The 144,179-nt window shown below is 45.4% G+C and overlaps 1 long non-coding RNA gene across 1 annotated transcript; it reads right to left on the minus strand.

Annotated features, from left to right (window-relative positions):
• Positions 1 to 29,816: 29,816 nt before the first annotated feature.
• On the minus strand, positions 29,817 to 120,122 carry LOC148523882 (uncharacterized). Its single transcript, XR_015878411.1, has 5 exons — positions 120,035 to 120,122; positions 49,473 to 49,616; positions 48,862 to 49,005; positions 32,969 to 33,057; positions 29,817 to 29,972 (listed from the first exon to the last, which is right to left on the minus strand). It is a non-coding gene; the product is annotated as an uncharacterized LOC148523882 (long non-coding RNA).
• Between the last annotated feature and the right edge of the window lie 24,057 nt (positions 120,123 to 144,179).

Raw genomic sequence — 144,179 nt, forward strand, 5'->3', positions numbered from 1 at the left:
CATACACCAGTATCACAGATATCTCCTGCTTACCTTTCTCTAACGGAATGGCCCGCTGGCCCCATACACTAGTATCACAGATATCTCCTGCTGTCCTTCCTCTTGCGGAATGTCCCGCTGTCCTCATACACTAGTATCACAGATATCTCCTGCTTACCTTCCTCTCCCGGGATGGCCCGGTGGCCCCATACACTAGTATCACAGATATCTCCTGCTTTCCTTCCACTCGCGGAATGGCCCGCTGTCCCCATACACTAGTATCACAGATATCACCTGCTTTCCTTCCTCTCGCGGAATCGCCCACTGTCCCCATACACTAGTATCACAGATATCTCATACTTTCCTTCCTCTCGCAGAATCTCCCGCTGTCCCCATACACTAGTATCACAGATATCTCCTACTTTCCTTCCTCTCGAAGAATCTCCTGCTGTCCCCATACACTAGTATCACAGATATCTCCTACTTACCTTCCTCTCGAAGAATCTCCCGCTGTCCCCATACACTAGTATCACAGATATCTCATACTTTCCTTCCTCTTGAAGAATCTCCCGCTGTCCCCATACACTAGTATCACAGATATCGCCTGCTTTCCTTCCTCTCGCAGAATCTCCCGCTGTCCCCATACACTAGTATAGGGACAGAATTCATCAAGCTCCGAAAATACAATATTTCAGAGCTTGACTGCCAAAGCATTCGCCATCATCAGATCTTCCTCTTGGATCCCTCCGCCCCTGTCCAGCTCCTTCCACCATACATCAGGGCTTTTATGTGCATGTGTGACCCGTAAGGTTATGCATGCGCACTTGTCTCACTGCTCCGAAAAGATTCACTGCTTTGAAAGGAGCAGTGAAAGCTTTCAGGGAGATGGCTGGCTTTCAGATCAGCTGTCTCTGTACCGGAGCAATGATGAATTGCACCGGAGCTCGCATCGAGATGGAATGTTAATTATCAGGGTTTGGACCCGATAATTAACATAATGAATAGAGCCCTAAGTCTCTTATGATTACTGCCAGCTAGAATTACCAAGGAGCTGAGCCTCCCCGCGCATGCTCCAAATCCGGGCGGATACAAGTAGAGCCATAAGCATTTCAAGCGCACCTCCATTTATGACAGAGGAGGCATAACAGGTCTACAACAGAGCCTTCTCATATACATATGTGATCTTCTATACTGAGGATTCAGTTGCAGAAAATAGCCCCTATCAGCGAGCCAGGTCCCCAGCAACTCAGGGTTTTTCGTGCACAAATTTGTATCTTATTACTAGAGATGTGCGCTGACCCCCGTGTTTTGGTTTTGGATCTGTAATTCCTCTGATTTTGGATCTGGATTGGTTTTCCCAAAACCGTCCTTCCGTGTTTTGTGTTTTGTTTTTGGATCTGGATTTTTTCTAAAAAAATCATAAAAACAGCTAAAATTACATAATTTGGGTCTGTTTTTGTTCCAACAGTATTATTAACCTCAATAACATTTATTTCCACTAATTTCTAGTCAATTTTGATCACCTCACAGCTCACTATATTGTTTCATCTAGTTTAGGTCCAAAATTTGCACCAAGCTAGCTGGCTGACTAAGCTAAGCGGCAACAGTGGGCTGCACAAACATGTGGCAGTTCAATTTCCAACATAGCACATCAGGAAACAAATGTTTTTATTATTCAAGAGGCCTGAGGGAGTTGGTGTATGTATGTAGTTGAAGGCAGGGACAGGAAGGGTTGATTGGTAGTAAATTTAATTTCATTTTTTGATTCCGAAGTAAATTTATGAGGGAGAAAGGAAGGGGAGGAGGGAAGGCATTTACAAAAAACAATTACTCATTCACATTCACATCAGTCTTGCCCCAGAAGAATCCTTGAGCGCCATGCCTGCTGCTGCTGCCGGGAGTGGATTTTGTTTCATCCCAGAAGGGGAACGGGAAGACTTCAAGTAGTGCTTTCCAAAACAATTGACTATTAAATAAACCTTTGTAAAGCTCCCACATGAAAAGCATTTCCCAACCTGTAGAGGGACATAAAGAAAAACATAGTTAGTTAGTGGCCTCCAAACTGCCACTTAACCAGCACAGATATGTGGACAAGTGGAATAGAGCAAATGCAAGACTTAAGATTTAAGGTCTTACGTTGTGTCTTTCTTGAGATTCCTGCACCTGCTTCTGCTGCTAGGAGTGCAAAAGGGGACCAGGAAGAGTGCTTTCCAAAACAATTGACTGTGCAAAGATTCCACTTGAAACTTTTCCCAACCTGTACAGGGACATTAAAAAAAACATAGTGGCCTTCAAACTGCCGTTGTACCCACTGTCCACTTAACCAGCACAGAATCTGTGACAGATATGTGGACAAGCGAAACAGATCAAATGCAATATTTCAGATTTAAGGTTTAAGTCTTCCATTGTGTCTTTCTTGAGAATTCTTGAGTGCTATGCCTGCTGCTGGGAGTGGATTTTCATCCCAGGAGGGATGAAGATTTTGTTTCATCTTCCCAATGGACACAGATCTGAAGAGATGTAAAAAACTACTGGCAGGAATAAGAAGCAATTTGGAGGCCCTTACACAAACTGGCTTTGCTTTGCTTGAGCTGCCCACCCTCCAGTGTGTAGTCAGAAAGAGTTTTCAGCACAGCTGGGAACCTTGTCAGTGATCGGCCTGAGACTACTTCCCCAAAATGTGGAAAAGATGATGTCCATCAAAATTAACTACAAATTCTACACGAAAGACCACTACCATGAATTACGTGCAAAAATTACAGAGGCACCTGTAATGATGGATTCCAGTGGGCACAAATTAATATTATGTGAAAAAGATGATGTATACATCACCCCAGATTATAACATCACCCAAGCCTATAAATTACAGCTGCTCTCCCTGTTAAATTGGGGATTCGTTGCCCACTTTAGTGGATGTGAGCTCCATTTTAGTCCATATCACCACACCCCCTACACATCTTCTGACCTGGGCTACAGGAGGAGCAGCTGCACTCTGGAATACGGTTGCATGGAGTTACCTCTCTGACTCACTGAAATTCAGGTAGAGGGACCATGGGTAGGGAGTAGGGACATTATAATCAGAGAACTCAGTTTTAGCTGCTTTGTTACATTTTTTAAACCATATCCTCTATTTTCACCTTTTGAAAATATGTTTATGTGTATCTCAGCTGAGGCGTTTGTGATGTCAGTATGTTTTATAAATTATGCACGTTATTTAGCACTTTGTTGTGGTCTTGTAGTCGGCGTGTAGACTAATAATTTATTCATGATTGAGAAAAGTTGCATTTTTTATTGCTAACTTTTTGTTATTAAATTGGAAAATTGTGAAGTTTTCACTTACAGTGCCACAAGATTTTATTATGAATAAGAAAAGAGTAACACACTGCACTACCACTTACAGTGTGACAATTCTTTTTACAAATACACTGTGTTTTCAGCTAACAGTGTGACAATATTTTTTATAAATACACTGCGCTTTCCACTTACAATGTGACAATATGTTTTATGAATACACGCCTGCAGCCCCTGCCCGTAGATAGACACAGCAGCTAACACCCTGGATGGACACAGCAGCCCCTGCCCTAGATGAACACAACTACCCCGGGATGGACACAGTAACCCCTGGTTGGACACAGCAGACCCTGGACAGGCACAGAAGCCCCTGTCCTTGATAGGCACAGCAAGCCCCTGTCTGGATGGACACAGCAGCCCCTTGATTAACGACACAGGCAGCACGCTTGGTGCACACACACAGGAAAAAAAACACTTTAAAATAAATTGTTTTCCACTCTGGGGGAGAGCACCCCTGAATGAGGCAGCAGCCCCTTGATAAATGACACAGGCAGCACCCCTACACAGCTACATTGCTGATAAGTGTGGCTAATGAACACACAGTAAAAAAAAAACAATCATTTGTTGGGGTTTTTTACACTGGGGGGGAGAATACCCCTGAATGAGGCAGCAGCCCCTTGATAAACGACACAAGCAGGACGCTTGGCGCAGCTAGATTGCTGATAAGTGTGGCTAACACACACACACAGAAAAAGAACTACTTATTTATACTGTATATATATTTTATTGCACTTGAGGGGAAGAAGAGCACCCATGAACAAGGCAGCAGCCCCCTGATTAACGACACAGGCAGCACGCTTGGTGCAGCTACGTTGTTGATAAGTGCGGCTAACGCGCGCACACACACACAGAAAAAAGAACACTTTATTTTTATTTTTTTCACACTGGGGTGGAAGAGCATCCCCTGGACACCACAACAGCAACCCTTAATGTACTGCAGTGACACAGAAGCCACTGAAGCCCCCCTCTTCAGTCTGCAGCACGGCTCCTATAGACAACAACACAGCCCTTATGAATAACAGCACAGCCAGTCCCTATGGACAACAGCAGCCAGCCCCTATGGACAACAGCCAGCCCCTATAGACAACAGCAACCAGCCCCTATGACAACAGCAGCCAGCTCCTATGCACAACAACAACACAGCTGCTACAGGCAACAACAGCACAGCCCCTCCCTAGCTTCCTCTTCACTCTTCATAGCTGGAATAAAAATGGTGGCGAGCACAGGGACCTTTATAGGATCCATAACACCGCGAGAATCCGACAGCGGGAGGGTGACGTATTGCCTTGCTTTGAGATCCGAGTGAAAACCCAAGCCGGACTTGGATCTCGCTTCGGATCTGCAAATTTGGGTGGGTTTGGTTCTCTGAGAACCTAACCCGCTCATCTCTAATCAGCAGTGTTGCACAGAACTACACTGTAGCATAATATAATGACACTGAGGGAATGACCGCAGGCTTCCTGTCACTATTGCAGTGTCAACCCATGCTGACATAATCTAGTATCTGCACTTTTGTGGGGAACCCATGCTTTTCTAAGCACTAGTGGATGGAGGGGGTCTACTTTAAATTAGGGGTGTGCACCGGCCACTTTTCGTGTTTTGTGTTTTGGTTTTGGATCTGGATCTTTCTTCGTGTTTTGGATCTGGATTGGTTTTGCCAAAACCACCCTTCCGTGTTTTGGGTTCTGGGTTTTGTGTTTTGGATCTGTATTTTTTTGAAAAAAAGCATAAAAACAGCTAAAATCACAGAATTTGTAGGTTTTTCTGCTCCTATGCTATTATTAACCTCAATAACACCTCACACCTCACAATAGTGTTTTTATGTCCAAAAGGTTGCACCGAGGTAGCTGGATGACTATGCTAAGCGACACGAGTGGGCGGCACAAACACGTGACCCATCTAGGCGTGATACTGCAGTGGCAGACAGGATGGCAGTTTGAAAAACTAGGCCCCAAACTGTACATAATGCAAAGAAAAAAAAAGAGGTGCAAGATGGAATTGTCCTTGGGCCCTCCCACCCACCCTTATGTTGTATAAACAGGACATGCACACTTTAACAAACCAATCATTTCAGCGCCAGGGTCTGCCACACAACTGTGGCTGAAATGATTGGTTCGTTTGGGCCCCCACAAAACAAGCTGGCAATTAATGTGTCCCTGCACAAACTGGCTCTAAGGAGGCAAGATGTCATCCTCATCCTCCTCATCCACCGATTCCTCACCCTCTTCAGTGTGTACATCCTCACAAAGTATTAACTCGTCCCCACTTGAATCCACCACCACAGGTCCCTCTGTACGTTCTGGAGGCTGGTCTCCCTGGAAGAGCTGATAATTCATTTTGATGAACATCATCTTCTCCACATTCTGTGGAAGCAACCTCCTACGCCTTTCGCTGACAAGGTTCCCGGCTGCACTAAACACTCTTTCGGAGTACACTCTGGAGGGGGGGCAACTCAGGTAAAATAGAGCCAGCTTGTACAGGGGCCTCCAAATTGCCTCTTTTTCCTGCCAGTACAGGTATGGACTGTCTGACATGCCTACTTGGATGCTGTCACCGATGTAATCCTCCACCATTCTGTCAATGGTGACAGTATCATATGCAGTGACAGTAGACATGTCAGAAATTGTTGCCAGGTCCTTCAGTCCGGACCAGATGTCCAAACTTGGTCCTGCCTGCCCTGCATCACCGCCAGCGGGTTGCTTAGGATATCTAAGTTTTTTCCTGGCAGCCCCAGTTGCGGGAGAAAATGAAGAAGGAGCCGTTGACGTGTCACGTTCCGCTTCAGCTGACAGTGTGTTCACCAGCAGGTCTTTGCACCTCTGCAGGCTTGTGTCGGCCGGAAAGAGAAACACCACATAGGCTTTAAACCTAGGATCAAGCACGGTGGCCAAAATGTAGTGGTCTGATTTCAACAGATTGACCACCCTGGAATCCTGGCAAAGCGAATGAAGGGCTTCATCCACAAGTCCCACATGCCGAGCGGAATCGCTCCGTCTTAGCTCCTCCTTCACTTTCTCCAGCTGCTTCTGCAAAAGCCTGATGAGGGGAATGACCTGACTCAAGCTGGCTGTGTCTGAACTGACTTCACGTGTGGCAAGTTCGAAGGGCTGGAGAACCTTGCACAACACGGAAATCATTCTCCACTGCGCTTGAGTCAGGTGCATACCCCCTCCTTTGCCTATGTCATAGGTGGATGTATAGGCTTGTATGGCCTTTTGCTGCTCCTCCATCCTCTGAAGCATATAGAGGGTTGAGTTCCACCGCGTCACAACCTCTTGCTTCAGGTGATGGCGGGGCAGGTTCAAGAGTGTTTGCTGGCGCTGCAGTCTTCGACACGCAGTCGCTGAATGGCGAAAGTCGCCAGAAATTTTTCGGGCCACCCAAAGCGTCTCCTGCACGCCCCTGTCGCTTTTCAGAAAATTCTGCACCACCAAGTTTATTGTGTGAGCAAAACATGGGACGTGCTGGAATTTGCCCAGATGTAATGCCCGCACAATATTGGTGGCGTTGTCAGATATCACAAATCCCCAGGAGAGTCTAAGTGGGGTAAGCCACTGGGCGATGATTTCCCTCAGTTTCTCTAAGAGGTTGTCGGCGGTGTGCCTCTTACTGAAACCGGTGATACACAGCGTAGCCTGCCTTGTAACGAGCTGGCGTTTCTGAGATGCTGCTACTGGTGACGCTGCTGCTGTTGCTGCGTAAGGTGATACATCTACCCAGTGGGCTGTCACAGTCATATAGTCCTTAGTCTGCCCTGTTCCACTTGTCCACATGTCCGTGGTTAAGTGGACATTGTGTACAACGGCATTTTTCAGGACACTGAGGACACTTTTTCTGACGTTTCTGTACAGTCTCGGTATCGCCTGCCTAGTGAAGTGGAATCTAGACGGGATTTGGAACCGGGGACACACTACCTCCATCAATTGTCTAAATCCCACTGCACTAATGGCGGATACCGGACGCACGTCTAACACCAACATAGCAGTCAAGGCCTCAGTTATACGTTTTGCTTCAGGATGACTGCTGTCGTACTTCATCCTCCTCGCTAAGGACTGTTGGAGGGTCAATTGTTTAGTAAAAGTAGTGGTGTTCCTACTTCCTCTCTGGGATGATGAACGACTCCCAGCAGCAGCAACAGCAGCAGCGGCAGCAGGAGGCGTAGCAATGCAGGATCCTCCAGAGGAATCCCGGATAGGAGAGTCAGTCATGCCAGTGACATGGCCTGCAGGACTACTTCCGATCCTGACTAAGGAGGAAATTGACGAGGAGGGAGTTGACGGTGTGGTTTGCAGGCGCTTGGATACAACAGGACAACGGGATTTAGGTGTCCCTGGACTGCTTACGGTCTTAGCCAAAGTTTCTGAACTTGACAGTAACTTTTTATGAACGCGCTGCAGGTGCCGTATAAGGGAGGATGTTCCTAGGTGGTTGACGTCCCTACCCCTACTTATTTCACCTTTACATATGGTACATATGGCAAGACAGTTGTTGTCCGGATTTGGATAGAAATATTGCCAGACCAAAGAGGTGGAATGTTTGGTCTTCTGCCCAGGCATGACCGTGATGGGCTTTTTCATCCCACGGACAACAACTGTCTCCCCCGGAGCCTGATTTAAACAAACCACATCACCATCAGAATCCTCCTCGCCAACTTCCTCCTCAGCGCCAGCTACACCAGTATCCTCATCCTGTTGTACTTCAACAGTGACATCTTCAATTTGCATATCAGCAAGTGGACTGTGGGTGCTCCTTTCAGCACTTGCAGGGGGCGTGCAAATGGTGGAAAGAGCCACCTCTTCCCGTCCAGTGCTGGGAAGGTCAGGCATCGCAACCACCACCACACTTGGACTCTCCTTGGGGATTTGTGATATCTTCTTAGAAAGCACAGTTCTTCGCTGTGCTTTTGCCAGCTTAACTCTTTTGATTTTTTTAGTGGGAGGAGGGCTTCCATCGTCATGTGAAGCTGAACCACTAGTCATGAACATACTAGGGATCGACCTTAGCCGTTCCTTGCCACTCCGTGTCGTAAATGGCATATTGGCAAGTTTACGTTTCTCTTCAGCTGATTTAAATGTCTTTTTCAAGGTCATTTTCCTGAACTTTGCCATTTGGGATTGTATGTGCCCTCTACTATGACATTGGGCATCGGCCTTGGCAGACGACGTTGATGGCATGTTATCGTCTATGTCATGACTAGTGGCAGCAGCTTCAGCACTAGGAGGAAGTGGTTCTTGATCTTTCTCTATTTTATTTTTATCGGAGAAAGTTTGGTCCTCCATTTAAGTTATATCGATTTGATATATACGTGCGGCTAAACACAGAAAATAATTTTTTTTTTGGTTTGGACTGGAGTGTACTTTGTGGGTTACAGCACCCTTTAACGGTCAAGCCAGCCGGCCCTTTACTTATGACACAGGCGCACGCTTGGCACTACTTTGTTGATGCACGTGCGGCTACTGCGCACACAATTCACAAACACAGAAAATAATTTTTTTTTTGGTTTGGACTGGAGTGTACTTTCGGGGGTTACAGCACCCTTTAACGGTCAAGCCAGCCGGACCTTTACTTATGACACAGGCGCACGCTTGGCACTACTTTGTTGATGCACGTGCGGCTACTGCGCACACAATTCACAAACACAGAAAATAATTTTTTTTTTGGTTTGGACTGGAGTGTACTTTCGGGGGTTACAGCACCCTTAACGGTCAAGCCAGCCGGCCCTTTACTTATGACACAGGCGCACGCTTGGCACTACTTTGTTGATGCACGTGCGGCTACTGCGCACACAATTCACAAACACAGAAAATAATTTTTTTTTGGTTTGGACTGGAGTGTACTTTCGGGGGTTACAGCACCCTTTAACGGTCAAGCCAGCCGGCCCTTTACTTATGACACAGGCGCACGCTTGGCACTACTTTGTTGATGCACGTGCGGCTACTGCGCACACAATTCACAAACACAGAAAATAATTTTTTTTTGGTTTGGACTGGAGTGTACTTTCGGGGGTTACAGCACCCTTAACGGTCAAGCCAGCCGGCTCTTTACTTATGACACAGGCGCACGCTTGGCACTACTTTGTTGATGCACGTGCGGCTACTGCGCACACAATTCACAAACACAGAAAATAATTTTTTTTTTGGTTTGGACTGGAGTGTACTTTCGGGGGTTACAGCACCCTTAACGGTCAAGCCAGCCGGCCCTTTACTTATGACACAGGTGCACGCTTGGCACTACTTTGTTGATGCACGTGCGGCTACTGCGCACACAATTCACAAACACAGAAAATAATTTTTTTTTGGTTTGGACTGGAGTGTACTTTCGGGGGTTACAGCACCCTTAACGGTCAAGCCAGCCGGCCCTTTACTTATGACACAGGCGCACGCTTGGCACTACTTTGTTGATGCACGTGGGGCTACTGCGCACACAATTCACAAACACAGAAAATAATTTTTTTTTTGGTTTGGACTGGAGTGTACTTTGGGGGTTACAGCACCCTTTAACGGTCAAGCCAGCCGGCCCTTTACTTATGACACAGGCGCACGCTTGGCACTACTTTGTTGATGCACGTGCGGCTACTGCGCACACAATTCACAAACACAGAAAATAATTTTTTTTTTGGTTTGGACTGGAGTGCACTTTCGGGGGTTACAGCACCCTTAACGGTCAAGCCAGCCGGCCCTTTACTTATGACACAGGTGCACGCTTGGCACTACTTTGTTGATGCACGTGCGGCTACTGCGCACACAATTCACAAACACAGAAAATAATTTTTTTTTTGGTTTGGACTGGAGTGTACTTTCGGGGGTTACAGCACCCTTAACGGTCAAGCCAGCCGGCCCTTTACTTATGACACAGGCGCACGCTTGGCACTACTTTGTTGATGCACGTGCGGCTACTGCGCACACAATTCACAAACACAGAAAATAATTTTTTTTTTGGTTTGGACTGGAGTGTACTTTCGGGGGTTACAGCACCCTTAACGGTCAAGCCAGCCGGCCCTTTACTTATGACACAGGCGCACGCTTGGCACTACTTTGTTGATGCACGTGCGGCTACTGCGCACACAATTCACAAACACAGAAAATAATTTTTTTTTGGTTTGGACTGGAGTGTACTTTCGGGGGTTACAGCACCCTTTAACGGTCAAGCCAGCCAGCCCTTTACTTATGACACAGGCGCACGCTTGGCACTACTTTGTTGATGCACGTGCGGCTACTGCGCACACAATTCACAAACACAGAAAATAATTTTTTTTTTGGTTTGGACGGGAGTGTACTTTCGGGGGTTACAGCACCCTTAACGGTCAAGCCAGCCGGCCCTTTACTTATGACACAGGTGCACGCTTGGCACTACTTTGTTGATGCACGTGCGGCTACTTCGCACACAATTCACAAACACAGAAAATAATTTTTTTTTTGGTTTGGACTGGAGTGTACTTTCGGGGGTTACAGCACCCTTAACGGTCAAGCCAGCCGGCCCTTTACTTATGACACAGGCGCACGCTTGGCACTACTTTGTTGATGCACGTGCGGCTACTGCGCACACAATTCACAAACACAGAAAATACATTTTTTTTTGGTTTGGACTGGAGTGTACTTTCGGGGGTTACAGCACCCTTAACGGTCAAGCCAGCCGGCCCTTTACTTATGACACAGGCGCACGCTTGGCACTACTTTGTTGATGCACGTGCGGCTACTGCGCACACAATTCACAAACACAGAAAATAATTTTTTTTTGGTTTGGACTGGAGTGTACTTTCGGGGGTTACAGCACCCTTTAACGGTCAAGCCAGCCGGCCCTTTACTTATGACACAGGCGCACGCTTGGCACTACTTTGTTGATGCACGTGCGGCTACTGCGCACACAATTCACAAACACAGAAAATATATTATTTTTTTAGCACTTGGGGGGAGCACCCCTGATGGACAGAGCACCCCCTGGACAACACTACAGCACTCCTTTAGGACTGGGACACTGCACAGGACTTTGGAGTGGACACAGCCCCTATGGAGAACTGACTGCACAACACAGTCCAGCCAGCCCCTATGGACTTTGAAGTAGTGGACACAGCCCCTATTAACAACAGCAGCACAGCACAACACAGCCAGCCCCTATGGACTTTGAAGTAGTGGACAACAGCAGCACTACACTACACTACACTACACTACACTACACAGCCCTAACTCCCACCCTCCCTCTTCACTGTCCACAGCCGAGTGAGAAAATGGCGCCGACGCGGGTACCTTATATAGGATCCAAAACCCGCGAGACTCGGAAGGCGGGATGATGACGTTTTGCCTCGATTTCAGATCCGAGTCAGGCGGGAAAAGTCGAGCCTGACTCGGATCGGACTCGGATCGGGGGGGCTCGGGGGGTTCGGATTTCAGAAATCCGAACCCGCTCACCCCTAATACACACACAACGATTTTTTGAACGATTATCGATAACGATATCGTTTATCGTTCAATCGTTGAAAAGTTCACTTTCTGAGTTAAAACGATGAACGATTATCATTCATGTGCATTCACGTTTGTAGTTTATAGTTTTGTCAGACTGACCAACTCAACGATTTTCAGTAAGGGAATATGCTAAAATCATTTGTAGTTAAAAAAAAAATAGTTCATTACATTTACTAAATGAACGATTTTAGTAAATGATTTTCGTTCATTTTTTCAAGGGAAAAATGAACGAAAATCGTTTACTAAAATTGTTCATTTACTAAATCGTTGTGTGTGTATGCAGCTTTAGCCTGGTTGGCCATGCCACAGTGTTATTTTTTATCCCTTTACAAAACAAATTTTAATTAGACAAGAGTGGGTTTGGTTTCCTGGTAACCGAACCACCCAAACTTACCTTAACCGAGGAGATCCGAGCAATTTTCGTATTCCAAAACGAGGCGTGACGTCATCTTCCCGGCGTTTTGGATGTGATATAAGTCCCTCCTGCTGTAATTTGGCGTCATTTGTCAAAGGACCGCCGGAGGGGAAAGAGGGTAGACTAGTTAGCTAGTGTAGTGACAGGCAATGACAGTTACAGTTATGCTGGGTACACACTGGCAGATACTGTATGTTGGCCAGGCAGTCAGCCAATGTATGTGTGGTACCCCCATAGTTATGGGGTTACCCCTTTAACTAGTTAGGGAATATAGTTACCCTGCAAGCCCCTGCCAGTTTTTTTTTTTATAAGATCATATCGCACCATTGGTCCCATAGGATAATACAGTGAACTTTTGCTGACCTTTCTCCCTCGGACCTTACTGAGCATGTGCAGACAGGGAGGTAGAAAGTGCCCCTTGGTCAGCGATCCATTTAGGAGGGAAAATCCTTCCCCATTGATTGGTAGCCTGGATGTCCAGGCAGAGATCCCTGTAGAGATCCCTGGGTCCCCCCTGTCCACTCATAGCTGCCGGACCAACAGGGAGGTGAGTGAGGGAGAGCTTATAAAATACCATCCCCACGGCTGTCAGAGTCTGGGGAGAATTTCTGTAAAAAGGAGACTGGGGAGAGTTTTTGTAAAAAGAAGTCAGGGAGGATTAGTCTGTGGAGAGCCCCTGGATCTGTAAAACTAAGGGGTGCTGTAACCCTTTTATGTGCCCTGGATTACAAAAACTGCACCTGGTATGCTGTCTGTAATGAGTTGCTGTGGAGTGCCCCATGATTTATAAAATAGAGGTGCAGAAACCCCTCTCATATACCCTGGATTACAAATACTGCACCTGGTGCTGTCTGTAAGGAGTTTCAGTGGAGTGCCCCTGGAGCAGTAAACATAAGGATGTTATAACTTTTATGTTTGCCCTGGATTACAATTACCAGACTTCACATTAGCCCGGAAGGCTACCTTTCCAATCTGCCAGGAGAGGTGCTCTGATGCTGGATGTGAGTCCCTGGAGGAAGCTTGCCTGGGGATTTGCATAGAGCACCCTGCTTTGGAAGAAGCCCCCTCTGAATAAAGGACTGCCTTCCTAAGTGCCTGTTATCAGGAGGCGCCGCATGTGGAAGTCTGCGCATGCTGGGAGAGAAGAGGAGCTGCCTGGGAAGGAGGTCTCATCGCTCCATCGTCGCAGATGAAGCCCCAGCTGAGGAAAAGATCCCGCCAGTGATGAAAACCCTGCTGACACCCACACAGGCAGAAGAAAAGACAGCCCCAGAGGAACAGTGCTTCAGGACCCCTCTTGCTGCTGTGCGTATGTTTGCCGGACAGAGCCCTTGTGGAAAGGGATTTTGCACCTGTTGCCCCTTGTAAAATACCTGCTGGAGGTCTGCAGCTGGGAGCTCTGGTGCGGTGCTGTGCATCCCAGAGTTGCCCTGGACATCGGAGGAGGCTGAACAGCCACAGCCAGGGGTGAGATCATACCAGAACCTCCCTATACTCTGTCCCCCCACAGCTCCTATCTTCCCTCCATTAAGGCCCTGCCCCTCTGTACACCTATCCTAATTGGGTCCCCTGGGTCTATTGCATTATCCTTTACCTTGTGGCTAACCATGATTAGGCTGGGAGACTAGGTTTTGTGTAAAAGCTGGGACCGGGGTTAGTCTCGCACACAACTGGGTGTAGAAAGGGGTCATAGTGTCTTAAATTAGGTAAAGTGTGTGTGTAATGTTGAAATAGGGGGGAAGTAAAAGATAGGTCACCCCCTCTTTTCCCCAAGTATTGTATTGGTGGTCATTTTCTTTCCTGTGAACCTCCGGCTCATGTCCAGGAGGGGATGTGACTTATGGGTGTTGGCTCATGTCCGATGCCACTGTGGGTTGTCCTATGATTATTTTTAAACTAAATGCAATGCTATTGATGTGTATTTGCCTCTGTTTAGTGTTGGCCATTTGTGTCAATTAAGTGGGTGATAGTGGCCCTCCGTGGCCCTTTATCTGTTATAGCACTCTGTAAAGCTGTTCACTGCTCACTGTGTTATTATTGTCAATGCTGATTAATATTTTGCTTGCATGAAATGTTTGAATCTTTACTGATATTGGGGTTAATGCAAATTGGCCCTCATTCAGAGCCACTCGCAAACAGCAGTACGCTCGTTGCGTTCCGATGTTGACTAACCACGCATGCGTCGGTGTTACACTGCGCATGTGCGTACGGCAGATTGCGAGCTTTTTTTCTGTCGTTCCTAAAATAGCGTACAGGAAGTGACATGTCAAATGTGATTGACAGAACAGGGCGTTTTTGGGTGTTGACGGGGGTGGAGATGGAAAAACGCAGGCGTGGCGAGGCGTTTTTGGGGCGTACATACATTAGCAGATGCGAACGTCAAATGTGTTCGGACCGTCACATACGTCACTGGAACATCCTCTTTCCCTTCAAAATGCTCGCACAGTTTAGGGTCTGGATTACTCGACCACATTGGCGATGGCCTTCTCCTCCGTCCCGGGACTCCACGATGTTGCAGCGATTAATCGCGGGTGGTCACAAAAGCAATTAGTGTTGCATTGAAAACCGGCTTGGTATGTGTTTGGAAAGCAGTTTATTGGGATAGCACAAAACCGTACGCAGGTGGAAATCATACCTGCTAATGTCAGGATTACACAATTAATTGGCGTACATTTTTTGGGGTTTTTTTTGGCCTCAATTTGTTGTTTATGGCCTATTGTGACAATAATGTCATCATGTTTTAATTAGCTCCCCTTTTTTTTTTTAATGTGCAATTTGCATCGTTATGTGATTTTTTAAACGTTCCTTCAAGAGGCCTTTTTTTTATACAAATGAAATGGTTTTTTGTGTCCTTTTTTGCCTTTAGGGCCAGGATTAAATGTAACCCATTTGTACAATAATGTCACAATACAATGTCAGATTTTTTTCATAAATTTATTGTTTAAACACAAACCAATTGGCATAATATTTTTTTTTTTTTTTTCTGCCAAAGATACTTATTATCAAAAATAAATAATCAATAACTGATAACATAAACGTACAAAAATAACTTAAAAACATTTCACAAGAAAGGAGAGGGAAGTTTTGACCAGAAAGGAATATGAGCCAAGCACAGAAGGAGTGTGGGAAAAGTCGCCATTGCTGTCACCGTTTTTTCGCCCGTTTGGATGGGGGAGGGTGGGCGCCAGACCGGGTCCGGGATGCCATCGGGCTGGCCTGTCCAGAGGCAGATGTTGTGGCCTCTGGACTAGGCACAGGGCTAGGCACATTTGGAGGATTGGCTGATGTTGTGCCAGAGGTGGAGGATCCTGATGTTCCGGCAGGAAGGGAGGTCGGCTCCACCATGTGCTGGCGAATGAGCTGCTCCAGGGCATCGGCAATGCGGATGTTGGCCCTGGTATTTTCCGCCAGGGCCTGACCAATGGTCACGTTGGCCGCAGCATTTTGCTCCAGGGCCTCAGCCACCCGTATCAGACTGGCGTCCATCCTCTGCAGAATCTCCGTATGGAAATCCGATTTGAAATTGAGTTCTGTGAGGAGGCCCACTGCCTGCGAGGGGGCACGCCCTGGACTGGCTTCTGCAGGGTCCTCAGCCGGATGTACTGGTTCCTCCCCTGCAGAGCCAGCAGAAATTCTGCGGCCAAGGCTTCCCTCTGGAGCAGACTCATCCGCCTGTGTCTCTGTTGGAAAAATGAGAAAAGACTCACATTAGAATCTACATATTGGCACAATAGCATTTCAGAGTTGGTGACATCACAATACTTACCTGGGCCAACATGAGGAGCCGCAAAGTCTGGCATGTCCGTATCCATGTTGGACACGCCAAACACCTCCACAGGCTGCACACACCCCTGTGCCAGCTCTTCTAAATCCGTCAACTCCAATGACACAGGGGTGGGACCCCCACCTGTCCCCCTTGCATGCCTAGCCCTGTCCGCGAGTTTTTGCTTTAGGCGATATTTGAAGTCGCCCCATCTGTGGGGAAAAATGGAAGCCATTATCCTTTGGTTTAAAATGGGGTTTGTTTTTAGGGGGGGCAAGGGTTTACTTACCGCCGTTTGACATCCCGGGCTAGACGGACATAATCACCCACTCTATTGACAGCAACGGCTACCTCTTCCCACATTCTCCACTTCTGGCTTAGACTCATATTCCTGTCTGCCTGTGGCAGGATGTCCACACACTTCTGCATCAAAACCTCCATCTCCTTTCTTGTGAAATGTGGCTGCCTTTTTTTTTTGCCCGCTTTGGCCGGAATACTGGGCCCAGCAGCCTCTTCCATGTCATCCTCCTCACCTATTTGTGTAAATTTACAGAATTCACAAAATCACAACTTGCCTAATCTTATGTTTCAAATTAATCGTTGATAGAAAATGCATGAAAGACTTACCGCCTGACTCTTGTGCATTTTTTCCCTGGTCTGTCGCCATGTCTGAGGTCCAAACTAGAAATACACCAGAATTTGAATGTGTTTTCGTGACGTATTTATACATGCGTCCTTATTTTGCGGCCGCATCATTGATTGTGCGGCCCTATGATCCCTCCTTAATTTGTGCGGGAAACGAAACACTATTTATGGCTTGGTGTGTCTCAAGTCGAGGTGGCGTTTTTGGATTGTTGGAGGTTATCTTGGCTGGAGTTTATTGATTGCGTAGAAAGGAGTTGGAGGTTGGAGATTCGTTTGTTGGTTAGATTTGCGTTTTTTTTTCCGTTATCTTTGTTGGTTTATATTTTTGGGACCTCGTTTGTTGATTTGGTAAGTTTTGTGAAGTCTAACTTTTGTTCAATTGTTGTTTCATTGTGTTTCGTATATTTTGTAATTTTTGGATACCTAATTTATTCTATTTTAGATTTTGTTTATTTTCGACCCCAAAGACCTTTTGATTTTGCATCTTAGATATTTGCTCTTGGTAAGTCCATTTTTTATCTTGTATTAGCGAACTAATTAGCGCATTTTTAGTAGTTACTCTTGTGACTTGTATTAGCGAACTAATTAGCACATTTTTAGTAGTTACTCTTGTGACTTGTATTAGCGAACTAATTAGCGCATTTTTAGTAGTTACTCTTGTGACTTGTATTAGCGAACTAATTAGCGCATTTTTAGTAGTTACTCTTGTGACTTGTATTAGCGAACTAATTAGCACATTTTTAGTAGTTACTCTTGTGACTTGTATTAGCAAACTAATTAGCACATTTTTAGTAGTTACTCTTGTGACTTGTATTAGCGAACTAATTAGCGCATTTTAAACAGCTTAATAATCATTCTAACTTTTTGATGGTTTAGCTTTCGCTTTTTGAGCCAACATTTCGACCCGTTTTGATGTACTGTGTTAAATGTCGCTTTGCGGTTTTGCTAAATGGGTGTTTGGCATATTTGAACTTTGGTCTAGCACAAAATGTATCCACAAAAATGCACAGAGTGAAATGTGTCAAGTAATTTTGTTGTTTATTTTCAGTTTGGACGTATCATGACAATACCCCGGCATGTAAGCAGCAATGGATGGTATCATCAAGCTAAGTTGTTTTAATATAGTTTTGGGGTGGGTCAAAAGCCTTACTTTGAAATTTTTGAATTTCAGGTTGATCTGGGGAGGATTGTTCTGGCCATGCTCCCGGAAGCCGACCAACCTCAATCTCATCCCAGGCGTAGGCATCGTAGGCATGCAAGGCCCCAGATATTTCGAACACGTGTCACCCTTTTTGGAATGCCCGATGATGAGGTTTTAAGACGCTACCGTCTACCTCCCAAAATCATCATAGACACTCTCTCATTAATAGAAAGTGATCTTGAGCGGCAAATTGACAGTCCAACAGCAATACCACCACTGACGCAATTTATGGCGGTGTTACATTTCTGTGCCTCAGGATCGTTTCAAACAACGGTGGGAATAGTGGCGGGCATCTCCCAATCCTCCTTTTCCCGGATCCTGAGGGCAGTGATGGAGGCACTTTTCAAGCACCTCCATCATTTTATTCAAATGCCTTTGGATATGGGTGCCCTTAGTGTGGCCAAGGCCAATTTTTACCAAATAGCTGGCTTCCCACACATCATAGGGGTTGTGGATGGTACTCACATACCACTTCAGCCTCCAGCACGGCTGGAGGCAATATTTAGAAACAGGAAACACTATCACTCCCTGAATGTAATGGTGGTATGTGATGCCTCCCTCCAGATCCTGTCCCTGAATGCTAAGTTACCAGGAAGTGCACATGACTCCTTCGTCATCCGGCAATCAGGGATATGGCAGAAATTAAACAACCTACAAGCTGGTGATGCGTGGCTTCTGGGTAAGTGGAGATCTTTAGTACATAACAATGTTAAGCTTGATACACAGTGTTCCTGATGTTGTCTCTTATTTTTCACAGGAGACAGTGGATACCCTTGCATGTCCTGGCTGCTCACTCCTTATTTGGCTCCCACACCAGGCCCACAAAGTGAGTATAATTCCGCACTTACAGCCACCAGGCAAGTGGTGGAGTGCTGTATCGGCCTTTTAAAAGGCCGATTCAGATGTCTCCACCGCTCTGGTGGCGAGCTCATGTATTTGCCGGATATGGTGTCGAAAATTGTGGTCCTGTGTGGGATATTTCACAACATCGCCATAAGGAGTGGTGTCCCAATGCAGCCAGAGGATGCCTTACCTGAGGATGGCCCCCCCGAGGTTGGTCGGAGGTCAGTATGTGGGGGGGCCATACGCGATGATGTGGTGGCCAGATTTTTTAGGTAAGTTTGACCCAAACTACAGTGTTTATACCTAATGTGTTTGTGTTTGTTTGCGAACATCTAATTTATTTATTTTTTTTCACCATCTTCTGTTTGTTCACATAATCTTTGCCACTCCAACGCTCACTACTTCCTGCTACCCTTACCAAACCTGGATCTGGTGATTTTGTCCATATATTCTGGAACCCATATCGCAACGCCATGTTTGTGGAATCATGTTGGCATGGTCCTTCGTCAACCAGTTCTTGATTGTTTTTTTTAATTAAATATTTTATTTGTATGTGTTGTATTTGAGATTATCACTGTTTTTTTTTTTTGGGACTGACCACTTTGATTTCTCATTTATGTTGTGAATAAATGTTTGGAGAGTGAAATGGTCTTCCTTTTTTTGGACGTTAACAGCAAGTGTAACCAGGTTAACACACCTTACAATTGATTAAGGGGTAATCCAGTACTGACACCAGTTGATGTAAACTGAAATATGTTTGCAGGTTCCCAACCCACACCAAAAGGAAGCCTGTCCAAACCTTTGGATTTTGAAGATTGGCCTAAGCAGCTTGCACACCAACTAGGAACCTGTAAAATGGCGAAATATCTAATTGACACTACACCCAAAAAGGGAAATGACATTGTTACTGTTATGTGTTTCTTGTGGCTGTTTAACATACAAATACAAAATACAATCTAACTTTTAAAAAAGGGAAATCCTTGCAGGAACAGTCTACTTATGTCAGGGAAAACTATTTGTGTTTTTGAAAAAAAGAATGAGCCAGAACGTATATTAGAACTACAAAATTTATTTACAAAACGAAAATAAACAAAAAAAACTACTGGCGAAGGATGCCAGACAGCCGGTCAAGGGCCACAAGAATGCCAATGACATGTTGGCGCATCTGGCCAACACAATCGTCCACCTCTTGTCGACGCCTCTGTTCCTCTGTGGGTGAGAAAAGTGTGTGGATTAATAAAACAATAGGGAATCCACATTAAAAAAACAAAAACACAACGAAATCACTCCTAAACCGAAAAAAGAAAAACCAAAACAAAAAGGGGGTGCTGGCAAAAATACAAGGCCTATGTACAAATTCACACAGGTGTGATATGTGTATGTTGAAATCAGCAGGAAGAGGTAAAGGCAAACTGCTAAATCACCAAAAGTAAACCAAACAAGCACGAATAAAGGCACGACACATGATTACATACAAACAGTTTGTGGTTAAAAAAAATGAGAAAGAAAAACATACCGGGAGCCAAAACGGGAGCTCCGGAAGTCCCTCCATGTTCCTCCTCGGAGGAGCCTTCATTCCCCAAAGAACGGGGAGGGGTAATGATGGACTCCGGGGAGGGGGTAATTGGAAGAGGGGTGGGTGGAGGAGAGGGGGAAGTGGGACGGAGGGGAAGGAGGCCCGACAGTTCCGGGAGAGGGTCTGGGAAGGCTGGGGAGGAGTGGGGTATAGGGGAAATATTTGGGGTGGAGTGTTGGCTGGGGGTTGGGGATAGTGGCCGGGAACGCCGTCTGGCCGGACGGTGACGGCGTAGTCTTGGCTGTCCTCCTAAAATATGTCAAACAAATTGAGGTTAGTTTCTGGGCAAATCCGGGGCCCAAATAAAAAAAAAAAAACCAGCAACAAAAAACATGCAAAAAGGAGTAGAATGAAAAAAACAGAAATAGAGGGAAAACAAGCACACGCTGATATGAGGACAAATAATTAATAGGACAGACAGGAAAACATGCACACGCAGATATGAGGACAAATAATTAATAGGACAGACAGGAAAACATGCACACGCAGATATGAGGACAAATAATTAATAGGACAGACAGGAAAACATGCACACGCAGATATGAGGACAAATAATTAATAGGACAGACAGGAAAACATGCACACGCAGATATGAGGACAAATAATTAATAGGACAGACAGGAAAACATGCACACGTAGATATATGAGGACAAATAATTAATAGGACAGACAGGAAAACATGCACACGCAGTTTGCCCCACAAACACAAACATGAAAACCACAATACATAACACTTACTTTCAAGGATCTGCATGCGAAAGCATGCCAGCAAGCGGGGCGTTCGCCGTTGCAGGTCTGACCACCTGCGCTCAAGCTGCCCGATGTTGCGGCGTGAACCCAGCGACCGCAGGCGGGACCGTGCCTCCGCATACGCGGAGCGCTTCTGCCGGTTGGTGATGGGTGGAGGCTGGCTGGTGATCCGCCTATCCATCACCTCCGTAAGCACCAGCAGCTCGCGCCTGGTGAATGCGGAGGCTCTCATGATGGCAATGGAGTTTTTCATACAAAACATTTTTGATAAAGTGTGGCAAAAATTTCTGATTGGCTAATGTATTTTGGAAATTAACAGGAGCAATTTTATTGGTTAGTGTATGAGTCATGTGTTCAACAGGGCCAGAAATCTCTGGAGAGTTATGATAGGCTGGATGCAGTGACATGCGTTTGCAAATTTAAATAAAGAAATGAACCCCGGAAAATATGCGGGGATCCACAGCAATAGTACAATTGTTTAATTGTGGTTCACATGTTTTTTGAACAATAAAAGCGAATGTTTCATCCGTACGTATTCTGCGGGTAAACACAAACACGGACAAGAGTAAAGTTTCTTGCATTGTGTTGAAAAAAAACAAACAATTAAGCTAATTGATACATTGATTGACATGATACGATTGAGGGAGGTAGGCAGAATAAAGGAGCAGGTAATCGACATCTGACAAGGCCACTTCCGGTTTCACTTGTGCGTGCGTTCCCTTCAAGCCATTTCGGGGATGTACGCTCGCTATTTCGCACGCTCGTTAGTTAGAGGAGGGGTCGCCTGAGTTTAGGGAGGAATTTTAGATGCGAACGAAAATACGAGCGAGCCATTGAATTTAAATAATTTTGTACGTACGCCTAACGTACGTGCGCCCGCTTGCGAGTGGATCTGAATGAGGGCCATTGTCTCTTATACACTGTTTGGCCCGGTATCCATTTCAAAGTCCATTCATGCTGATGTAATGTATATTACTTGTGCTGTCATCTCATTAGCAAAAGGTGTATGTTTACTGTGAATCTGTTATCTTGTCAATTTCTGTGGTGTAATGTACATTACTTGTTTTATTTATCCCTGTGTAAACCCGGCTGGCAATTTTGGTGGTAGTAATTTGTGGCATAGGCGTTTAGGGAAACTGTGTTACATTATTGCTGCCGGTGAAATACTGCTATCAGCATAGCCTCAGTGTTGTCCTTATTTTTCTCAAGGCCCAAAGACTGTGTCACATTATTGCTGCCGGTGAACTACTGCTATCAGCATAGCCTCAGTGTTGTCCTTATTTTTCTCAAGGCTCAGAGACTGTGTTACATTATTGCTGCTGGTGAACTACTGCTACCAGCATAGCCTCAGTGTAGTCCCTATTTTCTCAAGGCTCAAAGAGTGTGTTAAATTATTGCAAAGTTGCCGGTGAATTACTGCTATCTGCATAAACTGTTAGCCGTTTTCAGCTGGAGAACTATAAGTTCAAGCTTGGCCTGCATGAGTTTTCCCACGTTTTTTTAGCAAAAGTTGAAGCATTAGCACTGAAACACACGCATCGCCGCAGGGTGTGCTACCCAGCGCCGGCGGCGATGTGTGTGGAACTGTGTAGTGCAGACCGCATACTCTGAGGTCTGCACTACACTGAGTGACTAGGGCGGGCCTGTACTGTGGCTAGTGGCGCCCCCCCATGCCACCGGTCCCCCGATGCCTAGGGCACGAGCCCCGGTGGCCCTGCCCTAGTTACGCCACTGAGGTGCAGTAATATACATTCTATAAAGTTGTCATGGCTTGTAACACTTTATAGTTAGGCTGGATAAAACAAATTTCTTCTTGGATCTTCAGGAGAAAGGGCTCACACTGTTAATTGCATGTATGATTGTCATGCAGTGTAAAGCTGAACCACACTGGGAAACATTCCTTAGAGTTTCTGGTGACATAATGTAATAGCGTAATTTAGTTGCTGCATTGTTGTCGGCTGCACATTCCTGCTGAGAATATTACAGTATATTTCACCACATCCCAAGGGAGTCAGCTCGGTGGGTGATTGAGCAGCCCCAATATTTGTGTTGCCACTTTTCATGTCTATCCCACCATTTTTCAGCCATATGGAGGGGCACCCCCAATGATTTTGAAATGTTGGCTCCCATGCTGTTGTACTGAGATCTGGGGGCTGTAGAGGCCTTTGGAGTACACACATTGTCATGAAATGAGCATTAGATGACGTGTGTGCAGCTAAGTCTCAAATTCCATAGTGCACCAAATGGGACTGTTTGGCGCTGTTTGAGGATAGGTGTATGTAGACACATCCGTAGCCATAAATGGATGCACATGGGCCCTCATTCAGAGCCACTCGCTAGCGGCAGTACGCTCGTTCCGAGCGATGTTCGCACATCTGCGCATGCGTACGGTTTTTAGTATGCATGCGCGAACCAGTCAGTGCGGCCGAAAATCGTTGGTACGCAATATAGCGAGGGCCTGCTATTTTGAGTGACAGAATGAGGCGTATGTGGGTGGTAACAGGGGAAGGTGCTTGAAAACGGGGAGTGGAGATCCGAACGCAGGCGTGCTTAAAGGTCAAAACGGGCGTTTTAAGGGAGTGCATAATTAATACAGCAGCGTCATTGACCACGTCACTTGTTTTTTTTTAACTCAGAACTGCTCGCAAAATAGCGGTTGAAAACACCAACCACAAGAATAGCGAGCAGTTCATACGCTGTACGATGTACTCGATTAATCTAATAAATAGCGGACATGACGTATGGTGCGTGCGGCCAGGGGGCGTTTTTATCAAATAAACGAGCGTATGTTTTGCTCGCTCGTTCAGACTTAGAGGTGGGAACAGACTGCAATTTGCGAACGGATCATTTGAATAGCCACCCCTTGTTTTTGAACGAACGACCACAAATAGCGAACGGCTCTGAATCAGGCCCATGGTCAGCAACAATACACCTTCACAGTATCCGGTAGCATTAATAATGCCTAATTGGTGGTGAGGGGCCTAAACATTCCCCACCCCCCATTAAACCACCACCACAAGCCTGAACTGGTGACCCGAGGCACAATGGATCTGTGGATTTATGGTTTTTATGGCAAATTCTCTCCCTAACATCTGTACATCACCGCAGCAATAAGCAATGTTTTTCCAATTTTCAGATGTTCTTAGCTGATGGGAACAGAACCAAGGCCCTGATTCAGAGCCGGACGCTCTGAATCAGGGCCGTCCCTCTTAGTTTTCAGAGCGGCCTCCTGGCCGCTCACATAGCTGTGGGTGACCACCCACAGCTATAGCGAGCGGCCAAAAAGATGGGCTTGCGACGAGACCCTTTTGGTAGGGTCTCGTTGCCGCAAGCCCTGGAGTGCTTTTGGCTCTACCGGCCAGGGTGTAATGCCCTGTGGCATTACACCCTGGCCGGATTTTGGTGCTGGTTTTAAAAATAGGGGGACCACTACACAATTTTTCCCCCCTATTTTTAAAATCAGGACTGGTCAGCAGCCCAATGCTGGTTCCTAAAATGCGGGGTAACCCTACTAGTTTTTTTCCCCATATTTTTAGGAACCAGGACTGGCTGAGCAGTCTGGGGCAGGTTATGGTTTTTGGGTGGGGACCCTACAGTACGTAATTTTTTTTTCAATGTTAACTCTTTTTTTTTATAGGTAGAACACACACGCAGCCTTCACAAGTCTCACTGATATGTGAAGACTACTTGTTCAGGAGGGTTGAGCAGAGAAAACACTGCAAACTCAAGTGAGAAATCTCTATCTAAACTTGCTACTCGGGTGAGAAATCTCGATCTGCTTCACCATCTCCCAACACGATCACAGCTAAACTCACTTCTTAGTAATTTTGAAAGTTTCAGAAGCATCAAATCACCCGAGTTTCGGCGATACAAATCGAGTTTAAAAAAAAAAACTTGATCAGAATCGATTCTTGGTAAATTTACCCCTTAGATAACATTCCCTCCCCATTCGGGTGTTGGTCTGATCAACAACTGAACCTCCTGATCATGTCTGCATGCTTTCTTGCTGTCACAATTGGCGATTAGATATTTGCATTAATGAGCATTAACTAATGAAGTGGCTAGCGAGTGTGCATCCAATAACCACATCATGAGTTAATGGTCACCAATGCAGATTTCTAATCAGCCAGTCATGTTGTGCTAGAAGCAAGGTATCATGTTCCAGTAAAGTAAAACACTGGTGTGTACAGCGGGATTTGAATCCAGCATCTCGTGCCTTGTGAACTTTAGGCCAACGCTCATAAGTAAATAAGCCAAACTATCTCATGATGCCCAGTTCTGTGCCAGTTTCTAGCAGAGCTGTCCAAAGATTTAGATACAAATTGCAGTGCTGCGCAGAGTTTGTAAAAAGCTGCTCAATCAGAATAGGTGCTCCATCAATACATTAAAACGATGAGTGCTAGCGTGTAGGGTGTATGCATATATAACCATTTATACATATAATACACAGACATAAAAACATAATAATGCATATATATAAAAAATCACTTTAAAAAGCTCCTTTTGTTACCAACTAGTAAATGTTTTAGCTCTTTTTAGTGAACTGTTGGTTTGGAGCACAAAAGTGAGTGCACCGAGCAATTGCAGGATAAAGAGAAACGGGTACAACGGGTTAAATGCAGCGTCTTCCTGCCGCCGATAAGTGTCCTGGCGGTACTTGTGGCGTACAATTAATGCAGGTGCGGCATACTCCTATCCATAGGATCCCTCTCTGGCAATGACCGCTAGCTCATGCGCAGTCTGATGACCATGTATGAGCAGTAACGCGATCAGACCCTGAACCAGGACGGACAGTGGTGCATTAGCAATCACCCTACTACTAACACATTGCAGTGACGGGGCTCCTATCACTTTTCCTGCATCTGAGTATTAGAACATTCTGACGATACTCAATTTCTTATTGTTGTTACTATAACAAATTTAAATTGTTGGGTATATAAGCCCATAATTTATAAATATACCCCTTGCAGTGTTGTCCAAGTAAGAAGACACTTTTGTGGTACCCCCTTATTTGTGCTTTAAATAGGGGTACCCCACTTTAATTATTTTTTTTACAAAGCACTGGCCCCCTCAGCTAAAGGCCGCCATACATCAGAGATTGCAGCAATCGTGCAATTTGCAATCGATTGTGTATAAAAAATCTTTCCCTTTTTCAATCGATTGCAGATCGCAGAATTGCCACAATCGATTGAAAAAAGGAAAGATTTTTATACACAATCGATTGCAAATTGCACGATTGCTGCAATCAATCTCTGATGTATGGGGGCCTTAAGAGTGTAGTGTGTATACTGCCCTATTCATTAGGCTGGCCAGGAACTTTTAGTGACCTCTAGTCCTGGCTGCTTCTGAGCATGTGCAGCCCAGGGGAGGTTATGTCTTCCGGCCAGCAACGGAGGGAACCTGGGATTAAAGGCCCCCATTCATTGGTTCTCAGGGGTTGCAGGGCAGACGGCCCAGGGGGAGGGCTGTCTTTGGGGCCCATGTTCATTCAGGAAAATCAGACCAGACCAATTTGGGTGGGCAGCGAGAAAGTGAAGGGGATATAGGAGGCAGCCTGGAGAAGGAGGGAGAGAGGAGTGACTGTGGAGCCTGTTTCAGGGCTCATTGGATGGCAGAATGGAAAGGTAACTGCCGCTCACCTGTTCCGAGGGTGGGAAGCTCAGCCCACTGAGGAGCTGGACTCGGAGCTGATAGAGTCGAGACCACCCCTGGGGAGGAGAATGCCCCTGATGTAATCGGCCCCTGCTGGGACTGACAAGCTGCTGCCAGGAATTGCTGGGTGAACCATAGGACCCCTTCCATCCAGATGAGGGCTGCCTGACTAAGTGCACACATATCAGGGGACCCCGACAAAAAAGTGTGGTGCTGAAGACAGAAAGGAGCCTGCCAGCCGCCAGTGAACCAGACCCCTGGAAGTGATCACCGCTGCTGGGACTGAGCGGAGCTACCCCTGTCTCTCCCTGTTAACTACCTGCAAAGCCCCAGGAGGTCAGTCCCAGGAGGATCTGTGGAAATTTTGGAGTGCTGCCTCCGCTGACCGCTCCCAAGCCGAGGATTGCTGCCAGGAGGACGAGGGAGGAGCTCCAGTACTTTAACACAGCCTGGTGTGGTGCTCAGCATCCCAGGCCTGCAACTGCCGCACCCCAGGAATCGTGTTGGGTGGTAGAGCCCCTGCTAGTGGTGAGACTATGGGTACCCCTCACCCCCTTTCCCAAGTCCCTTTTTAGTGGGTCCCTTTCTGCTCCTAAGTAGCTGCCGTCATACAGTTGTACCCAGTCCATACTCTAAGGCCCATACAGTGGGAGTTAAGCGTTGCTGCCCTATCATTGTCTAATCTCCCCTTCATAGTGCCTTAAAGTAAGTGAGGTGTGAAAATAGGGGGGAAGTAGGGTTAGCTCACCCCTGTCCTCTGCCCACAGTTGGGTTTCCCTTGTTTGATGCAATGTGTTGTGCTGGTGGCCACCAGCTCATGTCTGGTGCAACTGTTTTAATTGATGATAAATATTTAAATGTGCTGGTTTCCCATTATGCAATGTTCATGCATCTGCTGGAGTTTATTTAATTGCTCATTTCTCTAAAAGACTTACAGTGTACGGCGCAAGTATATTGCTGGTTTCCACGAATGCTATATATGTTCATCTGCTGTGTGCACCTAAATACTGGTTCATCTTCATGCATTATATGTATAATTGGTGCTCCGTGTTGTAATTGCTAGTGTGCCATTATTTCTGTAGTAGGTCCCCTGCGTGACCTGAATTGGCAAAACTCTCTGGATAGTGAATTGTGTATTACCCTGCTTGGAGCATTTAATTCTGCATAGACTGTTTTCTGCTAATATAGCCGGTGCACTACAAGTACTTTCACAACCTGCATGTGTATTACTTTGCTTGGACCCATTTAATTCTGCATAGGCTGTTTTCTGCTAATGTATCCAATGTACTACAAGTACTTTCACCACCTGCATGTGCATTACTCTGCTTGGACCCATTTAATGCTGCATAGACTGTTTTCTGCTAATAGCTAATATAGCCGGAGCACTACAAGTACTTTCACAACCTGCATGTGTATTACTCTGCTCGTACCCACTTATTTCTGCATAGACTGTTTTCTGCTAATATAGCCGGTGCACTACAAGTACTTTCACAACCTGCATTTGTATTACCCTGCTTGGACCCAATTAATTCTGCATAGGCTGTTTTCTGCTAATATATCCGATGTACTACAAATACTTTCACAACCTGCATGTGTATTACTCTTCTTGGACCCATTTAATTCTGCATAGGCTGTTTTTTGCAAATATAGCCGGTGCACTACAAGTACTTTCACAATCTGCATGTGTATTACCCTGCTTGGAGCATTTAATTCTGCATAGACTGTTTTCTGCAAATATAGCCGGTGTACTACAAGTACTTCACAACCTGCATTTGTATTACCCTGCTTGGACCCATTTAATTCTGCATAGGCTGTTTTCTGCTAATATATCCGATGTACTACAAGTACTTTCAGAACCTGCATGTGCAATACTCTGCTTGGAGCTACTTAATTCTGCATAGACTGTTTTATGCAAATATAGCCGGTGCACTACAAGTACTTTCACAGAATGCATGTGCATTACTCTGCTTGGACCCATTTAATTCTGCATATACTGTTTTCTGCATATATAGTAGTGCACTACAAGTACTTTCACAGAATGCATGTGCATTACTCTGGAGCTATTTATTCTGCATAGACTGTTTTATGCAGATATAGCTGGTGCACTGCAAGTACCTTGCAGTCTGCATGTGTTGTATTTTCCTTTCAAGATTAATCTGTACCTCATAAATACCTGTAATTACAGTATATGCTGCAAGTGATTATTCTCTGTTTTCGCGATATTGCTATGTGTCATACAGTATATTCTTCTTCAAAGAGCTAAACAGTCAGTTTGTGGTTAGTTAAACGTCTATGCTTTTTCTCATATTACTTTCGCTTGCCGGCTGAGGTCACCGGTAGACGACAGGGGAATTGGTTACTGCTACACAGGGATAACCCTCCCACTCAATAAATGCCAAGTTTTGCGATTTGTTACATTGTATCTTGTGAATTGTAATAAGCTAAAGTTGTATAAACTCTGCTATACTCTGATTAGTTACTTTATGACACTGTCAACCGAATTGTATTCTCTGTTCTGTTTCCTTTTGGAGAAGTAGCTTCTCAACATATCTCATTCAGAGACAATTCAAACTGTCTGTTCATTGTTACTTCCTGCAATAATAAAAAGGAATCTGTTTTCAAAGGACAACGTATTCGGTCATGTGTCTGTAAATAGGGGAACCTTAGGCTTGCCTTTCTGTCACGGTGTGTCCTACCTCAACGACGGAGAGTTCAACCACAAGAAAGCAAAACAACCACACCTGAACCTGGTTCTAGTGGTGCATGACTATACAAATTCCCAGAGCATCTCACTTTAACGCGTTTAGTCAGACATCAGACTTCATCAGTGGGTTAAAAACTTGCTGCCACATGACTGATTAGATATTTGCATTAATCAGCATTAAGTAAACAAAGTGGCAATATATATATATATATATATACATTCTGTATATATATATATATTATATACATATATATGCGTATAAAGCATATGTAAAGCAGAATGTGAAATTCATGAAGTTTGGTCAGGCTATTGTAATGTTTACATACTATAGATTTGTCTTTATTGGTAGGTTTTTTAATTAGTTGTATTCTATATTTGGAGGTTCTCCAAGGCTCCTTTCTCCCCCCACCATCTCAATATGTACAGCAATAAGTATATCAAAGTAACATTGTGCCAAATTATTAGTTTATTCTGCTTGTACAATTGAGAAATTTTACTATTTGTTGTGATCTGTAGAAACACCAGATGGTGCCGGGAACACTGGAATCATAACAGCAGCCTCTGGCCAGACAGCTCTTGGCGGTGATATTAGGTGAACCACAGTCCTTCCTCAGCGATGCTGCCACCGATCAATCTGGTAGGGAACGACAACAAACATAACTAATAACTGCAGCAAATTTTAAACCCAGAAGGAAACATAAGCGCAGAGGCAAATACAACCAGAGGCAATGGCTCTAGACAAGCAGCAGTTCTGCGCAAAACTCCAGGATTTTTATTCCAGTTATCAATTTATAAATTATTTTAAACCAGGGTTTTCAATCCATAGTGGTCAAATCTAGATCCCGCATCTTGGGTGTCTCTCTGAGATGAATGTGACAGTATGATCTTACCCCAATGAGTGCAGAAGCTGAGAGCCATGTACAGACTGCCTGAGAAAATGACCTTTCCACAGATTACCCCTCAAGCTTCTGAGTTATGTTTCTTGGACTCTACTATTGGAAACTTTCAAGGGGAATGTTGTCCAGCTAAGGTTCCTAATAACTGAACTACTACTTCTGCTACCAAAATTGTTGTACCGACTTTCAGTCTCAGTTAAAATTCTGTCTGGTCTATCCACACATTTTGCAGTAGGTTTCTTGGCCGGTATCCTGTCATTAGGTCTACCGTAAAAAGGTAGACAATTTTTGGGTAGACAATGGAAGTTAGACAGACAACAGGTCAACAGGGTCTGAAAGTCGTCAGGGTCTGAAGGTTGACACACTAAAGATCGACTAGTAAGAAGATCAATAGGTACAGAAGGTTGACAGGGTCATTAGGTCGACACTCAAGTGGTCTACGCATTTTTTTTTTTTTTAGGGTTAGGGTTAGGCACTTACTCCGACGGTTAGGGTTAGGCACTTACCCCAAGGGTTAGGGTTATGGAGGGTACACACAGTCAGATTTTCTGGAAGATATGAACGATAACGATTGTAAAAATCGTTACATCATTCATATTGTTGACATGTTTGGCATGCATCGATGAACGATGCTCGTGCCCGCATGTCAGATAGCCATACTTGAAATCGACTGTGTTTGCAGTCAGATTTGGACAATATCATTCATTTAAATACTGTCAGAAATCGTTCATCGTTCATGAAATCGTTGGTAAAATCGTTCAAATCATTCATCGTTCATCTAGCAAGTCTGACTGTGTGTATGCACCATTAGACACCAGGAGGGACGGTTAGGGTTAGACACTTACCGGAAGGTTAGGGTTAGGCACTAGAAGGGACGGTTAGGCACCAAGTGGAGGGTTAGGGTAAGGGTGAAGATTAGGGCTAGAAAAAAAAAAATATGTCGACCATTTCTGTGGCGACCATTCGTGTGTCGACCTAATGACCATGTTGACCTTTTGTACATATCTACCTTCTTACTAGTCGACCATTAGTGTGTCGACCGCCAGACCCTGTCAACCCTCAGACCCTGTCGACCTATTGCCTGTCTAACTTCCATTGTCTATCCAAACATTGTCTACCTTTTACTGTAGACCTAATGATTTACACCCATCTTGGCCTTCCACTGGTCACAAGTCTAATCCCCCTGCTCCAAGCAAAAACAGGTTTTAAGAGTTACCGATGACCCATCCTCTCAGAAGTGGAAAGCAATCTCTGAAGGAAAAATTAACTGTGTTTGTATTGTGGTCCGGGACATTATGTACAGTTGAATACCTAAAATGTGTGTTCTACACCCAGCTGAAAGTTTTGTTTCACTATACCAAACATTCTGCAACATGCTGCTCAGCCACATCGTCTTGGAGCCCAAACTCCTGGTGTCGAGTCACAGTCCCCAGTTACAAGTGTTGGGGAGCAGTCTCCAGTTCAGAGAATTGGGGATCCAATCACTATTTTTCTGCTTGAGGACATCAAGATGACAGCTAAGTTTGAGATCTTCAAGATGACTACCCAGTCAGAGGTGGCTACTACATCTGGGTTTCCTAGTGTTCAAGCTACTACCTTTCAACCTGTGATGTCTAAGTTAAAGGTTGTTAAAGTGACTACTCAGTCTAAAGACCCACAGATGAGTACTAAGCACAACATATCAGAGATCTCAGCTGCATTATGAGGTTCCTACCAAGATACCAACTCAGTTGGGGTCATCCGGGATTCCAACCCAGTCGAGGCCATCCGAGATTCTGGCCCTTGCCTCCGGGCATGAGGATAATCCTGCTCTTACCTCTGGGCATGATGTTAAAGCTTGTGAAATGTAATGGGTTGGGGATGTTAGATGGTGCTAGATGTTTCTAAATTAACAACAGTTTTCCACTAAAGCAGTGTTTGAATGAAGGAGGTGATGTGACCCTCAGCACAATAATAAATGTACCCAAAGCTGGGTAAAGTTGAACAATACAATACAATTTATTCAGTATAATATAAACATATAAAAAGGGAGAATGGATACAAACACATGTCCATAAAATTACCCTCAATAAGGGAACAATGATAAGATAAGAATTAAAACAAGTGAAGTTCAAATATAACCCATATAAATAAGGGAACAGAAGATATTTAATAAATTCACTAGTATCTGACAGTGCCAAGCTAAAAAGGCCTCTGGCATGTGCTACTGTGCACGTGTGTCATCGCCACACGACTTTCCTCCCTGGCATTCCATAAGAACGGACGGACCCAGGAGACTAACAGCCACAGAACTGTAAAGAGCCCATACTGGACACTCCAATTTGCAAAGGGTCGGTGCATTGTTCACAACCAAACGGGGCCTGTTATTGCTTCAGCAACCGGGTACCAACAACTACAATATCTAACCTAGACACTGGGGACCGCGCAATGGACACTGAATAATCCAACCAATCATTAGAACTGTGGCACAGGCGGCTAAGCTACGACAATGTACAGAAGCTTGTTTCTAATCACCTGTTTGCTTGCATTTACTAAGTGCATGTTGCTGTTGTTTTCAATCTCCTGTTTAGCTGCATTTACCAAGTGCATTCTGCTATTGTTCCTGTCTCCTGCATTTACCAAGTCCATTTACAAAGTGCATTCTGCTATTGTTCCAGTCTAAGGTTTACCTGCATTTTCCAAGGGAATTTACCAAGTGCATTTTACTGTTGTACCAATCTCCTGTTTACTGTACCTGCATTTGTCAAGTGCTATCTGGAAAACCTGCTCCGGTATTGTGTCAACATCCATCTTCAGTGCTCTCTGGAGCACCTCCACCATTACCTGATTTGGGACAAATATCAGCAGTAAGTTATCCATTCTTGGATTATTTTCCTAGACTGTTTCATTGCTGAACTTTTGTATCCTGTGTAATCAGCCTGTTTAAAGTACCAGCTTTATTTGTGCACTGTACCCTGTGTGATAATAAACTAATTGATATAGCCTATACCTTAGTAGTGCTATATCATTCCTGCAAGCACACACACACGAACACACACACACACACACACACACACACACACACACACACACACACACACACACACACACACACACACACACACAGGAATTACACAGTTACCATAACACAATGTAACTGTCAAATGAACAACAACTTTGAAACAATCAACTTGTGATTTTGATCATGTCATCAGTTACATCTATGCTTTGTGCATGTACAATCTGCAATATACGGTGTGTACAGATATAATGTTAGTGCTTGCAAGAACCTCTGTTTGCCACAGAGTGTTATTGTAGTTCAATAAAAAACATAGACTTACTACACCAGTGGCATATCTATAGTTGTTGCAGGGTGTGTGGTGCACATCGGCCCCTGGATCCAGGGAGGGCCACACAGCTCACTCTGAACCCATTAAGTATACTTACCTATCCAGAGTCTTGTGCACTATGCAAATCACCAAGAAAATTACGCAACTGCTATTTCTTCCTGGATATCCCAACTTTTTCTTAAATGTAACATGTCTAAGACTGAGTTGATCATCTTCCCACCCTCCTGCATAACCTCACTTTCCACAATTTCATTATCTATTGACAGTACAACCATCTGCTCTAGCCCCCAAGTGCTGTGTCTTGAAGTTATTCTTGACTCCTCCCTCTCCTTCAAACTACATAAATATTTCTAGGATCAGACCCTTGCTCAACCTGGTGGAAACTAAGACCCTCACCCACTCACTGGTCATCTCCAGATTGGGCTACTGTAACCTCCTATATGGCCTCCCTGACTCCCACCTCTCTCCTCTCCAATCTGTCTTCAATGCTGCAGCTCAGCTCATCTACTTCTCCAAACATTCTACTGTACATCTGCCTGCCCTCTCTTATAAGCCCTACACTGGCTCCCCTTCCCCTTCAGAACCCAATTCAAGGTTCTTACACTCACGTATAAAATCCTCACCCATTCCTCTCCCATTTACATCTCTGACCTCATCTCCCTTCATACTTCACTCCACAAAAGCATGCCACCTCTCCTGCCAGCTGATTACTTTCTCCCACTCCCACCTCCAAGATTGTGCCCGTGCTACTCCCTATCTTTGGAATTCTCTCCCACTTTCTATAAGACTCTCCACCTCTCTACTAAACTTTAAATGCTCTCAACACCCATCACTTCATCAAAGCCTTCTAGCTTCCATCTTTAATCACTGCCACATGCTCCTTCCTCCCCGTCTACCCCACTGTGTCATGCCTGTCTTTCTGACCCTCGTCTTTAGATTGTAAGCTCTCACGAGCAGGGCCCTCTTCCCTCATATGCCACTCCTTTCCCTTCCCTATATTATCACATACTCCCCTCTACGGCACCTAACCCTTTGTTGTTGGCGCCCTACTGCTTGAGTGTCATGATCACAGATGCAACAATGTTTATGAACCATGTCCTCGTCCTGCGCTGTTTTGTACTGTTAGTTGTTGTTTTCTTGTTTTACTCATTTGTGAGGCTCTGTGGAACCCTTGTGGGACCATGAATATAAAGGATAATAATAATGGGCAGTACATAAACCACTGGGAACATCGTATGGGTGCCATGTTCCTGGAGACCAGGGCATGTGCAGTAGACTCTGCTACAGTATCAAAGTCTACTCGCAACTGTGTGCTGGAGAGAGGAGGGCTCCTGCAGTAGCTTAGTGATTTTCCTGCCTGGCAAGTATATTATTCACAAACAGATAATCATCAAGGGCCTATTGTGAGAAGTGAAGGAACTGTGACCAGTGCTGTGTGGGTGTGGCCAGTGCTGTGTTGTTGTGGTCAGTTCTGTGTTGGTGTGACCAGTACTGTGTGGTTGTGACCAGTGCTGTGTGGGTGTGGCCAGTGACATAGGGTGTGTACTCCCAACAAACTATCAGCCCCAATGTCTCACTAAATAAAAGTACGTAGTAAATTGCAAAGTACATTAAGGGCATGTTGACACAAAATGCACCAAAGATGACGACCTAAAAAGCACAAATGCATCTGTTTAGAGGGACACGAATTGTGCATCTAAGATATACCCAATTATTCAAATTAAGTATATCTGCTGCGGCTTCGATCTAATGTCAGAATTACAGTGTACTGAACATTCCTTTTTAAAAAAATAAAGCATGTTTCCTATTCAGTTTGGGATTTTAAATTTATGCCTTAGTTGATTTGTATTTAACTTGATCCTAGCGACTTTTAACACTTATTATTTACACTTTCCAAGTTTCCTGGCATTTACTTTAATGTTTATGAGTTGTGTACTGTGCTTATTTAGAATCTTCTGGGCTCACAGTGAAGCCACACCCCCTGCTATATTCGCATCTCGTCCTGTTACTTGTAGGGGGAAAGGGAGGAGCATTCGCTACCTACAGTATGAATAGTTGGTCGCATCTTGCATTTGCGGCAAGCTCCACAAAGGTAGCAAGCGATTTTCAGCGTTAAGGATTACTATTAATCGGGGGTGGACCGCAAATCATAATAAACATGCCGGGCTGCCCATCTGGCAACTCTGCCAAATGCCAGTAGGGCCGATGGCCAGATGGGCTGGTGCGGCATTAAACCCTGGTAGAGCAGCTCCGCCTCCCGGTGCTCTGCTCAGCTGGGATACTGACAGATGGGGTGCCGTGTGGCCAAGCCCCGCAACTCCTGGCTCGCCCCTTTGACACATAACCACGCTCCTTTTGAGGTGAAAAAAAAACGCCTTTTGCGGAAGCGCTCACAGGTGGACTGCCAGGGCTGCTCAGCAGCCCCAGTCCGTCCCTGCCCTTAAGTCTATTTTGTAATGTAATTCAATGCATACTGTTACCCCTGCGTTTTGTAGAGAAGCACCAAGGAACATTACGGTGACTGGAGTCAAAGCAGTAAGCCTTAGCCCGGCATTGGCTAGCACTGATTCCAGGATGTCCACAGTCTTGTCTGTCTTATTTCTTCATATAGATTAACTCTATTAGCTGAAACATTGATGGATACAGGGTTGTACTAATGAGAGATGATGGATACAACTGAGTGAGATTTGAGAGTCTACAGATTTTGGCCAGTTTGAGGTCTTGGATCAATTTCTAAAATAATTTGCATAAAATGTCCTGATAGAAAAATACTTGATAAAGTGATTTGATACATTTTGTAATCTGAAATAATGTTTTTTGATCTATAAAAATATTTTTTTTACTATATGTCTTTCCTTTCTATACTGTAAAACATGTATCAATTCATTGAAAATAAATTACTGTCTCAAAAGCTTTAATAATTCCACCAACTGATTTTTCTAAAGATTTCTAAACATTTATCCTCCTCTATTAATATTTTTAATATTATGATTAATATTATTATTATTATAATTATTATCCTTAACGTTACAAAGCATAAACATATTGTGCAGTACTGTGCAATAAATGATTACACCATACTACGGAATCGGTATGATTTACCACCGGACACGGAGGTTGGAATCCCGACAGCGGCATCCCGACAGAGGAGGAAATCCTGATCGTCCCCTGGTAAGTATATACTAACCTATTTCTACCCCCTAACCCTCCCTTAGGGGTGCCTAAACCTAACCTTCCCCCCCAGTGCCTAACCCTAATCCCCACTCTAAGTGCCTAAACCTAACCCCGTCTTCCCCACTGCCTAAACCTAAGTCCCCCGGGGGGTGCCTAACCCTAATCCCCACTCTAAGTGCCTAAACCTAACACTGTCTTCCCCGCTGCCTAAACCTAAGTCCCCTGGGGGGGTGCCTAACACTAAGACCCCCAGGGGTGCCTAACAGTAACCCCCCCTTCCCTTGGCCTAAACCTAACCTCCCAGGGGGGGTGCCTAACCCTAGGTCCCCCTGGGAACCCTAAACCTAACCCTACCCCCCCCGCATCTATCCGCGCTCGGCATCCGGCATCCCTTCGATCAGGATGCTGGGCGTCGGGCTCCCGGCGTATGTCTAATGACAGGCGTCGGCATATCGACGCCTGTCTTTAGACCCTTGCCAGGATATGACAGTCGGGAAGCCGGCTGTCGGGATTAGGTCAGCCGGCTTCCTGACTACATACCCATACTACAGACACATTATATTGTATTGAAAAATAAGCAATACATATTGTATAGACTCGATTTGAAATTCCTTAGACTTTGGTGTTGAACTTTGAAATTTTCCGATTGGATTGTTTCATAATTTTTGGTCGAAACTCATGTTATTGAATTAAGAATAAAAAGTTTGTGAATGAATGAGAAGACATCAGAACTACTTTAAAACCATTTTGTAGGAAATTTGCTAATCTCAAATCAGACAGCGAAAGGAGATGTGGTACTGCAGGATGAACTCACAATTTACCACATGGTCAATACTTGATACATAGCTTAAGGGAAATGCTATTGTGACTGATAAAAGGAGGGGGATGGTCAGTGAGAGGTGGTCACACACTCATCTGCAGAGTTGAACCGGCAATTTGATAACACACATGGGTGGCCAAATTGAGATCCAGCTGTTTGGTGCTTGTAACTAGTGGCCAGATAATATCCACATTGCTGTGGTCAACATTACATTGGCAAAATAATTTTATCAGTCAACATAGACTGATAATGGAAAAAATAAATCGATTTTGATATAGTTATTATTAGGCAATACGGTCATATTTGGACCAGAGAGGCTTTGGAATAATGTATCACAAGCATGAGCAGGATTAAAGATACATAGTACTAATGTTTAAATTAGACTGCTGAGACTCAGTCCAGAATCCAGGAGCAAAGGATGTCTGTGAGTGTGAAGGACACTCAATACCCCATATCAGGTCCAGAATGTAATAACGAGACTCAAATGTGGAAAAGCCAGTCATCCGTTTGCGACATTACAAGGTTTGCTAGCAAATTTCTTGAAACTTGCAGAGGGACTCTAGATCCGAGTTTTTCACCCAAGAACATTCTTCCAAATAAGCTTACCAGTCTCTGAGAACGTAGAGGAAGCACTTGGAGACTTTGCATACAAGAATATCATTTAACTCATATTAACTCATATTCCTCTTGTTGTTGGACCAAAACTTGGGAATGAGAGGAAGAAAACTGTCTAAAATCAATGGTTTTAGTAAGAAAACCTAAAATTAGTTCAAAAGGTGTATGGTTGGTGGTAATTCAACTTGAAGGCTACTTGGTTTACCCTTCGAAGGATTCTGAATGGTCGAAATCCAGAACCTGAAATTCAGATTTAAAATCTGAATTCGGAACTGCAGAAAGATCATAACCACATTTGCAAAAATGCCTACAGTAAATTCACATCTGCACATATTCTGTATGCAAAAGCTCGCCATTTACATTCAAACACAAAGATCTGTCTGACTCTGAATCAGCTTCGTTATATCCAGGTGTCACTTTTCCAAGTTTTTTTTCCAACAGACATCTTATCTTAACATCTTATCTTAACATTTTCTTCAACCTGTATTCAGACAACAGTAACCTACTTGGAGGTGTGGAACCACAGCAGGAACATCAGAAGGAGAAATTAAAAGGAGAAACAGATGACGTGGGTGGCTTCTATAATAAAGAATGGAGTAATAAGAGGATGAGGACTGCACCAGTCATCTTTATTCGCAGATATGTACATCCTCAGGAATTCTTCAAAATCTTGGTTTACCATCTCAGTTTGCCCTTTGGATTAAGGGTGATACACAGTGGAGAACTTCATTTTGATGCCAGTATGTTTACAAAGGGTACGCCAAAACTTCAAGATAACCTGTCAGTGCCTGTCACAAATGTGAGCTAAGTAGACACTTTGTCAATCTAGGGTTTGCTCTGAGAGTGTGAAGGTGCAGAATCTGATAGACTCACTAGTCTTCACCAGGAATTGCCATTAAACAACATGGCCTTAGCTGGTGACGGGACACTAAAGCAGAGGAGAGCCAAGAAGCACAAGATGCAATGGAGAGGAATCCCAAGCAATCAGGGCCAGTAACATGGAGCAAAGATCAGGGTCATGACAGTGCCACTATCAGAGATAATTTCATGAGGTCATCCATGAAGGCAGAAGACCTTTCTGGAAGAAAACTTAGGCTAAGAGTGAGGCTGATGTCAACCCAATGAGTGGAGCAAAGTGTGCCTTTTTAGAGGAGTAATCAACAATCATACATATTGTGTTATGTCTTTTGGATAATTGACTTGAGAAGCTTCCATTATGTGTATCATGTACTGAATACATCAGTAAAGGAGGCATACTGATGCACTAGAGTCTAAGAAGCGAAAAGATAGACAGAATGTGATAGATGTTAAGGACATCACCAGCACTTTTCATTTTTAGGAGCTTGGTCTTCTACAAAGAGTAACTGCTCCGGCTTTGATTGCTGAACCTGGCCTTGACGATCTTGGTCAGGTCTCTATAGCAGCTGACAGCCTTCTGCAGCCACACCAGGAGATCTTATACACACTGTAGGTCAGTACGCAGTGCACTTTCCTTAAGAGATTGCTTGAAGTTTTAGAAGATTTTGCTTAAAAGTTTTAGTAAATGTGCCCCATAATGTGAGTTCCTGTAGATACTGAGCTGTAATTGATTCTTCTCTTGTCCTTCTAACCTGTCAGTGCCTGTCATAAATGTGAGCTAAGTAGACACTTTGTCAATCTAGGGTTTGCTCTGATAGTGTTAAGGTGCAGAATCTGATAGACTCACTAGTCTTCACCAGGAATTGCCATTAAACAACATGGCCTTAGCTGGTAACGGGACACCAAAGCAGATGAGAGCCAAGAAGCACAAGATGCAATGGAGAGGAATCCCAAGCAATCAGGGCCAGTAACATGGAGCAAAGATCAGGGTCATGACAGTGCCACTATCAGAGATAATTTCCTGAGGTCATCCATGAAGGCAGAAGACCTTTCTGGAAGAAAACTTAGGCTAAGAGTGAGGCTGATGTCAACCCAATGAGTGGAGCAAAGTGTGCCTCTTTAGAGGAGTAATCAACAATCATACATATTGTGTTATGTCTTTTGGATAATTGACTTGAGAAGCTTCCATTATGTGTATCATGTACTGAATACATCAGTAAAGGAGGCATACTGATGCACTAGAGTCTAAGAAGCGAAAAGATAGACAGAATCTGATTGGTTGCTAAGGACATCACCAGCACTTTTCATTTTTAGGAGCTTGGTCTTCTACAAAGAGTAACTGCTCCGGCTTTGATTGATGAACCTGGCCTTGACGATCTTGGTCAGGTCTCTATAGCAGCTGACAGCCTTCTGCAGCCACCCCAGGAGATCTTATACACACTGTAGGTCAGTACGCAGTGCACTTTCCTTAAGAGATTGCTTGAAGTTTTAGAAGATTTTGCTTAAAAGTTTTAGTAAATGTGCCCCATAATGTGAGTTCCTGTAGATACTGAGCTGTAATTGATTCTTCTCTTGTTCTTCCACACAATTTATGGATGCTGAAGTACCGTATATCTCCAGGTGAATACATTTTCATGCCATAGTACACTGTCGCATACAGACTGGGGGTTTGGACTTTTTAGCCAGTTAGGGGTAAGTGTGGGAATTGTCATTGCAGTATATGTAATGAATCCCCTGGTCTTCATCAGGAACCCCCGCAAGGTGGTAGGGGCTTCACTGATGAGTGCCCACAGGTCATATACTTCTCGTTGCCTCCCTAACATGCAGAGCCGTAACTAGACTTTTTGATGCCCTGTGCCAGAGAGAGCATTGGTGCCCCCCCCCCCTATTTTTTAAATAGGGACATAAGAAAGTGCACCTGAAAAAGGGCCATAGCCTCATGGGGAGGGGCCAGGGAAGAGATAGGGGAGGACAGGAGATGCTGGGGATAAAAGAAGAGGAAGCTAGAAATGAGAATGATAATAAACAGGAAAAGTGACAGGTCCGAACAGCGTCCCCTGCCCTGCGGTGCCCTGTGCCATGGCACCGGCCGCACTACCCTAGTTACGGCCCTGCTAACATGACTAGCTGGGTAATAAGATGGTGTGGCAACAAAGTGTGGTGCAGAATTGGCAGATGAAGCAAAAGGTCATGGCACAGCACAGGATAAACAGAAAAAGGACATGGAATAGTTAGAAAACTACTGTGAGCAAGGTTTAGTACCTAGGGTCGGACTGGCCTTGCAATGAGCCAGGTAATACCCCGGTGGGCCCAACTGCTTGAAGGTTCTGCACCTGTGCGGGGGCAGAGCTTAATGAGCCGTGAGCAGGGATGGGGTAGAGTGGACTGTGGACACTGCCTAGCATGGTTGCAGCTAACACCAATGTACTCCTTCTTCTTCCTGAGACCTCACCACAAGCCCCTCCCTTCTTTTCTCCTCTAGCATGTCTGTCTGTTCTGCTACTCCCTATTATCCCTGCCTGAGACTCCGCCCCATTACCCAGTGTCCCCGCCCTTTCCTCTCCTAAAGCATGTCTCTGTATTCCTTTCCTGTCACAGAGCATTGTAGTTGCAGTACACTCACTCAGGAGCTCCACAGGGACCAGAAAGATCATCCCCTTCCACAGGTAAGTGCCAGTGGAGGTGTGAAAATGTTTTAACATTATCTAGTGTGATGGTATATTTATGCATTCTATTGGAGTGTTTTTTTTTCTGGGAGGGGGGGTTGGTGTGTGTTTTAATAATGTGTGGGGAGTATTCATATTATCTGTGTTACATGGTGGTCACTACTGGTCTGTGTATTATTTGGGGCCACTGCGACACTCTCTGCATTATAAGGCGGTCACTGCGACGCTTCACTGCAATGCTCCCTGCATTATATGGCAGTCACTGAAATGCTCCCTGCATTATATGGCAGTCACTGAAATGCTCCCTGCATTATATGGCAGTCACTGAAATGCTCCCTGCATTATATGGCAGTCACTGCAACGCTCCCTACATTATATGTCAGTCACTGCAATGCTCCCTGCATTATATGTCAGTCACTGCAACGCTCCTTGCATTATATGGCAGTCACTGCAACGCTCCCTGCATTATATGTTAGACATTGCAACGCTCCCTGCATTATATGTCAGTCACTGCAATGCTCCCTGCATTATATGGCAGTCACTGCAATGCTCCCTGCATTATATGGCAGTCACTGCAATGCTCCCTGCATTATATGGCAGTCACTGCAATGCTCCCTGCATTATATGGCAGTCACTGCAACGCTCCCTGCATTATATGTCAGTCACTGCAACGCTCCCTGCATTATATGTTAGACATTGCAATACTCCCTGCATTATATGGCAGTCACTGCAATGCTCCCTGCATTATATGGCAGTCACTGCAATGCTCCCTGCATTATATGGCAGTCACTGCAACGCTCCCTACATTATATGTCAGTCACTGCAATGCTCCCTGCATTATATGTCAGTCACTGCAACGCTCCTTGCATTATATGGCAGTCACTGCAACGCTCCCTGCATTATATGTTAGACATTGCAACGCTCCCTGCATTATATGTCAGTCACTGCAATGCTCCCTGCATTATATGGCAGTCACTGCAATGCTCCCTGCATTATATGGCAGTCACTGCAATGCTCCCTGCATTATATGGCAGTCACTGCAATGCTCCCTGCATTATATGGCAGTCACTGCAACGCTCCCTGCATTATATGTCAGTCACTGCAACGCTCCCTGCATTATATGTTAGACATTGCAATACTCCCTGCATTATATGGCAGTCACTGCAATGCTCCCTGCATTATATGGCAGTCACTGCAATGCTCCCTGCATTATATGGCAGTCACTGCAACGCTCCCTGCATTATATGGCAGTCACTGCAACGCTCCCTGCATTATATGTCAGTCACTGAAATGCTCCCTGCATTATATGTCAGTCACTGCAACGCTCCCTGCATTATATGGCAGTCACTGCAACGCTCCCTGCATTATATGGCAGTCACTGCAATGCTCCCTGCATTATATGGCAGTCACTGCAATGCTCCCTGCATTATATGTCAGTCACTGCAACGCTCCCTGCATTATATGGCAGTCACTGCAACGCTCCCTGCATTATATGTCAGTCACTGAAATGCTCCCTGCATTATATGTCAGTCACTGCAACGCTCCCTGCATTATATGTCAGTCACTGCAACGCTCCCTGCATTATATGGCAGTCACTGAAATGCTCCCTGCATTATATGTCAGTCACTGCAACGCTCCCTGCATTATATGGCAGTCACTGAAATGCTCCCTGCATTATATGGCAGTCACTACAACGCTAATTGCATTATATAGCAGTCACTACAACGCTCCCTGCATAATATGGCAGTCACTGCAACGCTCCTTGCATTATATAGCAGTCACTGAAATGCTCCTTGCATTATATGTCAGTTAGTGCAATGCTCCCTGCATTATATGGCAGTCACTGCAATGCTCCCTGCATTATATAGTTGTCACTGCAATGCTCCCTGCATTATATAGTTGTCACTGCAATGCTCCCTGCATTATATAGTTGTCACTGCAATGCTCCCTGCATTATATGGAAGTCACTGCAATTCTCCCTGCATTATATAGTTGTCACTGCAATGCTACCTGCATTATATGGCAGTCACTGCAACGCTCCCTGCATTATATAGTTGTCACTGCAATGCTCCCTGCATTATATGGCAGTCACTGCAATGCTCCCTGCATTATATAGTTGTCACTGCAATGCTTCCTGCATTATATAGTTGTCACTGCAATGCTCCCTGCATTATATAGTAGTCACTGCAATGCTCCCTGCATTATATAGTTGTCACTGCAATGCTCCCTGCATTATATAGTTGTCACTGCAATGCTCCCTGCATTATATGGAAGTCACTGCAATTCTCCCTGCATTATATAGTTGTCACTGCAATGCTCCCTGCATTATATGGAAGTTACTGCAATTCTCCCTGCATTATATGACAGGCACAGGGGAATCGGTATGAATTACGGCAACATTTATATATACCTCCATCACCGGTGGGGTAAATAGCCCGCAGTTGTTATCAAAATCTTGGGGAACCAAAGGCTGTGTTTTATCCCTACGTTCTGACAGAGGCCCTGATTCAGAGCCGGACGCTCTGACAGAGCGCTCGCTCTGAATCAGGGCCGGGCTATTTTTTTTTTAGAACGGCCTCCTGGCCGCTCGCATAGCTGTGGGTGACCACCCACAGCTATAGCGAGCGGCCAGGAAGATGGTCGCGATGGTCAAGACCATCGGGCTTGCGACGAGACCGTTGTGGTAGGGTCTCGTTGCCGCAAGCCCCAGAGAGATTTCGGCTCTAACAGAGCCGAAATCTCTGCCACTGACATCACTCGTGATATCAGTGGGGCCGCCCCCAAATGGAGGCGTTCACATGGGAACGCTTCCATTTGGGCAGCCACCCCCCCGGCCCGCCCACCAAAGGGCTCAACATCGACATCACTCAACATCGACAGCACGCCCCCTTTGGTACGAGACCCGGAGCGACGGATTGCCCGTCGCTATCTGGGTCTCGCGCATGCGCACGACGGAGCCGGCTCCGTCGTGCGCATGCGCTCTGGGCCACCATCGACCCGGTTGCGAGCGCTCAGCGCTTGCGACCGGGTCTGAATCAGGCCCTGAGTAAGGACAGCACCGTAAGGTGTGAGACTTTTATTTTCAAACAACTTTATGTCCGTCATATCTCTCAGTCAGATGCCAAATACTATTCGAGCAGATACCTATTTTAGATGTTCAGATATATCTACATCTTATTATGCTCACTAAGGTTAATTAAGACTACCAAATAATGTGCAATATATGATTATTCCACAGTGGATAAGGAACTTATCGGCTTTCCCACGTGTGATTTAACAACAGTGTATTATCCGTTTATTACCTGCTGCTATTTACAACAGATGAGTCTGATTACCCTGTATATGTATTTGATTTGATGTCTTTTTATGTAATATGTTGTGAGATATTTTTATGTGGGATTTCCCTGAATTTTTATCAATCTATTATGTTTAATTAAAACCATATAAAATAATTGTGGATAGCGCTCCTTGTGTTTCTCTTTCTAGTTTTCCATTTGGTGGGGCTTAGCACCTCACATTAATACCTCTTTTCCACCAAAAACCCAGGTCCGACCTGGGTTTTTGGACATGGTTCCAACCCTGGTCAGACCCAGGTCAGACCCATTTACACTGCACCTTTCATCTGGGTTACTCCCAGGTCAGCCCTGTTCACACTGAACTCAGGTCTGCCCTGCTAAACCTGTGAGGTCATTAAAAGTGGGAGGTGACTGCTCCACAGCCACCAATCAGCTCATTTTAGGCATGATCCAGCTTAGAGAACCCGGTTTGCACCGTTTACACTCCACCATTACCCAGGTCCATCCTGGGTCCAACCCTGGTAGCTACCTGGGTTGGATTGCAGGGTCACTTGACCCAGGTTATTTTTCAGGGACCCTTTTACACTGAGCTGCGACCTGGGTAGACCCAGCAAAAACCCAGGTTTTTGCTCTGGTGTAAAAGGGGTATTAGGTAGCTGCGATCCACATTTATTTATCTATTTATATATTGTTCATTAATTTTTGAAGATACTGGTCACGTTTAGCGCCGAAGTGTGTACCTTGGTACTTTGGATTATTTTCTATGGAACTGGGATACCCCCTGCATTATATCGCAGGCACAGGGACACTCTCTTTATAATATGACTGGTATTGCAACGCTCTGCCACACACCCTCAATTGGCTGGCCACTCCTCAGCTTTGTGCCCTTACCATTGCATTCCCCCTTCATGCCCCAGTCCGACACTGTTAGTACCTAATACTGTACATTATACAATTTGTGCATAGAGCTGGCAGCAGCATTTGCAGGCGCCAGTAATAAAAGTTCTGTACATGTAATGATGGTATAGCACAGCTGCAACAGTAATACAGCGGCTGTTAGAATTATTAGATTGTAGTCTGATGATTTCACATAAAAATCACAAAAATGTCTTCCTATTTTCTCTCCGGTAAAGGCACTATTAAAGCCCAGGAAGGAATTATAAATTACTTTTAGCATTGATTATAGAACACCTCCATAGTTTTAAAGCTTAGAACAAATATCAGGTTATTCCCTTTCAATTACATTGGGGATCATTCAGACCCACTCGCGAGCGGCTGTCCTCTCGCAAGTGGGTCGATGGTCCCCACTGCGCATGCGCACGATGGAGGGAGCTCCGTCGTGCGCATGCGCGAGACCCGACGAGCGAAGGACTTGCTGACATCACTAGTGATATCAGTGGGAGTGATTTTGGCTCTGATAGAGCCAAAATCACTCCTGGCCTTGCGGTTGAAAAACCCAACCGCAGGCTTTTATTCGCAGTTCCGATGGTCGCGATGGTCAAGACCATCGTGACCATCATTCTGCACGCTCGTATATGCTGTGGGTGGTGACCCACAGTTATACGAGCGTCCACGAGGACGCTCCATATTAATGGAGGTGGGCCCTGATTCAGAGCGAGCGCTCTGGTCAGAGCGTCCGGCTCTGAATCAGGGTCATAGTTCAATCAGCGATCGGATTGCTTTCCTCTATGCAGCTTGTGGGGAAAAAATGCATTTGAATAATTTTTTGTAAATGGTAGGGGATGTTCAAGGTAATTCACACAATCATTCTATAGGAAGGCAAAGAACAGAGGGAATGATTCAGACCCGGTCGCAAGCTCTGAGTGCTCGCAACCGCGTCAATGTTTGCCCACTGGGCATGCGCATGACGGAGCCGACTCCGTCGTGCGCATGCGCGAGACCTGGCTAGCGACGGGTGCTCCGTCGCTCCAGGTCTCACATTAAAAGGGGGCGAGCTGTCGATGGTGATTGACAGCTCGCCCCGTTTGGTAGGCGGGCAGGGGGGTGGCTGGCCAAACGGAGGTGTTCCCGAAGGAACGCCTGTCGTTTGGGGGCAGCCCCACTGACATCACCAGTGATGTCAGTGAGAGAGGATCCGGCTCTATTAGAGCCAGAAGCTCTCTGGGGCTTGCGGCCACGAGACCCTACCACAAGGGTCTCATCGCAAGCCCGATGGTCGCGATGGTCTTGACCATCGCGACCATCAACCTGGCCGCTCGCAATAGCTGTGGGTGGTCACCCACAGCTATGCGAGCGGCCAGGAGGCCGAACAAAAAAAAAAACGCCCTGATTCAGAGCGAGCGCTCGTTCAGAGCGTCCGTCTCTGAATCAGGCCCAGAGGTCTTACTGAAGCACCACTTAACACCCAGAATATTTGAATTGTAGCAGCATCCTCTGGAATAACATTCCTGGTTACTGGTTCCCGGGATAGCCGCAGTCTGTCCTGTCTGTTGGACTCACAGAGCACTGAGCCTTATCTGTGATAGAGAAACTGGAGCTCATTCAGACCCGCTGGCAAGTTGCGGTCGCTCGCTTGCAAAAAGGGGCCGGATATTTAAATGAAGTGCTCGATCTGCGTCACGTAAGGATGGCCACTATGTTTTAGTGAGCTACGGCTAACTGCGCTCGCAAGTTTCTACAGACGCCCCCTCGCCACTCGCAACACACGTCATCTCCGGGAAATTAAGGATTAATCGGGACCATCGTGAGCCATCGGAGCTGCTCGCAGCCTTTGGGGTTGCCTTAACCTGCCGCAAGCACAGCGGTCAGTGCTGGCTGAAATTCATGCAGGTGACGTGTACAATGACGCTACTTTGCTAATTATGCACGCCCTTTAAACAGTGTTTTGGCGGCCTGACACGCTTGCGTTTGCACATCCACTACCCCATTCACAAGCACCTTCCCCTGTTACCTCCCACAAACGGCGCTATCTGTCACTCAAAGCAGCAACCTGATAGTGGCTTACGAGCAACCAAAATTAGATCGCAACGAATGGCTTGCACACACGCACTGCGAATTATACGCATGCACAGATGGGCGAAAATTGCTCATAGCGAGCGATCGCGCCTTAGCGAGCGGGTCTGAATCAGGTCCACTGTCTGTAAATAATGCAGATGTATAATGATCTTTATAAACAACCTTATGTGGCTGGGATCATAGGCGCTGGTGAGCTTGTCAATCTGAGACCCTTAAGGTGTCCATCCACTAGCAGACATGAAAACGACTGCACGATTACGACATTGTAATCGTGCAGTCGTTTGTCAGTCTGTGATGAGCCTGCACTGAACGAGCAGTCGTTCAGTGCAGGCTCATCAATCATCTGCAAACATGCTCAACCTGACCTTATCGTCAGGTTGACCAGCATGTTTGCACGATGATAGATGTCTAAACGACCAGTGGGCACATGCATTGCTGGTCATTTTAGACATTTTTGCAAACGATTTGCAAATTATTTGCAAACAATTGAATGATTGTTATCGTTCAACCACTCATCTTATTCATCTAGTGGATGGGCACCTTTACAGCCAATGGTGGCTCTGGTTTTATGTGTACAGTATATATTACTATGGATTATGAGACTGAACAACTTGTTTCTAATCGATTGTCACCCCCAGTAACCGTCCAGAAACTGCCATTTCACAGAAAGTGTGGTCCATCAACGGACAGGTCAATCTGTACGCACTAGCGATCTCCGTCCGTAAGCACGTGCCTGATCCAACGCACTTGCAGTTACCGATTACATCCTTTGGTGCCATATGCTGAAATCTGCGAGATCTATACTTACTTAAACTTGCGTCCGATTCGGAATCGGGCCCTAAATTGGCAGATAAGTCCCTTATGATTAAATTATGCAGTAATAGACCTGTTACCTTGGTCATTTCCGTTGAAACACCATTTGACTCCAGGAACACTGGAATTGTAGCAGCAGCCTCTGGAAAAACAGTCGCTGGCATTAATTCCGGGATAACCGCAGTCTGTTCTGTCTTTCGGATTTACTAAGCACTGAACCTTATCTGTGATAGAGAAACTGTCTGTAAGTAATGCAGATGTATAATGATCTTTATAAACAACCTTATGTGGCTGGGATCATAGGCGCTGGTGGGCTTGTCAATCTGAGACCCTTACAGTTGTACCTCCCACCCATAGCCCCCCAATGGTGGCTTTGGATTTATTTCTATATTTTACTATGGATTATGAGACTGAACAACTTGTTTCTAATTGATTGTCACCCCCAGTAACCGTCCAGAAACTGTAATTTCACAGAAAGCGTGGTCCATCAACGGACAGGTCAATCTGTACGCACTAGCGATCTCCGTCCATAAGCACGTGCCTGATCTAACGCACTTGCAGTTACCGATTACTTCCTTTGGTGCATGCTTACTTCCTTTGGTGCACTTAAACTTGTGTCCGATTCGGAATCAGGCCCTAAATTGGCAGATAAGCCCTTTGGGATTAAATTATGCAGTAATAGACCTGTTACCTTGGTCATTTGCGTAGAAACACCATTTGACTCCAGGAACACTGGAATTGTAGCAGCAGCCTCTGGAAGAACAGTCGCTGGCTTTAATTCCGGGATAACCGCAGTCTGTTCTGTCTTTCGGGTTTACTAAGCACCGAGCCTTATCTGTGAAAGAGAGAGGTCGTATTGGTAGACACACAAGGTGGGTGACTGGTGGATCATGAGCTGCTGGGGATTTTCAAGTCCCAACCTGCCTTGGAAAGTACATAACACTAAAAGATGCAAGGCTTAATACTTCCAATTGTGTTTTTTTATTTTTTTATTTTATTTATTACATTGTGATTTACAAAAGAATGAACTTTACATTTTTACATATCACCTTTTTGATTTTGACATTAGACCAGCTAGCTCTCTTAGGGGGCCTAATTATCAACAAATATTTGCAGGATATTCCCGGAAAATCCCCCTTAAACACCCACTGTTTAATTGGTGAGTTTACCAAGCACCGTCCAGAGCTTGGCCCCGGCAGCTAACGCTATATTCAGACAGGCTACAGTCTGCAGTAGTTACCAGGAGAGGATCTGTAGGATCTATCCCCGGCAATGGCTGCTCACACATGTGTGGTCCATAGTCTGTGCATGCACAGTGGCTCGGCGAGGTCCCGCAGAAAGACTGAAGTGATCACAATTGCGATCACTTAATTTCAAACACATCGCAGGGACGATGATTATGGACGACACTTAATTTCTTATTACTGTGATAAGTGGCAGTATAATTATTGTCTTAAACCTCAGTAATACCCCTTTCAGACATACAACCCGGGAAATTTCCTGCTCAGACCCGGGAATTTCTCCTGTGCAAATTCCCGGGTATTTGGTCGAGACCCCCCTTTCACACTACAGTGTCTACCCGGGAAATTCCCAGGAAGACCCCTTTCAGACAAGAGCAGGGTTTTTCTGCTTACCTGCCCCTTCTCTGCCGTCTTCTCCTCCCAGCCAAAAGCTGGCCAATCGTAATGCAGTTTTTTTTTTTATTATAATTTTTTAAAACATTTATTTTAATTCCCTGGTGGTCCAACGGGAGTGCGGGCGGCCCACTGTGGCACAGCCGGCCGGTGCTGGGGGTGGCGAGCAGCAGCACTGAGCGTCCTATAGGACGCTCTGCGCTGTCAGCTCACACAAAGTGGCAGCGATGAGCGTCCTACAGGACGCTCTGCGCTGTCAGCTCAAAGCAGCAGCGCTGCGCGTCCTATAGGACGCTCTGCGCTGTCAGCTACATGTCAAAGCTGCTTGGTGCTGCCCGGGAGTAGTAAATTCCCGGGTAGCACCATTCAGACAGAAGCAGGGTAAAGTCCCGGGAAAAACCCTGGTCGATTGCAGGGGTGGCTACCCGGGAACGTGTTCCCGGGTAGGTACCTTTCACACAGACATGAGACCCGGGAATTTTGGCCGAGGCAGGCCAAAATCCCGGGAATCTCAGTATGTCTGAAAGGGGTATAAGGGGCATATTTATTAATTATGATTAATAAATATACCCCTTACTCAGAAAAAAAAGTCTTTGGAGTTGTCCCATCAGCCCAAATTCAATTTAGCCTCAATTTCCAAAATGTAATGCTTCCCTACTGCTGCTGCTACTTATTTAGTGCTGACCTGAGACAGAAGAACCAACTTTACTATGTAGGAGACATGACATGTTCCCCAAGAGTCCCAGTCCCATTGCAGCTGCCCAAAATATCAGCCCCGTTCATCCCGGTATACTGGAATCACAGTAATCACGTCACAACCTCACTAAAGCTGACCACACATCTAAAGATTATCTGTCCAACCAGCCAACTAGTTGATTGGTTGGTATGAAAATCTGGTAAGGAATACAATCAGCAATTTGCTCCCAAACGCTGGAAAATGGACTAAAACTGTTGTTTGAACAAATAGTTTAGATCAACATTTAACAAACTTGTCTGACCGACCATTTTCATCTGTTCTCTGGCATTTAGGAGCAAATTGCTGATCATCAGTTACTCCCATACGTTACCAGATTTTCATTCCAACCAATCAACAAGTTGGCTGGTTGGATGTAAGTTGGTCTAGTGTGTGGCCAGCTTTAGTTTAACCTGTGTGAATGCTCCATTGCCACAGAGTTATGCTAATTTAGTGGCAAATGAGATGCCACTGAGCTGCGTACAACTCGTGAACACTTTTAGATGCATGTCCCACGACTCCGTGTCATGAACTGTTGTAAGAATCTGCTTACAGACAAACGACTCTTCACAGCGGTCAGTTATGTCAGATGGCTTCTTTACTCATCACAAATGTTGTTACAGCACACTTGTATACATGAGATGGCTTCCTGACGCTAGCTACGACCCACCACCCCTAGTCTTGCTGCTAGTCAGCATCAGAAGTCCCACCCACCAGATCCCACAATCCTCTTATCCATCACACACTCCAGAGCAATCACACCCATGTAGTGCAGCTGTGTGGAAAACCTTTCCTGTAGGAGATAGCAGGATCCTTAACCCTGCCTGCAACTTGTCCCAGGGAGTGAGTCCTGTTCTGGACATCAGAACATAACAAAGTACCCTCTATGTCACATGCCCTTCCCCTTAGCTTTGCCATACTTGGTGAAGTGGACTCTTTTCCCTTTAAAAGATTTCCCTTTTCCCAACTCTCCCTTTCTTAGCTTCGCCAAGTTTGGTGAATCGGCTGCTCTGGAAAGTGCAAATGTTCGTGACAGGGCCTCAGCATTACTATGGAGAGCCTCAGCTCTATGTTCCACTGCAAAGCTGAAATAAGGATGGTTGCACTGCTGCTGAAGTTTTGGACAAGGTTCTGTGTCAGATATAGTTTTAATGTTCCTGTCACCTCCCTTTGTGGTCTGTTGAGGTGGAGTTCAAGGACGCAAGGGTCTGCAAAACCTGGGACGGAACCTTCGTGGCAGAGGACTCTGCTTCCTTTAAGTGTTGCCTTGCTAACGGAACTGGCATTATAGGATGAGGTACCATGAGAGCTCGAAAGACAGGTTTAGGAGCAAATGATTGGTAGACTATGCAAGTTGGGCAGTACCGCTTGACCATCGTGCAGATGCCCGGCCAGTATAACCTCTGGAGCACCCAACTGAGAGTTTTCTCCTCTCTCAAATGCCCTCCCACAAGGTGCATATGGGCTGGTGCCTATACCAAAGGGACATATACTTGCGGCACCAAGTGCTGATTAACCATTTTCACTTGTACCATTGTACCTATATAGCGGATCCCATTTTATTATAAAGTATGGTTCTATCTGAGCAAGTCTCTCAGCATTCCATACTTTAATCACTTTCACTACATCTGAAGGCTTTTTCCAATGCACCATCATTTAACTGATCTTGAGCAAAGTCTTGGAGTGACACAGTCCTGGACACTGGAGACCAGTCTTCCCCACCAGCTGTCAAGGTATTTGTTTCCTCCCTTCCTTCTCTGACCAGGACTTCTTCCTCACATCTTATGAAACGCAATGCTAGTCTGGTCTGATTGCAGTCAAAGCCTTGTATGCAGGCTCCAGATATCACGGCTTCTTGGTTTCTCCCTCCGGTTCCAGGGTATGAGTAACAGGATCATGTAGTGTCGGACGGCCAGCCGGTGATTCAGTTGCCAGCATGTCTGGACCAATCTGGTCAAGTATAACAGAGCTGACTGTTGCTTCCTCTCTACTTCCCTGACATAATTCCTTTTCTTTCCACAGTTCCCACTGGGAGTCCCAGTCTCCCAAAATGTCGTTGACAGGCATGTGACATCGTCGTACATGGCATTCTGGGAGCAGCTTCTAGGGAGAGAGGACAAAAGAGCAGCAGCAGGGATGAGGGACCCGCCTGCCCAAGGTTAGAATAAGGCAAATGCTGCCACCCTGGCAAACGGCCTCCCCCCCATGGCAAGCAGTGCCCCCCCCTCCCCCCCGACTGTGCAGGGGTACTGAGAGCCAGGATCGGGAAAGGGGGCGTGACCTAATCACGGGAGGCAATGCCACGCCCCCTTAAGATTACAAAATATATATATTTTTGCAGCGCTGTGCATTTGTCAGGGGTGGGATGCTGTGAGCCCCTCAGCCCCTTAGCCCGAGGAAAAGTGTGATCGCTCCCCCCCACAGGCATAGGAGACTGCTATGGCTGCTGCTCAGCAACCGTGAGCAGTCTCCCACTGCAGCCAAGCACGCAGCAGTGTGTGCTGGGCTGCTGTGAGCTAAGAGGGAGAGGGAGCAGCGCCGAACCTGGTCCCTCCAGAAAGCCCAGGTAATTAGTACACGCTCAACCTCCCCCCCCCAGCACCCCTGTCCCTGTGCAATTTCGTCCGAAACTGAATAAGGCCCATTGCCCGGTGTAGGGATTGCGTTTCTTTTTAGAATCCTTGATTGAAGCAGACATCATGACTAACGTAGCCTATGTATGAATTTCTGTGGATCTTTATTTATTGGCATTGTTAGAGAACCTTCACCCTCATTTTGGTGTTCAAGGTGCATTAGAGAAAACAGTTAGCACTAGAGATGTGCAGATCTCTGAAAACCGAACACACCCGAGTAAGGGGCATATTTATTATCGTGTTTATCACAGTAATTAGAAATGAAGTAACGCCCAGATGTATTAATAATCATCGACCCTGCGATGTGTTTGAAGTGAAATGGTTGCTAATACGATCACTTTACTTCTCCTTCAGGACCTTGCGGTGCTACTGTGCATGCGCGGGTTGCGGACCACACGTGTGAGCGCCCATTGCTGGGGAGAGATCCTACAGATCCTCCCCTGGTAACTATTGCGGACTGTATCAGAAGATGGCGATAGCTACTAGGGCCATGCCCTGGATGGAGCTTGGTAAATTCACCAATTAAACAGTAGGGGGTAAATTTACTAAAGTGAGAGTTTTTAGAAGTGAGTTTTAAAAGTGATGTTGCCCATAGCAACCAATCAGATTCTAGCTAGTATCTTCTAGAAGGTGCTAATTAAATGTTAAGTAGAATCTGATTGGTTGCTATGGGCAACGTCACTTTTAAAACTCACTTCTAAAAATTCTCACTTTAGTAAATTTACCCCTACGTGTTTCGGGGGATTTTCCGGGGATAACCTTGTAAATATTTGTTGATAAATAGCCCCATAAATTGACACACAGAATTACCGCAGCTGTAGGTAGTGCTGCGCATGCGCTGGTTTTACGGGATGTAACAGCGCATGCGCAGCACTGATTACAGCTGCGGTAAGTTAGTTTTCCCTATCTATTTCCCGAAAAGCTGTCATAAAAAATTACAGCTTTTCGGTAGGGATGAGCGGGTTCGGTTCTCAGAGAACTGAACCCACCCGAATTTTGGGGATCTGGGGCCATCCGAGCTAAGCTCGGATCTCCCCGCCTGCCCCGCATCCCCCTCCCGAGGCAAAACCTTGTGATCTGCTGTCGGATCTCGAGGTTTTGCCTTGAGCGGCCATTTTTGAAAATCCCTTTGCCTTCAATGAGCAAAGTGCTGATTGGCTGAGAGCTCTGGCTCTGTCAGCCAATCAGCGTTAAGCCCATTGAATGCAGGGAAAAAAGATGGCGCTGGTTCCCGCGGCTTTCACCCCCGTCTGCCGACACACCAGCTGCTGGCACACCCCACTGCCGGCACCCCCGTTGCCAACACACCAACTGTCAGCACCCCCACTGCTGACACCGCCGGCTGCCCCGCTGCTGACACCTCTGGCTCCCCTATGCTGCCGACACCACCAGCACCCTGCATTGAGAACACCCTTGCACTGCCGACACAGTCAGTAAACCTGCACTGCCAGCACTCCCACACTGCCATTCCATGTTCTGAGGACACAGTCAGCAACCCCTGCACTGCCGACACAGTCAGCAAACCTGCACTGAGGGCACCACTGGCACCCCCTCTCTGTGGACACCACCAGTATCCTGCACTGAGGACATTGCCAGCACTCCGACACTGCCATCCCATGTACTGAGGACACTTTCAGCAATCCCTGCACTGCCAACACAGCCAGCAAACCTGCACTGAAGACAACGTTGGTACTGCCGACATTGCCGGTACCCTTCACTGAGGACACTGCCAGCACCGCAGCACTGCCATTCCATGTACTGAGGACATCGTCAGCAACCCCGCTCTGCCGGCACTGCTGTCACAGTAAGTGCACTATTGGTGTATCCAACCCACACTGTATAACACATTGTATCCGTGTTGGAAATTGGAAGCTGAACTGCCACATGTTAGTGCGGCCCACTGTGTCACTTAGCTTAGTCAGCCAGCTAGCTGGATGCAACCTTTTGGCCTTAATATTGTGAGGTGGTCAAAATTAATTGGAAATGACTGGAAATAAATGTTATTGAGGTTAATAATACTGTAGGAACAAAAACAGGCCCATTTGATGTGATTTTAGCTGTTTTTATGATATTTTAAGAAAAAATCCAGATACAAAACCAAAATCGAAAACAAAACACCAATGAAAAAAAATCCAAAACCAGATTCAGATCCAAAACCAGGGGAGATCCAGATCCAAAACCAAAACACGAGAGTCGGTGAACATCTCTACTTTTCGGAATAGATAGTTATGGAGAGGAGGAATGATGAATTCCTCTGGTAATTAGGTAGAACCGCATGCAAGTTTTAAACCTAATTACCTCCAGAGAAATTTTTGTTATGATGAATAAACCCCTAAGAGAGCTGCAGTAGCTGGTCTAATGTCAAATTCAAAAATTTGATATAGAAAAAATGTAAAGTTCATCTCTTGTAAATCACAATGTAATCAGTGGCGTAACTAGGGTATATGGAGCCCAGGGCAAGTTGAAAAATGGAGCCCCCCCCCCACCCCCTATGTGAGCGTGCACCAAAAACTGGGTGTGGTCACATGCTACAAAGGGCGTGGTCACTGAAAAATTGGACGTGTCAACATGACACACCCTTTTTTCGTCACTCTGGGAACATTCCTTTCCATATGCACCTTAATGCAGTGCCCCTTATACAGTGCCCCCTATGCAGTGCCCCCAGTAGTGGTCCCCCTTATGCAGGCCCCCAGTAGTGCCCCTTATACAGGGTCCCATTAGTGCCCCTTAAACAGTGCCCTCAGTAGTGGTCCCCCTTATTTAGGGTCCCATTAGTGCCCCTTAGACAGTGCCCCCAGTAGTGGTCCCCCTTATGCAGGCCCCCAGTAGTGCCCCCAGTAATGGTCCCCCTTATGCAGGCCCAAGCAGTGCCCCTTATACAGTGCCCCCAGTTGTGGTCCCCCTTATGCAGGCCCCCAGTAGTGCCCTTTATACAGTGCCCCCAGTAGTGTCCCTTATACAGTGCCCCCAGTAGTGCCCCTTTTACAGTGCCCCCAGTAGTTCCCCTTATACAGTGCCCCCAGTAGTGGTCCCCCTTATGCAGGCCCACATTAGTGCCTCTTATACAGTGCCCCCAGTAGTGGTCCCCCTTATTCAAGCCCCCAGTAGTGATACCCCCTATACAGTGCCCCATATACAGTGCCCCCTGTAGTGATACCTTACATAACACACACAGACATACACCAACAAAACAGAAAACACTGACACTAACTTACCTGAATCCCCACTTCTGCCGCGCCCACCGCTGTCACCTCCTCCGTCCTCCTGCTCGGTCCCACTTAGTAATATGGGAGAGACGTCATGACTGCAGGAGCCGGAAGGCGGAGCTCATGAGTGTGCTCCAGCCCGGCTTTGGCAGTGGGCGTAGCAGCCATTGAGAGTCTGTCTGACTCTCATTGGCTGCTGAAACACACACATCGCCGCAGCCCTGGTTGCGAAGTCTAAGTGTTTATAAATACTGTGGGCCTGATTCAGCATGGATCGCAAGTGCTAAGAGGCACGCAATCAGCAGATTGTTGCATACTGCGAGGATACGCAGACCCATGGCACAGTGATTGACAGAAAGTGCCATTTGGGGGGTGGTGACAGTGGGGTGGTCAGGTGAATGCAGGCATGCGTTTTAATGTCGTTGCAGGGCCATGCATAAATTAGCCACTGCGATACCACACGCAGCCTGAGGCCTCATAGCATGTACTGAAGTTGGCAATTCCTGAGTGAGGTCTGACCTGCAGTAACTGTGCATATGGATCCGATGTTAATCGATGTTACCGATTGTTTCGCTATGTTGACAAAGTACACGGATGTGAGTAAGGGGAAGTGGGCGTCCTTATGTTAGGCTGCGATCACAATGCGAATGCAAACATTTACATATCACCGCTGATATTAGCAACTGCGCTGCATGCGAATAAGCAGAATTGTGATCCATTGTGAATCAGGCCCTGTAGCTTCATTGCTGCAGTGAAATAACATGAAACAATCCATTTAAAAACACGGCACCATTATATATGTTATATGTTACCGTGTGGCATAATGTGTAAATGGCATTACCGTGTGGCATAATGTGTAAATGGTATTACTGTGTGGCATAATGTGTAAATTGCATTACTATGTGGCATAATCTGTAAATGGCATTACTGTGTGACATAATGTGTAAATGGCATTATCATGTGGCATAATATGTAAATGGCATTACTTTGTGGCATAATATGTAAATGGCATTACTGTGTGGCATAATGTGTAAATGGCATTACTGTGTGGCATAATGTGTAAATTGCATTACTATGTGGCATAATGTGTAAATGGCATTACTGTGTGGCATAATGTGTAAATGGCATTACCATGTGGCATAATATGTAAATGGCATTAATATGTGGCATAATGTGTAAATGGCATTACCGTGTGGCATAATGTGTAATTGGCATTACTGTGTGGCATAATGTGTAAATGGCATTACTGTGTGGCATAATGTGTAAGGGACATTATAATATAAGTAGGAAAAATGAGGAATAATCAGGAATGAAAATATAGTGTTATGGATTGTTTGAAGAAGGGGGACCCCAAATCGGTGTCTTGCTTAGGGCCCCATGAGGTCTAAATCCGCCTCTGAGCCTAATAGAAATATTAATTTTCTCCATAATAATTCCAAACATGCTATAGCATTATCTATACAGTTGGGCTCAATTGTCATTTACTTGAAACCCAAGTGTCAGTATGGTATAGTATAAGGACCCCCAAGCATTAGTGTACCATTTCTCTAGGACCCTAGAGCAGTCAGCTCCCTACCTATCACATATCTGGTAATCACGGGGTCCCAAGAACAACCTACAATACGTTTAGTAAACGGGAGATTCTCCAACTATTGGAGCTAGAAGCTGGCAGAAAACTAGGGGGTAAATTTACTAAGATGGGAGTTCTATTAAGAAGTGATGTTGCCCATAGCAACCAATCAGATTCTACTTCTCATTTACCTAGCACCTTCTAGAAGATAATATCTGCAATCTGATTGGTTGCTATGGGCAATATCACTTCTTAATAGAACTCCCATCTTAGTAAATTTACCCCTAGGACTACTACAAGCATCCAAAAGCTACAGACAGATCAACAGTCCAACACATTGCCGATGTTCGTGTAATTGAGTGATTATTTGCAATTGCACATGCATGAAAGGTCCTGAAAAACCCTACAACGTTGCAATCGGGACAGACAATATCAGCTATGGGGTGATGAGCATTCCTGGCTGGTCACCTGAAGTGAGCGCAAATAAATCTGTCTCATGCCCGTTTTATGGGAGTGTGGCGGGCATGTGAGTGACAGCGGCTGCATTCTGGGTTACACAGTCATAGCCACAGAGACCATATTCAGACTAAGATACTGCACCTGCCGTAAGATAGGACAGGTGCGAGTGTTGATGGTGCGTGCAATGGCGTGCTGATAGTGACGTGTCAGGAATCACTAGCGGTGTTACAGAAAGTGGACGTCACAAGGTTTTCTCAGTCAGACACAGGTTACTACACCAGGGGAGGGCTGATGCTAGCATTGGCATATTAGCGCAGGCGCGAGTCCGGCAACATACCCAAGAGCCGATGCAGCAGCGTTCACCTCTGAATCAGGACCGGTATGTATTACCTTCATTTCCTTTGGTGACGACTGGCCCCAGAACACAAAGCAAGACCTGAATGCACAGCAGGAGGTTATTCATTCTGTTACAGTTGCTAATCCGGTAGAGAGGACAGGTTGAAATGCAAAATTTAGCATTTTATAGTTTCAGAATGTTTACAAAGTTATTTTGCTCTCGTCGGCTATATTTATACACAGACATGTGATAGTTATGACATAAAACTTCGCTACATTTTATTTATTAATTCTTTTTAATGAAGACTTTTTTGCGTTTAAAGTTGTCTCCACGGAAAATAACACAAGGGCGAGCAGATGTTTTTCGTGTGCCCTATTTCACCCTACGGGACATTAGGTGAGTTTCACACAGTTCTATTCATTATCACTTAGGACCTGATTCAGACCCGCTCGCTAGAATGCGTTCTCTCATAGGTGGTCGATATTTGCAATCTGCACATGCGCTCACCAAGCATAGACAGCCCAGCTGAATGAGTGACAGGAGAGGCCGTTTGTGGGTGGTAACAGGGGCAGGCCACTAGAAACGGGGGAGTGTCTCAATGCTGTATCAGAGGTGTGCATAATTAACAGGCAGAGTCATTGTACACATCACCTGGTTGTATTTCACACTGAAGTGATCGCAGTGCTTGTGGCAGGCTATAGTCAACCTCAAGCGCTGCGATCGCATCCGATGGTGGCTGATGTACCAATGGTTTCATGCACTTCCAGAAAATTACGTGCACTAGTGGGAATCTTATGAATGGCTGTTGGGCGTCTACATACAAAAAGTGATCGCACGTCAAGCATAGCGGGCGTGCTAATGCCTTGCATTGCGATCGCCTGCCTTGCTGGGCGTGTGCAGGATTTGCACACGCTGGGTGCGAGCGAATGCATCTAGCGGGTGAATCTGAATGAGCTCCTTAGTTTCTACAAAAGCAATTGAAAATGAACATTTTCACCTACTGTTGGAGAAATGAAGTGTTGAAGCCATTCATCATAAAGGTAATGCAGGAGACATCATAGATATCTCCTGCTTACCATTCTCTCCCGGTGTGGCCCGCTGTCCCCATACACTAGTATCACAGATATCTCCTGCTTACCTTCCTCTCCCGATGTGGCCCGCTGTCCCCATACACTAGTATCACAGATATCTCCAGCTTACCTTTCTCTCCCGATGTGTCCCCATACACTAGTATCACAGATATCTCCTGCTTACCTTTCTCTTCTGGAATGGCCAGCTGGCCCCATACATTAGTATCACAGATATCTCCTGCTTACCTTCCTCTCCTGGAATGGCCCATTGTCCCCATACACTAGTATCACAGATATCTCCTGCTTACCTTTCTGTCCCGGAATGGCCCGCTATCCCCATACACTAGTATCACAGATATCTCCTGCTTACCTTTCTCTCCTGGAATGGCCCGCTGTCCCCATACACTAGTATCACAGATATCTCCTGCTTACCTTTCTCTCCCGGATTGGCCCGCAGTCCCCATACACTAGTATCACAGATATCTCCTGCTTACCTTTCTCTCCCGGATTGGCCCACTGTCCCCATACACTAGTATCACAGATATCTCCTGCTTACCTTTCTCTCCCGGAATGGCCCGCTGTCCCCATACACTAGTATCACAGATATCTCCTGCTTACCTTTCTCTCCCGGAATGGCCCACTGTCCCCATACACTAGTATCACAGATATCTCCTGCTTACCTTTCTCTCCCGGTGTGGCCCGCTGTCCCCATACACTAGTATCACAGATATCTCCTGCTTACCTTCCTCTCCCGATGTGGCCCGCTGTCCCCATACACTAGTATCACAGATATCTCCAGCTTACCTTTCTCTCCCGATGTGGCCCACTGTCCCCATACACTAGTATCACATATATCTCCTACTTACCTTTCTCTCCCAGAATGGCCCACTGTCCCCATACACTAGTATCACAGATATCTACTGCTTACCTTTTCTCTCCCGGAATGGCCCGCTGTCCCCATACGCTAGTATCACAGATATCTCCTGCTTACCATCCTCTCCCAATGTGGCCCGCTGTCCCCATACACTAGTATCACCGATATCTCCTGCTTACCTTCCTCTCCCTATGTGGCCCACTGTCCCCATACACTAGTATCACAGATATCTCCTGCTTACCTTTCTCTTCTGGAATGGCCCGCTGGCCCCATACATTAGTATCACAGATATCTCCTGCTTACCTTCCTCTCCTGGAATGGCCCATTGTCCCCATACACTAGTATCACAGATATCTCCTGCTTACCTTTCTGTCCCGGAATGGCCCGCTATCTCTATACACTAGTATTACAGATATCTCCTGCTTACCTTTCTCTCCTGGAATGGCCCGCTGTCCCCATACACTAGTATCACAGATATCTCCTGCTTACCTTTCTCTCCCGGATTGGCCCGCAGTCCCCATACACTAGTATCACAGATATCTCCTGCTTACCTTTCTCTCCCGGAATGGCCCGCTGTCCCCATACACTAGTATCACAGATATCTCCTGCTTACCTTCCTCTCCCGGAATGGCCCGTTGTCCCCATACACTAGTATCACAGATATCTCCTGCTTACCTTTCTCTCCCGGATTGGCCCTCAGTCCCCATACACTAGTATCACAGATATCTCCTGCTTACCCTCCTCTCCTGGAATGGCCCGCTGTCCCCATACACTAGTATCACAGATATCTCCTGCTTACCTGTCTCTCCCTGGAATGGCCAGCTGTCCCCATATAATAGTATCACAGATATCTCCTGCTTACCTTCCTCTCCTGGAATGGCCCACTGTCCCCATACACTAGTATCACAGATATCTCCTGCTTACCTTTCTCTCCCGGATTGGCCCGCAGTCCCCATACACTAGTATCACAGATATCTCCTGCTTACCCTCCTCTCCTGGAATGGCCCGCTGTCCCCATACACTAGTATCACAGATATCTCCTGCTTACCTGTCTCTCCCTGGAATGGCCAGCTGTCCCCATATAATAGTATCACAGATATCTCCTGCTTACCTTCCTCTCCTGGAATGGCCCGCTGTCCCCATACACTAGTATCACAGATATCTCCTGCTTACCTGTCTCTCCCTGGAATGGCCAGCTGTCCCCATATAATAGTATCACAGATATCTCCTGCTTACCTTCCTCTCCTGGAATGGCCCGCTGTCCCCATACACTAGTATCACAGATATCTCCTGCTTACCTTTCTCTCCCGGATTAGCCCGCAGTCCCCATACACTAGTATCACAGATATCTCCTGCTTACCCTCCTCTCCTGGAATGGCCCGCTGTCCCCATACACTAGTATCACAGATATCTCCTGCTTACCTGTCTCTCCCTGGAATGGCCAGCTGTCCCCATATAATAGTATCACAGATATCTCCTGCTTACCTTCCTCTCCTGGAATGGCCCGCTGTCCCCATACACTAGTATCACAGATATCTCCTTCTTACCTTTATCTCCCGATGTGGCTCCTTCTGCCAGATGCCGTAACTTTATGCAGAGTGCACCGAAAAGAGCAGTGAAAACATTTGGGGAGATAGTTGACTTTGTAGATTTAGACGCATGTCATTTAACCCTCGCCGGGATTAAGCAGTCGGGAAGCCGGCTGTCGGGATTAGGTCCGCCGGCTTCCCGACTGCATACCCCTAAACCTATCCCTCCTTCTATCCCTAATATTTACCATTGGGATGCTGGTGGTTGGGATTATGGAGCTTGGATTCCGACTGCTGTTGGGATTTCAACACTGGCATCCCTACCGCCAGGATGCCGGCATCCCAACTGCTAGGATGCCCACTACATCCCCTTGGAAAAAGTGTTTAGCACAGGAACCTTATGATTGTTGTTTTAATAATTTGTTCCATGTCTGACATTTGTTTTTTTATAATTATGGGACTGCAGCCCCCCCCCCAGTCAAATCTGTCACCAGGAGGGACTGCTTAGCAGTGACAGTAACTTCCCATTGGAAACACTACCTGCTGATCACAGCCAGAAAGACAGTCCAAGGGGGAGGTGTTTTCTCCCCTGGGACTGTCAGTCTGGACTGCAATAGCAGAGAGAGTGCTTCCCATGGGCACTCCCCTGCTATTACGGCAGCCCTATAGAGTTTCTAGGGGCTGCAGCTGATGCAGTCCCTAGAAGCCAGCCGGTTTACTAGCAGTGCTGGACTTAAGTCATGGCCCATTATTTAGGCCCCACCACTTTTTAATAGTTCTATAAACACTGTTATCAATCAATCAATCAATGCTTTACCTGGATTCCACTAAATATTCTACCTCTATATTCATGTGCTGGCCTAGGGCCTCTGATCTACTTATTGATTATTGGATTTTAGCATTGTATAGTTTATATTAAGATGCCATCCTGTCTGCCACTGCAGTGCCACTATGTTTCCTAGATGTGCTATATTCTTTTTAAAAGCGCAATGTGTTTGTGCTACTAATCTGTCACTTAGGGGCATATTCAGTTTGGAGCGAAAAGTCAGTTGCTGGACTTTTTAACATCATCGGAGGTTTTGGCAGTGATAAAGTATCACGCTCATTCCCACTATTCCCCGTATTCAATTTCAAATCGGCGAAAACGGGGCCCGGCGAAAAGGAAATTGGCGAAAAGTCCTGTCATTTTTGGGGAAATCAGCCTGACATCCCCCAAAAGATGCTTCAACATGGGGGTTGTCTATGGGTACCCCCGAATACCCCTGCTAAAAGTATGTGATGTCTTTAAACAGTCTCAATGAGTCTATTTAGCTAGTTTAGAAGTTTGTCCCCCATTTTTTATTTTGTTTGCCCTCAAAATGAGGGTACTTTTTTTAGGGGTATCTTGTGGTAGTTTTTCTAAATTTTTTGACACAGAATACCTTTGAGGACTGTCCAAGGGGTGCAGGGTGGTTTTTGGAAGTCTGCACCCCAAAACCCCTATTCTGCACTTGTTCTCGCCACTGTTTTATTTATGGTCCCAATGCACTGTTATATTTCTGGTCCCAATGCATTCACTCTTCGCAGCGGCGAAAAGTCGGACAAATTGAATATGGAAATAAGTGAAATTGACGAAAAGTACGTCATCGGCGAAATAGTATTGCCGATAACACCTTTTCGCAGCCTAATTGAATAAGGGCCGTAGTTTAGCCAGTCAGCTCGCTTCAGTCTTTGGCCAATATAGGAGAAAACAATAATATGAGCTGTGAGCTGGTTAGAAATTGACTGGAAATTATTCTTATTGATGTTATTGTTAAAGTAGGGAACAAAAACAGGCCCGAATTACAAGATTTTAGCTGTTTTATCAATTTTTTGTTTTAGAATATTTTTTAGTCAGTAGATGAAAACATTTACCATGCTGCCTACACAGAGAGGGGTATTCAATATGAAACGTAAACCTCGCTGTCGAAGTTTACGTTTCATATCGGAGCTTTTACCTGGGATAAAGTATCGGGCGCGTGCCCGCTTATCGCCGTATTCAATATGAAACCTACGAAAACGGGAGCCTGCGAAGTGGGATTTGCGTTAAATTATGAAATTTTCCTTAAAAAAATTGTAGGACCCCCCTAAAGCTGTAAAGACATGGGGGATCACTATGGGTACCCCCGTTTTTAGCCTGCAAATGAAAGTCGGGGATTTAAATAGCTGCGGCAGGTGTTTTTTTCCCGACATTGAAGAAGTGATGCAGAAGAGCACTTAGGTTTTTTTTTTTCGTTTTTTAAGTGGTCCCATCAAATTTGGGGTACATGAAAATTTGTACTAGCATATTTTTATGTCCCTAAAGTAATTTTTTAAAAATTCGGCAACTGTGCACCTGCCGCTATTAATCTATTCTAGAATACACCTGCCGCATATTTGCAGAATAGCCCTGAACCTATTTCCATATTGTTAAAGAATTTTTTCCCATTTTTTTTTTTACCCCAATTTTTAAATTAATTTTTTGGGGTGTCCCTATTTTTTTTATTTTTTTTTGACACAGTTCTTTTTAAAATGTCATTCCCAGGGGTGCAGGCTATTTTTTTTAAGCCTGCACCCCTAAACCCCAATTCTGCACTTTTTCTCGCCATCTGTTCAGTGGTGAAAAGTTATCCCCGTTTTTTTTCAAAGACTTTTCGCAGGTTCTTTGTAAAATTGAATACACTGTAAAACTAAAACCTGTGATAATGACGTCATAGGTGCGATATTAAAGCAAAAAACGGACTTATCGCTCCATATTGAATTCCCATAAGGGGCTCTTAATAGCAGAAAAATAAACCAGAATATATGCCAAATTATACAAAGAATGAAACAAATTGACATTTCGCATAATAAATATTTGTTATGTTTTATCAATTTTTAAGTAATCCAAAGCCAAAATTGAAAAGAGCCAAATCACTTGAGGGTGGTTTTGCCAAAACCAAAACACGGGGGTCCACTTACACATCTCCATATTTTAGTTCAGTAAATTGGCTAGATCTGAGTGTTTTGTAGTAGCTTCTTTACCTCCCTTAGGAATTAATGTCTGGTTATTTAATTAATAAAAGATGAGTCCTTAATCCAATACAGCTTTGTCAGTGTCTTTATTTTAAGCATTTGATAAGTTAGAGGTGAGTTATTATTGTTAATTATGATAAAGGAATGGGCGCCTTATCAAGGAAGAAATCTTGTGTCCCCTCTAAAAATGTGAAGTACTGTAGCCCTAATTATTCTAATTCAAAGTTATAAAATTAAAAACACATCCCATTCCGTGAGATTTGTAAACGTATGATCCTTGTGACTGTCTATATAAATATATGATCCTTGTGACTGTCTATATAAAAATGTGATCCATGTATGACTGAGTAATATCTACAACCAAATTATGGTTGAGGTGTGAGAAAGTGTTATAATTTTGTTGTGAATTATTCACCATTAAAATGAATACACGTAAGTCCCTATTGGTCTGTCCCATAAATATATCCCACAGCCTTTAAAGGTCATCTTTCAGTTGTGGTATAAAATAGAGATGCGCACAGATGCTTGTGTTTTGGTTCTAAATCTGCATCAGGTTTTGGTTTGGGTTTTGGCAAAAACCATCCTCAAATGTTTTGGTTTTGGATTTCTTTAAAAAGTTTTACAAACTGCTATAATCATGTAATTTGGCCCTGTTGTTGTTCCTATAGTATTAGTAACATCAATAACATTAATTTCCAGTCAATTTTCACAACCTCACAACTCACAATATTGTTTTAAACTATATTGACCAAAGGCTGCAGCTAGTTGACTGGCTAAACTAAGGGAAAGAGCAGCGGCACAAACAGATGGCATTTAAAAAAACTGTAGCACATCTATGAAACATAGAGGCACTGCAGTGGCGGACAGGATGGCAGTTTAATAAACTATACATTCCTATAGAACATTTTCATTATCTAGATTAGAGACCAACACAGATAAATGAAAGTGGGGTATTGAAAGTCAAGTAAAGCATTGTTTGATTGATTACTAACAGTACTAATAATACCTATAAAGATAAATTGGTGACATGGAACAAACTATTAAAAAAACAAGCTTCCAAAATCCCAATGAGATTTTTAAAATGGAAACTGAATCCATCAGTAAATCACAGGCCTCAGGACAATACAAGAGATTCAAGGCAGAGTAACAACCTAGTCAAAATCGAATATTATTAATTATATGATTTGAAGATACTACTCTGTATCTTTGGAGAAATTGCAAGAAACAGGGCTTCTACACCTGGATGAGAAGCAGGTGATGGATGGCCTTACAAAAAGATACAAAAAAACATGAACGCTGCAGTAAAGTACAGTGATATAGGCTGCCTATCAAACACATGCAATCTTGGCAAAGTCCTTAGTGAAAAGTGGTGCATGATGGAATTGTCCTTGGGCCCTACCACCCATTCTTATGTTGAATATTAAAAAGATATGTGCAGTCTAATAAACCAAGCATCTCAGCAACAGGTGCCGCCACTTTTGTTGCTGAAGTGCTTGGGTTATTTGGGCCCCACAACCCAAGCTACCAATGGGCATAAGTGTTGTTAATAATTATCACAGTAGGAAGATGTCATTATCATCCTCATCATCACCTCCAGCACTGTTAACATCATCATCACACAATATTAGCTCATCCCAACTGGAATCCACCATTACAGAAGCCCCTGTATTTTGTTCTAATTGGCAGCAAAGGTTTTCCTCATATAATTTGTAGTTCAATTCTCTGAACATATATTTTCTCCTATGCTGATCACTCACAAGCAGGGGAGAATTGGGACGGAAAACCAGCCTGGAAATTTTCTGGAAGCAACCCTAATGGGGGTGGGGTCTGTTCAGGGTATAGAATACCTCCTCATATAAGTCCTGATTCTGAATCGGAGACAGTTGCTGCCTCCCTTGCATCGGTCAAACCATTTAAACTTGCACGAGCCCTATGCTAAGTTAAGATTATGTGTCTGAGTATGGCCTCCAATGTGAGTGATTCAGCATCTCTGAACACAACCACTTTCAGCAACACACCTGTATCACTCCAATAACACACCCATCGCTACATCTACATCTGATTAGCCAACCCCTTGTAACCACACAGGAACACCCAACACATTTCTAATGCACTTCTTTGCATGTGCGCCTGAATCAGTACTGCAACTCTATACGAACATCACCAGGACGCATGTGCAGTGCAACTCAGAAAAAAACATTACACAAGAAAAATAAAACACCCTTGGCCCTCACTGGAGAACAATCAAACACATTGGACCTCACAGGAAAACAATAAAACACATTGGACCTCACAGGAGAACAATAAAACACATTGGACCTCACAGGAGAACAATAAAACACATTGGACCTCACAAGAAAAAAAACACATTGGACCTCACAGGAGAACAATAAAACACATTGGACCTCACAGGAGAACAATAAAACACATTGGACCTCACAAGAAAAAAAACACACACATTGGCCCCTACAGAAAAAAAATAAAACACATTGGCCCCAATAGGAAAACACAAACAGATTGCCCCCCAACAGAATAGAAAAATATATTCCATGAACAAATAAGCTTGATAAAATAAAACATCAATTTCCCATTATTTCTGTCAGACATTATCGGACACCATGTACCCCAAACTACAATATGTGCCATCTGGTTAGATAGATTATGTATATATGCTATATAAACAATATAGATTCAACATATAATAATATATAGATGGGCATGGGTTCATGCATGCTGTACTTTATAGAGGAATATGTATAAATGCTGTTGAGTGAATTGACATACACTATATACCCACAGTATATAAATTTATATATATATATATATATATATAGCAGGAAGTAGTGGCAGCGGCACTCCTCAACAATAAGTATATAGACAAATAAGTCCTTTACTTCAACGTTTCAATCTGTGCGATTTTCGTCAGGAAGATAACAATAAAACATAAACACACTTACCTAAATAACATACAGAGTCCACCCCGAGTGCGTCCCTCTCCGTCCATATGCGAGGGCGTCAGACGTCATCGCGCAGCACCACGCAGCCCACGTGACGTCCAGAGCTCCGCTCACTATGGCAACCCGGAGAAACAAAATATATTAAGTGAGAGACCTTCACCAATACATGTACAGAAGGATCTACCAGAAAAAATCTATCATAATGTGGGTGATACATTCAAAAAACATGAACTTAATATAAACAGATGTATCAAAAAAGAGATCAATATGTATCTCCAAAGCCGCTAATACAGTAAAAGAGGTGTCTCTGAGAAAAGGCAGAGAAACCCTAAAGATGAAGAAGCAAAAATACTAAAGAGCATTATATATATAACACCAGATTAGTCAAAACAGGATAAAGATAAAGGCGGTGAATCCAGAAAGCCTCCCTTTGTAGCAATTTTCTTGCTCTATCAACCCCCCTGTGATGATCTGGGACCTGTTCTATCATTTTATATCGCAAAGTAGAGAGTGTATGTCTACATCTGCGAAAATGGAGAGCCACAGGTTGTTCATTCTCTTTACCAGATAAGGCCAGACGAATGGCAGACCTGTGTAAGGCCATTCTTTCACGAAACTGTCTAGTGGTTTTCCCTATATAGAGTAATCCACATGGACAGCATATAAAATAAATTACAAATTGACTGGTACATGTCAACACTCCCTTAATACTAAATCTTTGTCCTGAATGTGGATGGACAAAGCTATCACCTATCTCAAGAAATCCACATGTAGTGCATCTCAGACACTTATAATTCCCTGGATTTTTGGTCAAAAAATGGGTGGAAGAAATGTGTCCGAAGCCAGTGATGTCATTATGGAGAAGCCAATCACAAATATTTTTTCCCCTTTTGTAGCAGGGTGATAAACTGGAATCCTTAAGACTTTTTAGCCCAGGGTCAGTGTTTAGCATAGGCCAAAATCTTTTAGCAGTGCCCACTATGGTCCTGCGAGCTGTACTGTAACTGGTGCCCCACAGTAGTTTCTGATCTATATTTTTTCTCTGAGTTATGTTACCACTGTCTTTAGGGGCAGCTAAAGCTCGTGTTTTGGCTTCTAACAAAAGGTTACTTGAATAACCCCTGTTGATGAATTTCTCAAACATATTCTCCAGCTGTTTAAGTTCATCCTCAGGATCACTGCATATTCTATGTATCCTAAGGAACTGAGAATATGGCAGCCCCCTCTTAAGATTATTGGGGTGAAAGCTGGATGCTAGTAACAGTGTGTTACGGTCTGTGGGCTTCCTATATATTGAGGTTTGGATTTTACCTTGTGCTACTTTCACTGAGACATCTAGAAAATGGATCTTTTCCGAATCAATCTTGTAAGTGAATTTGATATCACTATCCAACAGGTTAATGCTTGCCATCATGTTAGTAAATTCATCTTTACTGCCTAGCCAGACAATAAATATATCATCTATGTATCGTGTGAAGAACTTGATCCTCCCAGCGTACTCAGGTCTGCTGAAGAAAAGATCTTGTTCCACACGATACATGAACTCATTGGCATATGCCGGAGCTGCACATGAGCCCATGGCACATCCATGGGTTTGTAGGTAGAAACTACCATCAAAGACAAAGTAATTTCTTGTCAATGTGAGCCGCAGCAATTCAATAAAAAAGATAAGTCAGGTCCACAATATTGAGGATTGTTAGTCAATAGGTGTTCCATAGCCATAATACCCCTGATGTTGGGGATACTTGTGTACAGGCTGATGACGTCAACTGTACATAACCAACATTCATCCGGCAAGGTTCCTAAAGTCACAAGTTTTTGTAAAAAAAAGGTGGTATCTTTTAGGTAAGTCTTTTCAGCCTGTATCACTGGTTGTAAATGGAAGTCGATGTATCGTGATACTTCATAGTACAAAGATTCCCTTGCTGATATAATCGGTCTGCCCGGTGGATTAACAGGGTCCTTGTGAAGTTTGGGTAGTGTATAGAAGACAGGTACTATTGGTGAGGTTGGTAGCAATTGATCTCGAGTAGATTTGTTGATGATTTGTTCATCTACAGCTGATGATAATACTGTAGTTAATTCTGCATGATATTTCTTGGTGGGATCCCCATCTAACTTACAATATACTTTCGTATCCGCCAATTGCTTCAATGCTTCATCACGGTATGAGGAAATGTCCTGTATCACTATTCCGCCCCCTTTATCAGCGGGGCGCATAGTTATGCTGGTATCACTGCTAAGTTGATAAAGGGCAGCCAATTCGTTTTTAGATAAGTTAGGATGTATTTTATTACAACGTCCTTTGCATTTATTAATGCAAGCATCAATCGCATTAGTGAATCCTTTTATAGCCAGATTGTTAGAAACTGGCTCAAAAGTAGATCTTGAATGACTTGGCTGAAAAGTAGGGGTATCAGTCCTTAGACTAGGTTTATCATCAAAAAACTCCTTAAGTCAAAGTTGTCGGTTAAGTCTTTGTAGATCAATTTGACTAGTCAGCGTATCATGCTGTACTGTCGGGACAAAACTCAATCCCCTATGTAGTACACTTAATTCATCAGCCGTAAGGATTCTTTTGGACAGGTTGTAAACTATTTCTTCTTTTTTGGTGGCTGTTTTCTTCTGCCTCTGCCACTGACCTCCTTGTCTTGTGTAGAGTCTGGGGGGTGATCTTTTTTGGCTCTTGTAGTTACCCCTAAAGGGGGCCTGCGAGAAGATTGAGCCCCACTTATGCCACCACATTCCTGGTCTGTAGACTGTCCTCCACTGGAGGTATCAGTTTCCAAGGCAAACTTTTTATATCTCCTGTTGGGGCCTATATATTGTGTTCTTCTTGCCCCTGTCGGGTTATTTGCCCATGAGTGAACACGTTTTTCTTCGTATTCCTTGTTGACTATGTTAAGTTTATTTTGTTTAAACTTAATTAGATCACTGCGATATTTTTCTACTTGTGTTTGTAATTTGGTTATCCAGTCACAGGTATTGTCATTTTCGTCAGACGCCCTCTCAGATGGATGGAGACGGCCGCACTCGGGGTGGACTCTGTATGTTATTTAGGTAAGTGTGTTTATGTTTTATTGTCATCTTCTTGACGAAAATCGCACAGATTGAAACGTTGAAGTAAAGTACCTTATTTGTCTATATACTTATTGTTGAGGAGTGCCGCTGCCACTACTTCCTGCTTTACATTTTTTGTTACTTGCGGAGGGCACCCGGGATCATTGTTGGAGGAGGAGTGCCAAGCTTTTTGCTATTTGTGATTCGGTTGGAGTGCACACCACCCTTGCTGGGGCACCATCCCATATAGGTTCTTTGGACTACAGGGATTATCTCTGTTATTGTGACACTGCGGTACATATTGTGCTAAAGTATGTCACAGCCAACAGACCAAACAACGGGTCTGGGCTTCATAAATGTGGATCTACCTTTGGGTGACCAATTTGCATTTTCTCACACAGATGCCGAACAGATCCTATTTAAGGATAATTTGAGTACTGCAGCAGGTATACAGTCAGCGGACTATTATTATACCCAGCTATACAGATTGAAAAAGAAAGAAGTAGATTTCTTCCTACATGGGGTCACTTTAAGTGACTATTTCAGAAATAAAAAAATCCCGAGGGGATTCCGTATCCGCAATATACCAACCATCGGACGTTTTAATCTCGATTTTTGTAGGAAATGGGCGGCCATACTGAATAAGGCTTCTTTTGACCTAATCTTGTTAGTTATTGAGGAGTCTGGTAGGGAGTTAAATATAATAAAGAACAAAATTGATGTATTTGAGACCGCACAGCACCAGACACTAATTGATGACAATACCTGTGACTGGATAACCAAATTACAAACACAAGTAGAAAAATATCGCAGTGATCTAATTAAGTTTAAACAAAATAAACTTAACATAGTCAACAAGGATTACGAAGAAAAACGTGTTTACTCATGGGCAAATAACCCGACAGGGGCAAGAAGAACACAATATATAGGCCCCAACAGGAGATATAAAAAGTTTGCCTTGGAAACTGATACCTCCAGTGGAGGACAGTCTACAGACCAGGAATGTGCTGGCATAAGTGGGGCTCAATCTTCTCGCAGGCCCCCTTTAGGGGTAACTACAAGAGCCAAAAAAGATCACCCCCCAGACTCTACACAAGACAAGGAGATCAGTGGCAGAGGCAGAAGAAAACAGCCACCAAAAAAGAAGAAGAAGTTTACAACCTGTCCAAAAGAATCCTTACGGCTGATGAATTAGGTGTACTACATAGGGGATTGAGTTTTGTCCCGACAGTACAGAATGATACGCTGACTAGTCAAATTGATCTACATAGACTTAACCGACAACTTCGACTTAAGGAGTTTTTTGATGATAAACCTAGTCTAAGGACAGACACCCCTACTTTTCAGCCAAGTCATTCAAGATCTACTTTTGAGCCAGTTTCTAACAATCTGGCTATAAAAGGATTCACTAATGCGATTGATGCTTGCATTAATAAATGCAAAGGATGTTGTAATAAAATACATCCTAACTTATCTAAGCAACTTAGCAGTGATACCAGCATAACTATCCGCCCCGCTGATAAACGGGGCGGAATAGTGATACAGGACATTTCCTCATACCGTGATGAAGCAGTGAAGCAATTGGCGGATTCTAAAGTATATTGTAAGTTAGATGGGGATCCCACCAAGAAATATCATGCAGAATTAACTACAGTATTATCATCAGCTGTAGATGAACAAATCATCAACAAATCTACTCGAGATCAATTCCTACCAACCTCACCAATAGTACCTGTCTTCTATACACTACCCAAACTTCACAAGGACCCTGTTAATCCACCGGGCAGACTGATTATATCGGCAAGGGAATCTTTGTACTATGAAGTATCACGATACATCGACTTCCATTTACAACCAGTGATACAGGCTGAAAAGACGTCCTAAAAGACACCACCTCTCTTTTACAAAAAACTTGTGACTTTAGGAACCTTGCCGGATGAATGTTGGTTATGTACAGTTGACGTCATCAGCCTGTACACAAGTATCCCCAACATCAGGGGTATTATGGCTATGGAACACCTATTGACTAACAATCCTCAATATTGTGGACCTGACTTATCTTTTTTTATTGAATTGCTTCGACTCACATTGACAAGAAATTACTTTGTCTTTGATGGTAGTTTCTACCTACAAACCCATGGATGTGCCATGGGCTCATGTGCAGCTCCAGCATATGCCAATGGGTTCATGTATCGTGTGGAACAAGATCTTTTCTTCAGCAGACCTGAGTACGCTGGGAGGATCAAGTTCTTCACACGATACATAGATGATATATTTATTGTCTGGCTAGGCAGTAAAGATGAATTTACTAACATGATGGCAAGCATTAACCTGTTGGATAGTGATATCAAATTCACTTACGAAATTGATTCGGAAAAGGTCCATTTTCTACATGTCTCAGTGAAAGTAGCACAAGGTAAAATCCAAACCTCAATATATAGGAAGCCCACAGACCGTAACACACTGTTACTAGCATCCAGCTTTCACCCCAATAATCTTAAGAGGGGACTGCCATATTCTCAGTTCCTTACGATACATAGAATATGCAGTGATCCTGAGGATGAACTTAAACAGCTGGAGAATATGTTTGAGAAATTCATCAACAGGGGTTATTCACGTAACCTTTTGTTAGAAGCCAAAACACGAGCTTTAGCTGCCCCTAAAGACAGTGGTAACATAACTCAGAGAAAAAATATAGATCAGAAACTAGTGTGGGTTAACAGTTACAGTACAGCTCGCAGGACCATAGTGGGCACTGCTAAAAGATTTTGGCCTATGATAAACACTGACCCTGGGCTAAAAAGTCTTAAGGATTCCAGTTTATTACCCTGCTACAAAAGGGGCAAAAGTTTTCGTAACTGGCTTGTCCATAATGACATCACTGGCTTCGGACACATTTCTTCCATCCATTTTTGACCAAAAAGCCAGGGAATTATAAGTGTCTGGGATGCACTACATGTGGATTTCTTGAGATAGGTGATAGCTTTGTCCATCGACATTCATGACAAAGATTTAAGCTGCATACACACACAATGATTGAGTTAATGAACGATTTTAGTAAACGATTTTCTACCTTGAAAAAATGAACTAAAATCGTTTACTAAAGTTGTTCATTTACTATGTTCATTTAAATGTAATGAACGATTTTTATGAACTACAAACGATTTTTGCATATTAACTTAATGAAAATCGTTGAGTTGACAAGTCTGACTGAACTACAAACTACAAATGTGAACGCGCATGAACAATAATCGTTCATCGTTTGACTCAGAAAGTGAACGATTTTTTTCAAACGATTATCGTTAAACGATATCGTTTAACGATAATCGTTCAAAAAATCGTTGTGTGTGTATGCACCTTTAGTATTAAGGGAGTGTTGACATGTACCAGTCAATTTGTAATTTATTTTATATGCTGTCCATGTGGATTACTCTATATAGGGAAAACCACTAGACAGTTTCGTGAAAGAATGGCCTTACACAGGTCTGCCATTCGTCTGGCCTTATCTGGTAAAGAGAATGAACAACCTGTGGCTCTCCATTTTCGCAGATGTAGACATACACTCTCTACTTTGCGATATAAGATGATAGAACAGGTCCCAGATCATCACAGGGGGGTTGATAGAGCAAGAAAATTGCTACAAAGGGAGGTTTTCTGGATTCACCGCCTTAATACTCTTCAGCCCCATGGTCTCAACGAGACATTATCTTTATCCTGTTTTGACTAATCTGGTGTTATATATATAATGCTCTTTAGTATTTTTTCTACTTCATCTTTAGGGTTTCTCTGCCTTTTCTCAGAGACACCTCTTTTACTGTATTAGCGGCTTTGGAGATACATATTGATCTCTTTTTTGATACATCTGTTTATATTAAGTTCATGTTTTTTGAATGTATCACCCACATTATGATAGATTTTTCTGGTAGATCCTTCTGTACATGTATTGGTGAAGGTCTCTCACTTAATATATTTTGTTTCTCTGGGTTGCCATAGTGAGCGGAGCTCTAGACGTCACGTGGGCTGCGTGGTGCTGCGCGATGACGTCAGACGCCCTCTCAGGTGGACGGAAATGGCCACACTCGGGGTGGACTCTGTATGTTATTTAGGTAAGTGTGTTTATGTTTTATTGTTATCTTCCTGACGAAAATCGAACAGATTGAAACGTTGAAGTAAAGCACTTATTTGTCTATATACTTATTGTTGAGGAGTGCCGCTGCCACTATATCCTGCTATATATATATATATATATATATATATATATATATATTAGGGGTGTGCACCGGCCACTTTTCGTGTTTTGGTTTTGGATCTGGATCTTTCTTCGTGTTTTGGATCTGGATTGGTTTTGCCAAAACCACCCTTCCGTGTTTTGGGTTCTGGGTTTTGTGTTTTGGATCTGTATTTTTTTGAAAAAAAGCATAAAAACAGCTAAAATCACAGAATTTGTAGGTTTTTCTGCTCCTATGCTATTATTAACCTCAATAACCTTAATTTCCACTCATTTCCAGTCTATTCTGAACACCTCACACCTCACAATAGTGTTTTTATGTCCAAAAGGTTGCACCGAGGTAGCTGGATGACTATGCTAAGCGACACGAGTGGGCGGCACAAACACGTGACCCATCTAGGCGTGATACTGCAGTGGCAGACAGGATGGTAGTTTGAAAAACTAGGCCCCAAACTGTACATAATGCAAAGAAAAAAAAGAGGTGCAAGATGGAATTGTCCTTGGGCCCTCCCACCCACCCTTATGTTGTATAAATAGGACATGCACACTTTAACAAACCAATCATTTCAGCGCCAGGGTCTGCCACACAACTGTGGCTGAAATGATTGGTTCATTTGGGCCCCCACAAAACAAGCTGGCAATTAATCTGTCCCTGCACAAACTGGCTCTACGGAGGCAAGATGTCATCCTCATCCTCCTCATCCACCGATTCCTCACCCTCTTCAGTGTGTACATCCTCATCCTCACAAAGTATTAACTCGTCCCCACTTGAATCCACCACCACAGGTCCCACTGTACGTTCTGGAGGCTGGTCTCCCTGGAAGAGCTGATAATTCATTTTGATGAACATCATCTTCTCCACATTCTGTGGAAGCAACCTCCTACGCCTTTCGCTGACAAGGTTCCCGGCTGCACTAAACACTCTTTCGGAGTACACACTGGAGGGGGGGCAACTCAGGTAAAATAGAGCCAGTTTGTACAGGGGCCTCCAAATTGCCTCTTTTTCCTGCCAGTACAGGTACGGACTGTCTGACATGCCTACTTGGATGCTGTCACCGATGTAATCCTCCACCATTCTGTCAATGGTGACAGTATCATATGCAGTGACAGTAGACATGTCAGAAATTGTTGCCAGGTCCTTCAGTCCGGACCAGATGTCCGAACTTGGTCCTGCCTGCCCTGCATCATCGCCAGCGGGTTGCTTAGGATACCTAAGTTTTTTCCTGGCAGCCCCAGTTGCGGGAGAAAATGAAGAAGGAGCTGTTGACGTGTCACGTTCCGCTTCAGCTGACAGTGTGTTCACCAGCAGGTCTTTGCACCTCTGCAGGCTTGTGTCGGCCGGAAAGAGAGACACCACATAGGCTTTAAACCTAGGATCGAGCACGGTGGCCAAAATATAGTGGTCTGATTTCAACAGATTGACCACCCTGGAATCCCGGCAAAGCGAATGAAGGGCTTCATCCACAAGTCCCACCTGCCGAGCGGAATCGCTCCGTCTTAGCTCCTCCTTCACTTTCTCCAGCTGCTTCTGCAAAAGCCTGATGAGGGGAATGACCTGACTCAAGCTGGCAGTGTCTGAACTGACTTCACGTGTGGCAAGTTCGAAGGGCTGGAGAACCTTGCACAACACGGAAATCATTCTCCACTGCGCTTGAGTCAGGTGCATACCCCCTCCTTTGCCTATGTCATAGGTGGATGTATAGGCTTGAATGGCCTTTTGCTGCTCCTCCATCCTCTGAAGCATATAGAGGGTTGAGTTCCACCGCGTCACAACCTCTTGCTTCAGGTGATGGCGGGGCAGGTTCAAGAGTGTTTGCTGGCGCTCCAGTCTTCGGCACGCAGTCGCTGAATGGCGAAAGTGGCCTGAAATTTTTCGGGCCACCCAAAGCGTCTCCTGCACGCCCCTGTCTCTTTTCAGAAAATTCTGCACCACCAAGTTTATTGTGTGAGCAAAACATGGGACGTGCTGGAATTTGCCCAGATGTAATGCCCGCACAATATTGGTGGCGTTGTCAGATATCACAAATCCCCAGGAGAGTCTAAGTGGGGTAAGCCACTGGGTGATGGTTTCCCTCAGTTTCTCTAAGAGGTTGTCGGCGGTGTGCCTCTTACTGAAACCGGTGATACACAGCGTAGCCTGCCTTGGAACGAGCTGGCGTTTCTGAGATGCTGCGACTGGTGACGCTGCTGCTGTTGCTGCGTAAGGTGATACATCTACCCAGTGGGCTGTCACAGTCATATAGTCCTTAGTCTGCCCTGTTCCACTTGTCCACATGTCCGTGGTTAAGTGGACATTGTGTACAACGTCATTTTTCAGGACACTGAGGACACTTTTTCTGACGTTTCTGTACAGTCTCGGTATCGCCTGCCTAGTGAAGTGGAATCTAGACGGGATTTGGAACCGGGGACACACTACCTCCAGCAATTGTCTAAATCCCACTGCACTAATGGCGGATACCGGACGCACGTCTAACACCAACATAGCAGTCAAGGCCTCAGTTATACGTTTTGCTTCAGGATGACTGCTGTCGTACTTCATCCTCCTCGCTAAGGACTGTTGGAGGGTCAATTGTTTAGTAAAAGTAGTGGTGTTCCTACTTCCTCTCTGGGATGATGAACGACTCCCAGCAGCAGCAACAGCAGCAGCGGCAGCAGGAGGCGTAGCAATGCAGGATCCTCCGGAGGAATCCCGGATAGGAGAGTCAGTCATGCCAGTGACATGGCCTGCAGGACTACTTCCGATCCTGACTAAGGAGGAAATTGACGAGGAGGGAGTTGACGGTGTGGTTTGCAGGCGCTTGGATACAACAGGACAACGGGATTTAGGTGTCCCTGGACTGCTTACGGTCTTAGCCAAAGTTTCTGAACTTGACAGTAACTCATTATGAACGCGCTGCAGGTGCCGTATAAGGGAGGATGTTCCTAGGTGGTTAACGTCCCTACCCCTACTTATTCCACCTTTACATAAGGTACATATGGCAAGATAGTTGTTGTCCGGATTTGGATAGAAATATTGCCAGACCAAAGAGGTGGAATGTTTGGTCTTCTGCCCAGGCATGACCGTGATGGGCTTTTTCATCCCACGGACAACAACTGTCTCCCCCGGAGCCTGATTTAAACAAACCACATCACCATCAGAATCCTCCTCGCCAACTTCCTCCTCAGCGCCAGCTACACCAGTATCCTCATCCTGTTGTACTTCAACAGTGACATCTTCAATTTGCATATCAGCAAGTGAACTGTGGGTGCTCCTTTCAGCACTTGCAGGGGGCGTGCAAATGGTGGAAAGAGCCACCTCTTCCCGTCCAGTGCTGGGAAGGTCAGGCATCGCAACCACCACCACACTTGGACTCTCCTTGGGGATTTGTGATATCTTCTTAGAAAGCACAGTTCTTCGCTGTGCTTTTGCCAGCTTAACTCTTTTGATTTTTTTAGTGGGAGGAGGGCTTCCATCGTCATGTGAAGCTGAACCACTAGTCATGAACATAACTAGGGATCGACCTTAGCCGTTCCTTGCCACTCCATGTCGTAAATGGCATATTGGCAAGTTTACGTTTCTCTTCAGCTGATTTAAATGTTTTTTTCAAGGTCATTTTCCTGAACTTTGTCATTTGGGATTGTATGTGCCCTCTATTATGACATTGGGCATCGGCCTAGGCAGACGACGTTGATGGCATGTTATCGTCTATGTCATGACTAGTGGCAGCAGCTTCAGCACTAGGAGGAAGTGGTTCTTGATCTTTCTCTATTTTATTTTTATCGGAGAAAGTTTGGTCCTCCATTTATGTTATATCGATTTGATATATACGTGCGGCTAAACACAGAAAATATTTTTTTATTTTTGCTGGAGAGTAGTGCACTTTGTGGGTTACACCAGCCTTTAAGAAATGAGCCAGCCGGCTCTTTACTTATGGGACACAGGCGCACGCTTGGCGCTGCTCCTCTGTTGATGCACGTGCGGCTACTGCGCACACAATTCACAAACACAGAAAAAATATATTTTTTTGGTTTGGACTGGAGTGTACTTTGGGGGTTACAGCACCCTTTAACGGTCAAGCCAGCCGGCCCTTTACTTATGACACAGGCGCACGCTTGGCACTACTTTGTTGATGCACGTACGGCTACTGCGCACACAATTCACAAACACAGAAAATAAATTTTTTTTTGGTTTGGACTGGAGTGTACTTTGTGGGTTACAGCACCCTTTATCGGTCAAGCCAGCCGGCCCTTTACTTATGACACAGGCGCACGCTTGGCACTACTTTGTTGATGCACGTGCGGCTACTGCGCACACAATTCACAAACACAGAAAATAATTTTTTTTTTGGTTTGGACTGGAGTGTACTTTGGGGGTTACAGCACCCTTTAACGGTCAAGCCAGCCGGCCCTTTACTTATGACACAGGCGCACGCTTGGCACTACTTTGTTGATGCACGTGCGGCTACTGCGCACACAATTCACAAACACAGAAAATATATATTTTTTTGGTTTGGACTGGAGTGTACTTTGGGGGTTACAGCACCCTTTAACGGTCAAGCCAGCCGGCCCTTTACTTATGACACAGGTGCACGCTTGGCACTACTTTGTTGATGCACGTGCGGCTACTGCGCACACAATTCACAAACACAGAAAATATATTATTTTTTTAGCACTTGGGGGGAGCACCCCTTATGGACAGAGCACCCCCTGGACAACACTACAGCACCCCTTTAGGACTGGGACACTGCACAGGACTTTGGAGTGGACACAGCCCCTATGGAGAACTGACTGCAAAACACAGTCCAGCCAGCCCCTATGGACTTTGAAGTAGTGGACACAGCCCCTATTAACAACAGCAGGACAGCACAACACAGCCAGCCCCTATGGACTTTGAAGTAGTGGACAACAGCAGCACTACACTACACTACACTACACAGCCCAGCCAGCCCTAACTCCCACCCTCCCTCTTCACTGTCCACAGCCGAGTGAGAAAATGGCGCCGACGCGGGTACCTTATATAGGATCCAAAACCCGCGAGACTCGGAAGGCGGGATGATGACGTTTTGCCTCGATTTCAGATCCGAGTCAGGCGGGAAAAGTCGAGCCTGACTCGGATCGGACTCGGATCGGGGGGGCTCTGGGGGGTTCGGATTTCAGAAATCCGAACCCGCTCACCGAACCCGCTCACCCCTAATATATATATATATAAATAAATTTATATACTGTGGGTATATAGTGTATGTAAATTCACTGAACAGCATTTATACATATTCATCTATATAGTACAGCATGCATGAACCCATGCCCATCTATATAGTATTATATGTTGAATCTATATTGTTTATATAGCATATATACATAATCTATCTAACCAGATGGCACATAATGTAGTTTGGAAGTAAAGGACTTTATTTGTCTATATACTTATTGTTGAAGAGTGCCGTTGCCACTACTTCCTGCTTTACATTTTTTTGTTACTTGCGGAGGGCACCCGGGATCATTGTTGGAGGAGGAGTGCCAAGCTTTTTGCTATTTATATATATATATATATATTATAAGGGCACAGTCCTTATTAAGGCTGATCTAAAAACGGAAATCTCCATAGCGAATTTCGGAGGGCATAGTGTTTAAGGTGCTACACCTCAAAAGCAGTTGGAGGTACCAAGCTGAATTTGGCATGGCCGGGTAGACCCTGCAGCTCGGTGCTGCCTGCCAAATTTCAGGGCATAAACATAAAAAATGAGGATTTGGGAGTAATCTAAAGTTCCAACTGTCACTTTTTTCTGACACTCTCAATTAGGACCACTTTTCTGCTGTGCTCTATGGGGGATTTTTGGGAAGGCATAACTCAGGGTGGGTGGCGAATTTAGACTTGGGGTCTGTTTTATTGTTTTATTAAGTAGCTATTGTTCCAGGGTAGGGCCTTTTGGGGTTCAGGTAAATTAGAAAGTTACAGTTTTTAAACTATTACCTCATGAATGCGCCATTGTAGAGAAAGAGATAGGACTTTTCAACTTGTTGTGCAGCCTCAGTAGGAGCCTCCAGCAGTTGTACTGACTGTGGCTTCACCTGGGTGTACAAAGATGGCTGCCTTTTGTGGGCTTTAGCGGTGGACCAACCCGGCAATGTAATCGGTCGTAAGCGGCAGTCAAGCGGGTGTCAACCTTGTTTAGGCGGCACTCTGGTGACTTGAAAGAAATGCTCTGAGCCCCGTGAATAATATCAACGTTTCAGAGCTCTTTAATCTAGTTCTTTCATCAGGATACAATAACATGAAAAACACATACTGTACCTTTATGCACTTCATCTTGTGAACAAACGGCGGAATTTCCGGTCAGTTATCTAACCTCATTTCCAGCCTAACCCTTCACCGAACTGTAAAAAAAGTTTACAGAGAATATACATTAAAAAAGCACTTCAATAATCTCTACAGCATATTGTAAAGGACAAACAATATACTAGCAATGCAGCAAGTTTTAAGCATTGATATAAAGTATCTCATATTCAAACAAGTATATACAATGTTACAAAACTCTTTCTGCTGGGACCTGTTTGAGAATTCCTCCTAAGGCTTTTTAACTGTTTCTGCTAATAAACTGTCTACCCTGCATGTACCAATTATGGATGAATACCCAAATACACTGCCTGAAAATAGCAATGATTAAAAAATGTATACTGGTGCAGAATCCCATGTATTGTTTCATTCAATTACTGCTTGGTTAGCTAAATATATTAAAACTTTTCCAGGATGCAATAAATATATTATGTACTAAATCGGGAACATATTACACAGGAAAATGTAATGATGCCATTATGATTCCTGCCTATCCGGGTAATTCTACCAAACTGTTTTTAACTTTACTATAAAGTGTTTACTCATCTGTCTATGCGTTTCAAGCGATCAAGGGATAATATTGATGGTATAATTCTTATTGATAATGTGTGACACTTATAGACCCATCACAAAACAATACAAAAAAACAAATAAAAACAAGTATACTATCCATGTCTCAAAGGAAGCTCTGTAATCCCATTTGTTCATTCAAACCGGAGGGAGACAGTGTGTTCAACCTGTGAATCCATTTGGAGTCTAATTGCATTAGACATCACGATCTGTCTCCCCCTCTTCTCAGTGGAGGGACATGATCGATGATTTTCTACCTAAGTGTGGCCAAACTGTGACAGGCTTGGGCAAAGTGTTTAGCCACTGGTTGTTCGCTGTGTCCTTTCTGAAAAGCCACCCTCATGGCACTTCTATGTAAGGCCATCCGCTCTTTGAACATACGATCGGTTTTGCCAATATAATTGAGACTACAAGGACAGGTGATCATATAACCACGAACTTCGATGTACACGTACCAAAATGTCTAATCAAATATTTTTGGCTTGTTGATGGATGGTAAAAACTCTCCACTAGACATATATCTGCCTGTTATGAAAACTGTGCATTTGAAACAACTTAACTTGCTGGAGCGGAACAAATTAGATTTTAATCTAAGGGGATCAGTGATATTCGTTCTCACTAAGATATCATTTAAATTCCTTCCTATCGTGAACATCTACATTATAGATTTTGTTTTAAATGACTTCAGTTCAGGGTCTGTTGTTATAATCGCCCAATGTTTTTTTATTGTTTTATTGATCTGTGTGCTCAATGGATTATAATGGTTAATCCATGGAATACGTATCTGCATTTTACAGTTGGATCTAGTTGTATGCATGGAATCGCTAGTGCTTTATATTTCTGTATTAGCAAATCTTTCAGGCGATACCCTCGCTGTTGGAATTTTATTGATCATGTTGTCTAACTGTTGTACTACTAGGTCGTTGTTATTGGTGACCTTACAGACCCTTAAGAACTGAGAATAAGGCAGTTCTGATTTAAGACTGCCTGGATGAAAACTATTGTGGTGAAGTACATTATTCCTATACATGGGATTCTGCACCAGTATACATTTTTTAATCATTGCTATTTTCAGGCAGTGTATTTGGGTATTCATCCATAATTGGTACATGCAGGGTAGGCAGTTTATTAGCAGAAACAGTTAAAAAGCCTTAGGAGGAATTCTCAAACAGGTCCCAGCAGAAAGAGTTTTGTAACATTGTACAGTATATACTTGTTTGAATATGAGATACTTTATATCAATGCTTAAGACTTGCTGCATTGCTAGTATATTGTTTGTCCTTTACAATATGCTGTAGAGATTATTGAAGTGAATTTGTAATATATATTCTCTAAACTTTATTGAAAGTTCGGTGAAGGGTTACACTGAAATGACGTCAGATTACTTCCTGACCGGAGGTTCTGCCGTTTGTTCTTGAGGTGCAGTGCATAAAGGTATATATATATATATATATATATATATATATATATATATATATATATATATATATATATATAAACAAAACAGAAGAATGCAGGAGCCTGATGAAGTCCTAGTGACGAACTGCATATGGGCGTGGCCTGGTGGCCTGTCTTTTTGTGGTTAGTGCTCTGGTAAAGAGGTCCTGGAGATGTTCAGGACGCTTGCCAGGAGCACCTTTCCATTACTCTGCTGTCAAACTCTGCGGTGGTTAACCGCTCGTTGTGGTACGTACGCTCTGCTTGTTTTTACTTTTTTATCTTGTTATCTTGTTAATACACGATGTGGCACCCCCGCATTCTTCTGTTTTGTTTTTAGATACATCCCGACTGGATTCGGGTAATTGCGGGGAAGACGCCGGGCTACAATATTACGGTGGCCAGTGCTGTGATACGTGTACAGGACATTCTGTTGCTATATACACTGTATTGGCTAAACAGACTTTCACCTGTTGTGCAAGTGGAATTCAGACTGGTGTCTTTGGATTAATTGTCAAAATCTGCGCACTGACTTTATATATATATATCTATATATATATATATATATATTCAAGGTTGCATATACTAGATTTTCTGACCCTGCTTAAGGTCGGTAATTGAGGATGGCAACGGTGCATTTGTAATTATGGAGCTAGTGAGTACCGGCTACCATGTTTGTCTATATATACATATATATATATATATATAATATATATATATATATATATATATATATATTATACAGGTTGAGTCTCCCATATCCAAATATTCCAAAATATGGAATATCCCGAAATACAGAATTTTTTTGGCATGACTGAGATAATGAAACTCTTGATTTTTGATGGTTCAAAGTACACAAACTTTGTCTAAGGCACAAATTATTAAAAAATAATGTATAAAATTACCTACAGGCTGTGTGTATAAGGTGTATATGAAACACAAATGAATTTCATTTATGTGCACAAACTTTGAGCCACAAAATTATTGAAAATATTGTATAAAATTACCTACAGGCTGTGTGTATAAGATGTATATAACACATAAATGCTTTCTGTGTTTAGATTTTGGTCCTATTCCCAAGATATGTCATTATTGTATGCAAATATTCCAAAATATGGAATATTCCGTTATCCAAATTACCCTTGGTCCCAAGCATTTTGGACATGAGAGACTCAACCTGTATATAACACAGAGACTAACAGTGAGGTTATGGGCTCTGGGCAGGGGACACCCAGGTATGTATAAATAGCAGAGAATAATGGTAACGTGGTGGGCTTCTCTCCCTGCTGGGGGACAAATGTTAGGCTCCATGGACAGGCTTCGAGGGGATAGTGAAGCTCAGGAGCGGTGAATATAATCCTGGAAGCGCGGCCACTGTCAGGCAGTATGTGCCAGCTCAGCAGAGGGGAGGATGGGACCAGCCTAGAGGGAACTTTCCCGCTGTCCCAAGGGCCCCATTCGCCCCTGCTCACAAGGTTCCCTCCAACCTGTGCTAAACACTCTTTCTGAGTACACAGTAGAGGCTGGGTAGCTTAAGTAAACTAATGTTAATTAGTACAAGGTGCTCCAAATTACCTTTGATTCCTCCCAGTTTTCAAAGAGACTGTGTGACATGCTAATTTGTACATTATCATTAAAAATAATCATCCATCTTTCTATTGATGCTTACTGTATCAGATAAAGTCAAGGTAGATGTGTTATAATTGTGGGAAATTCTTTTAAACCTGACTTGATCATTCATCATCATGGGTGGGCCTCTTGGTCAGTTTTTGTCCTGGCAGCAGCATTTGTAGAAGAACTGAAGCAGGAGACGTTGTTGAGTCATGTGTCTCCAGAGCTGACAACTTGCTTGCAAGGAGCTCTCTGCATCTCTTAATATCTGTGTCAGTTGGAACAAAAGACATTATGTACTACTTAAATCTAGGATCAAGCATGATGTCAAAATGTACTGATCCAATTGCAAGATGTTGTAAACCCTGGTCTGGGCAAAAAAAGAAGTCCAACATACAGTACTGTACTTAGAGTAAACGCTTAGTTTCATCTCCTCCTTCAGCTTCTCTAGCTTCTCTAGGCATTATAGTGCATGAAACAGTGATAGCAGGACCCCCACCTGCAAAGGGAGGCTATGGCCTTAGCCTGTCCTTGCCACTGTACGTGTTGTATGGCATGTTGTCAGTTTTACGTTTTTTGGCAGTAATTTTTCCCCTCATAGGTAGAGGTGATGTTTTCTTTATGAATGTGAAATACTGTTTCATTTGAGGTGCATCTTACACCTTCTTTCCACTTGACCTCCTTTAGTAGAAGTGCTATGACTATCAGCACTAGTACAGAGCTGCTCCTGCTCTTTTATTAACTGATCCATGATTTATTTATTTTTTATACACAAGGACATGAGTAAATCTACTGTAGCTGAACTTTACTGCCACTACACCAAGTGAACGTACAATGAGATAGGGAAAGGAGGGACTGTTGCCTTTACCATGCAGTTTTATTAAAAGACAAGATTTTTGTTGACACCAAAAAAATAAAATACCTTGTTTCCACATATTTATTTTTGGGGTGCAGGTGGACAAATCTACTCTACACACACCCATTATGCACAGTAATATATGCTGCCTGTAGAAAAACACACTTTTGAAAAAAAATACCATTTTAATTAAATTATTATAAAAATCTTGAGATGCTTTTTTAAACAACAGCAAGAATGTATTTTTCTTATTTATTTTTGGGGTGCAGCTGTCAGGTACACGTCTACTCTAGTCTACACACACATACCCACTAAGGACAGTAATATACGTTATGCTGCCTTTATGAAATACACACTCTTGTTAAAAAAAATAAAAATACAATTTTAATTGAATTATTATAAAAGCCTATCTTTTTTTGTAATTATTAAGTTTGAATAACAGGAGACAAGGTCTTCGTTCTTTGGAGTACAGCTCACTCAGAGTGACACAGCATAGTAATTTTTGGAGAAATTAGCTTATTTTTGAAATCACACTGTCAAAAAGACTGGGCGCTAATCAATGAATAGAATACTATAAATAACAGCAGCAAATTCACCCAATGGGCTTGTGTTTGCCCACTACTAATATAGAGATACCACAACAGGACAATGGCGATGCGATAATAAACAAATAATATACTATGTAGTTCCCGAAATGGCAGAAAAAATTCTCAAGACGCCACCTATATAATAGTAATAATCTTTATAAAAATGGAATATGTCAGTACATACTGTATAATCACATTTACACTTAGAAATAATCACATTTATCCAATATAGAAAGACTCAAATGCATTCCTGAGAATTGAAATATATAAAATATACTACCTCTAATAGAAATGAATCACTGGATCTTTGATGCCTGAAGCAGTCTCTTGTCAAATTAATGACGTGGAAAATCCAATAATAAATCTATATAGCTCTTTCTGTGTGATATACGTGTGCACACTGTTATACCAGTCTCTCACCACATCGATACCTAATTGAAGAGTCCCATGAACAATCCGTTGAGTCTGGGAGGACACACCTCCTATGAAGCACGCTCACGGTGGGCACTCCTGGTAAGTAGTGGGGGTCCGGTCGGTGTTTCACATGTGCAGCTGATAACCAAGGGAGTTTCCAATGCACAATCCCAAGCAAAGTGAGCTGTTCTGAATGACAGACGCTTGTATATATGAGACTCAGGACCTGATTCTGACCTGCTCGCTGGGATGCGATCGCTTGTTGCTGGCCGATATTTGCGTTCTGCGCATGCGTAAGCATCAAATTGCGCGTGCGTGAACTACTGCGACAGATCAGAAGGAAGCACTCGCTCGCCCAGCATAGACAGCCCAGTTGAATGAGTGACAGGAGAGGCCGTTTGTGGGTGGTAACAGGGTCAGGCCACTAGTAACGGGGGAGTGGAGGTGCGAACGCCGTTTCATAGGCGTTCATAATTAACAGGCAGCGTCATTGTACACGTCAACTGGTTGTATATCACACTGAAGGGATCGCAGTGCTTGCGGGCAGGGTATAGTCAACCTCAAGCGCTGCGAGCATGTCCGTTAGTACTCGATGTACCAATGTTTTCATGCACTTCCTGGAGATGACGTGCGCAAGTAGGCATCTAATGAATGGCTGGTGGGTATCTGCTTACACAAAGTGATCGCTCGCCAAGACACAGTGGGCGTGCTAATGCCTTGCCGAGCGATAGCCTGCCTTGCTGGGCGTGCGCTGGATTTGCATATGCTGGGAGCGAGCGATCGCATCTAGCAACCGGCTCTGAATCAGGCCCTAAGTTTATTAGGCTTCCACAGCACAAGATCCCAGTGTCAGTAGCGTGGCAGCAAAGCTACTGTAATATATAATCGCTGGCAGATAAAACTCTGACCAGTTTCGCTCCAATATGGGGGCTCTATCAAAGAGGCTAGCCTCCAGTAACTGGAGGGCTGTTTATTGCCGACCCCTGCCTATAGTCCTCTGAGTTAAAAAGCATCAGGTCCCAACAGAGGGATTGTTATATGCAACCCAAAACACGCAAGATCAGATCTTTCTGGTAAAGTTACATTTAGCCTTGGTCACACTTGTGTGGTTTGTTTGTGGACCCCATCTGGAGAATCTTTTACGCCTATTCCAATGCATTGACTTTCCGCACCGGCCAAAAGTCTTTGTAATTGAATACGGGGATACGTTTTCGCCTGGCAAAATGACGTCACCGGCTTATCGCGGCTAATTGAATATGCCCCTAAGTGAGATGATTACATATTCTGAAGTGTATAGGGCTTTCACTAGTATGATAACTCTTATTATGTTCTGCCCAAATAGTAAAATTATCCCAAAATATTCAAAATATGGTAATAGAAACCTCTTCCTTTGAGCAAATATTACTGTGATGTTTGTGTCTCACAGTGATTGAATTGATCAGTAATTTATTTAGCCTGTACTGTATATTTTTAAGTTACATTGTTCGGCTGCATACCTTTGGTTGCTGGTGCATAAAATTTATTAGTGCAAAATTTAAAAGTGCACTTTACATTTTTAACCTAATTTTAATGTTATACCGGCACTATTAGATGTTACAGTATCATCAGCTGATATCGACTGTGAATTGACCAGTGGTGTAACTAGGGTATTTGGAGCCCAGGGCAAATTTGAAAAGGGAGCCCCCCACCCCCCCACCCCCGATGTGCGCGCGCCTTCGGCGCGTGCGGCAAGAAAATGGGGTGTGTCAACATGACACACCCCTTTATTTTCACACTGAACATTCCTATCCATATGCACCTTAACCCCAGTAATACCCCTTATACAGTACCCCCAGTATGCAGTTGTGGTCCCTCTTATGCAGGCCCATAGTAGTGCCCCTTATACAGTATCCCTAGTAGTGGTCCCCCTTGTACAGCCCCCAATTAGTTCCCCTTACTCAGTAGCCCCAGTAGTGCCCCCCCAAATGCAGTGCCCCATGTAGTCTTCCCCCTTATGCAGTGCCCCCAGTAGCAGTCCCCACAATGCAGTGCGCCCAGTAGCGGTATCCCCTTATGCAGTGCCCTTTATATGGTGCCCCCAGTAGTAGTCCCCCCCCTATGCAGTGCCCTTTATATAGTGCCCCCAGCAGTAGTCCCCCCCATGCAGTTTTCCCAGTAGTGGTCTCCTTATGCAGGCACCCAGTAGTGATCCCCCCTATCCAGTGCCCCCTGTAGTGGCCCTTCCTATTATTGCCCCCAAGTGCAGTGCCTCTAGTAGTAGGCCCCATTTATAATGCCCCCAGTGGTAGTCCCCCCCCCAAGTAGTAGTCCCCAGTAGAGGTTCCCCCTCCCGATTAAGTGCCCCCAGTAGTAGCCCCCCCCAGTAGAGGTCCCGGGCTGGCGCGCTCAGCATTATGGGACAGACGTCATGACGTCTGTCCCATTACCCACTGCAGGAGCCAAACGGAAGTCCGGCTCTTGCAGTGGGTGCTGCAGCAGTCAATGAGAGTCTATCTGACTCTCATTGGCTGCTGTTTAACACACGCATCGCCGCTATCGCTGGCGGCGATGCGTGTGTTATGCACAGACTGAGCCCGCCTCCTAGCGCTATTGGGAAAGCGCTCAGGGGGAGGGAGCGGGCTCAGGTGTGCAGCACAGGACCGGCGCTGGAAGCCTAGCGCCGGTCCTGTGTAAATGTGTAGCGCTGACCGCACTCATTGCGGTCGGCGCTACACTGGCTAACTAGGGCGGGCGGGCCGGTACCGTGGCCGGCAGCGCCCCCCCACGCCGCCGGTCCAACGGGGCCCAGGGCATGCACCCCGCTCGCCCTGCCCTAGTTACGCCACTGGAATTGATACCTTGTTTCTTTTTGTCACCGACAGGTAATTTAAATTCCAACATTGCTGCAGAAAATCTCTTTCTGAACTATTTGCACAGTGTATTGATAACTAGACCATTGTTTGTTTGTGGTAGAACATTTATTGCTAGCCATTTAGTGGGAGGATATGGGGGGGGGCCGATTGTAATCATTAGATACACATTTCAGATATCACTTTTTAGGTTTCATTGTTGGCTGCTGGTGCATAAAATTTATAAGTGTACTTTACATTTTTAACCTAATTTCGGCGTTATACCGGCGTTAAACCAAAGTAAAACAGAAGAACACTCTAACTTCAAACCATCCTAGAACCAAAACATATGGACAAAGTATAATCAAGAAATTTAAGTTCAAAATCTCTTCACTACAAGCAACTGCTGTCTGCATAACCAGGACATTCATCACTGGGCTCTGATTGCTCATTGTAACTTAACACTTTACTTGCTAATATTTGTTTCACAAGCACCTCAAAGCATATTGTATCTGTGCCAATGTCAGTTTACCTCTTAGAAATTATGTATTTCTACCTTAGTTATTTGCCTAGCCTCATGGCATCTAACTTCTAATACAGGCCCTCATTCAGAGGCGGCCTCCTGGTTGCTAGCTAAGCTGTGGGTTACCACCCACAGCTTAGCGACCTACCAGGGTGATGGTCGCGATGGTCAAGACCATCGCGACCATCGAGGCTTGCGACGAGACCCTAAGGTTGGGTGTCGGCAACCGCAAGCCCCAGGGAGCTTCTGATCGAGCAGGAAACTCCCCACTGACATCACTGCTGATGTCAGTGCGGCCGCCCACAAAACGGTAGGCGTTCCTTAAGGAATGCCTCTGTTTGTGAAACCACCCCCCCGCCCCCCTACAAAACGGGCCGAGCTGTCGATCAACATCGACAGCCGGGCCTTTTGTAGTGAGCTTCGGAGCGAGAGAGATTCTCTCTCGCTCCGGGGCTTGCGCACGTGCAGTGTGGCCGCTGTGCGTGCGCAGGACCAAAACATCGACCCAGTTGCGAGCGTTCAGCGCTTGCGACTGGGTCTGAATGAGGTCCACAGTCTGCTTTAATATTGAATTTCTTCTCCATTAAATCTCCACTTTTCCTCCGCTCAGTAATAAACTTTCGTTATTGTGCAGACCACAGCCATACCTAGACTTTTTGGTGCCCTGGGCCTGAAAAAGCATTGGTGCTCCCTCCCCCCTCCCTGGTTTTCAAATAGGAACATAAGACACAGGAGCGTCTTTAGAGAGGAGGGGGGCCATGTGCATCCCCCATCACGGGCCCCCTCCTTTCACTCCGGCAGCCGGCAGCTGACAGACGTGGCTGACCAGCCACAGCAGAATCAATAGACTCTCAGCATTAGAGTGTGGCCAGAGTCTATTGCGCATGCGCAGATCACTGGGGAAATGGCGCAGCCACAATTTTCCTAGCAATTTCCTCACAGCGCATGTGTAAAACACCGGAAAAGTGGCCGCGGCTGCAATTTTCCGGCATTTGAGCAGACCTTGGAGACCCGACGCTGGACCTCGGAGAGATAAGTTCTACATAATATGGGTGTAGGGTGTGTGTTTTGGGCCCCCCTTGGACCCGGGGGCCCGTGTGAACTGCACACCCTGCTCCCATTATAGATACGCCACTGATAAGATGCAACCAATAATTTCCATAATTTCTGATGGCAGCCTCATGGACTGCCTTCAGAAATTGTGGGGCATATAGCTCCATGTGTAAGGTGTCTGACTGCCATGTGAGAGGTGATGGGTTTGAGTCCCGGGAATGATAGTATTTTGAAATGTGAGTGTGAATAAAAGAGGATGTGATTGGGGGAGGTGGCCAGATGGAGTGGGAGTCAGCCAGGGAGGAGATAGGGGCAGCCAGGAGATGCCGGGAATAATAGATGAGGAAGCTGCAAGTGAGAATGATTATAAGCCCTGTGGTGCCTGTCACACCACCCTAGTTACGGCCCTGGTGCAGACACATTTTCCTCCACTGTACTTTTCCTTCTCTGCAAATCTCCTGCATTATTTCTCATATTTATAATTTATTCCTACATCTAGTTTTCCTCCCCCTATTCACCTTAGCCACACCATGACCATGTTTTCTTCCACTTCCCCATCTACTCAGTGTCTACCTAATCCTCTGTTTTGCCCCCTTCTTCCACCTTTTTAATTTTTCCCTTGTCTTCTCCACCTACTCTTTCCTTTATCTCCCCTCATTTGTCTGCCTTACTCCCTCTCCTCTACCATTACCACACTTTTGTTCTCTTCTACCCCACCTTGGTTCTACTACCCCATCACTAATCCCTCCTCCAAACCTCCTCTCCATATCACCCCACCCAACCTTCATACACATCTTGTTAAACTCCCTCCCTGCACACTGCCTACAGGTACCCTTCCCAGCACTGGTGCCTGCACAATCTCTCCACTCCGTTCATATCAGTCACCCAAATTAATTTCACCTTCTCGTTACAGTACCCTTATTAATCTCATTCACATCTCTCCCACAAATGCTGTCCCTCTATCATGAGACCTTTGTAATATCAGATCAGTCTGTAATAAACTGTTTCTCACCCATGACCTTTTCATCTCCAACAACTTGCATCTACTAGCTATTACTGCAACCTGAATTTCGTCCTCTGACACCACTTTCCCTGCAGCTCTATCCTCTGGAGGCTTCACCTTCTCGCACACCCCTCGGCCCAGGGATCGCCATAGTGGTGGTATTGGTGTCCTTCTATCCCTAGGTTACTCCTACCAACTCCTACCTTCTGAACCATACCTTACTTTCTCTACTTTTGAGGTTCATGCTATACACCTCTTATAACCAGTACACCTGCGAGTAGCTGTCATTTACCATTCCACTGGCCCTCCCTTCAAATTCATTGACAACTTTGCTTCCTGGCTCCCTCACTTTCTCTCCTCAGACATTCCCTCCATTATCCTAGGTGACTTCAATATTCCAATTGATATCCCCACTGAATCCTTTGCTTCCAAACTCCCTTTCCTTACCGTCACATCTTCATTTGGTCTCTCCCAATGGACCTCCTCACCCGCCCATGTGAGTGGACATTCGCTTGATCTGGTCTTTACTCACCGTTGTGATAATTCTGATTATTCAAATTTCCCATTGCCCCTCTCTGACCATCACCTTCTTTCTTTTAACCTATCCCTCTCTCCTTCTCCTCCTCTACCTCCTGAGGCCACCATCACTAAGCATAAAATTGAGGCTATCGACATTCTTTGTTTTTCTTCCCTGCTTGACTCACTTCTCTCCTCTATCCTTTCTCTCTACTGCCCTGAACAAGCTGCTTCCCTATACAATGCCTCCCTTACTTCTGCTCTTGACTCTGTTGCTCTGGCGATCACTACTCACCCTTGCAGAGAAACACTTCAACCCTTGCATTCCAAATGCACCAGATACCTGCAAAAGTATCTGGTGCATTCATGAACCACCAACAGTGGAGAAGATCACGCTCTTAGGTAGATTTTCTCAATTTTAAATATATGCTCTCACCGTACAGTGCTGCCCTTTCCCTCTCTGCACAGTCATAGTCATATTTCAAGAACCTCATCTCCTCCCAGTCCTCAAATCCCCAGCATCTCTTCACCACCTTCAAATCCCTCCTCTGCCCAACCCCTCCTTGCCTCCCCTCTTCGCTCTTTGCCCTTGACTTTGCTACCTACTTTACATCTAATGATGAATTCCATATGTCAGGACATCATATACCACCAGTCCCCCAGCTCTCCACCTTCTCCTTTCCCAGATCACCCCTCCCCATCCATTTTACTGACTCTGACATCCTTCTCCCCTGTATTTGAAGAGAAACTCATGGCCCTCATCCGGTCCCCCCTCTTCCACCTCCCCCCTTGACCCTATTCCGTCATGTCTCCTCCGCTACCTGTCTCCTTATGCCTGTCCCCATCTTGCTCACCTCCTCAATCTCTCCCTCTTATCTGGCACTGTCCTTTCTGCATTCAAATATGCCCATGTCTCCCCAATTCTTAAAAAACCTGCCCGATATATCTTAACACTCTCTCCAACTACTGACCCATCTCTCTCCTCCCTTATGCATCCAAACTCCTTGAGCATATTGTTTACAACTGCCTTACCACCTTTCTTTTCCTCCCACTCCCTTCTTGACCCTTTTCAGTCTGGCTTCCGTTCTCTCCACTCTACTGAATCTGCCCTCACGAAAGTCATCAATGACCTCCTTGCTGCCAAATCCAAGGGCCACTACCACTCTGCTCATTCTCCTTGACCTCTCGTCTGCTTTTAACACTGTGGACCACAATATCCTGCTGCAAATCCTCCACTTCCTTGGGTTGCATGACACTGCCCTTTCCTGGATGTCCTCCTACCTCTCTGACTGATCCTTCTCTGTCTCCTCTTATGACTCCTCTTTCCCTCACAGCATCTTACAGTAGGTGTTCCCCAAGGTTCTGTTCTTGGGCCTCTCCTATTCTACCTCTATATGTCCTCTCTAGGTGAACTCATCAGCTCCTTTGACCTCCATTACTGTCTCTATGCTGATGATACTCAGATCTACCTTTACTCTCCTGACCTCCCTCTCTCTCTCTCTCTTCACTCGTATATCCAACTGTCTCTCTGCTAAATCTTCCTGGTTGTCCCAGCGATTTCTTAAACTTAATATGTCTAAGACTGAGCTGATCATCTCCCCACCCTCCCACATAACCTCACTTCCCTCTATTTCTTATCAATTTATGGCAAAACTATCTCCTCTAGCCCCAAAGTGTGCTGTCTTGGAGTTATCTTGGACTCCTCCCTCTCCTTCAAATGACATATCCAGAACCTCTCACAGTCCTGTCATTTCCATCTCGAAAATAGACCCTTTCTCACCCAGGATGCTACTAAAACCCTCATACACTCACTGGTCATATCTAGATTGGACTACTGTAACCTCCTCCTATCTGGCCTCCCCAACTCCCATCTCTCTCTTCTCCAGTCTGTCCTCTGTGTTGCTGCTCGGCTCATCTTCCTCTCCAAATGCTCTACTTCTGCCCCCACTCTCCTACAAGCCCTACACTGGTTCCCCTTCCCTTTCAGAACCCAAAACAAGGTTCTTACACTCACTTGCAAAGCCCTCACCCATAAATCTCCCATTTTCATCTCTGACCTCATCTCCCTTCACTCTTCTGTCTGCCCTCTTCGTTCAACAAATGCATGTTGCCTCTCTTGCCAACTGATTACTTCCTCCCACACCCGCCTCCAAGATTTTGCTCATGCTGCTCCCCACGTTTGGAGCTCTCTCCCTCTACCCATTAGACTCTTCACCTCACTACAATCCTTTAAACGGGCTCTCAAGACCCACTACTTCATCAAAGCCTTCCAGCTCTCATCCCAACTTGCTGGTACATGCTCCTTCCTCCCTGTCTACCCCATCTGTGACACACCAGTTTGTCTGCCCCTCCCCTTTATAATCTAAGCTCTTACAAGCAGGGTCCTCTAACCTTGTTTGCTTGTCCTTACTTTACTTTCATCTACTTTTCACTCCACACTAGGGCACCTAACACTTGGTCGCTTATGCTGTTGCTTATTTGGGTGTTATGGTCCCTAATGTAGCAATATACAGTCAGCTGCATGAATATTGGGACATTGACAGAATTTTCATATTTTGGCCTCTATTCACCACCACAATGGCTTTGAAATGAAACAAACAAGATGTGCTTTAACTGCAGACTTTCAGATTTAATTTGAGGGTAATTACATCCAAATCAGGTGAACGGTGTAGGAATTACAACGGTTTCTATATGTGCCTCCCACTTTTTAAGGGGCCAAAAGTAATGGGACAATCTAAACAATCCTAAATCTAACTTTCACTTTTTAATACTTTGTTACAAATCCTTTGCAGGCAAATATAGCCTGAAGTCTGGAACACATAGACATCACCAGACGCTGGGTTTCATCCCTGGTGATGCTCTGCCAGGCCTCTACTGCAAATGTCTTCAGTTCCTGCTTGTTCTTGGGGCATTTTCCCTTCAGTTTTGTCTTCATCAAGTGAAATGCATGCTCAATCGGATTCAGGTCAGGGGATTGACTTGGCCATTTCATAACATTCCACTTTTTAGCCTTAAAAAACTCTTTGGTTGCTTTTGCAGTATGCTTCGGGTCATTGTCCATCTGCACTGTGAAGCGCCGTCCAATGAGTTCTAAAGCATTTGACTGAATATGAGCATATGATATTGCCCGAAACACTTCAGAATTCATTCTGTTGCTTTTGTCAGCAGTCACATCATTAATAAATACAAGGGAACCAGTTTCATTGGCAGCTATACATGCCCACGCCATGACACTGCCATCATCATGCTTCACTGATAAAGTGGTATGTTTTGGATCATGAGCAGTTCCTTTCCTTCTTCATACTCTTCTCTTCCCATCACTCTGGTACAAGTTGATCTTTGTCTCATCTGTCCATAGGATGTTGTTCCAGAACTCTAATGGCTTTTTTAGATGTTGTTTGGCAAACTCTAATCTGGTCTTCCTGTTTTTGTGGCTCACCAATGGTTTACATTGTGGTGAACCCTCTATATTCACTCTTGTGAAGTCTTCTCTTGATTGTTGACTTTGACACATATACACCTACCTCCTGGAGAGTGTTCTTGATTTGGCCAACTGTTGTGAAGGGGTTTTTCTTCACCAGGGAAATAATTCTTCTGTCATCCACCACAGTTGTTTTCCATGGTTTTCCGGGTCTTTTGGTGTTGCTGAGCTCTCCGGTGCGTTCTTTCCTTTTAAGAATGTTCCAAACAGTTGATTTGGCCACACCTAACGTTTTTGCTATCTCTCTGATGGGTTTGTTTTGATTTTTCAGCCTAATGATGGCTTGCTTCACTGATAGTGACAGCTCTTTGGAACTCATATTGAGAGTCGACAGCAACTGATTCCAAATGCAAATGTCACACCTAGAATCAACTCCAGACCTTTTACCTGCGTAATTGATAATTAAATAACGAGGGAATAGCCCACACCTATCCATGAATTAGCTTTTGAGTTGATAGTCCCATTACTTTTGGCCCCTTAAAAAGTGGGAGGCACATATAGAAACCATTGTAATTCCTACACCATTCACCTGATTTGGATGTAATTGCCCTCAAATTAAATCTGAAAGTCTGCAGTTAAAGCATATCGTGTTTGTTTCATTTTAAAGCCATTGTGGTGGTGAATAGAGGCCAAAATATGAAAATTCTGTCAATGTCCCAATATTTATGCACCTGACTGTATATTATCCATGTCCTTGTCCTGCATTGTATTGTATTGTACTGTAAGTCGCTGGTCACCTATTTGTGTTTATATACTTTGTAAGGAGCTACGGAACACGTGGTACCATATAAATAAATAATACTAATAATAATAATAATAATATATTGATATTTGCCGCATGGGTTGGAGCCTTGAGTAAATTCAATAAAGCTGGGTATATATGTAAAGATTTTCTGTCCAACCATCCAACTAGTTGATTGATTGGAATGAAAATCTGGTAACGTATGGAAGTAAATGATGATCAGCAATTTGCTCCTAAATGCCAGAAAAACAGATGAAAATGGTCTTTCAGACAAGTTTGTTAAATGTTTGATCTAAACAATTTGTTCAAAGAACAGTTTTTGTCCATTTTCCAGTGTTTGGGAGCAAATTGCTGATTGTCATTTGCTTTCATACCTTACCAGATTTTCATTCCAACCAATCAACTAGTTGTATGGTTGGACAGAAAATCTTTATGTGTGTACTCACCATAAGAATCGTGTCTGGTCAAGTTAATGTTCCCGTGAGAGTTTCCCCTGATTTTAAAACATGGAGATTTACTAAAGGCCAACACTGGCGACAAAACACAATTCTATCTAACATGGGTGAAAACACAAATAGAAGTCAATACACCACTGGCCAAACTTGCAAGTACTTTTCATAGACAGGAATGGAACTCGGGGATTTACCAAAAATGATGTCTGCTAACACATTTGCAAATGGAGCAAATTTGGGACAAAATAGATGTATCAAATAGACCCCCTACTTAGCAGCATGTTTAGTAGAAGCACTGCACAGATCAGCATGATCTGTGCATGCTTCTGAGTGTAAATCTTTAAAAGGGGTAAAAAAGAAAATGAAAAAAAAAACGACGTGGGGTTTCTCCAAAACCATAACCAGCCCCGGACCTCTGAGCCCAGTCTGGCAGAGGAAAATTGGGGGAAATACCGACTGGCCTGCACCACGGAGTAGGTAAGTTTGTAGTGTGAGTCGGGGTGAGTGTGAGGGCGATTGATTGGTTGAGTGGGTGAATGTGTAATAAAATGCTAAGTGCTCTAGTCATCATGTTAGTTATCGGGGTCCAAACAGACCCTGATAATTACCATTCCTACTTACTGCGAGCATCGGAGAAATTCATGATTGCTCCTGCGTGGAGACAGCTGATCCAAAAATAAGATGTCTCCCTGACACTTCTCACTTCTCCGGGGCAGCAGAGTGGGAACTGGTATGTAATGCCCGCAGCTGTTTAGCCGCCGGATCAAATACAGACAGCGGCAGGCCGGTGGGTCAAAATCCCAACACCTCGAGGTAAGTACCCTAACCCTCCCATCTCCCCCCCTAACCCTATCCCTCCCTTAGGGGTGCCTAACCCTAACCTCCCACCTAGTGCCTAAGCCTAACCTCCCCCCTATGGGTGCCTAAACCTAACCCCCCTCCCAGCACCCTAACCCTTTTACGGGAGTGCCTGACACTAACCTTTCCACCTAGAGCCTTACCCTAACCCCCCTTCCTCTAGCCTTACTATAACCTTCCACGGGTGGGTGCCTAACTCTAAATCCCCCAAGAGGTCTGAAGATGACGAATGCTCCCCCAGTCAAGCTCCAAAAACATTGTATTTTCGGAGCTTGATAAATACGGGCCATTCCAGGAGAGGAAGGTAAGCAGGAGATATACCTGTATGTGATAATAGTGTATGGGGACAGCGGGCCATTCCGGGAGAGGAAGGTAAGTAGGAGATATCTGTGATACTAGTGTATGGGGACAGTGGGCCATTCCGGGAGAGAAAGGTAAGCAGGAGACATCTACGATACTAGTGTATGGCGACAGTGGGCCATTCCGGGAGAGGAAGGTAAGCAGGAGATATCTGTGATACTAGTGTATGGGGACAGCGGGACATTCTGGGAGAGGAAGGTAAGCAGGAGATATCTGTGATACTAGTGTATGGGGACAGTGGGCCATTCTGGGAGAGGAAGGTAAGCAGGAGACATCTACGATACTAGTGTATGGCGACAGTGGGCCATTCCGGGAGAGGAAGGTAAGCAGGAGATATCTGTGATACTAGTGTATGGGGACAGTGGGCCATTCTGGGAGAGGAAGGTAAGCAGGAGATATATGTGATACTAGTGTATGGGGACAGTGGGCCATTCTGGGAGAGGAAGGCAAGCAGGAGATAACTGTGATACTAGTGTATGGGGACAGTGGGATATTCCGGGAGAGGAAGGTAAGCAGGAGATATATGTGATACTAGTGTATGGGGACAGCGGGCCATTCCGGGAGAGGAAGGTAAGCAGGAGATATCTGTGATACTAGTATATGGGGACAGTGGGCCATTCCGGGAGAGGAAGGTAAGCAGGAGATATCTGTGATAGTAGTGTATGGGGACGGCGGGCCATTCCGGGAGAGAAAGGTAAGCAGGAGATATCTGTGATACTAGTGTATGGGGACAGCAGGCCATTCCGGGAGAGAAAGGTAAGCAGGAGATATTTGTGATACTGTGTATGGGAATCTGATTGATTGCTATGGGCAACATCTCCACATTCTATAAATCTGCACTTAAAATATACCCCTAGGTGAGAAGAGGAAAGGAGCTGGAACAATGGAGCATAATTTTGCTGGGAGTTTCTTTGCGATAATTGTCCATGTCTATACTAGAAAGATCCAGGAACTTGACTTTTGGCTCATTTCTATTGTTCATTTAAAGTTCACAGTTTTGGAATTAATCATCCCCAAAACTCCTGAAATCCGTCTTTCTCACATTACCTCATCATGGTAAAAAGCATACCCACATTAGTATAGGTTGTCCTATGTGGGTGCCCATGTTGTGTTGTATTAACTTCATGAAATATGTAATCGCTTTCAATCTAAATTGTGGTTGACACTAATGTATATAGCTTCAATATAATATGTTATCAACTATGTGTCAGGATTGAGTGTCATGTTCTGTAGTTTACATACTGTAGAACATCCTTTGTATCTATGATATATGTTGCTGGGAAGGTAACGGGTTTGCAAACATATATGTCTGAATAGACACCGGCCTTTTTCATGAGAATGCCTATCCCCAACATTGTGTGAGGTCTCACAGATTCAATCACTGCTTTCAAAATTTTGGGGGCATGTAAAAATCAGAGACTTGGGTTGATAATCACTAGGTAATCAATATTTGTGTTACTTATCGTCCAATAACTTATAGCTTTATTCAAAATCCTATTATTATGTATTGTTTCAAAAAGTTAATAATTAGATTAAATATTCAACTTTTATAACAGGATGGTAATCGCTCCATATGCCTCCAACAGCTACAGTAATTATTTCTTAGCTATAGAACAATGTTACCACCCTTATGCGAAGGTTGTATGATGTCATCTTGCTGTTCCTTATTATTGATGTTTCTATTAGTCATTATATTATGGCTTTTTCTTGTCTCAAGTCTATCTAAATCTCTATACATTACATAAAAATATATACTTGAACCTGGGAACTTATGTTGTTTTCTGGGGCAAAGGCTAACTCGTTTTTCAAGACCAATTTTGTTTACATGTCAAATTTAAGGAAGGAGGACAAATGTTCTAATTCTTTTAAGGTATTATGGAATTAGGATAATTTACTTAAAACTCATAGGTGCGTCTTGTCCAGAGCTTGATTATAAGATATATCCTGTAACTAGCACTAGGATATGGGACCTCTCTCCAACACAAAGGCAAGTGCACGGGGGTATCCAGTCACAAAATATTCAAAATATGGTCATAGAAACCTCATCCTTTAACCAAACGTTACTTTGATGTTTATTTCTCACAGTGAATCAATTGATCAGTAATTTAATTAGTCTGTACTGTATATTGACAATTGCCGCTTGTATTGGAGCCTTAGGGGCCTACTCATCATCATTTAATATTTATAAAAGCATGTGACAATGAACATTAAGTTTTCAGGCCATTCATCAAGAAAGTAAAGCAGGAGATAGCAGAGATATCTCCTACTTACCTTTCTTTCCCGGAATGTCCCGCTGTCCCCATACACTAGTATCACAGATATCTCCTGCTTACCTTCCTCTCCCAGAATGGCCCGCTGTCCCCATACACTAGTATCACAGATATCTCCTACTTACCTTTCTCTCCCAGAATGGCCCGCTGTCCCCATACACTAGTATCACAGATGTCTCCTGCTTACCTATCTCTCCCAGAATGGCCCGCTGTTCCCATACACTAGTATCACAGATATCTCCTTCTTACCTTTCTCTCCCAGAATGCGCTGTTCCCATACACTAGTATCACAGATATCGCCTGCTTACCTTCCTCTCCCGGAATGGCCTGCTGTCCCCATACACTAGTATCACAGATGTCTCCTGCTTACCTTTCTCTCCTGTAATGGCCCGCTGTCCCCATACACTAGTATCACAGATATCTCCTGCTTACCTTTCTCTCCTGGAATGGCCCGCGGTCCCCATACACTAGTATCACAGATATCTCCTGCTTACCTTCCTCTCCCGGAATGGCCCGCTGTCCCCATACACTAGTATCACAGATATCTCCTGCTTACTTTCCTCTCCCGAAATGGCCCGCTGTCCCCATACACTAGTATCACAGATATCTCCTGCTTACCTTTCTCTCCCAGAATGGCCCGCTGTCCCAATACACTAGTATCACAGATATCTCCTGCTTACCTGTCTCTCCCGGAATGGCCCACTGTCCCCATACACTAGTATCACAGATATCTCCTGCTTACCTTTCTCTCCCAGAATGGCCCGCTGTCCCAATACACTAGTATCACAGATATCTCCTGCTTACCTTTCTCTCCCAGAATGGCCCGCTGTCCCAATACACTAGTATCACAGATATCTCCTGCTTACCTGTCTCTCCCGGAATGGCCCACTGTCCCCATACACTAGTATCACAGATATCTCCTGCTTACCTTTCTCTCCCAGAATGGCCCGCTGTCCCCATACACCACCACCAGTGTTTCACCTGATTTTAAAACATGGATATTTATTTACTAAAGGCAAATACTGGTGACAAAACACAAATCTATCTGCAAAACTTGGGTGAAAACACAAAAGTCAATCTGTAAAACTTGCAAGTACTTTTCATAGACAGGAATAAAACCTGGGGATTTACCAAGAATGATGTCTGCTAACACAATCGTAAATGGAGCAAATTTTGGACAAAATAGAAGTTTCAAATAGACCCCCTCCTCAGCAGCAGGTGTTTAGCAGAAGCACTGTACAAATCAGTGTGATCTGTGCATGCTTCTGTGTGTAAAACATTAAAGGGTTAAAAAAAATTAAAACAAAAATGACTTGGGGTTCCTTCAACAGTATAACCAGCCCTGGACCTCTGAGCCCTGTCTGGCAAAATAAAATCGGTGGAGTGGGGGTGAGTGTGAGTGCGATTGAGTGAGTGAATGTGTAACAAAATACTAAGGGCTCTATTCATCATGTTAATTATCGGGTATGAACAGATCACGATAATTAACATTCCTACTCAACGCAAGTGGTGGAGCAATTCATCATTGCTCTGTAGCGGAGACAGCTGATCCAAAAATGTACTGCCTCCCTGGAGCTTTTCACTGGAGCAGTGTAACTAGTGTGCATGCGTGACCTACAAGTCACCTCAGCGTCTGGCAGAAGGAGCTGAACAGGGGTGGAGGGATCTGAAAGGATCCCTTTTTGTGACCCGGGACTCCTTCCCATAAGGAAGGAGCGGGTTGTGAATGCTACCGCAGTCAAGCTCCAAAAATATTGTATTTTTGGAGCTTCATAAATACTGTCCTCATACTAGTGTATGGGGACGGTGGGCCATTCCGGAAGAGAAAGGTAAGCAGAAGATATCTGAGATACTAGTGTATGGGGACAGCGGGCCATTCCGGGATAGAAAGGTAAGCAGGAGATATCTGTGATACTAGTGTATGGGGACTGCGGGCGATTCCGGGAGAGAAAGGTAAGCAGGAGATATTGGTGATACTAGTGTATGGGGACAGCGGGCCATTCCGGGAGAGAAAGGTAAGCAGGAGATATCTATGTTACTAGTGTATGGGGACAGCGGGCCATTTTGGGAGAGGAAGGTAAGCAGAAGATATCTGTGATACTAGTGTATGGGGACAGCAAGTGATTCCGGGAGAGAAAGGTAAGCTGGAGATATCTGTGATACTAGTATATGGGGACAGCTGGCCATTCCAGGGAGAGAAAGGTAAGAAGGAGATATATGTGATACTAGTGTATGGGGACAGCGGTCCATTCCGGGAGAGAAAGGTAAGCAGGAGATATCTGTGATACTAGCGTATGGGGACACCGGGCCACTCCGGGAGAGGAAGGTAAGCAGGAGTTATCTATGATACTAGTGTATGGGAACAGCGGGCCATTTTGGGACAGGAAGGTAAGCAGAAGATATCTGAGATACTAGTGTATGGGGACAGCGAGCGATTCCGGGAGAGAAAGGTAAGCAGGAGATATCTGTGATACTAGTGTATGGGGACAGCAGGCCATTCCGGGAGAGAAAGGTAAGCAGGAGATATCTGTGATACTATTATATGGGGACAGCTGGCCATTCCAGGGAGAGACAGGTAAGCAGGAGATATACAGTATGTGATACTAGTGTATGGGGACAGCGGGCCATTCTGGTAGAGAAAGGTAAGCAGGAGATATCTGTGATACTAGCGTATGGGGACACCGGGCCACTCCGGGAGAGGAAGGTAAGCAGCCGTTATCTATGATACTAGTGTATGGGAACAGCGGGCCATTTTGGGACAGGAAGGTAAGCAGAAGATATCTGAGATACTAGTGTATGGGGACAGCGGGCGATTCCGGGAGAGAAAGGTAAGCAGGAGATATCTGTGATACTAGTGTATGGGGACAGCGGGCCATTCCGGGAGAGAAAGGTAAGCAGGAGATATCTGTGATACTAGTATATGGGGACAGCTGGCCATTCCGGGAGAAAAAGGTAAGCAGGAGATATCTGTGATACTAGCATATGGGGACAGCTGACCATTCCAGGGAGAGAAAGGTAAGCCGGAGATATCTGTGATACTAGTGTATGGGGACAGCGGGCCTTCCGGGAGAGAAAGGTAAGCAGGAGATATCTGTGATACTAGTGTTTGGGGACAGCAGGCCATTCTGGGAGAGAAAGGTAAGCAGGAGATATCTGTGATACTAGTGTATGGGGACAGCGGGCCATTCCAGGAGAGAAAGGTAAGCAGGAGATATCTATGTTACTAGTGTATGGGGACAGCGGGCCATTTTGGGAGAGGAAGGTAAGCAGAAGATATCTGTAATACTAGTGTATGGGGACAGCAAGCGATTCCAGGAGAGAAAGGTAAGCAGGAGATATCTGAGATACTAGTGTATGGGGACAGCAGGCCATTCCAGGAGAGAAAGGTAAGCAGGAGATATCTGTGATACTAGTATATGGAGACAGCGGGCCATTCCAGGGAGATAAAGGTAAGCAGGAGATATCTGTGATACTAGTATATGGGGACAGCTGGCCATTCCGGGAGAGAAAGGTAAGCAGGAGATATCTGTGATACTAGCGTATGGGGACACCGGGCCATTCCGGGAGAGAAAGGTAAGCAGGAGATATCTGTGATACTAGTATATGGGGACAGCTGGCCATTCCGGAAGAGAAAGGTAAGCAGGAGATATCTGTGATACTAGCGTATGGGGACACCGGGCCATTCCGGGAGAGAAAGGTAAGTAGGAGATATCTGTGATACAAGTACATGGGGACAGCTGGCCTTTCCGGGAGAAAAAGGTAAGCAGGAGATATCTGTGATACTAGCATATGGGGACAGCTGACCATTCCAGGGAGAGAAAGGTAAGCCGGAGATATCTGTGATACTAGTGTATGGGGACAGCGGGCCTTCCGGGAGAGAAAGGTAAGCAGGATATATCTGTGATACTAGCTTATGAGGACAGCAGGCCATTCTGGGTGAGAAAGGTAAGCAGGAGATATCTGTGATGCTAGTGTATGGGGACAGCGGGCCATTCCAGGAGAGAAAGGTAAGCAGGAGATATCTGTGATACTAGTGTATGGGGACAGCAGGCCATTCCGGGAGACAAAGGTAAGCAGGAGATATCTGTGATACTAGCGTATGGGGACACCGGGCCAATCCGGGAGAGAAAGGTAAGCAGGAGATATCTGTGATACTAGGACATGGGGACAGCTGACCATTCCAGGGAGAGAAAGGTAAGCCGGAGATATCTGTGATACTGGCGTATGGGGACAGCAGGCCATTCTGGGAGAGAAAGGTAAGCAGGAGATATCTGTGTTACTAGTGTATGGGGACAGCGGGCCATTTTGGGAGAGGAAGGTAACCAGAAGATATCTGTGATACTAGTGTATGGGGACAGCAAGCGATTCCGGGAGAGAAAGGTAAGCATCCGATATCTATGTTACTAGTGTATGGGGACAGCGGGCCATTTTGGGAGAGGAAGGTAAGCAGAAGATATCTGTGATACTAGTGTATGGGGACAGCAAGCGATTCCGGGAGAGAAAGGTAAGCAGGAGATATCTGTGATACTAGTGTATGGGGACAGCAGGCCATTCCAGGAGAGAAAGGTAAGCAGGAGATATCTGTGATACTAGTATATAGCGGGGGACAGCGGGCCATTCCAGGGAGAGAAAGGTAAGCAGGAGATATCTATGTTACTAGTGTATGGGGACAGCGGGCCATTCTGGGAGAGAACAGGTAAGCAGGAGATATCTCTGATACTAGTGTATGGGGACAGCGGGCGATTCCGGGAGAGAAAGGTAAGCAGGAGATATCTGTGATACTAGTGTATGGGGACAGCGGGCCATTCAGGGAGAGAAAGGTAAGCAGGAGATATCTGTGATACTAGCATATGGAGATAGCTGACCATTCCAGGGAGAGAAAGGTAAGCCGGAGATATCTGTGATACTAGTGTATGGGGACAGCGGGCCTTCCGGGAGAGAAAGGTAAGCAGGAGATATCTGTGATACTAGCGTATGGGGACAGCAGGCCATTCTGGGAGAGAAAGGTAAGCAGGAGATATCTGTGATACTAGTGTATGGGGACAGCGGGCCATTCCGGGAGAGAAAGGTATGCAGGAGATATCTATGTTACTAGTGTATGGGGACATCGGGCCATTTTGGGAGAGGAAGGTAAGCAGAAGATATCTGTGATACTAGTGTATGGGGACAGCAATCGATTCCAGGAGAGAAAGGTAAGCAGAAGATATATGTGATACTAGTGTATGGGGACAGCAGGCCATTCCGGGAGAGAAAGGTAAGCAGAAGATATCTGTGATACTAGCGTATGGGGACACCGGGCAATTCCGGGAGAGAAAGGTAAGCAGGAGATATATGTGATACTAGTATATGGGGACAGCTGGCCATTCCGGAAAAGAAAGGTAAGCAGGAGATATCTGTGATACTAGCATATGGGGACACCGGGCCTTTCCTGGAGAGAAAGGAAAGTAGGAGACATCTGTGATACTAGTACATGGGGACAGCTGGCCTTTCCGGGAGAAAAAGGTAAGCAGGAGATATCTGTGATACTAGCATATGGGGACAGCTGACCATTCCAGGGAGAGAAAGGTAAGCCGGAGATATCTGTGATACTAGTGTATGGGGACAGCTTGCCTTCTGGGAGAGAAAGGTAAGCAGGAGATATCTGTGATACTAGCGTATGGGGACACCGGGCCATTCTGGGAGAGAAAGGTAAGCAGGAGATATCTGTGATACTAGTATATGGGGACAGCGGGCCATTCCGGAAGAGAAAGGTAAGCAAGAGATATCTGTGATACTAGCGTATGGGGACAGCTGGCCATTCTGGGAGAGAAAGGTAAGCCGGAGATATCTGTGATGCTAGCGTTTGGGGACAGCAGGCCATTCTGGGAGAGAAAGGTAAGCAGGAGATATCTGTGATACTAGTGTATGGGGACAGCGGGCCTTTCCAGGAGAGAAAGGTAAGCAGGAGATATCTATGTTACTAGTGTATGGGGACAGCGGGCCATTTTGGGAGAGGAAGGTAAGCAGAAGATATCTGTGATACTAGTGTATGGGGACAGCAAGCGATTCCAGGAGAGAAAGGTAAGCAGGAGATATCTGTGATACTAGTGTATGGGGACAGCAGGCCATTCCGGGAGAGAAAGGTAAGCAGGAGATATCTGTGATACTAGTATATGGGGACAGCGGGCCATTCCAGGGAGATAAAGGTAAGCAGGAGATATCTGTGATACTAGTATATGGGGACAGCTGGCCATTCCGGGAGAGAAAGGTAAGCAGGAGATATCTGTGATACTAGCGTATGGGGACACCTGGCCATTCCGGGAGACAAAGGTAAGTAGGAGATATCTGTGATACAAGTACATGGGGACAGCTGGCCTTTCCGGGAGAAAAAGGTAAGCAGGAGATATCTGTGATACTAGCATATGGGGACAGCTGACCATTCCAGGGAGAGAAAGGTAAGCCGGAGATATCTGTGATACTAGTGTATGGGGACAGCGGGCCTTCCGGGAGAGAAAGGTAAGCAGGAGATATCTGTGATACTAGCGTATGGGGACAGCAGGCCATTCTGGGAGAGAAAGGTAAGCAGGAGATATCTGTGATGCTAGTGTATGGGGACAGCGGGCCATTCCAGGAGAGAAAGGTAATCAGGAGATATCTGTGATACTAGTGTATGGGGACAGCAGGCCATTCCGGGAGAGAAAGGTAAGCAGGAGATATCTGTGATACTAGTATATGGGGACAGCGGGCCATTCCAGGGAGAGAAAGGTAAGCAGGAGATATCTGTGATACTAGTATATGGGGACAGCTGGCCATTCCGCGAGAGGAAGGTAAGCAGGAGATATCTGTGATACTAGCGTATGGGGACACCGGGCCATTCCGGGAGATAAAGGTAAGCAGGAGATATCTGTGATACTAGTGTATGGGGACAGCTGGCCATTCCGGAAGAGAAAGGTAAGGCGGATATACCTGTGATACTAGCGTATGGGGACACCGGGCCATTCCGGGAGAGAAAGGTAAATAGGAGATATCTGTGATACTAGTACATGGGGACAGCTGGCCTTTCCGGGAGAAAAAGGTAAGCAGGAGATATCTGTGATACTAGGATATGGGGACAGCTGACCATTCCAGGGAGTGAAAGCAAAGCCGGAGATATCTGTGATACTAGTGTATCGGGACAGCGGGCCTTCCGGGAGAGAAAGGTAAGCAGGAGATATCTGTGATACTGGCGTATGGGGACAGCAGGCCATTCTGGGAGAGAAAGGTAAGCAGGATATATCTGTGTTACTAGTGTATGGGTACAGCGGGCCATTTTGGGAGAGGAAGGTAACCAGAAGATATCTGTGATACTAGTCTATGGGGACAGCAAGCGATTCCGGGAGAGAAAGGTAAGCATCCGATATCTATGTTACTAGTGTATGGGGACAGCGGGCCATTTTGGGAGAGGAAGGTAAGCAGAAGATATCTGTGATACTAGTGTATGGGGACAGCAAGCGATTCCGGGAGAGAAAGGTAAGCAGGAGATATCTGTGATACTAGTGTATGGGGACAGCAGGCCATTCCGGGAGAGAAAGGTAAGCAGGAGATATCTGTGATACTAGTATATAGCGGGGGACAGCGGGCCATTCCAGGGAGAGAAAGGTAAGCAGGAGATATCTGTGATACTAGTGTATGGGGACAGCGGGCCATTCCGGGAGAGAAAGGTAAGCAGGAGATATCTGTGATACTAGCATATGGGGATAGCTGACCATTCCAGGGAGAGAAAGGTAAGCCGGAGTTATCTGTGATACTAGTGTATGGGGACAGCGAGCCTTCCGGGAGAGAAAGGTAAGCAGGAGATATCTGTGATACTAGCGTATGGGGACAGCAGGCCATTCTGGGAGAGAAAGGTAAGCAGGAGATATCTGTGATACTAGTGTATGGGGACAGCGGGCCATTCCGGGAGAGAAAGGTATGCAGGAGATATCTATGTTACTAGTGTATGCGGACAGCGGGCCATTTTGGGAGAGGAAGGTAAGCAGAAGATATCTGTGATACTAGTGTATGGGGACAGCAATCGATTCCAGGAGAGAAAGGTAAGCAGAAGATATCTGTGATACTAGTGTATGGGGACAGCAGGCCATTCCGGGAGAGAAAGGTAAGCAGCAGATATCTGTGATACTAGTATATGGGAACAGCAGGCCATTCCAGGGAGAGAAAGGTAAGCAGGAGATATCTGTGATACTAGTATATGGGGACAGCTGGCCATTCCGGGAGAGAAAGGTAAGCAGGAGATATCTGTGATACTAGCGTATGGGGACACCGGGCAATTCCGGGAGAGAAAGGTAAGCAGGAGATATCTGTGATACTAGTGTATGGGGACAGCTGGCCATTCCGGAAGAGAAAGGTAAGGCGGAGATATCTGTGATACTAGCGTATGGGGACACAGGGCCATTCCGGGAGAGAAAGGTAAATAGGAGATATCTGTGATACTAGTACATGGGGACAGCTGGCCTTTCCGGGAGAAAAAGGTAAGCAGGAGATATCTGTGATACTAGCATATGGGGACAGCTGACCATTCCAGGGAGAGAAAGGTAAGCCGGAGATATCTGTGATACTAGTGTATGGGGACAGCGGGCCTTCCGGGAGAGAAAGGTAAGCTGGAGATATCTGTGATACTGGCGTATGGGGACAGCAGGCCATTCTGGGAGAGAAAGGTAAGCAGGAGATATCTGTGATGCTAGTGTATGGGGACAGCGGGCCATTCCGGGAGAGAAAGGTAAGCAGGAGATATCTGTGTTACTAGTGTATGGGGACAGCGGGCCATTTTGGGAGAGGAAGGTGAGCAGAAGATATCTGTGATACTAGTGTATGGGGACAGCAAGCGATTCCGGGAGAGAAAGGTAAGCAGGAGATATCTGTGATACTAGTGTATGGGGACAGCAGGCCATTCCGGGAGAGAAAGGTAAGCAGGAGATATCTGTGATACTAGTATATAGCGGGGGACAGCGGGCCTTTCCAGGGAGAGAAATGTAAGCTGGAGATATCTGTGATACTAGTATATGGGGACAGCGGGCCATTCCAGGGAGAGAAAGGTAAGCAGGAGATATCTGTGATACTAGCGTATGGGGACACCGGGCCATTCCGGGAGAGAAAGGTAAGCAGGAGATATCTGTGATACTAGTATATGGGGACAGCTGGCCATTCCGGAAGAGAAAGGTAAGCAGGAGATATCTGTGATACTAGCGTATGGGGACACCGGGCCATTCCGGGAGAGAAAGGTAAGTAGGAGATATCTGTGATACAAGTACATGGGGACAGCTGGCCTTTCCGGGAGAAAAAGGTAAGCAGGAGATATCTGTGATACTAGCATGGGGACAGCTGACCATTCCAGGGAGAGAAAGGTAAGCCGGAGATATCTGTGATACTAGTGTATGGGGACAGCGGGCCTTCCGGGAGAGAAAGGAAAGCAGGATATATCTGTGATACTAGCTTATGGGGACAGCAGGCCATTCTGGGTGAGAAAGGTAAGCAGGAGATATCTGTGATGCTAGTGTATGGGGACAGCGGGCCATTCCAGGAGTGAAAGGTAAGCAGGAGATATCTGTGATACTAGTGTATGGGGACAGCAGGCCATTCCGGGAGAGAAAGGTAAGCAGGAGATATCTGTGATACTAGCGTATGGGGACACCGGGCCATTCCGAGAGAGAAAGGTAAGCAGGAGATATCTGTGATACTAGGACATGGGGACAGCTGACCATTCCAGGGAGAGAAAGGTAAGCCGGAGATATCTGTGATACTAGTATATGGGGACAGCGGGCAATTCCGGGAGAGAAAGGTAAGCAGGAGATATATGTGATACTAGTATATGGGGACAGCTGGCCATTCCGGAAAAGAAAGGTAAGCAGGAGATATCTGTGATACTAGCATATGGGGACACCGGGCCATTCCGGGAGAGAAAGGTAAGGAGGAGATATCTGTGATACTAGTACATGGGGACAGCTGGCCTTTCCGGGAGAAAAAGGTAAGCAGGAGATATCTGTGATACTAGCATATGGGGACAGCTGACCATTCCAGGGAGAGAAAGGTAAGCCGGAGATATCTGTGATACTATTGTATGGGGACAGCTTGCCTTCCGGGAGAGAAAGGTAAGCAGGAGATATCTGTGATACTAGCGTATGGGGACACCGGGCCATTCTGGGAGAGAAAGGTAAGCAGGAGATATCTGTGATACTAGTATATGGGGACAGCTGGCCATTCCGGAAGAGAAAGGTAAGCAGGAGATATCTGTGATACTAGCGTATGGGGACAGCTGGCCATTCCGGGAGAGAAAGGTAAGCAGGAGATATCTATGGTACTAGTGTATGGGGACAGCGGGCCATTTTGGGAGAGGAAGGTAAGCAGAAGATATCTGTGATACTAGTGTATGGGGACAGCAATCGATTCCAGGAGAGAAAGGTAAGCAGGAGATATCTGTGATACTAGTGTATGGGGACAGCAGGCCATTCCGGGAGAGAAAGGTAAGCAGGAGATATCTGTGATACTAGTATATGGGGACATCGGGCCATTCCAGGGAGAGAAAGGTAAGCAGGAGATATCTGTGATACTAGTATATGGGGACAGCTGGCCATTCCGGGAGAGAAAGGTAAGCAGGAGATATCTGTGATACTACTACATGGGGACAGCTGGCCTTTCCGGGAGAAAAAGGTAAGCAGGAGATATCTGTGATACTAGCATATGGGGACAGCTGACCTTTCCAGGGAGAGAGAGGTAAGCCGGAGATATCTGTGATACTAGTGTATGGGGACAGCAGGCCTTCCGGGAGAGAAAGGTAAGCAGGAGATATCTGTTATACTGGCGTATGGGGACAGCAGGCCATTCTGGGAGAGAAAGGTAAGCAGGAGATACCTGTGATGCTAGTGTATGGGGAAAGCGGGCCATTCCGGGAGAGAAAGGTAAACAGGAGATATCTGTGATACTAGTATATGGGGACAGCTGGCCATTCCGGAAAAGAAAGGTAAGCAGGAGGTATCTGTGATACTAGCGTATGGGGACACCGGGCTATTCCGGGAGAGAAAGGTAAGTAGGAGATATCTGTGATACTAGTGTATGGGGACAGCTTGCCTTCCGGGAGAGAAAGGTAAGCAGGAGATATCTGTGATACTAGCGTATGGGGACACCGGGCCATTCCAGGAGAGAAAGGTAAGCAGGAGATATCTGTGATACTAGTATATGGGGACAGCTGGCCATTCCGGAAGAGAAAGGTAAGCAGGAGATATCTGTGATACTAGCGTATGGGGACAGCAGGCCATTCTGGGAGAGGAAGGTAAGCAGAAGATATCTGTGATACTAGTGTATGGGGACAGCAAGCGATTCCGGGAGAGAAAGGTAAGCATCCGATATCTATGTTACTAGTGTATGGGGACAGCGGGCCATTTTGGGAGAGGAAGTTAAGCAGAAGATATCTGTGATACTAGTGTATGGGGACAGCAAGCGATTCCTGGAGAGAAAGGTAAGCAGGAGATATCTGTGATACTAGTGTATGGGGACAGCAGGCCATTCCGGGAGAGAAAGGTAAGCAGGAGATATCTTTGATACTAGTATATAGCGGGGGACAGCGGGCCATTCCAGGGAGAGAAAGGTAAGCTGGAGATATCTGTGATACTAGTATTTGGGGACAGCGGGCCATTCCAGGGAGAGAAAGGTAAGCAGGAGATATCTGTGATACTAGCGTATGGGGACACCGGGCAATTCCGGGAGAGAAAGGTAAACAGGAGATATCTGTGATACTAGTATATGGGGACAGCTGGCCATTCCGGAAAAGAAAGGTAAGCAGGAGGTATCTGTGATACTAGCGTATGGGGACACCGGGCTATTCCGGGAGAGAAAGGTAAGTAGGAGATATCTGTGATACTAGTACATGGGGACAGCTGGCCTTTCCGGGAGAAAAAGGTAAGCAGGAGATATCTGTGATACTAGCATATGGGGACAGCTGACCATTCCAGGGAGAGAAAGGTAAGCCGGAGATATCTGTGATACTAGTGTATGGGGACAGCTTGCCTTCCGGGAGAGAAAGGTAAGCAGGAGATATCTGTGATACTAGCGTATGGGGACACCGGGCCATTCCAGGAGAGAAAGGTAAGCAGGAGATATCTGTGATACTAGTATATGGGGACAGCTGGCCATTCCGGAAGAGAAAGGTAAGCAGGAGATATCTGTGATACTAGCGTATGGGGACAGCAGGCCATTCTGGGAGAGAAAGGTAAGCAGGAGATATCTGTGATGCTAGTGTATGGGGACAGCGGGCCATTCCGGGAGAGAAAGGTAAGCAGGAGATATCTATGTTACTAGTGTATGGGGACAGCGGGCCATTTTGGGAGAGGACTGTAAGCAGAAGATATCTGTGATACTAGTGTATGGGGACAGCAATCGATTCCAGGAGAGAAAGGTAAGCAGGAGATATCTGTGATACTAGTGTATGGGGACAGCAGGCCATTCCGGGAGAGAAAGGTAAGAAGGAGATATCTGTGATACTAGTATATGGGGACAGCGGGCCATTCCAGGGAGAGAAAGGTAAGCAGGAGATATCTGTGATACTAGTATATGGGGACAGCTGGCCATTCCGGGAGAGAAAGGTAAGCAGGAGATATCTGTGATACTACTACATGGGGACAGCTGGCCTTTCCGGGAGAAAAAGGTAAGCAGGAGATATCTGTGATACTAGCATATGGGGACAGCTGACCTTTCCAGGGAGAGAGAGGTAAGCCGGAGATATCTGTGATACTAGTGTATGGGGACAGCAGGCCTTCCGGGAGAGAAAGGTAAGCAGGAGATATCTGTGATACTGGCGTATGGGGACAGCAGGCCATTCTGGGAGAGAAAGGTAAGCAGGAGATATCTGTGATGCTAGTGTATGGGGAAAGCGGGCCATTCCGGGAGAGAAAGGTAAGCAGGAGATATCTGTGTTACTAGTGTATGGGGACAGCGGGCCATTTTGGGAGAGGAAGGTAAGCAGAAGATATCTGTGATACTAGTGTATGGGGACAGCAAGCGATTCCGGGAGAGAAAGGTAAGCATCCGATATCTATGTTACTAGTGTATGGGGACAGCGGGCCATTTTGGGAGAGGAAGTTAAGCAGAAAATATCTGTGATACTAGTGTATGGGGACAGCAAGCGATTCCGGGAGAGAAAGTTAAGCTGGAGATATCTGTGATACTAGTATTTGGGGACAGCGGGCCATTCCAGGGAGAGAAAGGTAAGCAGGAGATATCTGTGATACTAGCGTATGGGGACACCGGGCAATTCCGGGAGAGAAAGGTAAACAGGAGATATCTGTGATACTAGTATATGGGGACAGCTGGCCATTCCGGAAAAGAAAGGTAAGCAGGAGGTATCTGTGATACTAGCGTATGGGGACACCGGGCCATTCCGGGAGAGAAAGGTAAGTAGGAAATATCTGTGATACTAGTACATGGGGACAGCTGGCCTTTCCGGGAGAAAAAGGTAAGCAGGAGATATCTGTGATACTAGCATGGGGACAGCTGACCATTCCAGGGAGAGAAAGGTAAGCCGGAGATATCTGTGATACTAGTGTATGGGGACAGCTGACCATTCCAGGGAGAGAAAGGTAAGCCGGAGATATCTGTGATACTAGTGTATGGGGACAGCTTGCCTTCCGGGAGAGAAAGGTAAGCAGGAGATATCTGTGATACTAGCGTATGGGGACACCGGGCCATTCCAGGAGAGAAAGGTAAGCAGGAGATATCTGTGATACTAGTATATGGGGACAGCTGGCCATTCCGGAAGAGAAAGGTAAGCAGGAGATATCTGTGATACTAGCGTATGGGGACAGCAGGCCATTCTGGGAGAGAAAGGTAAGCAGGAGATATCTGTGATGCTAGTGTATGGGGACAGCGGGCCATTCCGGGAGAGAAAGGTAAGCAGGAGATATCTATGTTACTAGTGTATGGGGACAGCGGGCCATTTTGGGAGAGGAATGTAAGCAGAAGATATCTGTGATACTAGTATATGGGGACAGCTGGCCATTCCGGGAGAGAAAGGTAAGCAGGAGATATCTGTGATACTAGCGTATGGGGACACCGGGCCATTCCGGGAGAGAAAGGTAAGCAGGAGATATCTATGTTACTAGTGTATGGGGACAGCGGGCCATTTTGGGAGAGGAAGGTAAGCAGAAGATATCTGTGATACTAGTGTATAGGGACAGCAGGCCATTCCGGGAGAGAAAGGTAAGCAGGAGATATCTGTGATACTAGTATATTGGGACAGCGGGCCATTCCATGGAGAGAAAGGTAAGCAGGAGATATCTGTGATACTAGTGTATGGGGAGAGCGGGCCATTCCGGGAGAGAAAGGTAAGCAGGAGATATCTGTGATACTAGTATATGGGGACAGCTGGCCATTCCGGAAGAGAAAGATAAGCAGGAGATACCTGTGATACTAGCGTATGGGGACACCGGGCCATTCCGGGAGAGAAAGGTAAGTAGGAGTTATCTGTGATACTAGTATATGGGGACAGCTGGCCTTTCCGGGAAAGAATGGTAAGCAGGAGATACCTGTGATATCTCCTGCTTTACCTTTTTGATAAATGGCCCAAAAACGTATTTTCTACAATTGCAGGTGAAAATGTTCATCTTCACCTACTTTTGTAAAAATTAAGTGATGATGAATAGAGCCCTAAATCCTTTGGTGTGTGTGTATTGTCGTTTTTTTTTTATATTTTTTGCACAGTGGGAGTACCAGCAGCCTGTTGACACTAGTGTTTCTACAATTGCCACAAGGCAGGCATGCTGATACTTGTAGTCCCACTGTGAAAAACAATATTAACCCTTTAATGACACCATTATCCCTGCATCCACCACCACCAGGGGTGCAGGAAAGAGCTCTGGGGTTTCAGCCCAGGGCTGGTTGATGCCCAGGAAGGTGGTCCCTACTTTCCAAGGATTGCCTGCCAAGGGATGACTAGTTTGGGGCTGGTGTCACCCTGCTGTAGTGTAAGCTCCCAGCTGGTTTAGCCCGTGCTGGTTAAAGGAAAATAGGGGGAACCTGAAGTAATTTTGCCCCTATTTCCCTTTCGTAGCCCGGGCTCAGTGGACCAGAGCTGGGTATGCTTTTTGGGGGGACCCCACCTCATTTTTGTTTTAAAAAATTTAACCCTTTCATGACAGTATTACACTCAGAAGACTGCACAAACACGATTCTTATTAAATTTGTGAGTTTCTTTGAAACAAACTCACTCATGTCCATGCGATGTCAAGTGTTTGATACTCGGACAGACATGATTCTTAGTAAATGTGCCCCTTAGTGTTTATGGGCCCATGTCCATTAAGACAACAAATGAAAAAGGACTAGTATATATATACTATTTTACCCTACTCCAACTCATCTGAACTTTGCCTTCAACGGCCTTTGTTGGATCAACATCTATCTATAAGATATCCGAAAGGCTTTGGAGAATTCTACTTATTTCATGTCTGGCTGGGATTAATAGCTCTTTCCCTTAAGACTACTTCAACTGAACAAGTTTGTATCTTCTATTAAATTTCCACTTTGGGTATCTCTCTCTGGGGGGTATATCTGGGGGGTATATACAGAGGTGCGGGTTTACAGAAATGGAGATGTTGCCCATAGCAACCAATCAGATTCTATTTAACATTTATTTAGCACCTTCTAGAAGATAATAACTTGAATCTGATTGGTTGCTATGGGCAACATCTCCACAGTCTATAAATCTGGACTTAAAATATACCCCTAGGTGAGAAGAGGAAAGGAGCTGGAACAATGGAGCATCATCTTGCTGGGAGTTTCTTTGCGATAATTGTCCATGGCTGTACTGTCATTGCCAATGACTCTGATAGATAGATCCAGGAACTTGACTTTTGGCTCATTTCTATTGTTCTTTTAAAGTTCACAGTTTTGGAATTAGTCATCCCCAGAATTCCGGAAATCCGTCTTTCTCACATTACCCCATCATGGGAAAAAGCGTACCCACATTAGTATAGGTTGTCCTATGTGGGTGCCCATGTTTTGTTGTATTAACTTCATGAAATATCTAATCGCTTTCAATCTAAATTGTGGTTGACACTAATGTATACAGCTTCAATATCATACTGTATGTTATCAACTATGTGTCAGGATTGAGGGCCTCATTCAGAGGCGGTCGGAGGATGCAAGCGGTCGCTCAGAAACTGGGCGGCCACTTGCATCCTGACCGCCCGCCTCTGTTGCGGTCGTTAAGCTGTGGGTTAACACCCACAGCTCTAACGACTGCTCGGGTGATGGTCGCGATGCTCAGAGACCATCGCGACCATCGGGGCTTTCGACGAGACCCTAGGGTAGGGTCTCACTTGTCGTAAGCCCCGGAGAGCTTCTGGCTCTGTCAGAGCCGGAAGCTCTCCACTGACATCACTAGTGATGTCAGTGGGGCCTCCCCCAAACGGCAGGCGTTCCCATGGGAACGCCTCCGTTTGGGCTGCCACCCCCCGGCCCGCCTTCCAAACAGGGCGAGTTGTCAATCAACATCGACAGCTCGCCCCCTTTGGAAAGAGACACGCTACGACCGGCGCTGTCGGTCGTAGCGGGTCTCGCGCATGCGCACTGGCAAAACATTGAGGCGGCCGTGCAGTCAAGGACCGTACGGCCGCCTCTGAATAAGGTCCTGAGTGTCATGTTCTGTAGTTTACATACTGTAGAACATCCTTTGTATCTATGAAATATGATGCTGGGAAGGTAACGAGTTTGCAAACATATTTGCCTGAATAGACACCGGCCTTTTTCATGAGATTGCCTATCCCCGACATAGTGGGTCAAATCTCACATATTAAATTACTGTTTTCAAACTTTTTGGGGCATGTAAAAATCATACACTTGGGTTGATAATCACTAGGTACTCATTATTTGTGTTACTTATCGTCCCATTACTTATAGCTTTATTCGGAATCCTGTTATTGTATATTGTTTCAAAATGTTAATAATCAGATTAAATATTAATCTTTTATAACAGGATGGTAATTTTTTATATATGCTTCCAACAGCTATTTATTTCTTAACTATAGAACAATCTTACCACCCTTATGAGAAGGTTGTATGATGTCATCTTGCTGTTCCTTATTATTGATGTTTCTATTTGTCATTATTTTATGGCTTTTTCTTGTCTCGAGTTTATCTAAATCTCTATACATTAGGTTACAAAAAAAATATTCTTTAACCTGGTGATTTATGTTGTTTTATGGGGCAAAGACTAACTAATTTTTTCAAGACCAATTTTTGTCTACATGTCCTGGAACAGGAGTGGGTTGTTTTGCAATCTGTCCTGTATTGTTAATGTAATTATTAATTTAAAAAAAAAAATTATATATGTTTTAGTAATTAAATTTGCATTTGATAAACTTTTTGTGCTATTTTTGAAATGTTTTTCTTTATATTTTTCTTTCAGTATTGGTGAAAGAAACAAAATGTATTTGTATACAGTATATATATATATATATATATATATATATATATATATACTATGGATTATATATAGAACTATGGATTATGTATATGTGTATGCTTATTGTTTATTTCAATCTAATCTATTACATTAATGTAGTGCAAATGAGTAACAACAATGTTGTGGCCTAGCAGCCGAGCTGAATAGACATGTGTGGCCTGGGCTCCTATCTGGCATCGCCATCATACAGCCTTTATAACCCCTTCCTTTGTGCACAGAGGGCCTGATTCAGACCCGCTCGCAAGCAGGTCGATGGTGAGGCACTGTGCATGGTCACCCACAGCTTAGCGAGCGGCCAGGAGGCCGTGTTAAAAAAAAAAACGGCCGCCCTGATTCAAAGCGAGCGTTCGCTTTTTGCGAGAGCCTCTGAATCAGGCCCAGAGCCCCCTATCCACCTCAGGCTTGTGCATTGGATTATGCCTGTGTTGGGGATTACTGGAGCAGAGTCAGGGGTCGCATCCTGCCTCCCCACAGACTGCGGCCTGTCCATCCTGAAGAAGCCGCAGTCTCCGGGTCTCCCACTTGGCTCAGAGCGGAGTTCCTGTGTCCCCACGTGACCAGCACTGCATCCTCCACTTACCTCCGGACGCGGTGGCCATACCCTGGCTCTTACCTCCTCCTGCCGGCGCTGACGGGCTCCCGACGATCTGTCACTGGCCGAAGCTGTCACCTGCCTGTGCCTGCAGCTCTGTGTAATCTCCTCTCCTTGACTGCTGGATACTGCTGGTAGATGCCGGCCCTCAGCTCCTCCTGCACCCTGTGAGGTAACAGCCCCTGTTGGCCAGACAGTTATCACTGAGTGGGGATCTGCCTGCACCCTGGCTCTGGATGTCCGCCTGTTCTCCCCAGGGTTATCTCTTGTGAAGAGCCTGTTGTCTCCGGTGGGCTCTAATCAGCTACACTTTATTTATCAATATTACTGACCACCACCTCAGCATTAGTCCTCCACCCTGAGACACTACATTACTCTACTATATTATTGCTGGGTGTCAGACTCTGTACTAAAAGACTTTCTTCTTCAACACTCTCATGCTCTTCTGCTGCCACCTACTGGATCTACAGTGAATCTCACTCCTGGTCCATTTGATTTGCCATACCAGTCTATGTGATGTGAACATTTTGCCGGAACCCCGAGATCTAGTGGCCTTCTTTATGTCCTCGTAATACTCAACAAAGCAACAGTCATCCACTACATGTCCAGTTGTCCATCTGAATCAGAATACATTTGACTACAAGCAAGAGTGCAGGAAATATTTGTCTCTTGTGTTTTTTAAGACTTGCCTTGCTTCCCGCCTATCTCCATTATGTCTCAGAAGCTCAAAAAAGCGAGACAGAATTCATCTGCTGATTTATTTGGCTCTAAACGCAAGTCAACTCCGCCGTCGTCTGATCACCCTGACGCTTCCAGTTTGTCACCATCGACAGAGGTTGAAATTGACCCTCAAATACAAGCGGTTATGGTTAATCTTTTGGAGGGTGTCAAAACCGCTTTTGGTCAGGAACTTGCCAAAGCGGTCCATGACTTTAAGTCGGAACTATCCTCCCTTGGCACCAGAATGGATGCTTTTTAATCGAAGACAGACGATATCTGTCCCTCCTAGGTAACCCTAGATAAGGAACTCTCACGTCTCCATGTTGAAGAAGAATCCCTCAAGGAAAAACAGGAGGACACAGAGTACTGCTCCCGTCGCAACAACCTAAGAATTCGCAATGTGTCCGAATCCATCTCTGCCTCAGATCTGCAATCTTTTCTTGCCGATTTCTTTCATCATATTCTCCCAGACCTTGCAGTAGCAGACTGCCTAATGGATAGAGCTCATCTTGCCCTCCGAGCCAGACTGTCCTGTACCCAATCTCCGCACGATATTATTGTCCGTCTACACAATTACCGTACCAACGATCAATTGCTCCAGGCAACTAGAGACACATCTGTTATCTGCTACCAATATACGGACATACAATTATTTCAAGACCTGGCCCCTTCCACTATTCAGAAGCATTGAGACCTTCAACCTGTTACTAGAATTCTGAGACAACATAATGTTAGTAATTGCTGGTTCTTCCCCTTTCAGCTCCAGGTGTTCACAGCTAATTCTTAATTTTCTTTGAAATCTCTTGAACAAGGCCAGGATCTACTTGCAAAACTGGACATTTTGCCTGAACCGTTGCACCCTAGACCTTCGTCACCAAAACCTCAACGTTCCTGCCCTCAAGCTCCAGAATGGTCTACAGTTACTAGACGTCATGAATGTGATGCATCTCCTACAGGGCCGGATTAAGACTTGTGGGGGGACCAGGGCTACTAAGTTGTGGGGGCCCCAACCAATCAAATTGACGCTAAATCGCCTGTTGCATTCCTATGCCACTGCATGATAGCATGACACATGGCAGGTGGCATTTGTAAGGAGTTTTGGGGCAGTAGAACATCTGGCAGGGAGGGTGATCTCTGGGCAGCCAGCTGCAACTTCCAATGCAAAGTTGCCGGCTGAAGCCTCCCATCACAGCTGCAATGGGCAGTGGAGGGCAAAACGCGCACACACACATACAAGGAGGGGGCCAGGAACAGGTGTTACCTGTCAGGATCCCAGTGACCGTGAGCGGTGCGCATCGCGCCATCGGCTGCCATCATCCTTCTGCTGGAGGTGCTGTCTCTGGCCCGGCTTTCAGAGAGGAGCAGCAAGCAGCCTGGGCTGGTAGAGCAGGGAGCCAGGCAAGAGAGCAGAGCGCCGAGGAGCACATAAACTCCGCCTGAGGGAAAGCCGAACTGGATCACGGACTGAAAGGTAAGTAGGGGAAGGGGCCGACTTTGCAGTCAGCTGTGCTTGCAGAAGCCAGACAGGCAAGGGAGGTGGCAGAGTGGGCTGGGTAGGGGCAATGTGTGGGGGCCCCCAGTGTGTGGGGGCCCCTGGACGACCGCCCCATTCGCCCTGCCTATAATCCGGCCCTGATCTCCTACGTGAGACACCCACCGCTTCCCATTATTATTCCATTTCAAATGCCTCCACCCGAGCCGTTTTTACTGGTAGTATATCGCTGTCTCTGGCTCTGTGGTGGGAAGTTAGTTTCATTGTCTGAAATTTTCCTGTTTTGCAGTTTGTTTCCTATGGAGCTTACCCTCCACTTTTTTTTTTTTGGACAATGCATTTTCAGGCTGTGAACAGTTGCTTCACTTTAAGTTTCCATGTCTTTTCTAGCCCACATTTGGTTCTTATTAATATATATTATTTTTTCGGAAAGTTCTATTAAGTTGTTTGTTGTTTTGTATATATATAGATGTATATATGTATAATTATATTATGAATCTTTTCAATTTCTCACCAAGACCCTAGGTCCCCTTCTGGGGTTGTCTTTTCTTAATTGCTTATGGCTAACCCCCACGCTCCCTGTTCTTTTTGTAAATTTTTTCACAAGTTGTATATTTCATTATTTGGAACCCCTTCCGGGTTCCTGTGTTTAAGGGTTCTCACCCATATGGGCTCCTCTTTTCTCCCTTTTGTTTTGTGGCTTCTTTCTCCTTTTTTTCTTTTTATTTTCTATATTATGTGTTTGCGGGAACAAAGTTGTTTAATATTTGTGGATCTCTTAATGTTTTTTTTTTGCAGCTGCCTCATTCTTGGTACCATGGCCTTGAAGCTACTATCTATTAGGGGTGTGCACCGGCCACTTTTCGTGTTTTGGTTTTGGATCTGGATCTTTCTTCGTGTTTTGGATCTGGATTGGTTTTGCCAAAACCACCCTTCCGTGTTTTGGGTTCTGGGTTTTGTGTTTTGGATCTGTATTTTTTTTAAAAAAAGCATAAAAACCACTAAAATCACAGAAATTGTAGGTTTTTCTGCTCCTATGCTATTATTAACCTCAATAACCTTAATTTCCACTCATTTCCAGTCTATTCTGAACACCTCACACCTCACAATAGTGTTTTTATGTCCAAAAGGTTGCACCGAGGTAGCTGGATGACTATGCTAAGCGACACGAGTGGGCGGCACAAACACGTGACCCATCTAGGCGTGATACTGCAGTGGCAGACAGGATGGCAGTTTGAAAAACTAGGCCCCAAACTGTACATAATGCAAAGAAAAAAAAGAGGTGCAAGATGGAATTGTCCTTGGGCCATCCCACCCACCCTTATGTTGTATAAACAGGACATGCACACTTTAACAAACCAATCATTTCAGCGCCAGGGTCTGCCACACGACTGTGGCTGAAATGATTGGTTCGTTTGGGCCCCCACAAAACAAGCTGGCAATTAATCTGTCCCTGCACAAACTGGCTCTACGGAGGCAAGATGTCATCCTCATCCTCCTCATCCACCGATTCCTCACCCTCTTCAGTGTTGTGTACATCCTCATCCTCACAGAGTATTAACTCGTCCCCACTGGAATCCACCACCACAGGTCCCTCTGTACGTTCTGGAGGCTGGTCTCCCTGGAAGAGCTGATAATTCATTTTGATGAACATCATCTTCTCCACATTCTGTGGAAGCAACCTCCTACGCCTTTCACTGACAAGGTTCCCGGCTGCACTAAACACTCTTTCGGAGTACACACTGGAGGGGGGGCAACTCAGGTAAAATAGAGCCAGTTTGTACAGGGGCCTCCAAATTGCCTCTTTTTCCTGCCAGTACAGGTATGGACTGTCTGACATGCCTACTTGGATGCTGTCACCGATGTAATCCTCCACCATTCTGTCAATGGTGACAGTATCAAATGCAGTGACAGTAGACATGTCAGAAATTGTTGCCAGGTCCTTCAGTCCGGACCAGATGTCCAAACTTGGTCCTGCCTGCCCTGCATCACCGCCAGCGGGTTGCTTAGGATAGCTAAGTTTTTTCCTGGTAGCCCCAGTTGTGGGAGAAAATGAAGAAGGAGCTGTTGACGTGTCACGTTCCGCTTCAGCTGACAGTGTGTTCACCAGCAGGTCTTTGCACCTCTGCAGGCTTGTGTCGGCCGGAAAGAGAGACACCACATAGGCTTTAAACCTAGGATCGAGCACGGTGGCCAAAATGTAGTGGTCTGATTTCAACAGATTGACCACCCTGGAATCCTGGCAAAGCGAATGAAGGGCTTCATCCACAAGTCCCACATGCTGAGCAGAATCGCTCCATCTTAGCTCCTCCTTCACTTTCTCCAGCTGCTTCTGCAAAAGCCTGATGAGGGGAATGACCTGACTCAAGCTGGCAGTGTCTGAACTGACTTCACGTGTGGCAAGTTCGAAGGGCTGGAGAGCCTTGCACAACACGGAAATCATTCTCCACTGCTCTTGAGTCAGGTGCATACCCCCTCCTTTGCCTATGTCATAGGTGGATGTATAGGCTTGTATGGCCTTTTGCTGCTCCTCCATCCTCTGAAGCATATAGAGGGTTGAGTTCCACCACGTCACAACCTCTTGCTTCAGGTGATGGCGGGGCAGGTTCAAGAGTGTTTGCTGGCGCTCCAGTCTTCGGCACGCAGTCGTTGAATGGCGAAAGTTGCCAGAAATTTTTCGGGCCACCCAAAGCGTCTCCTGCACGCCCCTGTCGCTTTTCAGAAAATTCTGCACCACCAAGTTTATTGTGTGAGCAAAACATGGGACGTGCTGGAATTTGCCCAGATGTAATGCCCGCACAATATTGGTGGCGTTGTCAGATATCACAAATCCCCAGGAGAGTCTAAGTGGGGTAAGCCACTGGGCGATGATTTCCCTCAGTTTCTCTAAGAGGTTGTCGGCGGTGTGCCTCTTACTGAAACCGGTGATACACAGCGTAGCCTGCCTTGGAACGAGCTGGCGTTTCTGAGATGCTGCTAGTGGTGATGCTGCTGCTGTTGCTGCGTAAGGTGATACATCTACCCAGTGGGCTGTCACAGTCATATAGTCCTTAGTCTGCCCTGTTCCACTTGTCCACATGTCCGTGGTTAAGTGGACATTGGGTACAACGGCAATTTTCAGGACACTGAGGACACTTTTTCTGACGTTTCTGTACAGTCTCGGTATCGCCTGCCTAGTGAAGTGGAATCTAGACGGGATTTGAAACCGGGGACACACTACCTCCATAAATTGTCTAAATCCCACTGCACTAATGGCGGATACCGGACGCACCTCTAACACCAACATAGCTGTCAAGGCCTCAGTTATACGTTTTGCTTCAGGATGACTGCTGTCGTACTTCATCCTCCTCGCTAAGGACTGTTGGAGGGTCAATTGTTTAGTAAAACTAGTGGTGTTCCTACTTCCTCTCTGGGATGATGAACGACTCCCAGCAGCAGCAACAGCAGCAGCGGCAGCAGGAGGCGTAGCAATGCAGGATCCTCCGGAGGAATCCCGGATAGGAGAGTCAGTAATGCCAGTGACATGGCCTGCAGGACTACTTCCGATCCTGACTAAGGAGGAAATTTACGAGGAGGGAGTTGACGATGTGGTTTGCAGGCGCTTGGATACAACGGGACAACGGGATTTAGGTGTCCCTGGACTGCTTACGGTCTTAGCCAAAGTTTCTGAACTTGACAGTAACTTATTATGAACACGCTGCAGGTGCCGTATAAGGGAGGATGTTCCTAGGTGGTTAACGTCCCTACCCCTACTTATTCCACCTTTACATATGGTACATATGGCAAGACAGTTGTTGTCCGGATTTGGATAGAAATATTGCCAGACCAAAGAGGTGGAATGTTTGGTCTTCTGCCCAGGCATGACTGTGATGGGCTTTTTCATCCCACGGACAACAACTGTCTCCCCCGGAGCCTGATTTAAACAAACCACATCACCATCAGAATCCTCCTCGCCAACTTCCTCCTCAGCGCCAGCTACACCAGTATCCTCATCCTGTTGTACTTCAACAGTGACATCTTCAATTTGCATATCAGCAAGTGGACTGTGGGTGCTCCTTTCAGCACTTGCAGGGGGCGTGCAAATGGTGGAAAGAGCCACCTCTTCCCGTCCAGTGCTGGGAAGGTCAGGCATCGCAACCACCACCACACTTGGACTCTCCTTGGGGATTCGTGATATCTTCTTAGAAAGCACAGTTCTTCGCTGTGCTTTTGCCAGCTTAACTCTTTTGATTTTTTTAGTGGGAGGAGGGCTTCCATCGTCATGTGAAGCTGAACCACTAGTCATGAACATACTAGGGATCGACCTTATCCGTTCCTTGCCACTCCGTGTCGTAAATGGCATATTGGCAAGTTTACGTTTCTCTTCAGATGATTTAAATGTTTTTTTCAAGGTCATTTTCCTGAGCTTTGTCATTTGGGATTATATGTGCCCTCTATTATGACATTGGGCATCGGCCTTGGCAGACGACGTTGATGGCATGTTATCGTCTATGTCATGACTAGTGGCAGCAGCTTCAGCACTAGGAGGAAGTGGTTCTTGATCTTTCTCTATTTTATTTTTATCGGAGAAAGTTTGGTCCTCCATTTATGTTATATCGATTTGATATATATGTGCGGCTAAACACAGAAAATATTTTTTTATTTTTGCTGGAGAGTAGTGCACTTTGTGGGTTACACCACCCTTTAAGAAATGAGCCAGCCGGCTCTTTACTTATGGGACACAGGCGCACGCTTGGCGCTGCTCCTTTGTTGATGCACGTGCGGCTACTGCGCACACAATTCACAAACACAGAAAATATTTTTTTTTTTGGTTTGGACTGGAGTGTACTTTGGGGGTTACAGCACCCTTTAACGGTCAAGCCAGCCGGCCCTTTACTTATGACACAGGCGCACGCTTGGCACTACTTTGTTGATGCACGTGCGGCTACTGCGCACACAATTCACAAACACAGAAAATATTATTTTTTTTGGTTTGGACTGGAGTGTACTTTGGGGGTTACCGCACCCTTTAACGGTCAAGCCAGCCGGCCCTTTACTTATGACACAGGCGCACGCTTGGCACTACTTGGTTGATGCACGTGCGGCTACTGCGCACACAATTCACAAACACAGAAAATATTTTTTTTTTTTGGTTTGTACTGGAGTGTACTTTGGGGGTTACAGCACCCTTTAACGGTCAAGCCAGCCGGCCCTTTACTTATGACACAGACGCATGCTTGGCACTACTTTGTTGATGCACGTGCGGCTACTGCGCACACAATTCACAAACACAGAAAAAATATTTTTTTTTGTTTGGACTGGAGTGTACTTTGGGGGTTACAGCACCCTTTAACGGTCAAGCCAGCCGGCCCTTTACTTATGACACAGGCGCATGCTTGGCACTACTTTGTTGATGCACGTGCGGCTACTGCGCACACAATTCACAAACACAGAAAATATTTATTTTTTTGGTTTGGAGTGTACTTTGGGGGTTACAGCACCCTTTAACGGTCAAGCCAGCCGGCCCTTTACTTATGACACAGGCGCACGCTTGGCACTACTTTGCTGATGCACGTGCGGCTACTGCGCACATAATTCACAAACACAGAAAATATTTTTTTTTTTGGTTTGGAGTGTACTTTGGGGGTTACAGCACCCTTTAACAGTCAAGCCAGCCGGCCCTTTACTTATGACACAGGCGCACGCTTGGCACTACTTTGTTGATGCACGTGCGGCTACTGTGCACACAATTCACAAACACAGAAAAAATATTATTTTTTTAGCACTTGGGTGGAGCACCCCTGATGGACAGAGCACCCCCTGGACAACACTACAGCACCCCTTTAGGACTGGGACACTGCACAGGACTTTGGAGTGGACACAGCCCCTATGGAGAACTGACTGCACAACACAGTCCAGCCAGCCCCTATGGACTTTGAAGTAGTGGACACAGCCCCTATTAACAACAGCAGCACAGCACAACACAGCCAGCCCCTATGGACTTTGAAGTAGTGGACACAGCCCCTATGGACAACAGCAGCGCAGCGCAGCACAGCACAACACTACTCTGCACTACACTACACTACACTACACAGCCCAGCCAGCCCTAACTCCCACCCTCCCTCTTCACTGTCCACAGCCGAGTGAGAAAATGGCGCCGACGCGGGTACCTTATATAGGATCCAAAACCCGCAAGACCCGGAAGGCGGGATGATGACGTTTTACCTCGATTTCAGATCCGAGTCAGGCAGGAAAAGTCAAGCCTGACTCGGATCTGCCTCAGATCGGGGGGGCTCGGGGGGGTTCGGATTTCAGAAATCTGAACCCGCTCACCCCTACTATCTATTAATGTCAATGGCCTCAACTCGCCACGTAAGCGTACTATTACCTTGGGTGCCTGCAGGAGGGAAAAAGCAAAAATCATGTTCCTTCAGGTACTCACACCCAGTTGCAGGGAAAGCAGTTCTCTCAAACCTTTTTTGCCTCAGCAGATTTCAAGAAACCTGGTATTGCAACAGAGGCGTCTTAAGAGAGGACCTTCTCTCTCCCCGGTGGCCTGCAGCCGACTGACGTGGCTGGCCAGCCACCGGAGCATTAGTAGACTCCGGCCACTAGAGTGTGCCCGGAGTCTACTACGCATGTGCAGAACGCCGGAAAAATGGCCGCGGCAGTCATTTCCCAGTGTTCTGAGCAGCACTGACACCCGCGGGACCATGGACAGGTGAGTGTGTGTGCTCCACACACACTGCACCCATTATAGATAAGCCCGGGTATTGCGATATTAATTCACAACAGAACCCCTTTCCTGCACTCTTCCACCTAGTCAGACCCTGAAGGTCGTTTCCTTATAGTTGTTGGTTCATTATGCTCTACTAAGGTCACCTTGCTTTCGGTTTATGCTCTGAATCAAAGACATGGTGCCTTTTTTTCTAAATTGTTCAGGTGCATTGAGCGACTAGTCCAGGGGCATCTCATAATAGCCAGGGACTTTAACATTACCCTTGACCCAGCTCTTGATAAATCTCTACCTCTACCCACAAATCAAATATTCCTCCTTCCAAAGACTTTATCCTCCCTGTTTAAACAACATAACCTATATGATTCCTGACGCCTAAAAAATTCAGCAGCAAGTGATTATACTCACTATTCAGCCCCACACTTCACTTATTCTCACATTGACATGATCCCTGTTTCTCACTCGCTGCTTTCTGAGACTACCCATGCAGGGATTACTCCCTTTTCATAGACAGATCATGCCGGAGTTTTTATCCTCCTTGATCTTCTACGACATTACCCTCGCCCCCGCAGATGGCGTCTCGACGATGCGCTTTTAATTAATCCAAATACTTTTTCCATTATAAAACAGGCCATATCTGACTACTTCACAATCAACTCGTCACCAGATGTAGCGCCAGGAATCATGTGGGAGGCCCATAAGGTGACCATTCGTGGCAAACTCAGTAGCCTCAGCAGCTCACAAACATGCCGCTGTCGAAATATCCTCTCTTGAACAACAACTTTCTACACTTCTTGTTAATCATAAACGTTACCCCACTGCCGATTTGTTAACTCAGATTAGTTCCGTCCGGGGCCAGCTAAATATTCTGCAGCCTCCACTCTACAAAAACTACAGCAACGTTTCTATGATAAAGCTGACAAAATGTTGGCTAGAAAGTTAAGACAGAAACGTGCTCTAAATGTAATTGATAAAATTCAATCCCACTGTACTAAAGGCCCGATTCAAACCCGCTCGCTAGATGTGTTCGCGTGCACCCAGCGTATGCAAATTCGGCACTCACCCAGCAAGGCAGACGATCGCGTGGCAAGGCATTAGCACGCCCACTGTGCCTTGGCGTGTGATGACTTGTGTATGCAGATGCCCACCAGCCTGTCTTAAGACGCCCACTTGCGCACGTCATCTCCAAGAAGTGTATGCAATCATCAGTACATTGGGTACCATCGGATGCATATGCAGTACTTGTGGCTGACCATACCCTACTGCAAGCATTGTGAGCACTTCAGTATAAAATTCAGCCAAGTGACGTGTACTATGACACTGCCTCTTAATTATGCACGCCTCTGAAACGACGTTAAGACGCACGGGCACACCTGCGTTCGCACCTCCACACCCCCGTTTCTAGTGGCCTGCCCCTGTCACCACCCACAAACGGCTTTTCCTGTCACTCATTAAGCCGGGCTGTCTATGCGCAGCGAGTGCACACTTCCCGATCCCTCTAACTGGTTAGCGCACACACACTGCGATGCATACGCATGCGCAGAATGCAAAAAATTGTCTGGCTGCGGGCGAACGCTTCCTAGCAAGCGGGTCTGAATCGGGCCCTCACTCAGTTATTTATGATCCTGTTGCAATTGTTCAGGAATTTCGACAATTCTACACCTCATTATATGATCTCCCGGCCCCTTCTCAAGGTGACTCTCCCCGGTTTGGTGATCTGGAGATATATTTAGCTAGTACCCCTCTCCCCAAACTTACTTTGTCCCAACTTTCCTCTTTATATGCTGATATTACGCAAGATGAAGTCCGGGCAGCCATCAAATCCATTAAAGGCGCCCCTGGCCCTGACAGTTTCCCAGCACAATACTGTAAAAAATTTGCTGAAATTTTAATTCCCCACTTAACAGATTTTTTTAATAAAGTACTGGATGGAGCATCCTTTGACTCTGCCACGACACAAGCAAATATCGCTGTGATACCAAAATCTGGGAAAGACGTTTCATTATGCTCTAATTGTCAGCCCATTTCCCTACTCAATGTAGACCTAAAGCTTTATGCTAAAATCCTGGCCACTAGATTGAATCCCCTTCTACCATCCCTACTACATCTTGACCAGGTGGGTTTTATACCTGGGCGACAGGCCTCCAACAACACTAGGAAGACTATCGACCTAATACACACCATTCATGATGGCAAAACCCCCTCCTTACTGATGTCATTAGATGAGAAGGCCTTTGACTGAATCTTATGGCCATTCGTGTTTGGGGTCCTTGGATCGATGGGCTTCTCTGGCAAACTCCTCCAGGGTCTGTCGGCCCTATATCGCTGTCCCTCTGCCACTGTCTCCGCTAATGGTTTTACCTCTACCCCGTTCGGAATATCTAACGGTACTCGCCAGGGTTGTCCCCTTTTACCACTTATTTTTGCCCTCATAATAGAACCCTTGGCTGCTAGAATCCATGCTAATTCAGAAATATCTGGAGTGTGTAAGCGACCACGGGTATGCCTCCGAATCCTCCAGAGATCCACTCAGGTTGGGGGTCTAGGTATCCCTAATTTTAAACATCACTACAGTATTTCTCTGCACAGCTCGCTCAATGCATCTTATGGAATTACTCCTGTAGAGTATGGGTTCAGATTGAGGTGGAGGCTTCGGGGCTGCTTTCTTCTGCTTCCCTCCTCTGGTTCTTTATTTCCTATTCACTGTCGATATGGGATACAGCTGGCTGAAAATTTGGCCTTTCTCCATCTCCCACCCCAATCATCCCATTGTTTAATTCCTCAGAAGTCCCCCCTGGCATGACTCCTTCAGTTTTCTACCCTTGGCTAACAGGTGGTGTTAGATATATAGACGATCTCACCCATGACATCTCCTTTCTCTCCTTTGCTGACATCCAGTCTAAATTCCATATCCCCTCAAAAAACTTTTACTAATATCTACAACTTCGGAATTTTCATAGTATAGTTAAACTTTGCCTAGTTCTCTGTCCTTTGACCTCTGTTGAGTCGTTGTGTCTGCGTCAGTCCTCCACTGATGGTCTGATATCGACTATATTCAGAGCTTTCTTCAGCATTAATGTCTACACGTGACCCACATGAGTTGGCCTGAGAACGGGACCTGGGTGAATCCCTTGACCCTGATGACTGGGAGGAGATTAGAAAGAGGGCCACCTCTAGCTCAATCTGCATCAGAATGAAGGAGAATGTTTACAAAATCTTCTATAGATGGTATCTGCATTAGTACAGGTAGATAAAGACATAATCTCCTCATGGCTGTTCTTACTCCTTCTATCTCTCTCCACTTCCTGATCACTAGGGGTGTGCACCGGCCACTTTTCGTGTTTTGTGTTTTGGTTTTGGATCTGGATCTTTCTTCGTGTTTTGGATCTGGATTGGTTTTGCCAAAACCACCCTTCCGTGTTTTGGGTTCTGGGTTTTGTGTTTTGGATCTGTATTTTTTTGAAAAAAAGCATAAAAACAGCTAAAATCACAGAATTTGTAGGTTTTTCTGCTCCTATGCTATTATTAACCTCAATAACCTTAATTTCCACTCATTTCCAGTCTATTCTGAACACCTCACACCTCACAATAGTGTTTTTATGTCCAAAAGGTTGCACCGAGGTAGCTGGATGACTATGCTAAGCGACACGAGTGGGCGGCACAAACACGTGACCCATCTAGGAGTGACACTGCAGTGGCAGACAGGATGGCAGTTAGAAAAACTAGGCCCCAAACTGTACATAATGCAAAGAAAAAAAAGAGGTGCAAGATGGAATTGTCCTTGGGCCCTCCCACCCACCCTTATGTTGTATAAACAGGACATGCACACTTTAACAAATCAATCATTTCAGCGCCAGGGTCTGCCACACAACTGTGGCTGAAATGATTGGTTCGTTTGGGCCCCCACAAAACAAGCTGGCAATTAATGTGTCCCTGCACAAACTGGCTCTACGGAGGCAAGATGTCATCCTCATCCTCCTCATCCACCGATTCCTCACCCTCTTCAGTGTGTACATCCTCATCCTCACAAAGTATTAACTCGTCCCCACTTGAATCCACCACCACAGGTCCCTCTGTATCTTCTGGAGGCTGGTCTCCCTGGAAGAGCTGATAATTCATTTTGATGAACATCATCTTCTCCACATTCTGTGGAAGCAACCTCCTACGCCTTTCGCTGACAAGGTTCCCGGCTGCACTAAACACTCTTTCGGAGTACACACTGGAGGGGGGGCAACTCAGGTAAAATAGAGCCAGTTTGTACAGGGGCCTCCAAATTGCCTCTTTTTCCTGCCAGTACAGGTATGGACTGTCTGACATGCCTACTTGGATGCTGTCACCGATGTAATCCTCTACCATTCTGTCAATGGTGACAGTATCATATGCAGTGACAGTAGACATGTCAGAAATTGTTGCCAGGTCCTTCAGTCCGGACCAGATGTCCAAACTTGGTCCTGCCTGCCCTGCATCACCGCCAGCGGGTTGCTTAGGATAGCTAAGTTTTTCCTGGTAGCCCCAGTTGTGGGAGAAAATGAAGAAGGAGCTGTTGACGTGTCACGTTCCGCTTCAGCTGACAGTGTGTTCACCAGCAGCTCTTTGCACCTCTGCAGGCTTGTGTCGGCCGGAAAGAGAGACACCACATAGGCTTTAAACCTAGGATCGAGCATGGTGGCCAAAATGTAGTGGTCTGATTTCAACAGATTGACCACCCTGGAATCCTGGCAAAGCGAATGAAGGGCTTCATCCGCTCCGTCTTAGCTCCTCCTTCACTTTCTCCAGCTGCTTCTGCAAAAGCCTGATGAGGGGAATGACCTGACTCAAGCTGGCAGTGTCTGAACTGACTTCACGTGTGGCAAGTTCGAAGGGCTGGAGAACCTTGCACAACACGGAAATCATTCTCCACTGCGCTTGAGTCAGGTGCATACCCCCTCCTTTGCCTATGTCATAGGTGGATGTATAGGCTTGTATGGCCTTTTGCTGCTCCTCCATCCTCTGAAGCATATAGAGGGTTGAGTTCCACCGCGTCACAACCTCTTGCTTCAGGTGATGGCGGGGCAGGTTCAAGAGTGTTTGCTGGCGCTCCAGTCTTCGGCACGCAGTCGCTGAATGGCGAAAGTGGCCAGAAATTTTTCGGGCCACCCAAACCGTCTCCTGCACGCCCCTGTCGCTTTTCAGAAAATTCTGCACCACCAAGTTTATTGTGTGAGCAAAACATGGGACGTGCTGGAATTTGCCCAGATGTAATGCCCGCACAATATTGGTGGCATTGTCAGATATCACAAATCCCCAGGAGAGTCTAAGTGGGGTAAGCCACTGGGCGATGATTTCCCTCAGTTTCTCTAAGAGGTTGTCGGCGGTGTGCCTCTTACTGAAACCGGTGATACACAGCGTAGCCTGCCTTGTAACGAGCTGGCGTTTCTGAGATGCTGCTACTGGTGACGCTGCTGCTGTTGCTGTGTAAGGTGATACATCTACCCAGTGGGCTGTCACAGTCATATAGTCCTTAGTCTGCCCTGTTCCACTTGTCCACATGTCCGTGGTTAAGTGGACATTGTGTACAACGGCATTTTTCAGGACACTGAGGACACTTTTTCTGACGTTTCTGTACAGTCTCGGTATCGCCTGCCTAGTGAAGTGGAATCTAGACGGGATTTGGAACCGGGGACACACTACCTCCATAAATTGTCTAAATCCCACTGCACTAATGGCGGATACCGGACGCACGTCTAACACCAACATAGCAGTCAAGGCCTCAGTTATACGTTTTGCTTCAGGATGACTGCTGTCGTACTTCATCCTCCTCGCTAAGGACTGTTGGAGGGTCAATTGTTTAGTAAAAGTAGTGGTGTTCCTACTTCCTCTCTGGGATGATGAACGACTCCCAGCAGCAGCAACAGCAGCAGCGGCAGCAGTAGGCGTAGCAATGCAGGATCCTCCGGAGGAATCCCGGATAGGAGAGTCAGTCATGCCAGTGACCTGGCCTGAAGGACTACTTCCGATCCTGACTAAGGAGGAAATTGACGAGGAGGGAGTTGACGGTGTGGTTTGCAGGCGCTTGGATACAACAGGACAACGGGATTTAGGTGTCCCTGGACTGCTTACGGTCTTAGCCAAAGTTTCTGAACTTGACAGTAACTTTTTATGAACGCGCTGCAGGTGCCGTATAAGGGAGGATGTTCCTAGGTGGTTGACGTCCCTACCCCTACTTATTTCACCTTTACATATGGTACATATGGCAAGACAGTTGTTGTCCGGATTTGGATAGAAATATTGCCAGACCAAAGAGGTGGAATGTTTGGTCTTCTGCCCAGGCATGACCGTGATGGGCTTTTTCATCCCACGGACAACAACTGTCTCCCCCGGAGCCTGATTTAAACAAACCACATCACCATCAGAATCCTCCTCGCCAACTTCCTCCTCAGCGCCAGCTACACCAGTATCCTCATCCTGTTGTACTTCAACAGTGACATCTTCAATTTGCATATCAGCAAGTGGACTGTGGGTGCTCCTTTCAGCACTTGCAGGGGGCGTGCAAATGGTGGAAAGAGCCACCTCTTCCCGTCCAGTGCTGGGAAGGTCAGGCATCGCAACCACCACCACACTTGGACTCTCCTTGGGGATTTGTGATATCTTCTTAGAAAGCACAGTTCTTCGCTGTGCTTTTGCCAGCTTAACTCTTTTGATTTTTTTAGTGGGAGGAGGGCTTCCATCGTCATGTGAAGCTGAACCACTAGTCATGAACATACTAGGGATCGACCTTAGCCGTTCCTTGCCACTCCGTGTCGTAAATGGCATATTGGCAAGTTTACGTTTCTCTTCAGCTGATTTAAATGTCTTTTTCAAGGTCATTTTCCTGAACTTTGCCATTTGGGATTGTATGTGCCCTCTACTATGACATTGGGCATCGGCCTTGGCAGACGACGTTGATGGTATGTTATCGTCTATGTCATGACTAGTGGCAGCAGCTTCAGCACTAGGAGGAAGTGGTTCTTGATCTTTCTCTATTTTATTTTTATCGGAGAAAGTTTGGTCCTCCATTTATGTTATATCGATTTGATATATACGTGCGGCTAAACACAGAAAATAATTTTTTTTTTGGTTTGGACTGGAGTGTACTTTGGGGGTTACAGCACCCTTTAACGGTCAAGCCAGCCGGCCCTTTACTTATGACACAGGCGCACGCTTGGCACTACTTTGTTGATGCACGTGCGGCTACTGCGCACACAATTCACAAACACAGAAAATAATTTTTTTTTTGGTTTGGACTGGAGTGTACTTTCGGGGGTTACAGCACCTTTTAACGGTCAAGCCAGCCGGCCCTTTACTTATGACACAGGCGCACGCTTGGCACTACTTTGTTGATGCACGTGCGGCTACTGCGCACACAATTCACAAACACAGAAAATATTTTTTTTTTTGGTTTGGACTGGAGTGTACTTTCGGGGGTTACAGCACCCTTAACGGTCAAGCCAGCCGGCCCTTTACTTATGACACAGGCGCACGCTTGGCACTACTTTGTTGATGCACGTGCGGCTACTGCGCACACAATTCACAAACACAGAAAATATATTATTTTTTTAGCACTTGGGGGGAGCACCCCTGATGGACAGAGCACCCCCTGGACAACACTACAGCACCCCTTTAGGACTGGGACACTGCACAGGACTTTGGAGTGGACACAGCCCCTATGGAGAACTGATTGCACAACATAGTCCAGCCAGCCCCTATGGACTTTGAAGTAGTGGACACAGCCCCTATTAACAACAGCAGCACAACACAGCCAGCCCCTATGGACTTTGAAGTAGTGGACAACAGCAGCACTACACTACACTACACTACACAGCCCTAACTCCCACCCTCCCTCTTCACTGTCCACAGCCGAGTGAGAAAATGGCGCCGACGCGGGTACCTTATATAGGATCCAAAACCCGCGAGACTCGGAAGGCGGGATGATGACGTTTTGCCTCGATTTCAGATCCGAGTCAGGCGGGAAAAGTCGAGCCTGACTCGGATCGGACTCGGATCGGGGGGGCTCGGGGGGGTTCGGATTTCAGAAATCCGAACCCGCTCACCCCTACTGATCACATGTCCTTCTATGCTGCAAGATCCTTAAAGGTACACTACCTCATCTTACTATTACATGACAATGCATATAAACTATCTATATAGATACTACAGCCACCTCTAGCTCAATCTGCATCAGAATAAAGGAGAATGTTTACATTCCCTATAGATGGTATCTGGTCCCCTCCTGGTTGTAAAAGCTGTTTCCTGATACTTCCGACAGATGCTGGCATGGCTGTTCGTTAGAAGGCACTTTCTTCCACATTTGGTGGAGTTGCCCAAAACTTACTGGTTTCTGGTCAGACATTAGGAATTTGATAACTTCGATTATTCAACTCCCGATCCCTCTGGATCCTACATTTTTTCTGTTAACCTTAAATATCCCAGTTTCCACTTTTCACCAAAATAAATTAATTAGGCATATTCTCTCAGCGGCCACTTGTCAATTGGCAGCTGACTGGAATCAGTTATCGCCCCCTTCCCTCAAATCAATTATTAATAGGGTCTGGACGGTCCAGCGTACGGAATTTATGACCAGTATCCTTAAACATTCCTCCAAGTCTTTTGACAAGGTTTGGGGCCCCTGGATGGCCTTTTTCAATGCTAGTTCCCCATTCGTCTAATTTCCCCTATTCTTTTCCTCTCTCTCCACCTTTCTGTTCTTTCACTCTGACAGTTCGCCAGTTCTAGCCACGCTGTCCCCTCTCTCCTTCTTTTTTCCATTACATACTGTTCTCTAAATTTTTACTGTGTCTTTTTTCTTCATAAAATTGTATCCTGCAGTTTCACTTATATTGTATATTTTTACTGTGTATCTCTATTGCTATTTTTTTGTACAAAAATTTTGCTGTGTTTTGTGTGGATCCATAATAAACATACCTTTAAAAAAAAAAAAATAATAAAAAAAAATAATTAAAAAATAAATAAATATATATATATTAGGGATGTGCAGGCTCGGATAGGTTCGAGTTTGCACGTGGAGTTCGGATTTTTCCCTCCAAAAAAACGGAACTCAGAACGAGGCAAAACGTCATCTTACATGGACGAACATCATCATTCCTTGTCTTTTGTCCAGGAATGATGATGTTCGTCCATGTAAGATGACGTTTTGCCTCGTTCTGAGTTCCGTTTTTTTGGAGGGAAAAATCCGAACTCCACGTGCAAACTCGAACCTATCCGAGCCTGCACATCCCTAATATAGATATATATATATATATATAGTATATAAATCTCCTTCAGGCTGTGTGTATAATGTGTATATGAAACATGTGCAATCTGCGTTTAGATCTGGGTCCTATTCCCAACATATCTAATTATGGTATGCACATATTCCAAAATATGGAAAAATTCGATATCCAGAATACTTCTGGTCCCAAGCATTTTGGATATGGGAGACTCAACCTGTATTCTCACTCATCAATCCATAAAATAGCGTGGAAATTATATTCCTGCTAACCTACAGTATATAACATGAATTTCTCACCCATTATTCGGAAAATTCTGCCCCAACGAGATAACTGGATGCGCCTGCCCCTTTCCTTACTTGGGAGAATAGCCTTACTAAAGAGCAAAATATTCCCCAAACTTTCTTACTGCATTCACAGGCTCCCGCTAATATAGTTCAAAAAGCTGATATTGCGCCCTGCTCCAGGGCATTTACATTATTTATTTGGTAATCAAAAATACCAAAGATATTCCGATTTTGTGCCTAATACAAAAAAAAAAAGGAAGGGTGGCGTGGGCCTCCCTGATATACAGTACAGGCTTTATTCTGCTATATTGTACAGTGGATTGGTTGTTAGTTGTTACATTGTATTCACTTTATCAATATCTCTCTGGATGAAGCTTTATATGCTGCCCTTATATACAAAGACACAGGGGTCGATTCAGACCCGGACGCTAAGCTGCGCTCTCACGCAGCCGAAAGGGTCCGGGTATGCAAATGCCACTATCGCACTGTCTGGTGGAAGGACGCCCTCTATGCCTTAGAGAGTGGAGGCAGTGCGAACACACGCCAGTATAAAGACGCCCAACTGTCTTTCTTAGCACACGTCATCTCCAGGAAGTGCATAGGCAAACGCAGGGGGGGTTTCCATCTGCCTGGAAACCCCCCTCCCCAGCACACACCATGACCACAATAGAAATAGTAATATAATAGAATGTTACTAGTGCTGCATGTTCTTCTCAGTATCACAAATGAAAAGATTAACAACACCTGTGGATCTTTTAAAATGTGCCAGCCAGTAATAAATATACCTGTGCACCAACTAGGAGATGTGGAAAACATGCACTGCTAGGAGTGCACTGCTATAGACCATCAATAGGGATAATTATTAATACTGTATAATAATACACTATCCAGTACATAAGGAGACCAATATGTACACATATGTCCAGGGCAGTGCTAAGTTCTTCTGCTGCTCCCCCAGACTCCTGGACTTGCTCCAATGCTCAGGAATGATGCCCACATCTGAAGAAAAACATTCTGCTCAGACAGGATGGCCCTACTGCCGCATTTAATGGCTTACTGTGATTGCTGGTCCTGTATATGCTGGAATTATGCAACACAATACACTTTGTACGACGCATATTAAAGCTGGTTGAATGCTAATTCTACCCTCCTTATGGACTGGCCACACTCTCTCTAAAATCCAGCATTTGGAAACCCCCCTCTAGAAATCCTGCGTTTGCCACTGAAGTGTATGATTAATCGGTAACATCGAGAGCCATCGGAGCTGCACACAGTGCTTGAGGTAGACCCTACACCACTGCAAGCACTGCGATCACTGCAGGCTGACATACTACCAAGTGACGTGTACAATGACGCCTCCATGCTAATTATGGACGCCCATTAAACGCCGTTATGATGCCCAGACACGCCTGCGGTCGCAGTCCACTCCCCCGTTCACAAGCACCTTCCCCCGTTACCACCCACAAACGGCGCTATCTGTCACTCATAGTAGCGGCCAGTCTTTGTGTTAAGAATGCACGATTCCCAATCGCTATGACTGGTCCGCGCACGAGCACTGCGATGCATGCGTGGTGCAGACGGGTGACAATCGCCCATAGCGTGCGTCCGTGGCTTAGCGAGCAGGTCTGAATCGGGCCTACAGTCCAAAGAAAGGAGAAAAAGAGTCCTACAGTATGATGGCACACAAAAGGGAGCAATCATAAATAAAATATAACTTTTATTGACTTGTTTAGTGAAATATTTAAAAACAATTGGATAGATTCAAAGATGGCGAATAAAGATTAGAAAGTTAAAAAAAGCAGGCAGATCCACTATGTGCTGCTGTCTTGTACTAAAGTATTTGTACACTTATTTGGAGCATTTGTAACTCTCAAGGTGCATACACACACAACGATTTTTTAAACGATTATCGATAACAATATCGTTTATCGTTCAATCGTTGTAAAAATCGTTCACTTTCTGAGTTAAAACGAACGATTATCGTTCATGCGCGTTCACATTTGTAGTTTGCAGTTCATTTTAACGGACCAACTGAACGATTTTCATTAAGGGAATATGCAAAAATCGTTTGTAGTTCAAAAAAATCGTTCATTACAAAAATCGTTCATTACATTTAGTAAATGAACGATTTTAGTAAACGATTTTCGTTCATTTTTCCCTTGAGAAAATCGTTAACTAAAATCGTGTGTGTGTGTATGCAGTGTATGCACGAGTGATGTCAGTAGGGCCGCCCACAAACGGCAGGCGATCCTTCGGGAACGCCTCCGTTTGTTTAGCCACCCCCTACCCGCCTATAAAACGGGACGAGCTGTCGATCAACATCGACACACGCCCCATTTTGGTGCGAGCTCCGTAGTGAGTGAAGGTCTCACTCGCTCCGGGGCTTGCGCATGTGCGCACTGGCCCACCATTGACCCACTTCAGAGCGTAATACGCTTGCGAGCGGGTCTGAATCAAGCCCTAAGTTTCATTTGTATAAACAATTAATGCTGTAAACACACCCCAATGCCGAATCGTTTCTTTCTGGGTTAAGAATAGTTATCAGTCACTACTTGTTTAATTCCAAGCAAAGTCCGTATTGAACAGATTGCTTGTGGCTTACACTGTTCTGCCTTGTACACACTTCACATTCACATCGTATCAACAGTAATTGTTGGGATACACACTGTAGTTTCTATTCACAGTGACATGTTGGAACATTTGTTACCAATTCTGCACGTACTGTAGTATCCTATCCCTATACAGTTATATCGGGAATAGATTGCTGTGCTGTCGTGCAGGAACCTTTCACCTCGATGTGAGTTGTAGCTCTAATAATGGGAATCTATAGTCTTTGTCCATCTATCATAAATAATTATCACTTCCAAGGCTCATTGATACATACACCGGACAACATAGAGCTTTGCATATACCTCCTTATGAATCAGATATCGAATCTGATCAGTATGAATTACAATTCTTACACACTTCACAGCTTTACTATTATCACCGGAACCCTTATAGTGTATGTGTTTAGTACGGACTGAGGGTCTCATTCAGACCCACTCGCGAGCGCAGGACGCTCGCAAGCGGGTCGATGTTACCCCAATGCGCATGCGCACGACGGAGGGAACTCCGTCGTGCGCATGTGCGTGACCCGGACAGCGACAGCCAAGCTGTTGCTCCGGGTCTCGCACCAAAGGGGCGTGCTGTCGATGGTGACTGATAGCACGCCCCTTTGGAGGGCATGCCGGGGGCGTGGCTCCCAGAAGGAGTCCGGAGTGATGTCAGTGGGAGTGATTTTGGCTAATAGAGCCAAAATCACTCCAGGGCTTGCGGCCACGAGACCCTACCGCAGGGTCTCGTCGCAAGCCCGATGGTCGCGATGGTCTTGACCATCGCGACCATCATCATGGACGCTCGCATGGACGCTCGCATAAGCTGTGGGTGGTAACCCACAGCTATGCGAGCGTCCAAAAGGCCACTCCACATTTAAATAGGACGGCCCTGATTCAGAGCGAGCGCTCTGGTCAGAGCGTCCGGCTCTGAATCAGGGCCTGTATCTCTTAGGATTTATTGCTGTACTGTATACATAGGCCTGCACAAGATTCTTATTAAAGCACACAATAGTCAGTTGTTATGTGCCCTTTGCAATAAAGAGAAACCTGTATGTATATATATATAATATATATATATATATACACACAGAATTTTTTTTAGGGGTGCACTCACCAGGCTTCAAACAAGAGCTCAAAAAGAGAGCTTTATTCCATAGAACGCTAATCCAACGTTTCGGTCCTCTTGGGACCTTTGTCAAGGTGTGTGACAAAGGTCCCAAGAGGACCGAAACGTTGGATTAGCGTTCTATGGAATAAAGCTCTCTTTTTGAGCTCTTGTTTGAAGCCTGGTGAGTGCACCCCTAAAAAAAATTTCTGTATATTGGTGGTTCTTTGGATCTACCTGGACCACAACTTGATGTTGCTTGCCAGCACTTCTCTCTCCAAAGAGAGTGCAGAATTGACCAAAAAGTATGTATATATATATATATATATATATACAATATATATATATATATATATATATGCATACATATTTATATTACCTCTGATAGGGAACATGAGACAGAATTATTATCATTCTGGTTGAGGTAAATACATGTTCATCGACATTTGTACCGTCTCTAGATTCCCATTATTATTAACCGAGTATTCACACATAATACATAGTTATTACACTCGTACTACTCAGCGGCGGTGTTTGCTTTAGCAGCCATTGAGAGTCAGACAGACTCTCATTGGCTGCTGAGCCCACTGCCGAAGCCGGGCTGGAGCTCATTCATGAGCTCCGCCTTGTGGCTCGCACGGTGGGTAATGGGAGATACGTCATGATGTCTCTCCCATAGTGTCGAGCGGGAGGACGGAGCAGCGGACGGCGGTGGATTCAGGTAAGTGTATGTCTGTGTATATGTATTATGTAAGGGGCACTACTGGCCGAGGGCACTGTATCACTACTGGGGGCATTGAATAGGGAGGACCACTACTGGGGACACTGCATAGGGGTACCACACTAGTGGGGGCACTGTATAAAGGGCACTTCATGGGGGGCCACTAGCTGGGCCACTGCATGGGGGGACCACTACTGGGGGCACTGCATAGGGAGGACCACAACTGGGGGCACTGTATAAGGGGCACTGCATAGAGGGGACCACTACTGGGGGCACTGTTTAAGGGGCACTGCATAGGGGGGCCACTACTGGGGGCACTGTTTAAGGGGCACTACTGGGGGCACTGCCTAAGGGGTACCACTAATGGGGGCACTGCATACGGGAGACCATTACTGAGTGCACTGTATAATGGGCACTGCATAGAGGGGACCACTACTAGGGGCACTGTATAAGGGGCACTACTGGGGGAACTGCATAGGTGGGATCACTACTGGGGGAACTGTAAGGGGCACCACTACTGTGGGCACTGTATAAGGGGCACTTCTTGGGGCGCTGTATAAGGGGCACTACTGGGGGCACTGTATAAGGGTGCTCTACTGGGGGCACTGTATAAGGGACACTACTGGGGCACTACTACATAGGGCACTGCTACTGGGACATTGCAGTGGAGCACTACTACAGTTGGTATTGCAAGAGGGGCACTACTACTGGGGGGCATTAAGGTGCATATGGAATGGAAAGGAATGTTCCTTGAGTGACAAGAAATGGTGGTGTGTCATGTTGACACGCCATCATTTTTTAGTGGGCAGTGGCCATGCCCAATTTTTGGTGTGCACACATAGGGGGGGCTCCATTTTCCATCTTGCCATGGGCTCCAAATACCCTAGTTATGCCACCTCGTCATGGTAATCCCCCACAACTTCCTCAGTAGCATGTTGGCAAGACCACTTTGCTAATTATCAGGCAAAATACAGAGGTCAGATACAAGTGAGCTGCACCAGGCATCTTGCCATGCATCATTGTGCTTCATCTGGGACTTTATACCAACTACATTGAAATAAAAATACTAGACCCAAGTGCACAGGACACTATAAGTGTCTTTGAACACAACTACAATGCTAATGAGATGCTAAATTCAGAAAAAAGTAAGAAAGTCCAGGCATAAGTAACACCATGCGTCTCACACCATATGGCACAAGAAAGATAATTGTATGAGGATACATCTGTATCTTCAAGTTGCTCTCCAGATCCTATCTCATCTATTTAACATCTGGTGGTCCTGCA

Source organism: Taudactylus pleione, unplaced genomic scaffold, assembly GCF_031769625.1.
Source record: "Taudactylus pleione unplaced genomic scaffold, aTauple2 ptg000126l, whole genome shotgun sequence".
NCBI classification, from domain to species: Eukaryota; Metazoa; Chordata; class Amphibia; order Anura; family Myobatrachidae; genus Taudactylus; species Taudactylus pleione.